General features: G+C 48.0%; 1 protein-coding gene across 10 annotated transcripts; it reads left to right on the top strand.

The window, feature by feature from the left end:
• Window positions 1-26,378: 26,378 nt before the first annotated feature.
• On the top strand, window positions 26,379-110,182 carry IL1RAP (interleukin 1 receptor accessory protein). Of its 10 annotated transcripts, none has more exons than XM_081955533.1 (12): window positions 26,379-26,664; window positions 28,186-28,261; window positions 69,952-70,022; window positions 74,622-74,907; window positions 80,755-80,947; window positions 84,463-84,631; window positions 87,619-87,690; window positions 88,079-88,208; window positions 89,185-89,333; window positions 90,469-90,618; window positions 94,877-95,020; window positions 108,725-110,182. In XM_081955533.1, the coding sequence occupies exons 3-12, from the start codon at window positions 69,953-69,955 to the stop codon at window positions 109,444-109,446; spliced, it is 2,085 nt and encodes a 694-aa protein (XP_081811659.1). In that variant the 5' UTR covers window positions 26,379-26,664; window positions 28,186-28,261; window position 69,952; the 3' UTR covers window positions 109,447-110,182. The 10 variants fall into 10 exon arrangements, with proteins under 10 accessions (XP_081811659.1, XP_081811662.1, XP_081811657.1 ...); XM_081955530.1 differs by lacking the exons at window positions 26,379-26,664; window positions 28,186-28,261 and adding exons at window positions 49,652-50,977; window positions 59,186-59,467; XM_081955534.1 differs by lacking the exons at window positions 26,379-26,664; window positions 28,186-28,261 and adding an exon at window positions 64,170-64,650.
• Window positions 110,183-142,578: the final 32,396 nt, after the last annotated feature.

Below are 142,578 nucleotides of genomic sequence, written 5' to 3'. Positions count from 1 at the left end.
GCATCACTGGGCCTGAAGGGACCTTATTTATTTTATTTATTTATTTATTATTCATATTTATAGACCGCCCCCTCTCCCGAAAGGGACTCGGGGCGGTGTACAGTCATTAAAATGCGTTATAAAATACATACATAAAACAGTTAAATAATTAAATACGTAGGTGAAGGAGGTTGTAAGACTGTATATAGAATAATAAATATAATACATTAAAAGCTTATTAAAACCCCAAACCCAATTAAAATGAATAAATCCCCGGGAGGTAAAACTAAGAAAGTGCCAGGCCAGCTGATTGAAATAGGTGAGTCTTTAACTTTTGCCGGAAGGAACGGAGGTCGGTGGTAGTTCGAATGTCTGGGGGGAGGTCATTCCAGAGGGTTGGGCCCATCACAGAGAAGGATCTACTCCTAGGTGTCGCCCGCTGGCACTGCCTAGCAGACGGCACCAGGAGGAGCCCCTCTCTGTGTGAGCGGATAGGTCGCAGGGACGTGTGTGGTAGGATGCGATCCTGCAGATACCTAGGTCCTATGCCATGGAGCGCTTTAAAGATGGTAATCAGTACCTTGAAACGCACCCGAAAGGCCACAGGTAGCCAGTGCAGCTCGCGTAGGAGAGGTGTTACGTGGGAGTAACGAGTACTTCCCATAATAACCCGCGCGGCTGCGTTCTGAACTAGCTGCAGTCTCCGGATGCGTCCCAAGGGAAGCCCCATGTAGAGAGCATTGCAGTAGTCCAGGCGAGACGTCACCAGCGCATGAGTGACCGTGCGCAGGGCATTCCGGTCCAGTAGGGGGCGCAATTGGCGCACCAGGCGAACCTGGTGGAACGCCCCCCTTGCCACGGCTGCCACATGGTCCTCCATTGACAGCCGGGCATCGAGGAGGACGCCCAAATTGCGCGCCCGCTCCACAGGGGACAGCTGTTCGCCCCCTATGGCCAGCGATGGAGTCAGCTGGCTGAACCGAGGCGCCGGTACCCACAGCCACTCAGTCTTGGAGGGGTTGAGTTTGAGTCTGTTGTCCCCCATCCTTGGAGGTCTTTTAGCCCAACCCCCTGCTCAGGGCAGGAGTTCTTATGCCATCCCAGAAAATGGATGTCCAATAAAACCTCCAGTGATGGGGCACCTACAAATTTTGAAGGCAAACTTTCATCCATCCATCTGTCTGTCCATCCATCTCTATCATCCATCCATCCATCCATCCATCCATCCATCCATTTCTTTCTTTCTTTCTTTCTTTCTTCCTATCCATCCATCCATCCATCCATCAGACAAAGACAGAGAGACAGAGAGAGACAGGAAGGAAAAGAGAGAGAGAGAGAGAGTGTGTGTGTGTGTGTGTGTGTGTGAGAGAGAGAGAGAGAGAGAGAGAGAGAGAGAGAAAGAGAGAGAGAGAGAGATCTGTATCCCCTCTTCCATGGGGAAAAATAAAATTGTCATTTATTATTATTATTTTATTACAAATTTTCACACACAACTCTCAGTAATAGTGTATTTACTCCTAAAATATGTTTCTGAGTTTAACGCCTATACACACACACACACACAAGAAAATTTAGATGGAAAAGAATCCTTGCATTACCATACTTTCAACGTCCTGCCAGCCACTGTTCTGTTTTAAAAGTAAAGTATTTTTTTGGGGGGGGGGGGAGGGGAGACAGGAAAATCTTCCCAGTAAAAAGCAGTTTGAAGGTGATTTGGGAATTCCTTTCCTCCTTCTGACCTTGCAAAGCTGAGAACCACAACGCAGAGCCCCTCCCCCCCAGGTACTTTTGCAAACATGAAAACAAAAAGCAAGCGACCCCCCCCCCCCCCCCCGTAGATGGAAGGGGCATCCTTTGCGGCAGATGCATAGAAGTACCCCTGTGTGCCCTGGTGATTTCAGGCTTGGTGTATTCCCCCAGCCGGATGCAAAATTTGCAGAGTAGTCCTTCCAGGCCCCAGACAATAAAACCTCTGGCACACAAAAGATATTTTTGCAGACTGGTATGGAGAGGTAGGTAGTTTTGCTGCAAAATAAAAAAATTCCAGAGATGCAGAAATACACATTTCTGGCATTTCTTTGCACCCAGCCCTCACCGTATGTCGATGCTCCAAGGTTTGGGTCCCATGCTTACCAAATCAACAGATCAAGGCCAGAGGTGTGCTATGCTCGCATCAGGATGCCATCACACCTGTGAATTGTCGCTCCCAGCTTTGCCAGCCGCAGCTCTGGTGCCCTGAGAGGGAGCTGCCAAGCCGGCATTCCTCTTGGGAGACCCAGGAGAGGCCAGGAGAAGCGATGAGAGGAGGGGAAAAGAGGGGCTGCAGATAGTTTAGTTGCCACATTTTAAAACAGGAAAGATAGTGCAGCCAAGCCAGGAAATAATGGGCTGAATTTCACAAGATTAGAACAATTAATCAATGGAACAACTTGCCTCCAGAAGTTGTATATGCTCCAACAAACAAGGATTTCCTGCCTAAGCAGGGGGTTGGACTAGAAGACCTCCAAGGTCCCTTCCAACTCTGTTCTGTTCTATTTTCTATTCTGTCCTGTCCTGTCCTGTTCTTCAATCCAATATTTATTCTATTCTATTCTGTTCTGACCACTCTTCTTCCCTCGCCAACACAGAACACACTTCGGACCAAAACTACTTCAACAGGATTTATTGCACAGACAGACAGACAGATCCTTGGCAGCAATCCACCACGACTAGGCTCTCAGAACCCTCCGGCACAGAGACACGATAGCAGCTATCCAGCATGCCAAGCTCACAAGATGGAACTTTCCGAATAGTTCCTTTGTTGATTTCTGCAAAGGGCGTATGCACAATCAGTCCTTTTATAGCCTGAAGAGGAGTCTACTTATCAGCAGCTGAGAGCAATTACCACCGGTAACTGCCCTCTTGCTCCTTGAGTCTGTGGGCGCGGCGGTAACGAGCATCTAAGAACTCCCTGCTGATGTCTGAGTCACTGTCCCATGACTCCTCCCACTGCTCCAAGGCATGGCATCAGGAGCCCCCCTCCTTTGGCTCTCGCCCAGGCGCCTCCTGGTAGCTGACCAGACTCTCCGATCCCTGCTCAGAGTCAGAACCCTGCCCAGGGTCCTCCTCATTCTCCAGAGCCAACTCATAGGGACCCTCGCTGTCGGAGTCTGGTGGCAGCTCCAACGGCTCCTGCTGGGGCACAACACTATTCTATTCTATTTTATTGTTTTATTCTTATTCTATTCTATTCCCTATTACTATTTCATTCCTATTCCTATTCCTCTAATTCTATTCTATTCTATTCCATTCCATTCCTATTCCTCTATATTCTATTCTATTCTGTTCTGTTCTAATGTTTTATTCTTATTCTATTCTATTCCCTATTCCTATTCCCTATTCCTATTCCACTCCTATTCCTCTAATTCCATTCCATTCCATTCTAATTCACAAAGGTGGGTTTATTGTTGGTGCAGAGGTCTTGAGTTCAGATGCCCCAGGGCTTATTTCTTGATGGGAGGATGGCGCACAGGGGTATATCAGGGAGAAGTTGCCACAAAGTCCCATCAGCTCAAGTACAAAGAAAGAAAAATAGAATCCAAAATACTGTATATAGGTAAGATTGTCAAACATTTAAAATGCATGTTTAAAACAAGTTGTACAGTCAACTTAGAGCAATAGTTCAGAGTTGCAACGGCACTGAAAAGAGTGACTTATGACTGTTTTTCACACTTACAACCATTGCAACAGCCCCATGGTCAAAATTAAGATGTTTGGCAACTGACTCATGTTTATGACGGTTGCAATGTCCCCAGGGTCGTGTGATCCCCTTTGCGACCTTCTGACAAGCGAAGTCAATGGGGAAGCTGATTCACTTAACGACCATGTTAATAACTTAATGACAGCAGTGAATCACTTCACAACAGTGGCAGAAATCTTGGCTCAGTTGTGGTTGTAAGTCAAGGACTCTCTGTGGAAAAAGAGCAACTGAGAAAACTGAATGCCAGAATACAAGAGTGAAGTGCAGAGAAGAGCTTTCTAAGGGGATCAAAGGCCTGGAGAAGGAAACATACGATGAACGGTTGCAGGATTTGGGTCTGGCCAATCTAGAGAAAAGAAGGACTAGGGAGGGACACGATAGAAGTGTTGAACTATTTGAGGGGCTGCCCCAAGGAAGAGGAGGGGTCAAATTATTCTCCAAAGCACCAAAGAAGACAGGACAAGAAGCAACGGATGGAAACTAATCAAGGAGAGAAGCAACCTGGGATTAAGGAGAAATTTCCTGACAATAAGGACAATTAACCAGAGTAACTGCATCCCTCCAGAAGTTATGGGTGCTCCATTACTGGAGATTTTAAAGAAGAGATTGGACAACCATCTGCCTGAAATGGTTTAAGGTCTCCTGCTTGAGCAGGGGGTTGGACTAGAAGACCTCCAAGGTCCCTTCCAGCTCTGTTAATCTGCTATCCTGTTATTCTGAGGGGCTGCCCCAAAGAAGAGGGAGTACACCTATTCTCCAAAGCACCAGAAGGCAGAACAAGAAGCAACGGATGGAAACTAAGCAAGGAGAGAAGCAACCTGGGATTAAGGAAAAATTTCCTGATCGTGAGGACAATTAACCAGAGAAACAACTTGCCACCAGAAGTTGTAGCGGCTACATCACTGGAGGTTTTTAAGAAGAGACTGGACAACCATCGGCCTGAAATGGTTTAGGGTCTCCTGCTTGAGCAGGGGGTTGGACTAGAAGACCTCCAAGGTCCCTTCCAGCTCTACTCTGATTGTGGGAAGCACAGTCTGATCCAGATTTGGGAGCATTTTTCATTTTCCTCCAAGAAGAGAGGAGGGCAATGAGATGCCCAATAGGAGCATCTGCAAAAGAGGAGTTGTCTTTTTTTTTCCCCGCAAGGAAGGCGAGTCTTTCTCCCCGTCGTAACCCAGGCTTTTCTTCCTATGTTGCAAATCAAGCAGGCGAAGAGATCGGTGGGAAGACCGCAATGCTACTGAATTATTTTCTGCCTTTGGAAAAAGCTGCCCATCCTAAACAGATTCCAGATGGATTCTCCTTTTTTTTGTTTTTTGTTTTGCAATTATTTATCTGCACCCCGTCTCTTCTTCTGCAAGATATCATGACCATCTGGAATGCCAGTCATTGAATCAGAGAAGAACAGAGCTGGAAAGGACCTTAGAGATCTTCTAGTCAACCCCCCTGCTCAGGAAGGAGACGCTATACCATCCCAGACAAGTGGCTGTCTCTTTTCAAAAACCTTCTTTAAGGAAAAACGAAGGGAGGGAGGGAGGGATAACAGAGTTGGAAGGGGCCTTGGAGGTCTTCTAATCCAATCCCCAGCTCAAGCAGGAGACCCTAAATCATTCCAGACAAGTGACTTTCTCTTCTTAAAATCTTCTTTTTTAAAAAAAGGAAGGAAGGAAGGAATAGCAGAGTTGGAAGGGACCTTGGAGGTCTTCTAGTCCAACCCCCTGCCTAGGCAGGAAACCCTACACCACTTCAGACAAATGGTTCTCCAACATCTTCTTTAAAACTTCCAGTGTTGGGGCATTCACAACTTCTGGAGGCAACTTCTGTTCCACTGATGAATTGTTCTAACTGCCAGGAAGTTTCTCCTCAGTTCTAGGTTGCTTCTCTCCTTGATTAGTTTCCACCCATTCCTTCTTCTCCTGCCTTCTGGTGCTTTGGAGAATAGCTTGAGCCCCTCTTCTTTGGGGCAACCCCTCAAATACTGGACTATCATGTCTCCCCTAATCTCTCTTTTCATTAAACTGGACATACTCAATTCCTGCAACCGTTCTTTCTATGTTTCAGCCTCCAGCCCCCTGATTCATGGATGCTTCATTTCCATAAAGCTCCCCCAGTCCTCTCAAAGGCCCCATTCATAGAGAGAAGGTGGGAGACCTTCTCCAGCTAATGGAGCCCATTCTCTCCAGCTTGCTCAATCGATGCCGGTGTCTAAGCTCCAGATGGCTGCCTTCAGATTTCCAAGCAGCTCTCAAAAGTTGAATTCCAAATGCGATGCCTGAAACGGTTTCAAATTTAGCCCTGTGACGTTTGGCTGGATTTCAGGGAACTCGAACACAATGGCGCCTCTATTTATGGCGCAATCTGCTTGATGGTTTTGAAGGACGCCTGGGGATGAAAGCTTCTGATCTGGATGCCATCATCTGAAGCCATCACCAGGAAGCCCTTGTGGGGTACTATAAGGTTCCGTCTTAGGCCCAGGACTCTTCAATATCTTAGATGACTTAGATGAGGGAATAGCGCTGGTTGGGGAACTCTGGGAGTTGAAGCCCACCCCTCTTAAAGCGGCCACGCTTGACAGACCCTGCATTCAACCATGTTGATAATAAATGCCATGTGTTATTGTCTCCCAGAGCTTGGCTGCATAAATCCTGAAGCCCACTAGATGGCAGCAAGGAGACAATTTCAACCTCTCAGTCTTCGTTGCCCATCTCTAAGTGACTCTCTAAGTGACACTGGAGAATTTCCAGGGAAATTTACACTCCTATCGTGTGAACATTTGCGTCTCCAAGACTGACACACAACCCAGAATCTGAGATATCCAAAATAGCTTTTCCGGAAAAGCCTCCGACCCACTCAGAGTCTGCAGCGTCTCCTTTTCGCAGCCAGTTGGAGGAGACGGAGGATCTGTCTGTCTCCTGTCATCGCTCTTCTCGCTGGTGACATTCCGATGGTAGGGGTGGGGGTGGGGGGTGCAGATTCAAAGAGCACTGGGACCCCAGAGGCGGGGGGTTGGGGGGAGACACCACAGGCAGAGAAAGACAGAAGAGAAGCTTTGAAGCTCCAGGTGGAACTGTTACTGATGATGTTACCTAGTTGGGTCATGAAATATCTCGAAGAGTTCAGAGAGTCCTAAGGACCATATAGTCATTTTCCTCCTCTATTTCTCCTCCCCCTCTATTTTTCCTCCTCCCCCCTGAAAACCTGGCTCCCTTCTAGCACTGATGATATTACCTAGTTGGGTCATGAAATGTCTGCAAGAAAAGCCGGCTGCGCCTCTCATTCTCTCTCAGCTCAACCCACCTCACAGGTTTGTTGTTGTTCTATGACCCCGGGGGCAAGCTCTGTCCTAACTTCCAATATCACTAACTGACCGGTCGTAAGTCAGGGACTACTGCACAGGGCCATCTCAAAGGTCTGCTGTGTTGTTCTTGTCAAAATTCAACTTTAGTTTTTAAAACTTTGCAAACAATGTTTTGTCTATCCAGCGCTGATTTTCTTTGTGGCTTCGTCATTCCAAATATGCTTAGCTTTTAAAACAGCCAGGTATTTATTTATACAGGTAGTCCTTGAGTTATGAAATTGAGCCCAAAATTTCTGTTGCTAAGTGAGACACTTCTTAAGTGAGTTATGCTCCCTTTTATGACCTTTCTTGCCACCGTTGTTAAGTGAGCCACTGCAACCACTTCAAGCAGTCACTAAGTTCCAGAACCGAGTTAGCACGTTCACAAGCCCCATTAGTCTGCGGATGGTGGGTGGAGCTTAGTCCCTGGGCGGAGCCAATCAATTTCAGGAACGCTTTCCAAAAGTGGGAGGTGAATTGGACCCCCTGTCTGAAATAATGCGTTCAGGTACTCCATGTAATCTATACACGTGTAAAATAAACAATTTAGCAAATGACTTTGCTGATGGGATCTTGGAACAGGTCACAAAATGGACCTGTTTGGAGAACGGATCGGTGATTACCCAAATGACAGTATTTACAATACTTACCAAGGCATTATAAAGTGGTATTAACACTTCACGTGATCTTGATTCTATCCCTCTGTTGATGCAGCCTAGAACTGTGTTGGCTTTTTTGGCAGCTGCTGCACACTGCTGGCCCATATTTAAACGGTTGTCCACTAGGACTCCAAGATCCCTTTCACAGTTACTACTACTGAGTAAGGTATCACCTATACTGTACCTGTGCATTCTGTTTTTGTTGCCTAAATGTAGAACCTTACTCTTTTCACCATTGAATTTCATTTTATTAGATAGTGCCCAATGTTCAACTTCCAAGGCTTTCTGGCAACTCGACAATAAATTCCATCTATACCTCCTTCCACGGGGCCCCAGGATGGGCAACACTTTGGAGGAGACCTTGGGGCTTCCCTGGTGCTCTGTTAGCGGCCGCACAGACAGGGCAACTGGCTCTGTAGGACTCAATGTCTTTTTTTCAGGAAAAGCCACCAAAATGGCCTCTTAATTAAATGCAAAGTTTTTACAAATCCAAAATGCCCCGCCATTCTCGAGTCATGGGCCCGTTGAAGGACAACAGTTTTTAGGCTGGCAGGAACATACAGCTTAGCTCCCACCCAAGCAAGTCCATCCTTCATGGTGCTGCATTCGTCAGAATGTTTTTTGAACCAGTCATCGGACGCGAGATCTTTCCTATGTTTATCCCTCAGGTCAGTCAGTGGTCACATCTCAATCCACTTGGCCCTGGCTCCTAGTAACCATTGGGGCAGCCAGGTTCTGAGCTGGGATGACTGGATGGACCACGGTTGGTCTGGTGCTGTTGTACTGGGGAAGCCTGGAGAAAGCATCAGCCATAAAGTTCTTCCCTCCTGGGATGTATTTTAGGGTAAAGTTGAACCGGTTGAAATGCTGTGCCCAGCGTACCTGTTTAGGTAATAGCTTACACAGGGGCTTCAATGCTTCCAGGTTTTTATGATCAGTCCATGCTTCAAAAGGGTGGTTCTCCCCCTCCAGGAAATGTCAACGGGTCATCAAGGCCCATCTGACAGCAAAAGCTTCCTTTTCCCATATGGCCCATCTCTTTTCCGTTTCTGTAAGCTTACGTGTGGTGTAAGCGCAAGATTGCAATTTGCCCTCTGCGTATGTTTGGAGCAATACTGCCCCCACTGCCACTGGCATTAGCTTGAACCACGAATGGTGCATCCATGTCTGGGTGTTTCAAAACGGGCTCAGCTGCAAACAGTCGCTTCAATTTCTCAAAAGCTGCTTGACATTCCAATTCAGAGGCTTACCTGGCCTAGGTTTAACCTCCCCCTTTGATTTTAGAAGATTGGTAATTGGCAGTGCAATGCTCGCAAACGAGGGGATAAATTGGCGATAGAAATGTGCAAATCCCAAAAACTTTGTAGTTGCTTGCGGGTGCGAGGCGGTGCCCACTCACTGACAGCCTGGACTTTTGCCGGGTCCATCTCAATACCTTTGTGGGAGATACGGTATCCCAAATAATCGATCCTCTTGTTCGGCTTTCTGCCAAGCAGTCTCCGGTCGCTGGCTTCGGCTGGTGGTAACTCCGGCAGGAATCTCCTCAGGATCACTCCTCTGTCCCACTCCCAACGACCACCTGGGGAAGAGGGATCTTTCCTCCAAGTCCATTTCAGCCATCCGTTCCCTTTCCAAAGGACATGAGGATCCGGTGTTGTCCTCCTGGTCACTGTCTGGATTGGACATTTCTGTGGAGGATTTTTCTTTTAAGTGCATTCCCCTCAGAAGGTGTTAGCTCCGGGATGAGCGCGAAGTCAGATCTTGCTTAATGTCAGGCATGCCTCCATCAATAACCAAGAAAGAGAACTCCCAACTTCATTGTTCATGGAGTTAAAATACTTTTACTGGTTATGAAAAGAGCAGCGAAAGTAAAGCAAGATCTGAGCCAGGAAGGCGCAAACAAGTACACATCAAATGATAACCAAGCCCCCTCCCTCCAACGACCCCACCCCAGCGTCCAATCTGTAACTCCCTTAGGTGCCATGTGGATGGCATCTCCAAAAGGCATCATCCTGTTGGTATGCGGGACGGTTGGCCTTGACCAGGTCCAAACACCGGACACCCCATGCATGCGCAGAAGATGGTGAGAAGAAAACTCCCTTTTCCCTATCACCTCCTGTACCATTTATTCTCACCCCAAATACCATGCCCCCTCCCTCCCTGTTTCTATGGCAGCCGATAGCAAGCAAGCGAAGCAGAAGCTGACAGAATGCTTGCAAACCGAGGGCCAAGTGTGCCTCCTTCCCATTTGTCAGCACTTTGAGTTTTGCATTCCGCAGCTCAATTCCATCTCGGTATTCAATTTTTCCCTGTTTTGATTGCACACAGATCCCATTTTGCTTTAACGTCCTCCCGAAAGGTTTCAACTGTATCTGAAAGCAATTTTATTCCTCTTGATGGTTTTGTTTCTAGTGTCAAATCAACCATGTAGAAAAAAAATCTTCTCCCTGGCTTGAATAATTCATAGCCCGGCAACGTTTTATTCAAAATTATTGTCAGTGGAATCAGAGCCATATTAAAAAGCAATAAAAGCAAAGAATTTCCCATAAAAATGCACCCCCCTCTGATTCCTCCAAATTCTCCTCCATTTACATCTGTGCTCGCTTTCGGGTTTTGTTTTGTTTTTTTTTATTCTTAATTTTAAGTATAATTACACCTTTCCTTTTAATTCAGTTACGGGGTAGTCAATCAATTTCTCTTTTGTCATTAATCCAGGACGTATAAAGGTTTGGGTTTTTGCCTTTCGGAGGTTTTAAACATTGTTTTATCTCTCGAAAGTTGGCCCTTTTTTTAAAAGAAAAAAACTCTGCAACGTTTGAATTTCTCTTTTGGCTCCAAAGAGTGCAGTGAAGCCGAGATCAGGTGTTGGTAGAAAATGTTGATGATGATTCTTGTCAGCGGTTTGAATGTTGGCTAGACAGACAAGGATTGGACACACATTTTCCTGTCTTTTTACTTTTTCATGAAACGTTTAGCCTCAGTAAACCAGCCACCTATTAAATCTTGCTGCAACGTTTGATTGAAATGATTTGCGAGGGGAGAATGTGATCATCGAAAGCAACATTTAAATGAAATTAAATCCATAATTCTCACGTTTTCCTGGGGCAGCCCAATTTTTCATATTCACAGTTTGCCCTTCAACCCTTCCTGCGTTTAACTACAGTGTTTTGCACGAGTGTAAACGTTGCTTCTCTTTCTGCAACTATAACTATTTTTGTCTGTTTATCCCAAATGATTCCCCCCCCAAAAAAATTACAATATTTCTTCCTTATATTAGAGGTTCAATTAGTTTAGTTTAGTGGTTCAAAAAATCAACCTTGAACTTTTTGAAATTCCCTTTTTCCTTGGAATTGTTTGATCCGACTTGCATGCCACACCAATTTCTTAAAAGTTGCCACACCAATTTAATGACTTTTCCAATCGCTTTGCGATCCTGGTTGTGTTCTTTTTTTGACACTTCTTTTTATTTCTCCATTTTTCAGGTGTCTGGCTTTGAATTTTCTAGGTGGCTAAGCTCTTCAGCAAATAATTCACTTAATTTTCCAATATCCTTCTCCTTTTTGGCATCTGATCTTGGTTTGGAAGTTTGCTTTCAGTTTACAACCTAGTTCTTGTGTGATTGTGTTGCTCAGTTGGACAGGAACTCATTAGTCTCTTGGATTGTGGGGTCCTTGAGGCTTCCTGACCTTGGTGGTTTTCTCCCAGACGTTTCATTACCCAACTAGGAAACATTATCAGTGCTAAAAGAAGAAGAGGAGGAGATTGTGGGGTCCTTGATACTCTCTGTGTTTGGTGTTTTTCTTGCAGATGTTTCAAGACCCAGCTAGTTAACATCATCAGTACTGGAAGAGTGGGGTATATGGAGAGGAGGAGGAGGAGGAGGAGGAGGAGGAGGAGAAAAGGACTGTGGGGTCCTTGGGGATCTCTGAGCTTGGTGTTTTTCTTGCAGATGTTTCAAGACCTAACTAGGGAACATCAACAGTGCTGAAAGTGTGGGGTATTTGGAGAGAAGAAGGAGAAGAAGAAGGAGAAGGAGAAAAGGACTGTGGGGCCCTTGGTGGAACTAGAACTCACTGTATCCTGGTGATTGGCCCAGTCAGTTTTCATAGTTAAGGTGGAACTAGAACTCACTATCACCTAGGGATTAGACCAAAGTCACCCAACCGGCTTTCATCCCTAAGGCAAGACCTGAACTCATGCTCACTTGCAGTGTCCTGCAGTCACGTGACCACTTTTTACGATGTTTTCGGCCAAAAAGTTGCATTTACTTCTCATTTTCAGCAAAACCAGCCCCAAGTACCGAACCCTCGCCTCGTTTTACGACTGCTGTGCTCTCTTAACGACCCCTGCAAATAAAGGTCATACAGAAAGTCGGTCATGTGGCTGACCCATTTTATGACCTTCACACCGTAACACGCAGGGCATGTTGTAAAAGTTGGGGGCTATTTTGTCAGAATGCTCCAGAGCCGAGGCTGCTGACTGGCCCCCCGTGGGATGAACTGCTCTGGGCTGCCAGAGAAGGAAATTTACGACAGCACATCATGTGCTGCACAGATTGTTCTTCCCGAGACAAAACGAGGGTTGTGTTGGACGGCAGGAGAAGCAGAAGGCGGAGGATAAAATCCAAGGCCAAAACGAGTCCATAAAAGCCAACAGAGAAAGGAGGCGGATGAAAGTTGCAGGGAAAACGTTTGGGAGAGAATCGAAGGCAGCAGCTGAAATTGGACGGTATCATCTGTACCCAATGGAACATCGGAGAGATGCAACCGGCCACTGGCTTCAGCATAACAGAATGGGAAGGGGCCTCGGAGGTCATCTAGTCTAACCCCCTGTTCAGGCAGGAAACCCTACACCACTTCAGGCAAATGATTGTCCAATCTCTTCTTGAAAACCTCCAGTGTTGGAGCATTCACAACTTCTGGTGGCAAGTCGTTCCACCGATTAATTGTTCTCACTGTCAGGAAATTTCTCCTTAGCTCCAGGTTGGATCGCTCTCTGACTTAACTCCTAGAATTCCCCAGCCAGCATGCTTTAAGATTGCTAAATATAGAGTCCTAGGGTTAGAAGGGATCTTGGAGGTCATGCAGTCCAACCCCCCTTCTCAAGCAGGAGACCTTGTACCATTCCAGACAAGTGGCTCTCTGGTCTCTTCTTAAAAACCTCCAGCGATGAAACACCCATGACGTCTGGGGGCAACTTCTGTTCCCCTGGTTGATTGTCCTCACTGTCAGGAAATTTAATAATAATAATAATAATAATGATAATAAATTTGAATTTATTAGCCGCTCCCTTTCCAGACAGGACTCGGGGCGGCGTACAATAGAACATATAAAACATAAAACATATGTACAAACACATAAACATACATATATACAAGGACATACATGCACGGAGGAGGTAACAAATTACATCACATTTAGACAGTTAAAAATCACCGTTAAAATACCCCAGTTATAATAACACAATTTAAAATTTAAAAAATTTAAAAGGACTGTCAGGAGGAATAAGAAAAAATTTACGGTTGAGCCAGGCCAGATAATTGAAAGAGGTGGGTCTTCAGCTGTACACGGAAGGAGCGGAGATCGGAAGTAATCCTGATGTCACGGGGGAGGTCATTCCACAGGGCTGGGCCCATCACAGAGAAGGCTCTGCTCCTGGGTGTCGCCCCCCGACACTGTTTGGCGGACGGCACCCGAAGAAGTCCCTCTCTGTGTGAGCGGATTGGTCGTAGGGATGTATGGGGCAGGATGCGATCCTGCATGTAACTAGGTCCTGTGACATGAAGCGCTTTAAAGATCATAATCAAAACCTTGAAACGCACTCGGTAGACCACAGGAAACCAGTGCAGCTCGCGCAGGAGAGGTGTTACAGGGGAGTATCTAGTCCTCCCCATAATCACCCGCGCGGCCGCGTTCTGGACCAACTGCAGTCTCTGAGTGCATCTCAAGGGAAGCCCCATGTAGAGAGCATTGCAGTAGTCCAGGCGAGACGTCACTAGCGCATGGGTGACTGTGCGTAGGGCATCCCGGTCCAATAAGGGGCGCAATTGGCGCATCAGGCGAACCTGATGGAACGCCCCCCTTGCCACGGCTGTTACATGGTCATCCATGGACAGCCGGGCATCCAGGAGGACGCCCAAATTGCGCACCTGTTCCATGGGGGCCAGTTGCATGCCCCCAATGGCCAGAGATGGAAGCAACTGGTTGAACCGGGAGGCCGGAAGCCACAGCCACTCCGTCTTGGAAGGGTTGAGTTTTAGTCGGTTGCCATCCATCCAGACCCGTACGGCCTCCAAACACCGGGACATCATTTCAACGGCCTCATTGGGGTGGTTCGGGGTGGAAATGTATAGCTGAGTATCATCAGCATACAGATGATATCCCACCCCAAAACCACGGATGATCTCGCCCAGCGGTTTCATGTATGTGTTGAACAGGAGAGGCGAGAGCACCGACCCCTGAGGCACCCCACATGTGAGTGACCTCCGGGTCGATCTCTGCTCCCCTGCCAACACACGTTGCGTCCGGTCAGAGAGGTAGGAGCCAAACCACCGTAAAACGGTGCCCCTGACTCCCAGCCCCTCAAGCCGGTGCAACAGGATACCATGGTCGATGGTATCGAACGCCGCCGAGAGATCTAATAGGACCAGGATAGAGGAACAACCCCTATCTCTGGCCCTCCAGAGATCATCCACCAATGCGACCAAGGCCGTCTCCGTGCTGTGCCCGGGTCGGAAGCCGGACTGGCGCGGGTCTAGATAATCATTCTCCTCCAGGTGACGTGGGAACTGTTGTGCCACCACACTCTCTACAACCTTCGCTAAAAAAGGAAGGTTGGAGACTGGACGATAATTGACTAGATCCGTTGGGTCCAGGGAAGGCTTCTTGAGCAGGGGCCTCACAACCGCCTCTTTCAAGGCGGCCGGCAGAAACCCCTCACCCAACGAAGCGTTCACTAGGCCCAGGAGCCAGTCGTGCGTAACCTCCCAGGATGCCAGTACAAGCCAGGAGGGACACGGGTCCAATAAACATGTGGTAGGTCGCAGACGTCCACGTAACCTGTCCAAATCCTCGATGGCAACCGAGTTCTAGGTTGCTTCTCTCCTTGATTAGTTTCCAACCGTTGCTTCTTCTCCTGCCCTCAGGTGCCTTGGAGAATAGTTTGACTCCCTCTTCTTTGTGGCAACCTCTGAGATACTGGAACAATGCTATCATGTCTCCCCAGGTCCTTCTTTCTATTAAACTAGACATACCCAGTTCCTGCAACCGTTCTTCATGTGTTTTAGTCTCCAGTCCCCTAATCCTCTTTGTTGCTCTTCTCTGCACTCTTTCTAGAGTCTCCGCATCTTTTCTACATCGTGGTGACCAGAACTGAATGCAGTATTCCAAGTGTGGCCTCACCAAGGCATTATAAAGTGGTATCAACCCTTCACGGGATCTTGATTCTACCCCTCTGTTGATGCAGCCAGAACTGTGTTGGCTTTTTTGGCAGCTGCTGCCCACGGCTGGCTCAGCATGATGGGATTTGGAGTCTCAAGGGCAACTAGCTGTGAGAAAGGAGTCCTAAAAGGGATCTCCCCTTTACCTTCTGGGTGGATTTACCTTCCTTCTCCAGGGGCTGCAACCTGTGCCCAATTTTCTGCCCCTGGAATAGCGAGCATCCCCCCCCCCATCCCTCTCCTTCCCCTCTGAACCTAATCTTTCTCCTTGGAAATATATGAAAAGGCTGCAAAAGCTAATATTTTGCCCTTTATTCAAGTTACTATGGCAGCACGGGGGATTCGCTTTGCCCCTGGTTTCTCTCCTTTGCTGCTGCTTTGATTTCCCCAAATTAATCTGCATTTCAGCTTTGGGGGGTCTTTGGGCAACAGAAAAAAGAAAAAGCCCCCCCCCCCGGCTTGTGTAAATGCACCCCTCCCCCCTTTTGCTTCCATTACCTGCCCTGCAAAGATAAAAAGAGGAAAACGGGTTGGTTGCCAGACCTTAAAAGCAGGGAAGTTGGCAAAGGGGAGTTTTAAGCTCCTTGGCTGCACAAAACCAGCGGAATTATGCTGATTGCTTGACCCAAAAGCCATTTTTGCACTTTCTTTTAAGTGTGCATTTTGGCCCTGGGCTCTTTTGCTTTTTCAGTTCCCGGAGGTTGAGCGCCTCACTTCCCCTCCCTCCAGAAAAGAGCTTGGAAAATTAATCTCTTTGAATTATTATTATTATTATTATTTGCAGGGCCCATTAATGGCTTACATGTTTAGCAGCCCCGCAGGGGGGAATTTGCTAATTGAGGGTCAGAAGCCCCCCTCTCCTGAAATGGCAGGTGGGTCACTTCTTTGGAGAGCTGGGAGGGGCCGAAGCTTGAAACTGGGGGATAGAAATGAAACTTTGATGTTCGGTTTCCATGATTAGAAGGATTTTGCACTGGTGGGAAAATGGATCGAAAGGCGAAGTCAGAGGTCGAGGCTGCTGAACCAAAGAAAGTCTCCTTCTGTCTTTTTCTTTGTCTGGATATACTTAATAAAATGTGTGAATTAAAAGAGAGAGAGAGAGAGAGAGAGTTTGGAGGGGCAGAGACGCTTCCTTCCCCCAACCGAAAGTGGAAGGGCCTGGCAGGGAGAGACGGCAGAACCCAACGGCCTCACAAAAAGAACCGGGGAGAATCTCCAGGATAGGGTCAAAAAAGGCAAGATGGCAGCCGTAGAGGAGCAGTGGAAGAGCCTCAAAACAGGTGTTCCTGCTTTCTTCCATTGCTTCTTTCTCCTTCCTTCCTTCCCTCCTTCCTTCTTTGCCTTCCCTCCGTCCTCCTTCCCCTCCCTCTTTTTTTGTGTCCCTCCATCCCATCTTTCGATCCTTCCATCCTGAGGAGAAATTTCCTGACAGTTAGAACAATGAATCTGTGGAACAGAAGTTGCCTCCAGAAGTTGTGAATGCCCCAACACTGGAAGTCTTTAAGAAGATGTTGGATAGCCATTTGTCTGAAACGGTATAGGGTTTCCTGCCTAGGCAGGGGGTTGGACTAGAAGGCCTCCAAGGTCCCTTCCAACTCTACTATTGTATTGTATTGTATTGTATTCTTTTGTTTTCCTTCCTCCTTCCTCCTCCCCCTCCTTCTTTCCTTCCTCTGCCCTCCCTCCCTTCCTTTCCTCCCTCCCCTCCCTCCTTTTTGTGTTCCTCCCTCCCTCCTTTCCTTCCTTCTTTTGTCTTCTTTCTTTTGTCTTCTTTCCTTCTTTTCTTCCTCCCTCCCTCCCTTCCTCCTTTCCTCCCTCCTTCCTTTTGTTTTCCCCCTCCCACCCTCCCTTCCTTCTTTTTTCCCACCCTCCATTCCTTCTTTTCTCCCTCCCTCCCTCCTTTTTTGTCCCTTCCTCCCTCCTTTCCTTCCGTCTTTTGTCTTCCTTTTTTTTCTTCCTACCTCCCTTCTCTCCCTCCTTTCCTCCCTCCGTTCCTCTTGTTCTCCATCTCTCTCTCTCCCTCTCTCCCTCTCTCTCTCTCGATCCCTCCCTCCCTCTCTCTTCTTTCCTTGCAAACCTTTTGCAAAAATGGTCGTAAGTCATTTTGTTCAGTGTCCTTAAACTTTGAACAGTCACTAAATGAAGTGTTGTAAATCGAGAACTGTCTGTACCACCAGATAATAAAACTGGCTTAAAACTGCCAAGGACCTGAACTTCAGATAGATAGAATTCTTGATTGGCCAAGGGTGATTGGACACACAAGGGATTTGTCTTTGGTGCAGATGCTCTCAGTGGACATAAAGAAAAATACATTCATCAAGAATGGTAAGATACAACACTTAGTGATAGTCATAGGTTACTAATAAGCAATCAAATCATACTAGGAAACAAATAAAACAATATAAATTGTAAAGATACAAGCAGCATGGTTATAGTCATAAGGGGGAAGAGATAGGTACTAGGAAGGAAGAGAAGAATAATAGTAATACTGTCTTAGTAGATAACTTGACAATGTTGTGGGGATTAGTTGTTTAGCAGAGTGATGGCGTTTGGGAAAAATGTGTCTAGTTGTCTTGGTGTGCAATGCTCTTTAGCATCGTTTGAGGGCAGGAGTTGATGTCCATGATGTGAGGGGTCTGTAAATATTTTCACGGCCCTCTTTTTCACTCGTGCATGATACACGTCTTCAGGTTGGCAGCCATTGTATGTTTCTGCAGTTCTGATTCTCCTCTGAAGTCCGTGTCTGTCTCGGTGGGTTGCAGAGCCAAACCAGACAGTTATGGAGGTAGAGATGACAGACTCAATCCTTCCTCTGTAGAACAGAATCAGCAGCTCCTTGGGCAGTTTGAGCTTCCTGAGTTGGCGCAGAAAGAACATTCTTTGTTGTGCCTTTTTTGATGACTTTTTTGATGTTAGGTGCCCATTTTAGGTCTTGAGATATGATAGAACCTAGAAACCTGAAGGGCTCTCCTGTTGATGCCGTGTTGTCTAGTATTGTAAGAGGTGGACGTATGGGAGGGTTTCTCCTAAAGTCTACCACCATGTCTACGCTTTTGACTGTGTTTGGTTCAAGATTGCTCCGACTGGACACAAGGCTCAACCTCCCGTCTGCAAGTTCATGAAAAGGTGAGAAGGGAAGCAGGAGAATCTCCAGGATATGCCACAAGGACACCACCTGAATAGGAAGGTGAGCATTAACCAGATCATGCTAAGAATATTATGGGATGGGAAGGAATGTTATTGTTACATGCCACATAGAAGAGTTTGAGGGGCTGCCGCAAAGAATAGAATAGAATAGATATTGGAACGAAGAGTAGCGTAGCGTAGAGTAGAACAGAACAGAATAGAACAGATATTGCAATGAAGAGTAGAGTAGCATAGAATATAATATAATAGAATAGAATAGATATTGGAACGAAGAGTAGAGTAGAGTAGAGTAGAACAGAACAGAACAGATATTGCAATGAAGAATAGAATAGAATAGAACAGATATTGGAATGAAGAGTAGAGTAGCATAAGAATAGAATAGAATAGAATAGAATAGAATAGATATTGGAACAAAGAGTAGCGTAGCGTAGAGTAGAGTAGAACAGAACAGAATAGAACAGATATTGCAATGAAGAGTAGAGTAGCATAGAATAGAATAGATATTGGAACGAAGAGTAGAGTAGAATAGAGTAGAACAGAACAGAACAGATATTGCAATGAAGAATAGAATAGAATAGAACAGATATTGGAATGAAGAGTAGAGTAGCATAAGAATAGAATAGAATAGAATAGAATAGAATAGAATAGATATTGGAACGAAGAGTAGCGTAGAGTATAGTAGAGTAGAACAGAACAGAACAGAACAGATATTGCAATGAAGAATAGAATAGAACAGAACAGATATTGCAATGAAGAGTAGAGTAGCATAGAATAGAATAGAATAGAATAGAATAGAATAGATATTGGAACGAAGAGTATCGTAGAGTAGAGTAGAGTAGAGTAGAGCAGAACAGAACAGAACAGAACAGATAATGCAATGAAGAATGGAATAGAATAGAACAGATATTGGAATGAAGAGTAGAGTAGCGTAGAATAGAATAGAATAGATATTGGAACGAATAGAATAGATATTGGAACGAAGAGTAGCGTAGAGTAGAGTGGAGTAGAATAGAACAGAATAGAAAAGATATTGGAATGTAGAGTAGAGTAGAGTAGAATATAATATTATAATAACAACATAACATAACATAACATAATAAATATAATATAATAAATATAATATAATAGAATTCTTTATTGGCCAAGTGTGATTGGACACACAAAAGGAATTTGTCTTTGGTGCAGAAGATGCTCTCAGTGGACATAAAAAGACAGGATACATTGGTCAAGAATCACAAGGTGCAACACTTGATGATAGTCAGAGGGTACAAATAAGCAATCAGGAAACCATCAGTATCAATATAAATCGTAAGGATACAAGCCACAAAGTTACAGTCCTGCAGTCATAAGTGGGAGGAGAGGGTGATAAGAACGATGAGGAAACTAATAGTAATGCAACCTTAGTGAATAGAGGGGCTCTAGCTATTATCTAAAGCCCCCAGAGGCAGGAAAAGAAGAAGCAACGGATGGAAACTCATCAAGGAGAGAAGCAACCTGGAACTTAGGAGGAATTTCCTGACAGTTAGGGCAATTAACCAGTGAAACTGCTTGCCACAAGATATTGTGGGTGCTCCATCACTGGAGGTTTTTAAGAAGAGATTGGACAGCCATTTATTTATTATTTATTTATTTATTTATTTATTTATTTATTTATTTATTTTTATTTATTTATTTATTTATTTATTATTTATTATTTATTTATTTATTTATTTATTATTTATTTATTTACTGAGCGCTTATAGACCGCCCCCTCTCCTGAAAGGGACTCGGGGCGGTGTACAGTCCATATCAGAAATACATCATAAAATAACTATAAAATTAAACAATTAAAAATTATTAAATAGATAAGTAGATACGAAGGAGGATAAAAAGGTTTTAAAGAACTGTACAGCTGAGTAAATAGTTTAAAACCCTACAAATATCCCATACAATTGAATTTAAAAAACAATTCCCCTAAAATACCAGTTGAAATATGTTTGCCAGGAGGTAGCAGTTATGATTATGCCAGGCCAGCTAATCGGAACAGGTGAGTCTTCAATTTTTGTCGGAAGGAGCGGAAGTCCGTGGTGGTTCTAATGTCGGGGGGGAGGTCATTCCAGAGGGTTGGGCCCATCACAGAGAAGGCCCTACTCCTTGGCGCCGCCCATTGGCATTGCCTAGTGGACGGCACTAGGAGAAGTCCCTCCCTGTGAGAGCCTCCTGCTTGAGCAGGGGGCTGGACTAGAAGACCTCCGACGTCCCTTCCAACTCTGTTATTGTAGGTTTTAAGTTCTATTAAATGCTCACAGTTAACTGTCTTTCCTGCTCAAGTGAAGCTGCGCTTGATCGACTGATTGATTGATCGATTGCTGGAGTGATGGATCTTCCTGCAGGGAAGAATTCTCTAGGCATTCCCTCCCTTTGATTCCAGGCTGGACCTCCTGCCCCTCCCGGAAGGACAGACAACCGTGCCCAGAAATTGGAAGGAGGAGGAGGAGGAGGAGGAGGAGGAGGAGGAGGAGGAGGAGGAGGAGGAGGAGGAGGAGGAGGAGGAGAGAGAAGAAGAAGAAGAAGAAGAAGAAGAAGAAGAAGAAGAAGAAGAAGAAGAAGAAGAAGAAGAAGAAGAAGAAGAAGAAGAAGAAGAAGAAGAAGAAGAAGAAGAAGAAAAGGATGGAGAAACAGACCAACAGTTGACCAAGAATTTTCCCCTGGAAAAACTCCTTTAAAAATGAGGGGGGCACCCAGAGCGTGTATAGATGGTCCTCGACTTACGACAGTTGGTTTATGGTGACCGTCCAAAATTACAGCAGCACTGAAAAAATGATTTATGACTTTTTTTTCACAATTACGACCGTTACATCTCCGTGGTCACATGATCAAAATTCGGACACTTGGCAACTGACTCATATTTATGACCGTTGTCCCTGGGGTCACGTGATCCCCTTTGGTGACCTTCCGATGAGTAAAGTCAATGGGGAAGCCAGATTCACTTAATGACCGTGCAACTAACTTAACAACGGCAGGGATTCCCTTAACAACGGTGGCAAGCAAGGCCCTACAATGAGGCAAAACTCACTTAAGAAATGTCTCACTTAGGAAGAGAAATGTTTGGCAGAAATTGCAGTCATAACTTGAGGACCACCTGCATTTATGACAGACTGCAGTGTCACGTGATCCCCAATTGCGACCTTCTGAGAAGGAAGGTGAACGGGGAAGCCAGATTCAGTTAACAACCATGTGACTTACTTAACAAAGGCTATGATTCATTTAACAACAGAAGGTCATAAAACGGGGTAAAACTTACTGAACTCACTTAGCAGCAGAAATTTTGGGCTCGATGGTGGTCGTAGGTCGAGGACCACATGTCCAAAGCGTGTATTCCAGGACGAGGCCTCTGCGGAGAGAGTCTCTTGGGGCTTAATTGGAGGAGAACAGGAAAAGAACCACCATTCTAAGAGGCTCTAAGCCAGCGGAGGACATTAATTAGCGCATAAACATCGAAGGGCTGGTTTGATGCAAGGGACTCTTAACAAGCATGCCCAGGTTTTTCGGTTTCCTTTCTGCTTTGTTTTTAGTCCTGCTTGAAAAGTACGTTCTTCTGCAGCCCAGGTATTATTTCCCTTCGCCGTTGGAGGCAATTCAGAGCCAACTTTTGTTCCCAGAGCATGGGAGAAGCGCAGACATTGTGGCGTTGCGTGGTGCAGTTTTGCAACGATGTAAGATGGCAAGGGTGTCCCAAAAGGCCAAGATGATGCACAGAGGTGTGATAGAAACAGCATGTTAGAAGGGACCTTGGAGGACTTCTAGTCCAGCCCCTTCCTCGAGCAAGAGACCCCACACAAATGGTTGCCCAGACTCCTCTTGAAAACTTCCAGTGATGGAGCACCCACAACCTCTGGTGGCAAGTTGTTCCACTGGAGAATAGAATAGAATAGAATAGAAAATATGGAAGGGAACGGAATGGAATGGAATAGATATTGGAATGAAGGAATGGAATAGAATAGTATAGAAAAGAAAAGAAAATATGGAATGGAAGGGAATAGAATAGAATAAATATTAGAATGAATGAATATAATATAATGGAATGGAATAAAAAATATAATACAATAGAATAGAAAATAGAACAGAACAGAATAGCATAACAGAGTTAGAAGGGACCTTGTAGGTCATCTAGTCCAACCCCCCACCCAAGCAGGAGACCCTACACCATTTCTGACAGAGGGCAGTCCCGTCTCTTCTTGAAAGCCTCCAGTGATGAAGCTCCCACAACTTCTGAAGGCAACTTCTGTTCTATGTCACCATGAGGATGCTGTGACGGTCATAAGTGTGAAAAACGGTCATAAGTCACTTTTTTTCAGTGCCAATGGAACTTTTAATGGTCACTAATCAAACTATTAAGTCGAAAACTACCTGAATATTTATGTGTGGGGAGGGAAAAGCAGGCTTGGGACACCAGAGGGCGCCATTGCCTCTGAAAGCATCTGGCTTCTCCTTCCCCCAACCCCTACCTCTTTTCCAAATTCCAGGAATATAGAATAAACCAAGTAAGGTATACTGTATTGTGCTTTCTGAGGCTTGCTGCTGGTCATTAAGCTCTTTAATAAAATTATTTCCAGGATGAGGGAAAACAGTTTTATTTCTGGCAGAGCCATCTCTCAGAAATGGTTTCGAGTCTCCTGCTTGGGCGCAGGGTTGGGCTAGATGACCTACAAGGTCCCCTCCAGCTCTGTTAATTTGCAAGTAAGTCGTTCGCACTTTTAAGGGAAGCTGTTATGCAGTTTGTCTCTAATTTCTCAACAACAGACAAATCAGAGCAGTCAAATGGGAGGAGATCTGGGCAATGAGCTGAGAATGGGCTTTTTTTTGAGCTAGGAACGGTCTGTGCTACAAAAGGAGAGGATGCAAATTTGCACAAAAACTCCCCTTGTTCCAAAAAAGCAGAAGTGTTGCCTAAACCCAGCATTGGATCCGGCCAGATGTCCAGGATAGTCCGAAAGCTTTATTTCTTTCCTATTTATTTCCTGGATTTTATTTCCTGTTTTAGAATAGGATAGGTAGGATAGAAAAGAATAGAACAGAACAGAATAATAGAACAAAGATAAGATAGGATAGGATAACAGAGTTGGAAGGAAGGGACCTTGGAGGTCTTCCAGTCCAGCCCTCTGCTCAGGCAGGAAACCCTTGGGTATATCATTTCAGACAAATGGTAGACAAGCTCTTCTCAAAAACTTCCAATGTTGGAGCATTTACAACTTCTGGAGGCAAGCTGTTATCTGTTATTTTTACGGTTACACTTGCTTGGTAATTTGAATATGGAAAGACACCTGGAAGGAAGGAAGGAAAGGAGGGAGGGAGGAAAGAGAAAAGGAAGGAAGGAAGGAGAGAAGGAGAGAGTACAGAAGGAAGGAGAAAAGGAAGGAAGGAGGGAGGGAGGAAAGAGAAAAGGAAGGGAGGAGAGAGGGAGGGAGGAAAGAAGGAAGGAGAAAAGGAAGGAAAGAAAGAGAAAAGGAAGGAGGGAGGGAGAGCTTTTTAAAAGCTACTCCCGAATCTGTTGAGCTCCCAGATTTAATTCGGCTGGGGCTGGAAGTGGAGAATTTAAGTTTTTTTTGGGGGGGGGGTCCCCCCCCATGCAGGACTGGAAGATGGAATCTCCTGCCTACCTAAAGCACCTTGATAAGATTGCAGCTCATTAGCAGATTCATCAAAGCGCCAAAGTACAAAGCAAATTTTCTCCCGGAAAAACATTATATTAGAAGTTAGGAATCTGGAGGCCGCAATATTTTTATTTTTATTTTTTAAAAAAATTCTCTGCTGGGGAGAAGCAGCGATTGTTTAATTTAGAATAATGTGGGCTTCTCTAGTTTCCTCCTGCCAGTTATCTCCGCAGGGGTGCAGAAATGAGAAAGCGGAATAAATCACCAATCGGGTTTTAATTGCACCGATTTCCCATTCTTTAATTTAATACTTTGCGTGATGGAAGCAACAAAGAGAGCCACAACCAGTGACAAACTCACCACTGAGGCCGGAGATCATGGCTTAGAACTCTTTAAACAAGGATCTGCAGCTGGTGTAAGGCGGGTTAATCCTGGTTTGAGGGAGGGTCATTTTGCTAAAATGGGGTGACTAGGGTGGAGCGCCCCCCCCAAAAAAAACAACCCAGGAGTACGTCCATCCAAGATGCAATTTTGAAGGAGAGGACAAGGAATATTTAACACACTTGTTCCCCACTTACAACCATTCCTTTAGGGACCGTTTGAACTCACAACAGCCCTGAAAAAAAGCGACTTATGACCTGTCCTCTCACTTATGACTGTCAAAATTTGGGCACCTGACTCACAGTTGTGATGGTTGCAGCGTTCTGGGCTCACACGTTTGCGACCTTCCCAGACGGCTTCTAAGAAGCAAAGCGGGGAAGACGGATTCATTGAGTGATTCGCTTAACGCCGGGGATTTGCTTAAAAGAAAATTGTGATTTGAGCCACAAAAAAAAGGGAGGGTCACAGAATCAGTCATGATTCACTTAGCAATGGAAATTCTGCTCTGAAATGCTGGTCATAAATTGAGGACTGCCTGGGAGTAGCCTGTAAGGAGGGACAGGGTTGGACGCGGTGGCTTAGTGGCTAAGACGCTGGGCTTGTCGATCAGAAAGGTAGGCTGTTCGAATCCCCAGTGCCGCATAACCGAGTGAGCTCCCGTGACTCGTCCCAGCTTCTGCCAATCTAGCAGTTCGAAAGCAGGTAAAAAATGCAAGTGGAAAAATAGGAACCACATTTGGTGGGAAGGGAACAGCGTTCCGTGCGCCTTCGGCATTGAGTCATGCCGGCCATGTGACCACGGAGACGTCTTCGGACAGCGCTGGCTCTTTGGCTTTGAAACGGAGATGAGCACTGCACCCCCCCTAGAGTCAGGAACGATTAGCACATACGTGTGAGGGGAACCTTTAACTTTACCTTACGTATATAAAACGTATATATTAATATATTAAATATATTAAGGGGTGAATTATTGTTCCCAAAGGCAGCATTTTCAATATCATGCAAAAATTAAGAGAGGGAGACAAGATGATGTGTATTAAGCACTAAGAAATGCAACTGATAAAAAAATTAATAAGAAAAATATTAAGCAAAAATGAAGAACAGGGAGTCAAACACTCAAAGTGACCAGAGAGAGTTGGAGAGATATTAGGATGAGTTCGCAGAAAGATTACTAGGTAGTCCACAGCTTATGACCACAATTGAGGCCCCAAAATTATGTTACTAAGTGAGACAGTAATCAGCTGAATTTTGAAGCCATTTTACAATCTTTCTCGCCACCGTTGTTAAGTGAATTTCTGTGGTTGTGAATCATTGTGGCAGGGAGTATTACGTATTTTCTTCTGGAAAATACATGTGGCCAAAGGGCAGAATCATACAAGGCGAATGGAGGTTCCCCAGAGACCATCTAGTCTGACCCTTTGCCAGGGCAGGGATCCAAGAGAGAGGCCCTGGCAAGAGGCCTGTGCAGTTTCTCTATCCGTCTGCCTGGTGAGGAGACGCAACCGTTCCCTCCCAAGGGATCTTTTTCTCTCCAAGATCCAGCTGAGATCTACTTCCTTGTCATTGAAATCCCTCCTTTTTCTCTCTTGTTTTTTCCGGAAGGGCTGAGTTGTCTTACTCACCTTTTACACATACTTAAGCCTCCCTCTGTGCCTCTCTCACAGGACCCCTGGAGACAGCTACTTGCGTCAATGCAGGTATTCCTCCGCTTACGACCACAATGGGGGCCCATTTTTTGTTGCTAAGCAAGGCAGTTGTTTTGTTCCAAGCGGGGTCTTCCTCCTCTCTGCAAACCCTCCCTCTCTTCTAGCACTGATGATGTTCCCTAGTTGGGTCATGAAACGTCTGCAAGGAAAGGACCAAGCTCAGAGAGCACCAAGGACCCGACAGGCCTCCTCCTCTTCCACCTTGCAAATCTCACTTCCTTCCAGCACTGATGGTGTTCCCCAGCTGAGTCATGAAAGGTCTGCAGAAAAAGCAGTGTCAGGGATCACCAAGGACCCCACGGTCCTCCCCTTCCCCCTTCTCCACTCAGCACCCTCCCCTCCCCTCGTGGAGTCCCGAAACATCTGCAAGAACCCCTCGCCCGCCCCAGCTCAGAGGCCACCCCGGATCCCTAAGCCCCGCCGGCAGCTGCAGGGATCCTCCTCCGCTGGGATCTGATCCGCGGCTTTCCAGCGGATCCCGCCTCGGGGATCGGCCCGGAAGCGCGGCGAGGTTGTGCAAACTCCGAAGAAGGCGGGGCGGCCGGGCAAGGACCCCCCCCCCCCCACATACGCATTCGCAGCTTCCCTTCAGAAGGAATCCGCCGGCCGCATCGCCGGGACCCAAGCGAGCCTTAGCATTCATAGGTAGGAAGGGAGGAAACCCGCCTCCCTACGACCCCCGCCCCCCCTCCTCCCGCCCTTGCGACTCCTCTCCCCCCGGGCTGTGGAGGATGGGCGTTGTAGTCCTTCCTCCCCCCCCCCCCATCCCCGCGCGGACTTTCAAACGCCAGCTTCGCGCAAGCGGTGGCGGCAGGGGCGGCAGCTGAGACCCCGCTGCCGCCCCCAACACACTCTCCCTCCCCCCGGGCAGTGGAGGATGGACGTTGTAGTCCTTCCTCCCACCCCCACCCTACCCCCGCGCGGACTTCCCAACGCCAGCCTTGCGCAAGCGGCGGCGGCGGCAGCTGAGACCCCGCTGCCGCCCCCAACACACTCTCCCTCCCCCCGGGCAGTGGAGGATGGGCGTTGTAGTCCTTCCTCCCACCCCCACCCCACCCCCGCGCGGACTTCCCAACGCCAGCCTTGCGCAACCGGCGGCGGCGGCAGCTGAGACCCCGCAGCTGAGACCCCGCTGCCGCCCCCAACACACTCTCCCTCCCCCCGGGCAGTGGAGGATGGCCGTTGTAGTCCTTCCTCCCACCCCCACCCCACCCCCGCGCGGACTTCCCAACGCCAGCCTTGCGCAACCGGCGGCGGCGGCAGCTGAGACCCCGCTGCCGCCCCCAACACACTCTCCCTCCCCCCGGGCAGTGGAGGATGGGCGTTGTAGTCCTTCCACCCCCCCCCACCCCACCCCCGCGCGGACTTCCCAACGCCAGCCTTGCGCAACCGGCGGCGGCGGCAGCTGAGACCCCGCTGCCGCCCCCAACACACTCTCCCTCCCCCCGGGCAGTGGAGGATGGGCGTTGTAGTCCTTCCACCCCCCACCCCCACCCCCGCGCGGACTTCCCAACGCCAGCCTTGCGCAACCGGCGGCGGCGGCAGCTGAGACCCCGCTGCCGCCCCCAACACACTCTCCCTCCCCCCGGGCAGTGGAGGATGGGCGTTGTAGTCCTTCCACCCCCCCCCCACCCCACCCCCGCGCGGACTTCCCAACGCCAGCCTTGCGCAACCGGCGGCGGCGGGAGCTGAGACCCAGCCGCCGCCCACGCAACCCCCGGGGAGGGTGGGAGAGGGAGGCGGGGAGGGGGTGTGGCCTGGGCGGCTCCTCGCCCTCCAATCAGCGCGCCCGTGGGCGGAGCCGGCGGCGGGGAAGTGGGGCAATTCCCGAAGCGGCCGAGCCGGCGATCGGTCGCTGAACCGGGCGGAGGATCGGCGCCTCGCTCTCCGCCTGCGGTCCAAACTGCGGACGGGGGAAGAGCGGAGGGGGGGCTTGGCCTTGCCGGAGGAAGAAGCCCCTTTAGCCGGCGTCGACCCGGCTCTTTTCTCCCAGCTGCAGAGGCGACTTTTTCTACCGGCGCGATTGATGGGCCAGGAGCGTCCTAGCCCCTGCTGGGAAGGGGAACACCCCGAGGTCCTGTAGTCGGACCCCTCACCCCGCCTTGCTCCAGCCTGCGCTGACCGACCGTCCCTCCCTCCCCGACCCCGCTTCTCTCCCCTTCAAAGCCCGCGGATGCTGCCCGCTGGCTCGGAGGAGCCTTCGCCTTGATGCGCCCGGCGCTTCCCGAGACTGCTCCGACAGGTAGGACGGGGAAAGGGGGCGGCGGCTGCGGAGGATGGGAGGCCTGGTCAGAGATGGGGCTGGCAGTCCGGCGAGGGGAAGCTTGGGGAAGGCGGCTTGTGCTAACCCGGTTACGGCTGAACAGGCTTAGGGAAAGGGTGGCTAGGTTTGGTGGCTTTAAGACCTCTGGACTTCAACTCCCAGAATCCCCCAGCCAGCTTCCCCAGGGGAATTCTGGGAGTTGAAGTCCAGAGGTCTTAAAGCCACCAAACTTGGACACCTGCACTTTTTCAAAAGGCATCAAAGCAGAAACCGGATTGAGCGTCTTGTGTGAAAAAGGCTGCCGGAGTTATGAGTCAGGAGTGAGTCACCTGTGGCTCCTTCCGCCCTTTCTTTTCCCTTTGACCTCTTCACCTGGTCAACCTTGCAGGGATGTTGTGTGCACCCAGGGAGGGATCTTGCGCCTGACTTGGGGATCTCTGGGACGAGCCAAATGTGGAACCAGGGAAAAGTTGCATCTTCACGGTTTTGAGCATGTGGGTGAGCATGTGGGTTAGGAGGCTGGGTCCATCGTCCCCTTCTGATGACCCCCTCCCCCCTTGTTTCTGCCCCCCCCCCTTGAAATTTGGTGTTGGACCTTAGCTTGACTCCAAAGGAGGGCTTGGCCACCAGGCAAGGCTGCATCTGTCCTTGCTGGGCTTAGCCTGTTGTGCGAATGCAGCTGTGAAGTCTTCAAGAGACCTCAATGGGAGGGGAGGAGTCTCCTTAGATGGAGGGGGGGTGGGCTCTGGGGATGTGGGGTTGTTCTTGCTGAAGGATTCCCTTCTGGGCTGTTTCTGGCCTGGGGCCTGTGGGAGTGGGTGGGAGGCTGCTGCTGCTATGCGGGACCCCCCTGTTCCTATTGTGGTTGGGCTAAGGGTCTTCCGTCTTTAGAGTCAGTCCTATATCAATCTGTGACTATTTTATTTTATATTTTATTTTATATTTTATATTTTATTTTATATTTTATTTTATATTTTATATTTTATTTTATATTTTATTTTATATTTTATTTTATATTTTATTTTATATTTTATTTTATTTAAAAATATTTTTTAAATTTTTTCTATCTATCATCTATCTATCTATCTATCTATCTATCTATCTATCTATCTATCTATATCTTATCTATCTATCTATATCTTATCTATTTATCTACCTACCTACCTACCTACCTACCTACCTACCGTATCTCTCTCTCTCTCTCTCTCTCTTCTATCTATCATCTATCTATCTATCTATCTATCTATCTATCTATCTATCTATCTATCTATCATCTATTTATCTATCTATCTATCTATCATATCTATCTATCTATCTATCTATCTATCTATCTATCTATCTATCTATCTATCTATCTCTATATCTATCTATCTATCTATCTATCTATCTATCTATCTATCTATCTATCTATCTATCTATCTCTTTCATCTGTCTGTCTGTCTGTCTATCTATCTATCTATCTATCTATCTATCTATCTATCTATGTTTCAGGGAGGTCTTATTATTTTTGGGGTGCAGGAGGCGGCCAGCGTGGTCACCTCATGGCTGCTGTTGAGTTGCAAAATTTTCGGGGGAGGGCGTATTTTTACCGCATGCGCTCCAAAGCCTGATTGGGCTTATTATCCGGGGAGGTCTTAGTTTTGGGGAAACCGTGTGTGAGGGGGATGTGTCAGTGGTGGGGTCCTACTGGTTCGGCCCAGTTCGGCTGAACCGGTAGTGGTTTGTGGCCTGGGATAGCAACGTCCTCTTGATTTTCGGTTCTGCACATGCGCAGAACAGTTTCCATTGCGCGAATTTAATTTTTCCCCATTTTTTTTACATTTTGCACATGCGCAGACCCATTCATGTGCAAATGCACACGTGCACAGAGAGCGCATGCGGAGTGAGCAAAGCGAACGTGTGCATGAAAACTTTTTACGTGCACCGAACCGGCAGTAATCCCACCCCTGAAATTTTTATATATAATATGTCTATATGTGGATGTGTGTGTGTGTGATATAATATATGTGGGTATATACATAATTTTGTATTTTATTGATTCGTCCGTTCATTAATTCCGTCATGCTTCTGTAGTGTCTGCTGGAGGTGGAGACCCTTTGAGAGCTGCATGCAGTGAAATTTCATCTTAATGTATGCCGATCAGTGTACATTCAAGGTGACCATAAAGTGATTATTCTATTCTACTTTATTTAATTTTATTATTTTATTTTTAGCTCATCTTATTTTTTATTTGTTTAATTTATTTATTTATTATTGTGTTTGTTTTTAATCTTATTTTCTTTTTCATTTCTTAATTTTTAATTGTATTATCTTATTTTTATTTTTCATTTAGTTTATTTCTAGCTTCATGCCTTAAGGCGGGACTAGAACTCCCCGTCTCCTGGGGAATTGGCCCAAAATCACCCAGCTGGTTTTTGTGACTAAGGCAGGACTAGAACTCCCAGGCTCTTGCTTTCTAACCTGGTGCCGTAATCGGTAGACCAAACGGATGAGACTTCAGCCGAGATATTCGTTAAACGAACTTCGTTAGCTGGCTGTGTAATGCAGGCTAGTCCTTGATTTATTGGGGATTAGAATTTCCCAAACCTTGCTAAGCAAGATGGTTGTTAAATAATTTTCATTTCATTTTATTATTTACTTCTATTCCTTGTTCCTATTTCTATTTCATTCCATATTTTCTATTCTATTCTATTCTTTCTTCAAGTATTTCTAATTTCATTCCATTCCATTTTAATTTAATTTAAATAAAATTAACTTTGGGCGGCTTACAGCGTAATAAACATTGGAAGAAAACATTTAAATTGTTCCATGTAAAATGGCAGAGCAGACAAAATAAAAGCATTGATGGGGAAGAGGAGAAAAGGGGGGGGGGCAGATGGATGGGGAGAGGGTTGGGGGAGGGGGGGGAGGGGATTAGTTTTTGATTTAATTTGTGAGGCAGACTTCCAGGCAGGGTCCCTTTCCCTTTCCCTGCCTTCTCTACAGGCAGTCCTCGACTTACGACCACATTGGAGCCCAAAACATCGGTTGTTGAGACCTTTGTTATGTGAGTTTTGCCTCATTTTAGCAAGTAATTGAATCACTGCAAGTTGTTCAGTTAGTAACGTGGTTGTTAAGTGAATCCGGCTTCCCCATTGGTGTTGCTTGTCAGAAGGTCGCAAAAGCGGATCATTACACAACCCTGGGACAGCAACCCATCTATGGTGAGCGCGCGCGCATGCATGCACAGAGCAGTGGTGGGTTTCAAAATTTTTTAGAACCTCTTCTGTAGGTGTGGCCTGCCTTGTGGGAGTGGCTTGCTGGCCATGTGACTGGGTGGACGTGGTCAACTTGTAAAATGGGGTGAAACTCACTTAACAACGTTCTTGCTTAGCAACCAAAATGTTGGCTCAGAAACTCTGGCATTTGAAGCACGCAAGTCTTAAAGCTGTCAAGTTACAAGACCCTCACACCCCTAACCCTTTAGAAAAAAAAAACCAGGGGTGTTCAAAGTTGACAGCTTTAAGACTTGTGGACTTCAACTCCCAGAATTCCTCCCCTCGCTCTTCGTCTTGATGATGTGCGGACGGGCGGGGGGGGGGGGGGGGAGCTGGAACCGGTTCTAAACGGCACTGAAGATTTGTGGAACCTCTTCTACAGGAGAGGTGAGAACTGGCAGGAAGCCATCCCTGGCGCAGAGCGTCCGAAACAGGCTGCGATGACGACGTCTGGGCGTGTGGGCAGAGCCTCCGGCTGCCACCGCTACCTGTTCTCCCAAACTGGATGGAAGCGACTGAATTGCAGCCCTGCTTTATAAAGTGGCACTAAGACTTCACAGGATTTTGATTCTGTGCCTCTGTTCAAAGTGTTTATTCTATTCTATTCTATTCCTATTCCATCCCCATCCCTATTTTTAAAAGCTATTATTCCCTTCCCAGCCAAGGTTTCTTGCCGTGGGGCAGCCCCCTCCTCCCCTTGATTTCCCGGCACCTTCGCTGCGCAGGGAGCCTGGCTGTGTGAGCCAGGGTTGTGTGAGATCGGGGTCTGCAGTCTGCAGCTCACAAGCTCCGTTGCAGCAGGTCAGTTATGCAAGTTACAAGCAAGTCTGGGGGTCTCCCCCCCTCCGGGTCCTCGTGGGATGCTCTTGGAATATGCAGAGTCTGAGCTGCCGTATTTCAAGGGTTTTTTTTGGGGGGGTGGGCTAAAATCCAGCAAATTCCAACCTGGGGACCAAGGATTAAATTTATTCACATTTTCTCTCTTCCTTTCTTCCCCGCTTCCGTTTTTGCCAGCACCTGAGGTTGGAAATGGGTCACGCATTGAATTGGGCTCACTTAGTAGAGCTACAGCTTTGCTTGTGCTTCGCTTGTAACAGCTGGTCCTCAACTTATGACCTCAAACCGAGCCCGACATTTCTGTTGCTAGGCGAGACAGTTCCTAAGTAATGGCCTCCTTTTAACTTGGCCTCCTTTTGCGTCCTTAACTTTGCCTGCTTTTACGCCCTTCCTTCCCACAGTTGTTAAGTCATTCGCCGCAATTGTTAAGCGATTAACCCGGTTGTTAAGTGAATCTGGTGCTTTCCCCATGGACTTTGCTTGTCAGAAGGTCGCAAAAGTTGGTCTCGTGGAGACACTGCAACTGTCATAAACACGAGTCAGTGGCCAAATGTCCAAAGTTTGATTGTGTGACTATATGGATACTGACAGTTAGAACAATTAATCAGTGGAACAGAAACTGCCTCCAGAAGTTGTGAATGCCCCAACACTGGGAGTCTTTAAGAAGATGTTGGATAGCCATTTGTCTGAAACGGTATAGGGTTTCCTTCCTATGCAGGGGGTTGGACTAGAAGGCCTCCAAGGTCCCTTCCAACTCTACTATTGTATTGTATTGTATTGTATTGTAAGTGTGAAAATCCGTCTGTTTTTCCAGTGACGTTGTAACTTTGAACCGTCACTAAACAGACCATTGTAAGTCGAGAACTGTCTGCACAGCTGCTCGTTTTGTGGCTGGTGGATTAACATTTGTGCCTTTTTCATCGTGCGTGAATGTGTCTCTCTTCGAAACTGTCAGGAAAAGCACAGAATTTTTCTTTTTTTTTAAAAAGATGCTATAATAACTTTGGGGCAAGGAGACCTTGCAGGCAGATTAATTTCACGGCACGCAAGAAGTTGTGGTGATGTTTGTTGAATGCCTACGCGCTGCTGTCGGCTTACTGCTGCTTGGAAAGGCCTGTGGCGGAGCCGTGGGGCTGGTGCCGTAAGGGAAGCCAAAGGCCATGCAGTCTGACCCTCGGAAACCTGCAGAAAAAAATGGAATTAAACTCTCAGCTGAGGGGATTTTCCAGGCTCTCTTTAACAACCTCAGCAATGGTGAATAGACAACATTTGTTGTGTTTCTCAGTCTCTGCTACATTAAAACGGGGGGACTTCAATTCCCAGAATTCCCCAGCCAGCTAGCTAGGGAATTCTGGGAGTTGAAGTCCACCTCTCTGAAAGTTGCCAGACGGCTGGGGAATTGTGGGAGTTGAGGGCCAGCCATCTTAAAATTGTTACGGTTCACCAGATGTTCAGACAGCACATCAGCATACACACAACTCCCCTGGACTATGCATACAGGTAGTCCTCAACTTACAACGGTTCGCTTAGTGTCCGTTTCAAGTTGCAACGGCGCTGAAACAAGTGACTTAGGACGGTTTTCACAGTTACGATCTCGGAAGCATCCCCAGGATCACGTGAGCAAAACTGGCAAGTGGCTCATAGTTATGACGGTGGCAACGTCCCCGGGGTCACGGTGATTCCCCTTTTGCGACCTTGTGATGAGCAACAATGAAGCCGGATTCACTTAACGACCGGGTGACTGGCAAATGGCTGCAGCAATTCACTTAACAACGGCAGCAAGGAAGGTCGTAAAACGGAGCGAAACTCAATTCACTGGCTCACTTAGCAACCAAAGTTTGAGGCCCCATTGTGGGGCTGCCTGCCGTCCATGCTGGCTGGGGAATTCTGGGAATTGAAGTCCTTCCATTCGAAAGGGGTCAGGATGGAGAAATCTACCTCCAGTGACAACCCATCGGCTATTCTACAGATTTTTACCTATTAGGAAGTTTCCCATAATATTAAAAAGAAAAGAGGGGAAAAAAAGAGGCAGCTGCAAACTTATCCTCATTATTTCTTGTCCTACTTTTGGTAGCCATGGAAAAGGGTTTTCGGCTTTCTTCCCTGGGGGTTTCTTTTCTATATCTAAATCTGGGTATATAATTTCTCAGCTCAAGTTTGCTTTTCCCTTGGCTGAAGCTCTCCAGGCCCTCAGCTGCCAGCAGTGTCTGCCTGGATGCCAAGTCAACCTGCCCTAACTGGGCAAGACCATCATTTGGGGGGAAATGCATGCCCAGAATGGCAGAACCCGAAACATAGAATAATAAGATGCGAAGGGACCTTGGAGGTCCTCTAGCCCAACCTTCTGCTCAAGCAGGAGACTCTGGAAAAAATTTTCTCTCTTTTTGAAAGCCTCCAGGGATGGAGCACCCACAATTTCTGGAAACAAGCCATTCCACTAAAAAACAGAATTAACAAGAGTTGGAAGGGACCTTGGAGGTCTTCTAGTCCAACCCCCTGCTCAAGCAGGAGTCTCTATAGAGTCTATATACCATTTCAGACAACTAGCTGTCCAGCCCCTTGTTCAAAACCTCCAGTGATGGAGCACCCACAACTTCTGGTGGCAAGCCGTTCCACTGGCTAATTGTTCTCCCTGTCAGGAAATTCCTCCTTAATTCCAGGTTGCTTCTCTCCTGGATTTGCTTCCATTCATTTCTTCTCGTCTTGCATGTCCAGGTGCCTTGGAGAATAGCTTGACTCCCTCTTCTTTGGGGCAACCCCTGAGATATTGGAAGACTGCTATCGTGTCTCCCCTGGTCCTTCTTTCTCTTAAGCTTGTTGTGGAAATTGAGGACTCAAAGACCAGCTCTTTGCAATGCAAGAAAGTTTATTGCGCAGGTTCAAACAGCTAAAATAGCATATGGGGGTTTGAACCCCGAACAGTCTCAAACAACAATCTTATATAGTCATTTTGACGTAAGCATATACGCAGGCATACATTTGCTAAATTGATAAAAGGAGAAATGGAAAAGTACAGAAAGAGCCGAGAATAAAAATACGTCAAGGAACATTTAACATCTGCGAGACAAACACGGGACTATCCCCTGTCCTAGACAGATAACAGGATACACCCCTCATGGTCTGTCTGAACATACAGATAAAAATATAAATGTTATGCCTCATTGATCCCACCCTGCCTCTGTCTGCAAATATCTTTTTCCTTGACCAGTCTTTGCAATGTTATAATGAACCAAAGTCTGAACCAAGATTCAGGGCCTGTCTTCCCGATTCAGGGCCTGTCTTCCCTCCTTCCTTAAGCTGAACATACCCAGTTCCTGCAACCGTTCTTCATAGGTTTTAGCCTCCAGTCCCCTAATCCTCGTTCTTGCTGGCTCCTATTTAAGGGATTGTCCAGCAGAACTCTTAAGATCTTTCTCATAGTTACCAATAATCTTTGTTGCTCTTTTCTGCACTCTTTCCAGGGTCCCAACCTCTCTTTTGCATCATGGTAGCCAGAAGTCAATGTCATATTTCTAAGGGCTCCGGGTATAACCTCACTAATAGGACCAGGGGAATAATAATAGTGGTGGTGATGATGATGATGATGATGATAATAATAATAATAATAATAATAATAATAATAATAATAATAATAATAATAATAAAAATAATAATAATAACAACAACAACAACAACAATAACAATAATAATGTGACTATTCTTGGTGGCGATGCTTCTTCTAGTGCAGCTCAGAAGTGCGTTAGCTCTTCTAAGAGTTGCGTTGTGTGGCTGGGGATCCTCAGGTCCTTCTCAAATGTAGACTTTCCAAGCCATGAGACACCCCCTCCCCCCCCCAAAACTTGTATTTTCCTTCTGTACCTCTACGGTTAGTACTTGACTTCCCACCATTCATTTAGCAAATGTTTGAAGTTACAATGGTGCTGGAAAAAGTGAATTACAACCTGTTTTGGGGGGCCTTAGAAGAACCATTGCCCCGTGCCTGTGGTCATGTGGCCAAATTTGGATGCTCAGCAATTGTCAGGTTTGCTTAATTTATGGTATTGGGGAAAAAAACCCAGAAAAATAGATTAATTCAGTAAGCCAAGCACAATGTGGGAATGTTTTGTTCTGTCCCACAAAAATGGCAGTTAGCAAATGCATTAGATGCAGGCAGTCCTCAACTTACAACCGTTTGTTTAGTGTCTAGGTGAAGTTATAGCAGGACTGACTCTATGTCTGATCTTCCCAGCCAGTTTGGGGAAGCTGAGTTTGTTTAATGACCAAAGGTCGTAGAATCAGGCACCACTCTGTGACCATTTCACTTAGGGATGGAAGTCCCGGCTTCTGATGGTTGGTCGTATCTCGAGGACTGTAATGCCTTCCGTTTCTCCCTCTGCAAGGACATCGTGTGCTCTCAGCCCAGCCTGCCAACCGACCCAGATTAGCCTGCAGTCTAGTGTGGTTGCCATGGGTATTTGTCTCCTCTGCAAATTGGATAAGCAGCCCATCAATCATGTCAGACAGATCATTAATAAAAATGTAGAATAATTCTGCCCCCGAGACAGATTCTCTCCCCCGGAAGGATCCCCGCTGGCTTCTACACTCCGATTTGAGAGAGGACTGCGAATGTTGGCTCTCTGCGGTCAGCCAGCCGGCCACACGCCGCGCAAGCTGCCCTTTGTGAGGCCGTGTTGAAGGTGTTGATTTCGCATGATCTCGCATGACTTCACATGTGCAGCCTCTGCCAGCTTTCGATATTTCGATGGAGGCTGAAGGTGGGGAGAGAAGTGACGGACAGGAGATTCGGTTGCTGATCAGGGTAGGAGGAAGGAGTCAAGAGAGGAAGCAGCCTAGAATCAGTACGTAGTCACAAAGGGACTAAATCCAAACCCTCTTGAATTCACCCCTATTTAGCATAATGCAGGTAGTCCTTGAGTTACGTGACCATTTAGTGACCGTTCAAAGTTACAGCGGCACTGATAAAGGTGACTCACAACTGTTTTTCACACTTATGACCTTTACACATCCCTGTGGTCATTTGATCAAAATTCAGACTGTTGGCAACCGACTCATATTTATGACGGTTGCAGTGTCCCCGGGGTTGTGTGATCCCCCTTGGCGACCTTCTGACAAGCAAAGACAATGGGGAAGCTGGATTCACTTAACAACGGGGTTGCTAACTTATCATCCAAAGTGATTCACTTAACAACCTAGTCAAGGAAGGGTTGTTAAATGGGCCAAAACTCCACTTAACCACTGTCTCGCTTCTCAATGGAAATTTTGGGCTCCATTATGCCTGTACGTCGAGGCTACCTCTGTGTGGATAGTCCTCGGCTTATGACCACAACTGGCAGCAGAATGTCATAGGCTAGGCCAGGCAGTGGTTGCTGGAGTTGCACCCGTTTTTTGTTAAGCAAATCACCACAGTCGTTAAGTGAATCACACAATCGTTAAATGGATCTGGCTTCCTCCATTTGATTTTGCTTGAGGTGGCGATTAAACGGCCCTGGGAACCTTCGGCCGTCATAAATACGTTTCACTCGCCACGCATTCAAATTTTGAGCTCGTGACTGCGATGCCTTTGAGTCGTCAGTCCCTTTTTCAGTGCCGTCGTAACTTCAGTCACAACATGAATGGTTGTAAGTAGAGGACACCCTGCATTTAATGCATCCACCAGGAGTCCCTGTCATAGTCCCCAAATTTCTGTTGCTAAGCGAGACAGAGTTGTTGAGTTTTGCCCCGTTTTGAGACCTTTCTTGCCACGGTTGTTAAGAGAGTCACTGCAGTTTTTAAGTTAGTCACCCGTTTGTGAAGTGAATCTGGCTTTGCTTGTCTCCAAACGGGATCCCATAACCCCGGGGACACTGCGACCGTCATAAATATGAGTCAGTTGGCAAGCATTTGAATTTTGATCACATGCCCACGTGGAGGCTGCAACGGTCGTAAGTGAGAAAAACGGTCGTAAGTCACTTTTTTCAGTGCTTTGAAACTTTGAACGGTCACTAAACGAACAGATGTAATTCGAGGACTATTACGGTGCTCGATAAGGGCTAACATAAGAGTTCAAGAGGGTTGGGATTTAGTCCATTTGTGGCTATGTACAGATGCTCGGCTGGTTCCTCTCTTGACTCCGCCACTCCTCCTCCTCCCCCAACCAACAACCGAATCGCCTGCCCATCACTTCTCTCCCCGCCTTCAGCCTCCATCGAAACATAGGAAACTGGCAGAGGGAGGACATGTGAAGTCATGTGAGATCATGCAAAGCCTTCAACACGGTTTCACAAAGTGCAGCTTGCACGGTCACTAAACAAGGAACTACCTGGACTGATTGCTATTTTCTGGCAGAGTGCAAAGAAATGCACCCCTCGTGCCTGTCTGATTTGCTGGATTAAACCCCATTTCTTGTTTTTGTGCACAACGTTAGCCCTAGAATGAACCAAGGTTGGGTTCCCACACCGTACATTAACCACATACGTACATTCTTTGAGAGAGAAATAAAACCCTAGGTTGGCTTAGCAATTCTGGAAAGGCACCCGTCGCTTTTTTGCGAACAATGTGTGTGTGTAGCTAAACTTGTGGCTTGAAGAGAGAGCGAGAGCTCTTCAGAAATCGTGCAAAAGAAAGAGGAGATAAAATCAATACGAAGTCTGCAACATACAAAATATGTTATGCATATTCTCTTTTCTGGCTCTGGGAAAAAATCCAAAGAAATCAGAACTTTGTTTCTTTTAAGCCCCTTTTTAATGATTTCCCCCCACGTGTCTCTTTTTGTGGCGTGCTACTCGTGTGCGTTGAGAAAACCTTGGAAGGGGAGAAGCATACGGTGAAATGAGCCGGAAGGGAAGGGATTTGACGCTGTGTCAAATCAACACTTTTACAAAGTTGGCACATTGTGGTTGAATTTTACTTACAGCCCACAAGAGCAATAGAGACAAGAGAGAGAGAGAGACAGACAGACAGACAGAAATCTTATTGATGGCAGAAAAATCACGGTTGCAAAAAGATAGAAAGATTCCCTGTCGCAAAAACTAACGGATGCATTTCAGTTTTAAAATAACCTGCGTCAAACAGAGGACTTTTTAGCTACAGAAGCAGATTGTGGAGGGTGGTTTTTGGGGTGGTTTTTTTCTTTTTCTTTTTTGATATTCAGATCCCCTTCCAAAAATACGCCCTTCTGTGTGCTAAAACGAGCAGAGCCGATAAACATTTTGGAAAATTCTGCTTTTATTTTTGGTCTGTGTGAACATGCTTGAACCAAGCCCTTCTGTGGAAATTATGATTCAGTGCATTTATGCAACTCTAGAAAGTAGATTAATTCTGTATGCTGAAGATCCGATGGGATCTGGAAGAGCCGGTAGGTTGTGAGTGAGAATGTAATTCTTTCATCATTATAAATCAAAGTTTCCATTCTGCGTGAGAGTCGCCTTCATGGTGAACCAATGGCACACCTGCCGGAAGTGGCACACAGAGCCATCTCTCTGGGCACGCCTGCCGTTGCCTGTTCCTCCTCCGGGTTCCAGTGTGCACATGCGCACCGGCCAGCTGATCTTCACGTCTGGGGGAATGCCGGAAACTGGAAGTGGGGCTCCCTGGCGCGCATACATGAATCAGGAAGCTGAGCTTCCGATTTCTAGTGCGTGCATGCGTGCTGGCCAGCTGGTCTTCACACACGCATGTGTGCCAGAAACGAAAAGACCAAGTGAGCGGCGTGCATGTGCACTCTGAAACCAGAAGCTCAGGTTCCCAGCGCATGCATGCGCGCCAGGAAGCTGCTGGTCCAGTTTTTGAGACTCCCGCGCATGCATGCTGGGAACGGGACTTCCGGGTTTTGGGTCTCCCCTGCCTCCCCCACAGTACCATTTCGGCACTGCCTTAAACCATAAGATGGGTGGCAAATAGATTTAATAATAACAGAGTCAGAGTTGGAAGGGGCCTTGAAGGTCTTCTAGTCCAACCCCCTCCTCAAGCAGGAGACCCTGTACCGTTCCAGATGAATAATATTTCAGACATCGTCATCATACATACATACATACATACATACATACATAGCCAGAATTTGAGAAGACAGCAAATGCCTCCTTTGCAACAATGGAGCACCTGGTAAGCATTTGCAAGAAGGTTGCACTAACTGGCTTCAAACAGCAGCATGACAGAGTAGCCAGATCTGTGAGAAGTCCCAGAGGTGCTTATTCAAGAGGCAACTGGATTTTCTTGTTTTCCCTCAAAGACGTTTCGCTTCTCTGAAGAGCTCAAGACGTTCCTTGGAGAAGAAGTGAAATGTTTTCTAAGAAAATCCAGAAAATCCGGTTGCCTCTTGAAAAAAAAGCACCTTTGGGGCAACTAGGACTTGGATGAGTGAGAAGCTCCATAGACAACTGGTGGAGCCGTAAAATAGAGAAAGTAACAGAAAAAAAAAAAAACCCTCCCTTTTACAACCGTGTAATCCCTTCATTAGGGACTGAATAGAGCTGCGCCCTTACAGGCCAGATGCCCTTCCTGACACCCACAAAGAGTTAGCAACAGATATTTTTTCTTTGCATCCTAGGAGGAAAATATTTGCCGCTACCTAGAATTGAACTCTCAACCTTCTGAGAGGGAGGTGAGTGTCTTCACCACTAGGTCAACACAGCTCTCAGACAGTTGTAGAATAATAAAGAAACTAAATTGCTCTAGGGTTTTAGACTCCAAATGGACAGGGACCTGCCACTCAACAGCCCAGACGAAACCATTGTTGATAAGAAAAACAGAAAAATCTGGATAGTGAATGTTGCCGTATCGGAAGACAGCAGAAGAGAAGAGAAAGAACGGGAGAAGGTCACAAAATACAAAGACTCGCAAATAGAAATAGAACGACTGTGGCAAAAGAAAGCAGAAATAGCCCCAATAGTGATAGGCGCCTTGGGTGCAATCCCAAAACATCTGGATCATCACTTGAACCCCAAGCGGCGTTGACGAAATCCCCATCCGTCAATTGCAAAAGGCAGCTTCTCTCAGAACAGCTTGGCAAGGACTCAATAAGTGTACAAAAAGGCCAGATCTAGCCCAAACATCTGACTGACCATGGGAGTAACAACAACAATAGGGCAGTAGGTTGACTGTAAACCGCTTAGAAAAGGCTGGAAAGCAGTATAAAGCAGTGTATAAGTCTAAGTGCTCTTCCTTCCTTCCTTCCTTCCTTCCTTCCTTCCTTCCTTCCTTCCTTCCTTCCTTCCTTCCTTCCACCCTCCCTCCCTCCCTCCCTCCCCCCTCCCTCCCTCCCTCCCTTCCTTCCCCTCCCTCCCTTCTGTGGGCGCAATGATTAGAATGCAGTATTGCAGGTTAACTCTGCCAACTGCCAGGGGTTCGATATTGACCGGCTCCAGGTTGACTCAGTCTTCCATCCTTCCAAGGTCAGTAAAACGAAGACCCAGAGTGTTAGGGGCAAGAGGCAGACTTTGTAAACTGTTAGAGAAGGCTGTAGAGTGCTGCGAAGCGGTGTATAAGTCTGAGTGGTATTGCTATTGCTAATAATAAACACTTGAGCCGCATTGTCATTGACAAATTTGCCACCAGTCAATTGCAAAAAATGCTTTGCATGAAATAGCTTCCATCCTGCGACAGTATCTGTAACACCATCCATCATCCACATCTGCCCTCTCCCGGGTTTTTGGCAAGGACTCGGTAAGTGTATGAAAAGGCCACATCCAGACTAAACTCCTGGCTGACAATGTGGCCAATGACAACAACAATAATAACCACTTGAATATCATTGTCATTGACAAATTTGTCATCAGTCAATTGCAAATGGCAGCTATACTCGGACCAGCTGACATCCTGCGACAGTATCTGTAACCCCATCCATCATCCACATCTGCCCTCTCCTGGGTCCTTGGGACAAAAAGGCCAGTCCGAACATCTGGCTTACGGTGCGACAAAGCAGACTAATAATGGAAGCCATTTCTTTGCTCTGCACCAAGAGAACCAGAGATCCTCCTCTGGAAAGATTGAGTGCTTGACTTTTGTAACCAGAAATGTTGAGTTTTGGATGATGGAGGATTAAGAGAGATTGGGGGGGGGATTCCCTCCCCCTAGATTCCCCCCCCCCAACATGTCCCACAGACTGTCAGTCTGTTTCTGTGCGAGCAGTCCTCTCCTCTCTTGCAGTCAGTGGGACAAATCCAATCTTCCCTTGTAGGTTATCAACCGTTTCCGTCACGCATGTTTGAAGCATCTGGACAGCGTGTTCCTTACTGCAGAAGGAAAGCTCTATCTGCGTGTGTGTGTGTGTGTGTGTGTGTGTGTGTGTGCAGGTGGATAAATTGTCAGGGGTTTTTGCACGCTCATCAGAACAGAGGCTGGGTGTGTGCAACAGGGCAGTGTCAAGAGGGGAACATGGGCAGCTGAGTCCCCTGATCGGGAGCCACCGAGAGGATCCTTTTGGGACTCCATGCGTCCTGTCAAATACGTCACACAAACACCTTGGCCAACTTCTTAACTGGGAGAAGCTTATCATCGAGTGAGGGTTGGAAAAAAAAAGGGGGGGAGCTTCTATGGAGGTCCTTGGTCATCCAGGCCCTGGTTGTCCCAAAGGGGCTTTTTCAGGAGGCAACTGGACTTTCTTTGTTTTTCCTTTGGAAGACATTTCGCTTCTTCTGTATGTGTATGCTTATATGTATTTATGTATGTTTTTATTGTACGCCGCCCCGAGTCCCTTGTGGAGAGGGAGCGGCTAACAAATTAAATTATTATTATTATTATTATTCTCTTCCAAGAAGCTTCTTCAGCTCTGACTGGATGGTGGGGAATGGAAGGGTTGACGCTCCTTGCAGACAGCTGGTCATTTGCATCCTTTGAGAGGGTCCTTGAGGCCACTTGGAGGTTTCTCTGTGTCCTCAGCAGGACCACCAGAGTGGTGCAAATGGTTCCTGTAGTCTGCAATTTTTTCCCTCTGGAAATCCCTTCCTACTCCCACAACCATTCAAAGGGTCTTCGTCCCAAATTGCAAAGCTAAAAGTCTGTAGAGATTCTCCGTCCTCCAGGTCTAGTTGTCCCAAAGGTGCTTTTTCAGGAGGCACCTGGACCCTCTTGTTTTTCCTTTGGAAGATGTTTCGCTTCTCTTCCAAGAAGCTTCTTCAGCTCTGAGTGGATGGTGGGGAATGGAAGGGTTGACGCTCCTTGCAGACAGCTGGTCATTTGCATCCTTTGAGAGGGTCCTTGAGGCCACTTGGAGGTTTCTCTGTGTCCTCAGCAGGACCACCAGAGTGGTGCAAATGGTTCCTGTAGTCTGCAATTTTTTCCCTCTGGAAATCCCTTCCTACTCCCACAACCATTCAAAGGGTCTTCGTCCCAAATTGCAAAGCTAAAAGTCTGTAGAGATTCTCCGTCCTCCAGGTCTAGTTGTCCCAAAGGTGCTTTTTCAGGAGGCACCTGGACCCTCTTGTTTTTCCTTTGGAAGATGTTTCGCTTCTCTTCCAAGAAGCTTCTTCAGCTCTGAGTGGATGGTGGGGAATGGAAGGGTTGACGCTCCTTGCAGACAGCTGGTCATTTGCATCCTTTGAGAGGGTCCTTGAGGCCACTTGGAGGTTTCTCTGTGTCCTCAGGAGGGTCACCAGAGTGGTGCAAATGATTTCTGTAGTCTGCAATTTTTTCCCTCTGGAAATCCCTTCCTACTCCCACAACCATTCAAAGGGTCTTCGTCCCAAATTGCGTAGCTAAAAGTCTGTAGAGATTCTCCGTCCTCCAGGTCTAGTTGTCCCAAAGGTGCTTTTTTTTCACCTCGACTTCCTTGTTTTTTCTTTGAAGACGTTTCGCTTCTCATCCAAGAAGCTTCTTCGGCTCTGACTGGATGGTGAGGAAGGGAAGGATTTATTCGCCTTGCAGTCAGTATTGGAAGAGTTGCCATAAAGAAGAGAGGCTCCACCTATTCTCCAAAGTGTGCGTATGTGTTTGTGATGATGATTTTTGAAGCCTGTTTGCAATTCTATCATAACTCAGTGGAGTTAGGCAGCCAATTAATTTAAACAAGCAAATAACAAATTAAGTCAGCATTGAGTGAGTGAGTGAGTTGGAAGGTCATTCCAAGTTTCCCCAGTACAGGTAGTCCTTGACTTACGACAACAATGGAGCTCAGAATTTCTGTTAAGTGAGACATTTGATAAGTGAGTTTTGCCCCATTTTACGACCTTTCTTGCATCAGTTGTTAAGTGAATCACGGCAGTTGTTAGGAGAGTAACATGGTTATTAAGCGCATCCAGCTTTCCCCAGGGACCCCGCTTGACAGAAGGTCGCAAAAGGGGACACCTTGACCGTCATAAGTATGAGTCAGTTGCCGATTGTCTGAATTTTGATCATGTGACCGTGGAGATAATGCAATCGTCGTAAGTGTGAAAAACAGTCATAAGTTACTTTTTTTTTTAAATTATAAATTTTATTTTATTTTTTCTTTGAAAAGGACAAAACAACACATACAGAACAAGAGCAAGGAGGGGGAAAAAAGAAAAACACTTGAGAGGAAAGGCAGAGAAGCCTGGAAACGAAGAGCTACCGGTGCAACTGCTGGATTTACCTATAATCGAAATTGAGAGGACAGAGGGTGCTGTAGGCGGAATTGACATTGAAGAAGGGGCTGTTGGGGGGGTAGAGATCAGAGCACAACGGGAACCAAGATCAACTAGAGCTATAAATCCTATATATAAAACATTGGCCCATTCATAGTTTTATCTTACCTCCTGGCAGATATTTTTAATTGGGAATTTTTAGGTCATTATTTTAACTTTAACTTTTTGGGGTATTTTTAGGGGTTATTTTATATACTGTTTTTAATCGCTTTACTTTATGATACAGTCTTTATAGCCTCCTCATCTAAGTATTTAAGGTTCTATGTATGTATGTATTTATTCTCATGTATTCTTTGTGTTTTTAATTTGACTGTACACCGCCCCGAGTCCCTTTTGGGAGAGGGGGCGGTCTAGAAATTTAAAATAAAGTAAAGTAAAAGTAAAATAAGGATGGAAGGAATAAAACTACTCTCAATTAATATAAATGGACTTAATATGCCAAATAAAAGAGAAATAATATTTCATAAATTAGGAAAATTAAAATTAGACATAATTTGCCTACAAGAAGTGCATATCCAGCAAGGAAACAGCCATCTATTAGTACAACCAAATTTGGGGAAAATTTTTACTTCGTTAGCGGATTGTAAGAAAAGAGGAGTGACCTTTTACATTAAAGATAAAATTCCTGCGAAAAAATTTCTACACAGATGAAGATGGAAGAATTTTAATGGTGGAAATAATGGATAATGTTAGGAAAATACTTTTAATTGGAATCTACGCACCTAGTGGAAAACAAGCTGAATTTTATAAAAAAATCCACAAGAAAATTTCTGACCTAGACTATGTTGATATTTGTATGATGGGAGACTTCAATGGCATTGTAGACCAGAACATGGACTATAAAACCCATAAAACACTAAAATTAAATAGAAAAAAACTCCCAAAGTCCTTCTTCAGGATGATGGATGAAATAAACCTAAAAGACGTTTGGAGAGAAAGGAACCCCACTAAAAAACAATACACCTTCTACTCAAATAGACACTCATCGCTCTCTAGAATTGACATGATTTGGGCCTCAACAGACATATCCAGCAGCGCACTAGACGTGGAGATTGAGTCGAGCACTTGGGCGGATCACAATCCAACGACAATAGGATGGAGACAACAAAGAATAATGTCTAGATGGACACTAAATAACATGATATTGAAAGAGAAAGAATTTGTAAAGAAAATGGAAAAAGAATTGACTTTCTTCTTTAAAGAAAACAAAAAAGAAGATACGTCCTTACAGAATCTCTGGGATACAATGAAGGCCTTTTCTAGAGGCTTGATAATAGACTATGAAAGAAAGAGAAATTTAAAGGAAAGACAAGGGTCTAAGGATCTAGAAAAAGTTTACAGCACACTGGAAAAAGAACTACAGAAATTTCCACAAAAGAAAGAGATTAAAAAAGTGATGAACATAATAAAACACGAAATGGACCTACTGGAAAAGGAGGAACTGGCACAAAAAATCAGAGGCGCTAAACAGAACTATTTTGAAAATGCAAATAAACCAGGCAGAGAGACCAAGAAAATACTACAACTAAGAGATGAACAAGGACAATTGCACTATGGAAATATGGAAAAAAAGAAAATTATTCAAGATTACTATGCCAAGTTGTATGAACAAGAGAACATAAAAGAGGAAGAAGTGAAACAATATCTACAAAATGCCAAACTCCCCCAAATACCAAGTGATACTAGAACTATACTAGAAGATAAAATAACAATGATGGAACTAACCGAGGCCCTTGAAAGACAAAATAATGGGAAGGCCCTGGGACCGGATGGCCTCCCTGTGGAATTCTATAGAACACTAAAGAAATCTTTGGCCGTTCCATTACTAGAAGTCATGAATGAAGTAATGATTGAAAGTAAAATACCTAATTCATGGCTGGAGGCATATATTACATTGCTACCCGAAGAGGAGGCAGACCATACACAAATTAAGAACTATAGACCTATTTCTTTGTTGAATTCAGATTATAAGCTATTTGCTTCTATACTGGCGGAGAGACTGAAAAAATATTTAAATGGGTTCATTCACCCGGACCAAAATGGCTTTTTACCAAAGAGGCAAATTAGAGACAACATAAGGACAATCTTGGATACCTTGGAATATTATCAGGTCTACTCTGGGAAGCAAATGGCCTTGATGTTTCTGAATGCGCAGAAAGCCTTCGATAATGTGAACTGGATGTTTATGATACAACAAATGGAACAAATGAACTTTGGTAAGAACTTTATTCAAGCCATACAAACGATATACCACAAGCAAACAGCCAAGATAATGATAAATGGAGAACTGACGGATCCAATCGAAATTAAAAGAGGCACGAGACAAGGCTGTCCACTATCACCACTGCTTTTTATTCTAACATTAGAAGTACTAAATAGAAAGATTAGAGAAGAGGAAGAAATAAAGAGAATGACCATTAAAAAGGAAGAATACAAGCTGCAAGCATTTGCTGATGATCTAGTCTTCATTCTTGAGGAGCCATTTCAATCTGCACCTAAATTGATAGGAGAAATTGAGGCGTATGGAGAAGTTGCAGGTTTAAAAATAAACAAAGATAAAACAAAGATTTTGACCAAAAATATACCCCGAAAACAAAGAGAAGAATTGGCGGAAATTTTGGAAATGCAAATTGCAAATAAAGTTAAATATTTGGGGATTATCAATGAATATCTTACCTAGACTGTTATATTTGTTCCAGACTATTCCAATTAAGTTGGGGAAAGGCTATTTTGAAGAATTAAATAAAATGATGTTGAAATTCATATGGCAAGGGAGAAAAGCAAGAATAAAACGTAGATATGCTGAATTATTGAATACAGAGGGTGAACTCAAATCCATACAAGAATTGAAACAGGAAGGTATTGAACTCAATTCGTATTCATATGTGCAAATACATTCTAGATATAATAAAGATCGAAAAAATGAGGGCTTTTATGATAAAATGACTGAATTAGATAAAATCTTAACAGGTAATGATGAAAAAGTAATTCAAAAATTTTATGCCTATTTATTAGAGGTGAAATTATATGAAGAACAAGTGAAAGGAACTATGTTAGCTTGGGGAAAAAACTTTGGACATGGGATTGACTTAGAAAAATGGCAAAAACTGAGGACTCAAAATTATAAAATGACAATGTCAACTGCATATAAAGAGAACCTGTATAAGATGTTTTATAGGTGGCACTTATCCCCATCGAGAATAGCAAGAATGTCTAAGAATAAGTCTGAAAAGTGCTGGAAATGTCAACATACGCCGGGCACATTCTACCACATGTGGTGGACTTGTCCTGAAGCTAAAAGATACTGGACTAAAATACACATGTGGTTGGAGAAAATGATACATAAACATATAGACTTGAAACCAGAACTTTTTTTATTGGGAATAATACCAGAAATATACAATAAGGTCTTGAAATATCTGATCATAAATGTGTTAACAGCTGCTAGAATTGTATTTGCTAAAAACTGGAAAAATGAGAAAGTACCAACAGAGGAAGAAACTGTTCGGAAAATAATGGACTGTGCTGAAATGAGTAAACTTACATATGAAATTAGAGAACTAGAGGATGAGCAATTCTATAAAGTATGGGATTTGTTTTATCAATGGCTGGATAAAAAAAACCTGGAAATGAATCTCCTTTTTTCCCTCTATCTTATCTTATATGTAATAATAATAGAAAGCTATACTTAATGTTGTGAAAAATAAATTCCTTTCTTTTCTCTCTTTTTATATGTGTTAAGCTTTTACTATGAAACAGACTACTTACTTATAAGGAAGGAGGGAAGACAGGCCCTGAATCGGGAAGACAGGCCCTGAATCTTGGTTCAGACTTTGGTTCATTATAACATTGCAAAGACTGGTCAAGGAAAAAGATATTTGCAGACAGAGGCAGGGTGAGATCAATGAGGCATAACATTTATATTTTTATCTGTATGTTCAGACAGACCATGAGGGGTGTATCCTGTTATCGGTCTAGGACAGGGGATAGTCCCGTGTTTGTCTCGCAGATGTTAAATGTTCCTTGACGTATTTTTATTCTCGGCTCTTTCTGTACTTTTCCATTTCTCCTTTTATCAATTTAGCAAATGTATGCCTGCGTATATGCTTACGTCAAAATGACTATATAAGATTGTTGTTTGAGACTGTTCGGGGTTCAAACCCCCTTATGCTATTTTAGCTGTTTGAACCTGCGCAATAAACTTTCTTGCATTGCAAAGAGCTGGTCTTTGAGTCCTCAATTTCCACAACAGCAGGATGCGATCCCGTAAGTAGCTAGGTCCTGTGCCATGGAGCGCTTTAAAGATGGTGATCAAGACCTTGAAACGCACCCGAAAGACCACAGGCAGCCAGTGCAGCTCGCGCAGGAGAGGTGTTACGTGGGAGTATCTAGTACTCCCCATGACAGCCCGCGCGGCTGCGTTCTGCGTTCGTTGTTTATCAGTTTAGGAATGTTAAAACCTAATAAACCTGAGCCTCATTTTTAAAAGGGAGAAAATAAATCCAAATAAAATACAAAGGAACTGTGTTTGTTAACAAATTACAGAACCCCTGTCGTTTGCCCCTCAGTTCCTATCCTTTAACTTGTGAAGAGTGATTCATGACTCTCACCACTAGGCAGGATTGCTGCTCGGGCATTTTCCCAATCTTGAATTTTGCAATTTCCCAAGGGAGAAAATCATTCTTGTCTGTGTCAACATGGATATTGTCCACTTGTGATTCAAGCTTTTTTTTTGCAATACAGGCTGTCCTGGACTTACAGCCATCCATTTAGTGACCGAAGTTACAACAGCACTGAAAAAAGGACTTAGGACCCCTTTTTCACACTTAACGACCATTGCGGTCACATGATTGAAATTCAAACACGTGGCAACTGGCATGGACTTATAACTGTTGCAGCGTTCCCAGGGCCAGGTGATTTACACTTAGGCGCTTGACAAGTGGTTCATGTTTATGACGTTTGCTGGGTGGGGGGGCAGGTTTCACGCGATCCCCTTTTGCGACCGTCAGACGATCAAAGCCAATGGGGAAGCTGGATTCACTTAAAAACCAGGTTCCTAACTGAACAACTGTGGCGATTCACTTAACGACTGTGCTGAGAAATGTTGTCAAATGGGGCAAAACTCCTTTCACAGCCGCCGTGCTTGGAGCTCCGTTGTGGTCGTACGGCTGAGGAGTCCCTGCATTCAAAATAAGATTTGTGTTTTTAAAAAAAGAAGTTTTAAAAGTCGCTCTTGAATGCTCGTCTCCCTGCCTGTCCGGCTTCAGAAATGGTGGCATTTGTCCTGCAGGGATGTCACCACGGGAGAGAGAAATGGATTTGGCAGAGATTAATCTGTCTCCCTCTCCCCTGCGGGCATCCGGGCTGCAGTTACTCCCAGGGGTGCCCCTTCACCTGCCAGGCTGGGGGCAGCTTTAAGGGTGTTGTCAGCTGCATCCGAGGCCGGACAGACAGAACTCATCCATCAGGGGTGACGTTTGCTCAGCTGGGCTGATTAAGAGGAGAATGACAGAGGAGCATTTGTGGTGGCATCTCGGTTGGTCACGTGAAGGGTTAATGCCACTTTATGATGCCTTGGTAAGGCCACACTTGGAATACGGCGTCCAGTTTTGGTCCCCATGATATAAAAAATATATGGAGACTCTGGAAAGAGGGCAGAGAAGAGCAATGAAGAGGATTAGGGGACTGGAGGCCAAAACACGAGGGCATGTGGATATAATTATAATTTATTTTCTTTCTTTCTTTCTTTCTTTCTTTCTTTCTTTCTTTCTTTCTTTCTTTCTTCCTGCCTTCCTGCCTTCCTCTTTCTTTCCTTCCTTCCTCCCTCCCTCTATCTTTCTTTTCCTTTCATTTGCTTTCTTTCCTTCCTTTTTATCTCTCTCGCTTTCTTTTCCTTTCTTTTCCTTTCATTTTCTTTCTTTCTTTTTCTTTCCTTTCTTCCCTCCCTCCTTTCTTTGTCATGTTTCTGTACTGTATATTGGAGGTGGTGACCCTTTGAGAGCTTCACAGCGAAATTTCATTTTAAGGTATGCCGATTAATGAACATTTTAAGTGACAATAAAGTTATTCTAAGTTCTAAAAAGTTCACGCAAACAATGGTTGCAGGAATTGGGTATGTCTAATTTGATGAAAAGCAGGACTGGGGGGGACGTGATAGCAGTCTTCTGATATCTCAGGGGCTGCCACAAAGAAGAGGGGGTCAAGCTATTCTCCAAGGCACCCGAGGGTAGAACAAGAAGCAAGGGATGGAAATTAATCAAGGAGAGAAGCAACCTGGAATTAAGGAGGAAATTCCTAACAGGGAGGACAATTAACCAGAGGAACAGCTTGTCTGAAATGGTGTAGCGTTTCCTGCTTGGGCAAGGGGTTGGGCTAGAAGACCTCCAAGGTTCCTTCCTGTCCTTCTGTATTCTGGTCTTCCTAGTTGCTAGAACTGCAAGCGACTTTGCCTCCAAATGTGGGGCAGAACCTGATTCAGACGGGACGGCTGGGGAATTCTTGGACTCGGGAATCCAGTCAAGTTACCAAGGTTGAAACATTGTCCTAATGTGAGCTCATTTTGCTAACCCAGATTCCAAGGGTTGTGTGAACCATCTTCTGGGTGTAGGACCTTTACTCGTTGGTGCACCAAAGAGGGACTCTCTGGAAGAAATCCTCAACTTACAACCATTCGTTTAGTGACCGTTTGAAGATACAATGGCATTGAAAAGGGACGTAGGACCATTTTCACACTTACGACCGTTGCAGCAGCCCCATGGTCACAAGATCCAAATTCAGAGGTTTGGGAACGGACTCATTTTCGCGACGGTTGCAGTGTCCCTGGGGGTCATGTGGGATCCCCTTTTGTGACCTTCTGATGAGCAAAGTCAATGGGGAAGCCAGGTTCACTTAACAACCTTGTTGCTAACTTAGCAACTGCAGTTGATCCACTTAACAACTGTGCTGAGAAAGGCCATGAAGTGGGGCAAAACCCATTTAATGTCTTGCTTAGCAACGGGAACCTGGGCTCACATGCGGGCATAAGTCGAGAATTCCCTGTAGCTCAACCCCAGTGTTGTGTAGAAGCTTTCCCTTCTCAAAGTCAGGAGGAAGATGGAGGCAGAAGAACAAGCCAACTTAGATTCTGATCAGTCGACAATGTTGGTTGGGTTGGGTTGCTGGTGCCATAATCTCCCCGTAGGCTGGACTTTGGAGACGTTACATGTGTGAATGCTCTTCCCTCTGGATGTCCATGGAGCTTCTCAGTCCTCCAGGTCCTCCAGGTCCCAAAGGTCCTTTTTTTTCAAGACTTCCTTGGTTTTCTTTGAATACGTTTCGCTTCTCCTCCAAGAAGCTTCTTCCACTCTGACTGGATGGTGGTGGACGGAAGGATTGACGCTCCTTGCAGACAGCTGGTCATTTGCATCCTTTGAGAGGGTCCTTGAGGCCCCCTGGAGGTTTCTCTGTGTCCTCGGGGTCTCCTGAGTGGTGCAAACAGGTGTGGAGCCTTCTTGGAACTGCTGAAAGGACTTTGGGGGTCTCATGTTGCTCCCCCTTTGTTGAGAGAGGGCTGTTCGATTTTGACAGAGGTGGCCTCTTTGATCCTTCTTTCAAGCCAGTGGCCCTCTCTCTGTCCAAAATGTGGACTTTGCTATCTTCTGTCTCTTAAACGCAGACGGGCTGCTGAATCTAGTCCTTATGGGTTTGTTCTCCTATGTTGTGAAGTGGCTGTTTTGTTTCTCCAAGGGACAGATGGGCAGATGGCTCAACTGCATTGCACTGCAGAGACCACGTTGCTCTGGGTGTTTTATCCTTGGAGTGGACACGCTCCTGCCTCCGTGGGCTTGAAGTGTGCACGCGTGTTGCCTTGGCTGGAGATCCGGACCCCTGCCGACTCCAGATGGGTCTTGTGGGTCTCTGCTTGTCTGCTCTCCTTGAGAAGATCCAGCGATTGACCTCCGAAGGAAGGCTTGGACTCCGGCCAGCACCGCCTCTGATGCATGGCTCCGGGGGTCTCTCTGGAGCGCTGATGGCTCCAACGTTGGTCTGGGAGAAATTAAGGGAGAGATTCATGGCGGGCAACTTAATGAAGCATCCGTGGAATGAAAGCATCCGGAGGGAAGTTGCAGGAGCTAATTAAAAAAGCCGGAATGCTGCAGCCGCCCTCCGTGCCTGGAGTTCTCCACGGCTGATGGGATCTTGCAAGGTTTTGGGGTGCCTCCCTCGGCCACCCTTTCCCCAGGATCGGCAGAGATCCCGGAGAGTTTGGCAGGAATGAGGGGGGATCCTTCCCTGGGCCTGTGAAAGACAGGCGGGAGTCTGTCAGGTGTAGATGGTCTTCAATGTACGACTGTAGTTTGTCTTTTCCTTTTTCTCCTTCCCCTCTTTTGCCATTACCATTCTTCCTCCATCTTCTCCATCTCCTTTTCTTCTCCTCTTTCACCACTACCATTCTTCCTCCTCTTTCTCCTCCTCCTCCTCCTGCCTCTCCTCCTCCTCTTTTGCCACAACCATTCCTCCTCTGCCTCTTCTTTCGCACCTTCTCCTTCTCTTCTTTCACTTCCACAATTCCTCCTCCTCCTCCTCCTCCACCTTCTCCTTTCTCCTTCTCCTCTTTCACCCTCACCATTCCTCCTCCTCCTCTTTTTCCTCCTCCTCCTCTTTTTCCTCCTCCTCCTCTTTTGTCACAACCATTTCTCCTCTACCTCTTCTTTCCTACCTTCTCCCTTTTCCTTTCCATCTTTCACTACCAGGATTCCTCCTTTTTCTCCTTTTCCTCTTTTGCCATTACCATTCTTCCTCCATCTTCTCCATCTCCTTTTCTTTCTCCTTCCCCACTTTCACCACTATCATTCCTCCTCCCCCTCCTCTTTTGCCAAAACCATTCCTCCTCCTCTTTCTCCTCCTCCTCCTCCTCCTCCTCCACCACTTCTTCCATGCCTTCTTCTTCCTGCTCATCCTTTCCCCAAGTAGCAATTAGCTTCTGCAGTTCCCAGACACGCAAACCTTGAGATACCATCGCCAACTATTGTGAAAACAGGAGGTCGAGTGAGAAAGCCTGCAAGTCCCCTGCGTTTCTTCCTGGACTGCTCCGTTCCTGAAAATTTCACTTTAGTTTACCAGATAAGAAGCCGAAAGCTGAGATTTCCCCCCTGCTCTTCTCTCTGACGGGGCCGAAACCTGCTGGAAATTGTGTTACCTCCATGTCACAAAGGCCGCCATATCAGGGGTGAAATGCTACCGGTTGGTGCTGCTTCGCCCGAACCTGTAGTAAAAAATGCTAAAACATTTTAAAAAATGTTTTAAAAAAACATTCCAACAATTGCACGTTGCACAGTTGAGTTTTGGAACATTTTACAAACCTTTTAAGCTTTTTATTTACTACAGGTTCTCTGGAAGCCTGCTAGGCCAAAAACGGGGGGTAGGGGGTGCTAAGAAAGAAAGAAAGAAAGAAAGAAAGAAAGAAAGAAAGAAAGAAAGAAAGAAAGAAGAAAGAGAAAGAAAGAAAGGGAGTGAGGAAAAAAGGAGAGGAAGGAAGGACTACAAACCTGGCACTAGAAGCAGCTTCAGAGGATAATCCAGGGCTAGAAGGTACCTGGAGGCCATCTAGTCCAACCCTGCTCCAGCAGGACATTGTTCAAGTCAGTTTCTATCTTTTGATCCCCCAGTTACATGACTACATAGCCACGCCCACCCAGTCACATGACCCCCACCAAGCCACGCCCACAGAACCGGTAGTAAAAAAAAATAGATCTCCCCACTGCCGCCAGTTAGGAGGGCTTCAAAAGCGCCTTTGCAAGGTTGAGCCTGGCTTCAAAAGCGCCTTTGCAAGGTTGATCCTGAAGTCCCTCCTGGGTTTTTTTAGTCCCCCGATTTCATCTCTGTTTCTTCTCTGTTCCCTGCGAGGATTTTGGCCCCTTCCCTCGGCAGGTTTTGCACCTGGATTCCTGGCTCTTTGTTTGATTTTGGACCTACACGAAGAGGTCTTTTTTTTAAAAAATGCTCTTGGTGTCCAACTTTGGCTCTTCCTGAACTTTCTCTTTCTTGCGCTAAACCAGGGGTGTCCAAACTTGGGAACTTTAAGACTTGTGGACTTCAACTCCCAGAATTCCCCAGCCAGCTCTGCTGGCTGGGGAATTCTGGGAGTTGAAGTCCACAAGTCTTAAAAGTTCCCAAGTTTGGACACCCCTGCGCTAAACCCTCCACGGCACTTCCTATCTGACCCCCTCTTCCTCTCTTTCGTGCAATTTCCCTTTTATCGTTTCCGATTTTCTTCTTTTTCCTTTTTTTTAAAGGCCGCTGCAGGGGCTCGTTTTGAAGTCCTTCATTTTTCATCCACCCTGGGATTATCTGCGGTTTTGCTTTCCTATCTCCTTCCTGAGGAATCCCCCCCCCCACACACACACACATCCCGAAGGGTCTTTCTTTCCCCATTACCTTCTGCTGCTCCGAAGCCTTAGCATGGAGCTGAGTTAATTAAAATCTGCTTTTTTGAAGTTGGGGATACGGAATGCAGCCGGCGTCCACGATTGCAGGAGGGCTAAGATGCCCGAATTTCATCTTGGATCAGATCTCAGTCTCTTTTTAAAAAAAATCATTTATTTTTTTACTCATTCATATTCCACCTCTATTATTTGTAAGTAACTCAAAGGGGCGAACATCTCCACAATTCCTTCGTCTTTTCCCACAAAACAACAACCCTGTGAGGTGGGCTGGGCTTGAGAGAGAAGGGCTGGCCCAGAGTCACCCAGCCGGCTTTCATGCCTAAGGTGGGACTAGAACTCACCATCTCCTGGTGATTGGCCCAAAGTCAACCAGCTGGCTTTGATTCCTAAGGCGGGACTAGAACTCCCAGTCTCCTGGTGATTGGCCCACAGTCATCCAGATGGCTTTGGTGCCTAAGGTGGGACTTGAACTCCCAGTCTCCTGGTGATTGGCCCACAGTCATCCAGCCAGCTTTGGTGCCTAAGGCGGGACTAGAACTCCCAGTCTCCTGGTGATTGGCCCACAGTCATCCAGACGGCTTTCATGTCTCAGGCAGGGCTAGAACTCACTGTCTCCTGGTGATTCTCCCAAAGTCACCCAGCTGGCTTTCATGCCTTAGACAGGACTTAGTGGTGGGTTTCAAACATTTTTAGAACCTCTTCTGTAGGTGTGGCCTGCTTTGTGGGAGTGGCTTGCCGGCCATATGACTGGGTGGGCATGGCCAACTTATAAAATGTGGTGAAACTCACTTAACAATGGTCTTGCTTAGCAACCAAAATGTTGGTTCAGAAACTTTGGCATTTGAAGCACGCAAGTCTTAAAGCTGTCAAGCTACAAGACCCTTGCACTGCTAACCCTTTAGGGAAAAAAACCCCAGGGTGTTCAAACTTGACAGCTTTAAGACTTGTGGACTTCAACTCCCAGAATTCCTCCTCCAGTCATGTTGGCTCAGGAACTCTGGCATTGAAGTGTGCAAGTCTTAAAGCTGTCAAGTTACAAGACCCTCGCACCCCTAAGCCTTTAGTAAAAAAAAACAAACCAGGGTTGTTCAAACTTGACAGCTTTAAGACTTTAAGGTTTAGATAGGACTTTAGAGGCGGGCGGAGTGATTGGTGAGCCAGCCAATCAGTGAATGGTGGGCGGGGCAAGCGTGGTGCGGACGGGCGGGGGGAGGGAGCTGGAACCGGTTCTAAACGGCACGGTAGATTTCTGGAGCCTCTTCTATAGGAGAGGGTAGAACTGGCAGGAACCTCCCCCTGACTAGAACTCACCATCTCTTGGTGATAGAGAGGCCCAAAGTTACCCAGCTAGCTTTCATGACTAAAATGAGACTAGAACTCCCAGTCTCCTGGTGATTGGCCCACAGTCATCCAGCTGGCTTTGATGCCTAAGGCGGGACTAGAACTCCCGGTCTCCTGGTTCCCAGCCTGGAGCCTTCACCGCCAGACCAAATGTCAAGGCACCAGCCTCTTAGGATGGACCAGCCCCCCCCCCAGCTGTGGTGTCGCCTGTCAGCGTTTCCCAACACCTAGCCCTGCCTGCACCGCCACATTCCGCACCCCTGGCAGGGCCGCTTCTCCTCTTGCTCCGAACTTCGCACACCCATCGCTGGCTGAGAGTGCCAGAGGCCCACAAGTGTCACAACAGCATCTGATGGGGAAGGGAAGGAAAGTTCACACATTTAAGAGGTCATCTCCGTCTGAAGAAGCTTCTGGAAAGGGCAAAAACCAAATAAATGGCTTCTGGTGTGATTTATAGGCCCGGCCGTCCCTTATCTGCCGTCTGCTCTGTTCGGGATTCCCACTGAGCGGTTTGAAGAATTGGGAGCCGGGATGATTCATCGGAGCCTGTGAAAAAAGGGATATTCTTTTATTTTCTTATTTTTGCAAGGTGACCTTGAGAGGTTTCTGCCTCTTATTTTATATTCCTTTTTTCCTTTTTGGTACATGCAGGAGGCGACGGCTGCTTGGAGAGATTTTCTGCATCGATTGCTCTGGTTTGGGGGCTTGGGGGTTTGGGGGGGACGGGACAAAGCAAACTCTTCTTTTTTGCCAAAAGTCTGTAGAGTTTCTCAGTTAGGAGGAGGAGAAACGTCTCCAAAAGAAGAAAAAAACCCAATAAAGTCCAGTTGCCTCCTGAAAAAGCATCTCTGGGTCTCCTTTCCCCCACTTTGTATAAATTCCCAGTGAGCATTTAATACAATGGGGGCATCTCTCTGGGGGGGGGGGGAGGAAGGGGGGGGCTGAGCCCTCACTCAAGGGACCCAAAAGGGCTCCTGCAATTCCCTCCCACAGTAAGTAAGCAAAAACTCTTCCAGAAACAGGAGGATAACTTTTTTTTCCCCACCTCCACAAAATCATGGGAAACTCCACACAGGCTGTCCTTGGTTTACGACCGTTCGTTTAGTGACCATTCAAAGTGACAACAGCCCTGAAAAAAGTGACTTAGGGCCGTTTTCCACACTTACGACGGTCGCAGTGTCCCAGGGTCACGCGATCCCCTTTTGCGACCTTCGGACAAGTAAAGTCAACGGGGGTACCAGATTCACTTAATGACTGCATTACTACCGACTGGCAGTGATTCACTTAACGACTGTGAAAAGAAAAGTTGTAAAATGGGGCAAAATGACTGAATAACTGTCTCGCTTAGCCATGAAAATTTGGGTTGGATTTTTCGTCGTAAGTCGAGGACTAGCTGCCTCCTTTTTCTTTGCTAGCTGTTCTTTAGAAACCATGTTAACAGAGTAACGGAGTTGGAAGGGACCTTGGAGGTCTTCTAGTCCAACCCCTTGCTCAAGCAGGAGACCCTAGGCCTGCCATGGCAGCGTGCCCAAAGTTGCACGCGGAGCCATTTCTCCTGGCACATGCAGTGTCGCCCGTTCCTCTTCCGTCACGGTTTCTTCGTGTGCGTGCAACCGTCAGCTGGCCTTCGTGTGCGTGGCAGTGGGGGAAACTGGAATGTTTTCCAGAGTGGGCACACACGCCAGCCAGCGGATCGTCGTGCAGGCATGTGTACCAGTAACCGGAAGACCCGGGGTGTGCGCCAAACCCCCAAAGTCCATTTCCTGGTGGGTGGGCGCATGCGTAGAGATGCCACCTTTGCAGTCCGTCTTGGGGGCTGCATGGCTGATGAGCGGAAGTGCTGCCTTTTTGGCACCCAGGGCTGAAAATGTTCCCCATCGCTGCCTTGGGCCATTTCAGGCAGATGGCTGTCCACTCTCTTCTTCAAAATCTCCAATGGCCTCTCGGTTTTCTTCCCGAATTTTAGTTCCTCCCAAGCCCCCACTTTCAAAGGTTTGGCACAGACTTGGGTTGGGTTGCAGAGTTGGAGTAAGAAGAGAATTGACCTGAATTCTGGAGCAGAAGCCCTTGCTAATGTCTGTGCACGCCAGAGGAATAAGTGGGTGATCTAAGAGGAGATGAATATTAAGATTAAGGCGATTAAGCGGAGAGAAGGGAGGCTTTGGGCCAGTATGAGATCTGCTGGAGATGCACGCATGAGCTCAGGCAGCCGTCTTTTAACAAAATAACAGACTTGGAGGTCATCCAGTCCAACCCCCCATCCAAGCAGGAAACAGAGTTGGAAGGGACCTTGAGGGTCATCTAGTCCAACCCCCCATCCAAGCAGGAGACCCTTACAGAATCACAGGAGGACAGAGTTGGAAGGGACCTTGGAGGTCATCGAGTCCAAACCGATTGCTTACGGTGTATGATGTCATGGGAAGCCAGCGCATGGAATGAGTTGCAGAAACCGTGACCCTTTCGCCGTAGGGCCAGTGCACCATGTGAACCCAGAAAGAAAGGGAGAAGAAGTCAAAACGACAGGAACCCCAGCGGCTCCTGACGAGGAAGACGCCAGACCTCGAGCTTCCGTTCCAGGAAGTGGCACAATCTGGACTGAGACGGGTGTTCAGGATGGCGCAAGGCCAAAGAGCATGACTCACCTTCTGGAATGCAAAACAGGAGGCGGACGGAGGGCTTTCTGGCTCTCAAAGCAAACTCTCTGAGAACAAAGAAAGAACAGAAGAACTACGGAGCTTCTCAACCATCCAGGTCAGAGTTGTCCCAAAAGAGTCCCTCCACCACCACCACCCCCCTCAGAAAAAAGGCAACTGGACTTTCTTGGTTTCTCCTTGAAGTTCTTTCACTTCTCATCCCACAAGCTTCATGGGTTTCACAGAAGTTTAACTGCACGTTTCCCCCCCCCCCCAAAAAACTGATTTGCTTCCTATCCAAGACACTTAAACGTCTCCACTTCCCCTGGGAATAAGGAGGAATTTCCCGACAGCGAGGACAATCTACCAGTGGAACAGAAGTTTCCCCCAGAAGTTGTGGGAGCTTCATCCCTGGAGGTTTTTAAGAAGAGGTTGGGCAGCCACTTGTCTGGAAGGGTCGAGGCCAGGGTCTCCTCCTTGATCAGGGGGCTGGAGTAGAAGACCTCTAAGGTCCCTTTCAGCTCTATTCTGATTGATTGGCTGATTGAAAATAGGGAGCTAGTCCAATTGGGAAATCTCTACGGGGAGCCCTCTTGCTTCTGCTTCCATTCAGTTCAGAACAGGGGTGAAATGTACATTTTTTTTTTTGCCATCGGTTCTCCGGGCGTGGCTTGGTGGGGCGTGGCTTGGTGGTGGGCCGTGTGACTGGGTGGGCGTTTTTTTTACTACCTATTTGCTGGAACTGATAGTAAAGAAATTGTTTAAAAAGTGAAAAAATAAAGGTTTAGCTGTGCCAGGCGATTGTGGGAACCTTTTTTCCCCACTTCTCAAAGCATTTTTTTTATTACCGTTTTGGGCGAATAGGTAGTAAAAAAAAATAGGGAGGGAAAAAAAGGCTTTAAAAAGCGGGGGTGGGGGAAGCTTTTTTTTTTTTTACTACCAGTTCACAGAACCAGCGACAATCGTCCCAAACCTTGTGCCAACCGGTAGCGTTTCACCCCTGGTTCAGAGGCTCCACGGAGAGAAATGGGACTCTCTCTGGCCACGGCTGAGCCCCATCAAGGTCTCCGCGTAAACCCAGCTACTCCAGCTCTTTACAGCTCCCCGATGGAATCTCTCCGCTCGGTAGTTTAGTGGGCCAGCTGACAATCACTCTGCAATTTATTCCTTGATTAGAGCATTTAATCTCCCTTCCTTTCAGGGTTCAAAAAAAAAGGCAGGCAGATCTCCCCAGGAGATCCACCCAAGGAGCTTGGGGAGAGTCCGGGGCTGGGGGGAGGTCGCCCACTTAATGGGGCATCCAACAGGGCGAAATTGTTCTTCTCTTACCCAAGAAATGCCTTCCAGCTTCCAGTGTAGGAAGCCACGTGGACGAAAGGCTGAGGACGAGATTTCTTGGAAATGTATCTGAAGGAGGTTACAGAATAACAGAGTTGGAAGGGATCTTGGAGGTCTTCTAGTCTGACCCCATACTCAGGCAGGAGACCCTATAAGACAAACGGCAGTCCAAGCTCTTTAGAGAAGACATACAGTGATGGAGCACCCACAACTGCTGGTGGCAAGTAGTTCCACTGGCTAATTGTCACTCACTGTTAGGAAGTTTCTCCTTAGTTCCAGGTTGCTTCTCTCCTTGATTAGTTTCCATCCGTTGCTTCTTGTCCTGCCTTCGGGGGCTTTGGAGAATAGATGGACCTTATGCTTAGCCTGATTTAATCTGAGTTACTTGGAATAACAGAGTTGGAAGGGACCTTGGAGGTCTTCTAGTCCAACCCCCTGCTCAAGAAGGAGACCTCATACCATTTGGGACAAATGACTGTCCATTCTCTTCTTCAAAATCTCCAGTGTTGAAGCATCCACAATTTCTGGAGTTAAGATGTTCCACTGATTAATTGTTCTCACTGTCAGGAAGTTTCTCCTCAGTTCTAAGTTGCTTCTCTCCTTGATTAGTTTCCACCCATTGCTTCTTGTTCTACCCTCAGGTGCCTTGGAGAATAGCTTGACTCCCTCTTCTTTGGGGCAACCCCTGAGATATTGGAACACTGCTATCCTGTCTCCCCTACTCCTTCTTTCTCTTAAGCTAGACATACCCAGTTCCTGCAACCGTTCATGTTTTAGCCTCCAGTCCCCTAATCCTCTTTGTTGCTCTTCTCTGCCCTCTTTCCAGAGTCTCCACATCCTCCTTGGGCTCTTCTCCTCCATAATCGCCCAGGTGCAGCTGAGCTTGGCCTGAGTCCAAAAATGCCCTTCAAAAGCTGCTCCCAGGTCCTCCTGGCACTTGTCAGACACTTGGCAAATGCTCTTCCCCTGTCTTGTTTATTTAAGTGGTGATGATGGAGGCACGAGGGGGGGGGGGAAGCAGCATTTGGCAACTGTTGGGAAACGAATTGCACAACAGCATTTTCTGCACTGGTTGGATCCGAAGCCTTGGCGGGTGGGGTGAAAATAAGATGATGCCACCCAGGTGGCCTTGTTGCCCCCACTCCATTTTTTTTGTGGTGTGACTCAATCTTTTGGCAGTCCTGAGTTAGTTGAAGCTAGAATGCAGTTGGCTTCTTGAGTTAATTCAGATTGTCAGGTTTGGCTGGGATGACCTCACCCCCCTGAAGGGAGCAGCTTAGAGACCTCATTGCATGGCCTGCTAAACTCTGGTTAGTTAGTTGATTACCAAGAGAAAAGAATCTTTGGCCTTAATTTTTGGTTTTTTTTTGCAATTTCATAACCAACTAGGTAATCCAATCAGTGCTAAGGTGGGAGTGGGGTTTGCAGGGAGGAAGAGCAGGAGCGGGGGGGGGGGGGGGGGGGATGGTGGGGTCCTTGGTGCTATCTGAGCTTGATGGTTTTCTTCCAGATGTTTCATGACCCAACTAGGGAACATCATCAGTGTTTGAAGGGAGGGGGGTTTGCAGAGGAGGAGGAGGAGGAGGAGGAGGAGGAGGAGGAGGAGGAGGAGGAGGAGGAGGAGGAGGAGGAAGAAAATGGTGGGGTCCTTGGTGCTATCTGAGCTTGACGGTTTTCTTGCAGATGTTTCATGACCCAACTAGGGAACATCATCAGTGCTAGAAGGGAGTGGGGTTTGCTCTTTAGTGTTAGTGGGGTGTAGTTTTCCCCTTGGTGGTACCATCAGTGATAGAAAGGAGGGGATTTGCAGAGAGGAGGAGGAGGAGGAGGAGAACAATGACTGTGGGGTCCTTGGTGCTCTCTGAAATTGGTAGTTTTCTTGCAGACGTTTCATGACCCAAATAGGTAACGTCATCAGTGCTAGATGGGAGGGGGGTTTGCTCTCTGTATATAACTAGCGGCTTGCCCTGTCAGTGACAGTGGGGTGTTCTTCTTGTTGGTTCCTTGGTTCGGGTGTTGTTTACTCTCTATTTCTCTGGCCTTTCCTTGATTGCGGTGTTGTTTACATCTTGATTCTTGGCCTGGTTTAATCCTGATCTGCATATAGACTTGCTGGCAAAGGTTTCCTTTCCTTTTTGGCTCTTCCATTGTCTCTTTTGAATGGGATGATGGAGACACGTTGTTTATCTGTCTGTGCCTGCTGATGGCTGCCTTGGCTGTGTGCCAGGCTTCCAGGAACTGGCAGGAGAGAAGATTTGTAGCTGAGGGTTGAGCTGTAGAAGCCCCAGGACTCCCAGGAATTCCCTCCCGAGTTTTTCCAGGGCCTGAAAGTTGATTGATTCCTGACTGATTTTGCCAGCAAACCCAGTAAGTCAATCAGGGCAGAAACTGGGTCAAGGTGAGGGTGTTGTGCAAAGCCACCCTGAACACGTTGTCACCTCCTAGAGCAGGGGTCCCAAACTTGGCAACTAAGACTATTTTTTTAAAAAAAAGGTTTTTTCATTAGATAAACATTAAAAACATTGGACATAGTGCGACATTTCTGGCACAAACATTTCCATATAGTTTTTGGATCTTACAACAATTACATTTTATATCCACTACAGAGGTATGTGTAGTCAGCCAGATTACCTGTCCATTGATCCTTTCTTTCATGTAATTACTAACCATACAAATACATATCCGGTCCTACCTATCACACAAGCTTAATGCCATATTTTCCAATTCTTAACTTATCCGTGTTTCTCTGTCCCGACCTTTTTCCCCTCCTTTCTAACCATCGGTATCATTTGTCCCAGATTCCGTGATATTCCATCTCTCCCTTGTCTTTGAGCTCGAGAGTCAGTCTGTCCATCTCTGCCCACGTCAGTATCTTACTTATTATTTCTTGTTCCAAGGGAGTCTCTTTATTTTTCCGCTTTTCTGCAAAAACTAGTCTTGCCGCCGTTAAATTTTGCAGCATTAAATATAGTCCACCACCTTTGTCATGTTTTTCTTTTGTGATCCCTGATAAAAATAGTTCTGGCCTCAACTCCATCCTTTGATTTAGAAACTAATACAGGAGAGAAGCAACCTGGAATTGAGGGGAAACTTCCTGATAGTGAGACAATTAACCAGTGGAACAGCTGGCCACCAGGAATCATGGGCGCTCCATCACTGGAAGTCTTTAAGAAGAGAATAGATAGTCATTTGTCTGAAGTGATATAAGGTCTCCTGCTTGAGCAAGGGGTTGGATTAGAAGACCTCCAAGGTCCCTTCCAGCTTCTATTCTATTCTATCCTATCCTATCCTATCCTATCCTATTCTATCCTATTCTATTCTACTCTATATTCCTTGTTCTCTTCTCTTCTCAATTCCTTATTCTCTTCTCTTCTCTACTCTTATTTCTATTTCTATTCTGTTCTACCCTACCCAACCCTACCCATCCCTACTCTACTCTTATTTCTATTCTATTCTATTCTATTCTCTATTCCTTATTCTCTTCTCTTCTCTATTCCTTATTCTCTACTCTACTTTTATTTCTATTTCTATTTCTACTCTACTCTACTCTTATTTCTATTGTATTCTATTCTACTCTACCCTACCCAACCCTACCCACCCCAACTCTACTCTTATTTCTATTCTATTCTCTTCTCTATTCCTTATTCTCTACTCTACTCTACTCTTATTTCTATTTCTATTCTATTCTACTCTACTCTACTCTTATTTCTATTCTATTCTACTCTACCCTACCCAACCCTACCCATCCCTACTCTACTCTTATTTCTATTCTATTCTATTCTCTATTCCTTATTCTCTACTCTACTCTACTCCACAAAACTCTTAAAAGGCCTGCTCTGAAGATCCACTCACCGTTACAGGAGCAATTGATGCAACTCACCGAGACACAATTGCAATATTGCAATATTATGAATGTGCAGTGAGGCCCTGGGAATTCTCGCGGATATTTCTGAATTCTTAAACGTATGTAATTTAAAAAATCATTTTTAAAAAAACCAGAAACCTCACCTCTCAGTGAATTTCCCAAGCCCGGAAAGGACGCTCTGAAAGTCCCAGGTCCTTCATACAAAGTCCTATCGGTAATCCTTGTTTAGCAACCTCAATTACAACCAGAAATATGTCACTAAGTGAAGCAGCCGCTAAGTGAAACCCTGATGACGCTTCATGATCTCGCTTCAGCTTTCTTTCGCTTTAAATTGCAAGGATGCGTTTTAAATGTTTTTTTTTTTAAACCATATTTTAACCGAGCATCACAAACAATCATCAGAAAGCGCCCCCCCCTCAACGTATGTCTGTTGACCCAGAGCCTATCTGAACCTGGAGCAGACGGGCCCAAGCCCCCTTTGTCCTTCGAGGTCATTTCCAGGGGGTCTCGGAGCCCACCGTGGCCTCCTTTGCAGCCAGAGCTGCTCCCAGGAAAATTAAAATAGATTTCCCGGCGCTCCGGCAAAGGTCTGGTTGCCAGGGCCTTTGGCTCCGGTTGCTATGTTTGCAGAATGACAAAACGCCACCACGCAGCCTTCGCCAGGTGCTTGAGACACGAAGGGGGCAGGCGATGGCCGGGGAGGGAGGGTGGGTGGGTGGGTTGGGTCCCTGCAGCTGGAAGAGTTTTTCCGGAGTTTTTTCACAGAACCAGTAGTAAAAAATACTAAAAAAGGGGTGGGGGTGAGTTCCAACGATCGCTCATTACACAGTTGATCTTCAGAACTTTTAAAAATTTGTACCTTTTAAAGCATCTTTTTACTACAGCTTCTTCCGGAAACGTGGGTGGGTGGGTGGGGTGGGGCTCTGTTTTTGCTCCCATCAGGCTTCCCTGAAGCCTGCAAGGACAAAAACGGGGGATGGGGGTGCTGAGAACGAAAGAAAGAAAGAAAGAAAGAAAGAAAGAAAGAAAGAAAGAAAGAAAGAAAGAAAGAAAGAAAGAAAAAGAAAAGGAGGGACCGAAGGAAAAAGGAGAGGAAGGAAGGACTACACACCTGGCACTAGACACAGCTTCAGAGGAGAATCCAGGGCTGGAAGGGACGTGGAGGTCATCTAGTCCAACCCTGCTCCAGCAGGACATTGTTCAAGTCAGTTTCCATCTTTTGATCCCCACAGTGACATGACTACATAGCCACGCCCACCCAGTCACATGACCCCCACTAAGCCACACCCACTAAGCCACACCCACAAAATGGTAGTAAAAAAAATAGATTTTACCACTGGACTCTCCCCTCTCCCAAATGGAGCATCCCAGAAGGAGGTCTGGGGTCTCTTTCCCCAACCTGGCGCCCTCCGGACAGGCTTTATTTAAGCTCTCACAAGTCCCAGTTGAGAAGGAAGATGAAAGGAGAAGAAGATTGGGAGGGATAGGAAGAGGAGGAGAGAGGGTAGGAAGGGGGAGAGGAAGAGAGGAGTAGGGAAGGGGAAGGGGAAGAAAAAAGGAAAGGAGAGGAGGAAAGAGGAAAGAAAAGAAAGGGGAGGAGGAAGAGAGGAGTAGGGGAGAGGAAGGGGAAGAAGGAAAGGGAAAGGAGGAAAGAAGAAAGAGAAGGGAGGGAGGAAAGGAAAGTAGGGTGGAGGTAAATCAAAAGACGTGTATGGGATGGTAAGCAAATCAATCCCCATCATATATTTTAATTTTTTGTATGGGAAAATGAATGTTTGAAAGTGTTAAAATGTGATAAGAATAATAATTAAGAGAACGTATACTTGTAAATGTGTGTATGAGACTAACAAATAAAAAAACTTTTTACAAAAAAAACCCCAAAGAAGTCCCAGTTGAGCCTTGGGGGGAGGAGGGGGGCTTGTTTGCCAGCCTCGAAGAGGAAGGGGCTGCAGGCAGGATAGCTGTCTATCCAGGGAAGGGGGGGAGGCCGCCCACCGTAGCTGCCTCCCCTTTTCCCAGGGGGCTTGTGAGACGGGGAAGATGGTTTGGGGGGGTTTCTTAGTGCCATCGGTCTTGCAGAGGAAGCCTTTAGGGGGGCAGAGGGAGAGGGGGGGCAGAGCATTGGGGGATCTGGACAGGAACTCCTCCACTTAACAACCGTTCGTTTAGTGACCGAAGTTACAACAGCACAGAGAGAGAGACAACAGACGGCAGAAAAAGGGCCCCATTGGGGGTTGGTTTATTTATTATTTTTACATTTTTATTTTCCTTTTATTTCTTATGGCTTTTGTCTGTTGTCAGGTTCTGAAGGGTTCAGGAAACCAGCCAAACACGGAGACGCTTTGAAAAGGCCTGTTGATCTTCAATGAATACATGGTCAGAGCTGACACCCGGGGCTCCCACCACCTTTTATGCTTTCTTTGGTATTTAGGCTGCCCCCCCCACCCACACCCATCCCCTCGTGACCCAGAGGGAAAACCACCCAGCAATCAGCCATGGCTTGCTCTCCGTCAGTTATTCGTGATGGAGAGTTCTCAGCTGGATTGCTTGTGGAGGAGGGAGATCTCCAGCTAGTAAGCATGATGCTTGGCAGCTCCCACAGCTTTCCCCGCCTCCCCCCTCCCCCCCACCAAATGGCAGCTCCGGGCCTGAGGGCTCCCTGGGGCTGACATGCAGCCCCTCTACAAGGGAGACAGCACCTGGGGAAATAGAAATTACAGCCAGTTAGGAGCCGAAGGACCCCTCCCCCTGGTTTTGCAGGATGTCTGCGGTGGAATCTTGCTCCCAGGTGGGGCGCCCTACAGCCCTTACTATGAACCCATGGTGCCTCCAACAGGAGATAACCTTTCCGTGGAACAAGGCGTTGTAACTTCCCTCTGTGCCACCTGGTGTCTCCTATAATATCTTGCACTTCATAAGGCTGCTGCCCATCTACAGTAACCGGGGCTGGCGGCCGTAACGGGTCTCCTCTGATCTCAGATGCCTAAATTGATCGGCTGCAGTGGGAGACTGGATGTGTTCTCCCCAATAGGGGAAAACCTATATCACACTTATGACCGTTGCAGTATCCCCGGGGGCACGTGTTCGAAATCCGGGCGATTGGCAACTGGCGTGTATTTATGACGGTTGCAGTGTCGCTTTGGGGGGGGGGTGTCATGTGATTCTCCAAATGCCAAGAGCATAGAATAACAGAACTGGAAGGGACCTTAGAGGTCTTCTAGTCCAACCCCTTGCTCAAGAAGGAAACCCTACATAGACAGTGGAGGTCTAGAACTGGGAGGACTGGATCAACATCCTCCCCTCGCGCTGGGGACAAAGATAATGCTGGGAAAGAGGTACAAATGCTTTTTTAAAAAATGCCAGCATGGCTAAACATTCGTTACCTATCCCCCAGCTCAGTTCTCGCAATCCAGGTCCTAAGGCCCCAGCCAATGCAGGAATGACACACCATCTCTGGTCCTGCTTCAAGCCACCCAGGTGGAAGCTCAAGGGGGGGGGGGAGGCTTGGGAAAGAGCCCTGAATGCGGAAAACTAGCACCTCAGGGGACAGGCTAACTGTCTGCAAGCAGGGTGGGGTGGGGGAGTTGAATGTAGGTAATGCAGGAGGCAAAGTCATGCAAGAACGAGAAGAAGATGAACAAGAGACGCTGAAGCACACACAGCCCTCAACTTGCAACCTTTCATTTAGTGACAAAGTAAATTCCATTTATCCGTGGCCTTTGCCTGAATGAACCACGTTTCCCACTTTTTACTCTCCCCGTGCCCTTGCATGGGTAATCCAAATGATACAATGCACTGAGTGTGTAACAGAGGCACTTTGTCCCTTTGTGTGTTTGTAAAACTGGGTTTCTCAACTCCCAGAATCCCCTGGCCAGCATCGCTTTGTCCTCTTTGTCATCCCTTCCTCTGCAATCCCTCCACTTTAGGGGCTGGCAGGGGAAAAAAATGGCTGACTAGGGGATTCTGGGAGTTGAAGTCCACATATCCTCAAGCCACCAAGGTGGGGAAACGCTTTAAAGAATGTGAAATACCATACAGGATGGTTTTTTTTATAAAGTAACGCTTCCCTTGGCTTTCCCCAAAGAGGAACCCAAAAAATAACCTCAGGCTGGGTTGGTGAGTTGTTTTCCTACCGCTTTAAAATAATAATAATGATGATGATGATGATGATGATGATGATGATGATGATGATGATGATGATGATAATGAGAAATATTGCATTGCTACTTGTGCCGAATGCTCCGAAGGGAGCAAAGCTGCCGGGTGAGGATTCAGTCTTGAAGCATGTTGTGTGTTTTACCTTTTTAAAAAAACACACACAGAAAGGAGTCCTTGAAGACCCTGCGCCTGGGGGGGGGGGTTGTTGTGCCCACTGCCAGCCTGGCAGATCTGCTTTGCCACCTGAGCTTGGGAGGGAGGGAGGGTGTGTGTGTGTGTGTGACTCAGGCTGTGTGCCTTGCGGTGTCTTCAGCTGTGAGGTGTGAGTGTGAGAGGGAGGGGGGAGGGGGGCACGCGTGTGGTAACGCCAGACGACAGAGTGACGGGGAGGATGGGTGTTGTAACTCTGGGGAAGCCCTTCCAGTTGGCTCCCTTGTCTTGGCTGAGTCTCTGGCCGTTTGGGGGGGGGGATTTTCTGGGCTGGGTTTGTCTTTCAGGGAACTGGCTTTGAAGCGGGTGCTAGACCTGGCTGAGGAGGCGGTGGAGATCTCTGGGAAGGCATGGCCAGGAATAAGGGGGAAGGGCTGGGAGGGGGGAACAGGCCCTGCCTGCGAAGCCTGGGAAGGGTCAAGGGGGAAGGAAGAGGGTTTCGTTCCCTGCTCTGAATCTCTCTGGCTGCCCCCCCCTCCCCTTCTCCTCCTCCTCCCCCTTCTCTTCCTCCTTCCTCTCCTCCTTCTCGTTCTCCTTCTTTCTTCTCCTTCTCCCCCCCTACTACCTCCAATTCTTCTCTTTCACCATCAGTTTTCCTTCCCCCTCTCCTCCCTCCCCCTCCTCCTCTCCTTCCCCTCCTTCTCTTCCTCCTCCTTTTCCTCCTCTTCCACCACCCTCATTCCTACTCTTCTTTCTCCTTGTTTTCCTCCTCCTTCCCCCCCCACCATTTCTCCTTCCCCCTCTCCTCCTCCTACTTCCTCCCTTCTCCCTCCTCCTCCTCCTTCCCTCTTCCTTTTCCTCCTCTTCCACCGCTATCATTCCTCCTCCTCCTTGTTTTCCTCCTCCCCCCCCATCACCACCAGCTCTCCTCCTCCTCCTCCTCCCCAGGGTGACCGCACGGCTGGCATTGGGAGGAACCCCCAAGTCCCCTGATGACGTTTGGGCTCCATGGAACCCCCAGGCGAAGGAGTGAGCCAACCTCCGGACCCCCCCTCAACATCTCTGCCTCTCTGCTCTTCTTTCCCCTGCAGGATGAGGGCCCAGCACGTCCTCCTGATCGCTGCCTGCCTCCACGCGCCGGTCCTGCCGGTCAGCACCTCTGGTGAGTGCACCTACGAGTTGAGCCCCTGGGGAAGGGAAGGACCAGGCTGCATTCACACAAGAGACCCAACGTGCCCAGGCACCCAAAGCCGAAACCACAGGGCTGAACTGAACATCCCGGCTGCAGGTGTTGCACGTCTGAACACATCCAGATGTGCAACAATATCCTCCTTTCGTTCACACTCGCCCCGGGCTTTCCTTGCCACCGTTGTTAAGTGAACCCTTTCTCCAGCACTGTCATCAGAGTCACTAAGCGAATGGCCCTAAGTCAAGGACTCGGTGTGGTTTTGTCCCTTTTCAGCCGGAAAGAGGGAAATTGTGTGGTTCCTCAGGTAGTGACCGCTTTGCTTGGTGTGCCTGATCGCGGTCGTTAAGCGAGGACTGCCGGTATTGAGAAGGTGCTGCCTCTCACAACCGCTATCCAAATTGTTCTTGATCTGCTTTTCCACCCTGGGAAAAGCTTTGTGTGTTATGGCAGAGGAATCGGGAGGAGGGTTCGGGATTTCTTTCCCTGAAAAGAGTTTCCTTTACCTGCAGGAGACCTTCAGGCGCCCAGGCAAACTTCGATTAACGCCACTTTTCCTGAAAAAGCGGTTCCTGCCAACCGCGGTCTGTTTCTTGCTAAAAAAAAAACAGCCTCTCGGCTTCCGGGAACGTGTGGCATCTGCCAAAACCGCACATCCTATTTCACACGGGTGGCATGGCAACACACGCAGCCAACTAGAATAAAAAGCATAACAGAATAGCAGATTAATCATGGAAGGGACCTCGGAGGCCTTCTAGTCCAACCCCCTCCTCAGGCAGGAAACCCTACTACGCCGTTTCAGACAAACGACTGTCCAGTCTCTTGAGAGCCAAGTGGTTAGAGCGCAGTACGGCAGGCCACTTCAGCTGACTGCTGGCTGCAGTTCGGCAGTTCGAATCTCACCGGCTCAAGGTTGACTCAGCCTCTCGGCCTTCTGAGGTGGGTCAAATGAGGACCCAGATGGTTGGGGGCAAGAGATGCTGGCTCTGCAAACCACTTAGAGTCTGTTGCTATTTTAAAAACCTGAGTGATGGAGCCACCCACAACTTCTGATGGCAAGCAGTTCCACTGGTTATTTCCCCTCACTGTTAGGAAATTCATCCTTAATTCCAGGTTGCTTCTCTCCTTGCTTAGTTTCCCTCCGTTGCTTCTTGTTCTGCCTTCTGGTTCTTTGGAGAGTTAGTGTACTCCCTCTTCTTTGGGGCAGCCCCTCAGGTTAACAGAATAACAGAGTTGGAAGGGACCTTGGAGGTCTTCTAGTCCAACCCCCCTATCAAGCAGAAGACCCTAGACCATTTCAGACAAGTGGCTGTCCAATCTCTTCTTTAAAATCTCCAGTGATGGAGCCCCCCACAACTTCTGCAGGGAAGCCCTTCAACTAGCTGATTGCTCTCCATGTCAGAAAATTCCTCCTTATTTCTAGGTTGCTTCTCTCCTAGATTAGTTTCCATCTGTTGTTTCTTCTCTGGCCTTCGGGTGTTTGGAGAATAGATTGCCCCTCCTTCTTTGTGGCAGCCCCTCAAATACTGGAAGGCTGCCATCATGCCCCCCCCCCCGTCCCTCTTTTCATTAAACTAGAGATACCCAACTCCTGCAGCCCCCCTTCCTCTGTTTTATCCTCCGGTCCCCTAACCATCTTTGCGAGAGTCTTGAGCAACTTCAAATCGTGCCAGATTCTGGGGAATCCTGGGAGAGCCCACCCCTCTCTTAAATTTGCTGAGGTTGAGAAACGAGGGATGTGAAGCCTTGCCCAGAATATAATGGAAGAAAGGGATGTTATTATTGAACCAACTGGAAACGGTGAGGAAATTTAATTCATCTAATTGGAAAATTGTCAGGAATCCCTTGTAAGGTTTTGGCTTCCAAAGAGAATTTTTCTTTAAAGCGAAGGAGATCCGATAGGGAGGAGATTAAAAAAGGGGGAGAGCAAAGAGCTGATGAGAGAGGAAACGAAAGGGGAATGTAAACATGTATAGGTACCACCAGGCCTGGAGAATCGTTTTAAAAGGTTGCAATTGAATCCAGGCGCACAGAAGGACAGTAAACGAGCCAGCCGTTGTTAAGACGGAACAGAAGGCTGGCTTTGGGAAGCGGGAATGTTGCCCGAAGTGGCCCAGCCAAGACAACACACACCTTGCACTCTTCTTAATGAATCTGATGCAAAATGAGCTCATGCAACCACATCTCTCCCCTCGGAGAGAAGGACGAGTGAAAGGAGCTCCATTTGCTAGTCGTTGGCTGAGATTTATGGACGTTGTAGTTCAATTTTCACTTGACTTCCCCTGCAGATGAGACCCAGGGAATTATCGAGCGGGATGGTGCAGTGAATGCTGCAGGGGGTGGGCTTGATGACCTCTGAGGTCCCTTTCCAGCTCTGAGCTTTTAAGGGCATTCAAAGAGGCTGCAGCTGTCCTGGGGTCACAGAAGCCTGATGCCCGGCCACCAGATTTCCAGGAGAGGGACCCCATTCTCTGCCCCCTCTTAATTTCTCCACCCCCCACCCCACCCTGAGGCCCAGGTCCCAACTCCTCCTGAGGTTGCCCTTGTTGTCTTGCGCCTCCTGTGAACTAAGCTCAGGGATTTGCTCCTGACCTATCTCCCCCCCCCCCGTTTCCTCCCCCACCCCACCCCCCACTCGTCACAAGACAGGGACAGAATCCAAAGCAGGGATTAAGCCTGAGTTTAGCTGCAAGACCTCCAGCTAACTCGTTTTTTTTTTTTTCCTCTCTTGAGGTTTGGGGTCGGTTTGCTTGCTGTCTTGGAGACTTGGGAGAGCATGGAGAGAGGATTAAATTAGAATGGAATGGAATAGAATATAATAACAGAGTTGGAAGGGACCTTGGAGGTCTTCTAGTCCAACCCCCAGCTTAGACAGGAAACCCTACACCACTTCAGACAAAGGGTTATCCAACCGTCTTCTTAAAAACGTCCAGCGTTGGAGCATTCACAACTTCTAGAGATGAGTTGTTCCACTGATTAATTGTTTTCACTGTCAGGAAGTTTCTCCTCAGTTCTAAGTTGCTTCTCACCTTGATTAGTTTCCACCCATTGCTTCTTGTTCTACCCTCAGGTGCTTTGGAGAATAGCTTGACTCCCTCTTCTTTGTGGCAACCCCTGAGATATTGGAATAATGCTATCATGTCTCCCCTAGTCCTTCTTTCTCTTAAGCTAAACATCCCCAGTTCCTGCAACCGTTCTTCATATGTTTTAGTCTCCAGTCCCCTGATCCTCTTTCTTGCTCTTCTCTGCACTCTTTCTGCAGTCTCAAAATTATTTGAAATAGGCGGGGGAGACTCGCCACGGGGTGCCCAACTGGGCATCCGAGGGGGCCCTGCCGGGAGCACGGGGGGAGGTGGTGCCCATGCTTAGAACTTAGAATAACTTTATCGTCACTTTGCATGTTGGCTAATCAGCATACATTAAAATGAAGTTTTGTGGCCTTCAATATATACCACATAACTATGACAAAATAATAACTAACCAACCAACTAACCCCACAGGGTTAGGTCCCTCTCTGGATCACTCTTGGATTTTTCCCAGGTGTTAGGCCCCTCTCCGTCCTGGGCCAGTAGACATAGTCCTCGACTTATGACTGCAATTGATCCCAAAATTTCTGCTGCTAAGTGAGACAGTTGTTAAGTGAGTTTCCCCCCATTATACAGTTAGTCCTTGACTTCTGTTTATTTAGTGATGGTTCCAAGTTACAACGGCACTGAAAAAAGTGACTTACGACCGTTTTTCACGCACGACCATTGTGGCGTCCCTGTGGCCATGTGATCAAAATTCATACATTCATCCTGTGATTCGCACTTGTGATGGTTGCGGCGTCCTAGAGGGTCACACGATCCCCTTTCACGACCTTCTGACCCCCAAAGTCAACAGGGGAGCCAGATTCATTTAGTGACCACATTGCTAACTTAACAGCAGCAGTGATTCGCTTAACAACGGTGACAAGGAAGGCCGTGAAATGGGCAAGACGCACTTAACAACTGCCCTGCTTAGCAACACACATTTTGAGCTCGCAACTCAAGGATTAATACTACCTGTATTAATAATTCTCCTCTACCTCTGCCTATTGTCCCTGGGGTCCGTGTTCGAGTCCCACCAAACTCAGATGCTCGATTTGCAGATGAGGTAAAGAGATAAGAGAAGGAAACACGTTTAACTTTACTCTGATCCAGGCGGTCACCGTGAGTGGACGTCAGTTCCCAGAATCCCCCCCAGCCTGCAGGATTGTCATGAAAATTTTGGGAAATGGTCCACCTATTAGATTGTTAGATTAACAGAGTTGGAAGGGACCTCGTAGGCCATCTAGTCCAACCCCTCGCCCAAGCAGGAGACCCTAAATACCATTTCTGACAGGTGGCAGTCCATCTTTTCTTGAAAGCCTCCAGGGATGAAGCTCCCACAACTTCTGAATAACAGAATAATAGCAGATTAACATAATTGGAAGGGACCTTGTAGGTCATCTAGTCCAACCCCCCAAAACCTCTTTGGAAGTTGGAAAGAGCAGGTATTCCGAAGGAGGTGACCGGCATTTAATCCTCTTTTTCGTGGGTGGGGGCTCCGTTGCAGAGCGCTGTGACGACTGGGGGGTGGACACCATGAAGCACAAGCCGGTGTACAGTGGGGAGCCAGCCAAGATCAAGTGCCCCCTCTTCGTGGCCTTTGTGAAGTACAACTACAGCACTGCCCACTCGGCCGGCCTGACCCTCATCTGGTACTGGATCGGGCAGGGGCAGGACCTGGAGGAGCCCATCAACTTCCGGCATCCCGACAACCACATCAGCAAGGAGAAGGACATGCTCTGGTTCCGGCCAGCCCTGCTTAACGACACGGGGAACTACACCTGCATGCTCAGGTGAGCTTGGCCGAGGCCTCCTTTCTTCCCCTGCCCACTTGGGGGGGGGACACGCCTTGTGATGCTTCCCTCAATTTGTCCAAGGTGACCCCTCCCTACAGGAGAAGAGTTGCAGCTCAGGGTGGAACTGAGCTCCCAGGACATCTGGGAGTCCCAGGTGCTCTCTGAGGTGGGGGGGGGGGTTTCCTTGCAGACGTTTCATGGCCCAACTAGGTAACAGCATCAGTTCTAGAAGGGAGAGGGGTTTGTGGAGAGGAGGAGGAAGAGGAAGAGGAGGAGAACTTTGGGGTCTTTTGTGCTCTCTGAGCTGGGTGGTTTCCTTGCAGACGTTTCATGACCCAACTAGGGAACGTCATCAGTGTTATGAGGAAATGAGGTTTGAGGGGAGAAGGTGTTGTGGTAACTTGGCACATGGGCCCTTTTACTTTATCAGGAAGCCTAGGTCAGAGGAGGAGGGGGAGGAGGGGGAGGGGGAGGAGAAGGCCTGTGGGGTCCTTGGTGCTCTCTGAGCTTGGTGATTTTCTTGCAGACATTTCATGACCCAACTAGGTAACATTATCAATGCTAGAAGGGAGTGTGGTTTACAGAGAGGAGGAAAAAGAGGAGGAGGAGGAGGAGGACTGTGGGGTCCTTGGTGTTCTCTGAGCTGGGTGATTTTCTTGCAGACATTTCATGACCCAACTAGGTAACAGCACCAGTGTTATGAGGAAATGGGTTTCAGGGGAGGGGGAGGAGGGAAAGGAGCAGGAGGACGACCATGGGGTCCTTGGTGCTGAGTTTGATGATTTTCTTGCAGACGTTTCGTGACCCAAATATGGTGACATCATCGGTGGTAATCCTAGCACTGATGCTGTTCCCTAGTTGGGTAATGAAACGTCTACAAGAAAACAACTAAGCTCAGAGAGCACTAAGGACCCCTCCATCCCTCCATAAACCCAAATCCCCTCTTTTAAGTGGCATTTGTTTCACCTTCCTTATCCCACCTGCAGCCCTCCAAGCACCAACCAGGTCTGACCCAAAGGTGCTTTTAAAAAAAATGTTTTATTTATTTTATGTATATAGCATTCAGTTTCCATCAAACAGTGCGTGATCTGGGTACGGTTATTTTTAAACAGCCATAATCCACATATTTGTTGTAGTATTCATCACTGTAATATTGATAGTATAATAATATAATAACAGCAAAACTTAACATCTTCTTTAACAGCTCTCCACGTTAATATTTCCTTTTCTTATGTCTCCTCCTTTCTAACTTCTGTTTCTGTTGTCTAGCCATTGGTAAAATACCTCCAATATCAAAAAATACTCAGTTTCTTCTTTATCCTTGGAAGTGAGCGTTAATCTATCCATTTCTGCGCAGTCTAATATTTTTGTAATTACTTTCTCCTCTGGCGGAATCTCATCTTTTTTTCCATTGCTGTGTAAATGGAATTCTGGTGGCGGCTAGTATATGTAAAACCAGATATATCGTAGTCCTTTTATCATATTTTTCACGGTATAATGCTCAACAAAAATATCTCTGGTTTCAAGTCTGTGTGTTGCTTTTTCATTTTTTTCAACCAAGTATGTATTTTCGTCCAATATTTTTTAGCTTTTGTGCCTGTCCACCACATATGGTGATATGAGCCTGATGTGATTGATTACACTTCCGGCACTTAGCAGATCTGTCTTTATACATTTTTTCCAGTCTTGCGGTGCAAAAATGCCATCTATAAAACATTTTATACAGATTTTCTTTATACGCAGTTGACATAGTCAATTGAATATTTCTATCCCATAGCTTCTGCCATTTATCTGATTCTATTGCCTATCCAAAGTTTTTAGCCCAGACAATCATCCTTTACCTGCTCACTTTCAATACTTAGTAAATAACTATATAATTTCTTCATCAATTTTTCATCTCTTCCAGTTAATATCTGGTCTAATTCTGTTAATTCTTTATTAAAACCATACATTTGGTGCTTTTTCAGGAAGCAACTGGACTTTCTTTTAAGACGTTTCACTTCTTATCCAAGAAGCTTCCTCAGCTCTGAGTTGAAAAGAAAAACCAGAAAGTCCAGTTGTGTCTCGGGGGGGGGGGGGGAAGCACCTTTGGGACAACCATGACCTGGAGGATGGAGAATCCCCATGCACACTAAGCAGAGACGAGGCAAAGGGGAGTCAAACCGGTTTAGAAAGGGAGCGAAGAGGGCGAAGGCCAGAGTCTCCTGCACAGCCAATAGAAGTGGAAATGCAAGAGAGGAAAAAGGCCCGGGAGGGACCTGATGTGGGAACAGCTGGAAGGAATATTTATATGGAAATGAGTTGTCGAAGAGAGGAATTGAAATGAATGCAATAAATTTGAGGGTCTGGGGAAAAGAAAAGTTGATTAAAAGAAGTCATAAATGCGGAGAGAAGGTCGGGGAAAGGCTGCAAGTTAGACGTGTGGAATTGGGGTAAATGATAAAATGGGGAGGTGGGCCGGTTCCTTATTGGGGAGGCTCCGCGTGATTTATTTAAGCTTGAGTCTGTGCTGCACAACAAATAGCGTCCCATGGGTAAACATTCCTGGGTCCTTTTTTTGTGTGCAAAAATTTTGTTTGTGAAGTCTGCTGGGGAAAGCCCTGGCTGGATTTTTGCATGCCAGAGTGCTAGAGGAGGCCACTACATTTCATAAATAAAAATTAAAAAAGAGCAAATTGGGAGTTTCTGCACTGGATTTTATGCCTGAGCAGTGTGCAAAGCAGATTTTCTTTTCCTTTTTGCTGAGTTTGTTGAGCAATCTTTGGGTAAAAGAAAAAAAATACATATTTATGCATTTGGTGTTTTGGAGAAAGCCTAGGACAGTTTAAATAGGGTTGAGAAATGAGAAGTTTGGGATTACAGACGGCAGTTAAGTCCAGAAGAAGGTGAAAGAAAGCAGGCATGAAAATAAATTGCAAATGATTTGATGCCGGGCAGGGATTCAAACAAGGCTAGGTCTCCTTTTGGGATAAAGTGCGTGATTTTAAATTCAGAATGGAGCTGGAAGGTAAGGAAGGAGGGAAGACAGGCCCTGAATCTTGGTTCAGACTTTGGTTCATTATAACATTGCAGAAGACTGGTCAAGGAAAAAGATATTTGCAGACAGTTGCAGGGTGGGATCAATGAGGCATGACATTTATATATTTTTATCTGTATGTTCAGACAGACCATGAGGGGTGTATCCTGTTATCTGTCTAGGACAGGGGATAGTCCCGTGTTTGTCTAGCAGATGTTAAATGTTCCTTGACGTATTTTTATTCTCGGCTTTTTCTGTACTTTTCCATTTCTCCTTTTATCAATTTAGCAAATGTATGCCTGCGTATATGCTTACGTCAAAATGACTATATAAGATTGTTGTTTGAGACTGTTCGGGGTTCAAACCCCCATATGCTATTTTAGCTGTTTGAACCTGCGCAATAAACTTTCTTGCATTGCAAAGAGCTGGTCTTTGAGTCTTCAATTTCCACAACAAAGGGACCTTGGAGGTCTTCTAGTCCAGCTCTCTGCTCAGGCAGGAAACCCGAGATCATTTCAGACACATGGTTGTCCAATCTCTTTGTAAAAACTTTGTAAAAACATCCACAACTTCTGGTGGCAAGCCGTTCCACTGGCTAATTGTCCTCACTGTCTGGAAATTTCCTCCTTAATTCCAGGTTGCTTCTCTCCTTGATTCGTTTCCTTCTATTGTTTCTTGTCCTGCCTTCAGGTGCTTTGGAAAATAAATTGCCCCCCTCCTCTTGGGGGCAGCCCCTCAAATACTGGAATTCTGCTATCATGTCACCCATAATCCTTTTTTCTCTCTAGATTGGCCAAACCCAAATCCTGCAACTGTTCTCCACCTGTTTTAGTCTCCAGACCTTTAATTATCTTTGTTGTTCTTCTCTGCACTTTTTTCCCCCAAAGTCTCAACCTCTCTCAAAACTGGGTGCAGGATTCCAGGTGTGGTCTAGTGAGCAGGTTATTATTAATTAATTGATTGATTAATTATGGATTGATTGAATTTATATGCCACCTTTATAGAATAGAATAGAATAAAATAACAGAGTTGGAAGGGACCTTGGAGGTCTTCTAGTCCAACCCCCTGCTTAGGCAGGAAACCCTACACTGCTTCAGGCAAATGGTTCTCCAACAACGGTGGCACAAAAGGCCATAAAATGAGGAAGAACTCCGTTAACCAGAGTCTCGCTTGGCTATGGAAATTCGGGGCTCCGTGGTGGTCGTAACTTTGAGGACCCCCTGTAAAAGATACCGCTATAAGAACAGCCGTTAATACAAAGCAGGGCTCTCCAACCTCGGTCCCTTTCCGCCGAGGCTTAAAGGGGCCGAGGTTGGAGACCCCTGATATAAAGGCAGATTAAGCTGATGAAGGACGGAGAACAAACCAAGGTTAGACACGTGTTCGAAAGACGCCTGTACAGATGTTTTTATATGGAGAGAGAGAGAGAGAGAGAGAGAGAGAGAGAGAGAGAGAGAGCGCGCGCAAGCGATTTGCGGCCCGTGTTAGATTCTAGGGAGTATGGATTTAAAAATTAACGTTTCATGGGCCGGGGTAATTGTGTTTGACAGAGGCTGGGGAGCGAAAGATTGTGAGTTACACACCGACGGCAGAAAAGCAAAGCTGCAGATTAATTGGCCTCCCTTGATCGGATATTCCCTTCTAATTATGGGGTGAAACGGAGGGGGGGGGACGCTTGAGATTGGCCTCGGGGGGGGGGCTGGTGGAGGAGCAGAAATGCTTATCAATGAAGCAGAAGAGGGGCTGGGGGAGAGAGGGGGCTTCTGCCCACTTTGTGATCCAGGTAGACCTCGACTTACGACCACAGTGGAGCCTGTTGCTAAGCGAGACAGTGTTTTAACTAAAGTTTTAACTAACTAAACTAAAGTTTTGTTCTATTTTATGACTTCTTATGCCCCGGTTGATAAGCCAATCTCTGCAGTTGTTAAGTTAGTAACCCGGTTGTTAAGTGAATCAGGCTTTCCCCATTGACTCGGCTTGTCAGAGGGTTGCAACAAAGGATCACGTGACCATTTCTGTTGCTAAGCAAAGGAGTTGTTAAGTGAGCCACAACCGTTTTTGGTTTCTCGTGCCACGGTTGTTAAGCGAATCGCTGCAGTTGTTAAGTGGGCTGTGCAGTCATTAAGTGAATCCAGCTTTTCCCCATTGGCTTTAGCTTGTCAAAAGCCGGCTGGGAAGGTTTCCTGCCCAAGCAGAGGGTTGGGCTAGAAGACCTCCAAGGTCCCTTCTAACTCTGTTATTATATTATTATAAGGTCGCAGAAGGGGACCACGTGTCCCTGGGAAGCCGCGACCATCATAAAGAGAGGCCAGTTTGGCCAAGCATCCAAATTTTGATCAGGGAACTGCAGGAGTGGTGTGACGGTCGTAAGGTGAGGACTGGTCGTAAATCACTTTGGTCGTGACTTCGAACAGTCACTAAACGGAGGGCTGTAAGTGGAGGGCCACCTGTCGTGTGGGGAGAGACGAAAGGAGCCAGTGTCAAATTAATTTACTTTTTGTACTTTCTTATTTCCTGATTTGAACGTTACCACCTTCCTGTTTCTCGTCCTTTTCCCCACGCTCTGCGTAAAGTGGCGTATCTTGAAACGGGAGGTGTGTTTGTGTGTTTTGGCGTGCGTTTGTGAGTCCGTCCTCCGCAAACGTAACCTCTCCAAAAGCCCTTTCTGCGAGTGCCCCGTGCAGGATCTTGTAGCCTGGAGTTCCACAGGCTTCCTACAGCGCACTTAACCTCTATGTGCTGTGCATGGCCATTACCATTGCATCTCTTGGACCCGCAACTGCCTTCTCTGGTGACCATCCCTTTTCCCCCGCCTTCCTTCCTCGCAGGAACGCCACTTACTGCAGCAAAATTGCCGTCCCCTTGGAGGTGGTGCACAAGGACCCCGGCTCCTGCCTCAGCCAAGCGGTCAAGGCGGAAGAGGTCCTCATGTACCACGACAGGGTCAAGCAGAACCTCACCTGCCTGGATGTGCAGAGCTTCATGCCCGCTGGACTTGAGCCCCAGGTCCGCTGGTACAAGGTGAGTGAGTGGGGCAGGATCCGAGGGTCACAGCAGCAGCTTGCTGGGCAGCGTTTTCAAGATTACGGGGTGGGGGCCCAGTGGGGGGGGTATCCTGGTCGATTAGGATCTGCACGGGTTGATTCCCCCTTTTTTTTTTTCAAAAAGTGCAGAGAAGAGCAACTGAGATGATGAGGGGACTGGAGGCTAAAACATATGAAGAACGGTTGCAGGAACTGGGTATGTCTAGCTTAAGAGAAAGAAGGACTAGGGGAGACATGATAGCAGTGTTCCAGTATCTCAGGGGTTGCCCCAAAGAAGAGGGAGTCAAGCTATTCTCCAAGGCACCTGAGGGCAGAACAAGAAGCAATGGGTGGAAACTAATCAAGGAGAGAAGCAACTTAGAACTGAGAAGAAATTTCCTGACAGTTAGAACAATTAACAGAAGTTGCCACCAGAAGTTGTGGGCGCTTCATCACCAGAGGTGTTTAAGAAGAGACCAGATTGGACTAGAAGACTTGTTTCTTGTCCTGCCCTCAGGTGCTTTGGAGAATAGCTTGATCCCCTCCTCCCTGGGCAGCCCCTCCAATATTGGAACACTGCTATCATGTCTCCCCTGGTCCTTCTTTTCATCAGAGTAGACTGTTCCTGCAACCGTTCTTCCTATATTTTGGCCTCCAGTCCCCTAATCCTCTTTGTTGCTCTTCTCTGCACTCTTCCCAGAGTCTCCACATCTTTTCTAGATCGTGGCGACCAAAACTGAATGCAGGATTCCAAGTGTGGCCTTACCAAGGGATTATAAAGTGGCATTAACACTTCACGTGATCTTGATTATATCCCTCGTGTTGATGCAGCCTAGAACTGTGTTGGCTTTTTTGGCAGCTGCTGCCCACGGCTGGCTCCTATTTAAATGGTTGTCCACTAGGACTCCAAGATCCCTCTCACAGTTACTGTTTTTGAGCCGAATTTCACTTAGTCTGTACCTCTGCTCAAGCAGGAGACCCTAAATACCATTTCTGACCAATGGCAGTTCAATCTCTTCTTGAAAGCCTCCAGGGATGAAGCTCCCATAACTTCTGAAGGCAACTTCTGTTCCATTGGTTGATTATTCTCCCTGTCAGGAAATTCCTCCTTATTTCCAGGTTGAATCTCTCCTTGTTCAGTTTCCATCCGTTATTCCTTGTCTGGCCTTCAGGGGCTTTAGAGAATAGCTTGACCCCCCCCTCTCTGTGGCAGCCCCTCAAATATTGGAAGATGCTCTCCTGTCTCCCCTGGTCCTTCTCTTCCCTAGACCAGCCAGGCCCAGTTCCTGCAACCGTTCTTTGACACCCTCCCAATGTGTTTGGAGGGTCTGTGTAGAAAGCTGTTTATCTTTTGATCCATCCCTGCTTTCCTCCCACGAGAGAAGAGGAATTAGTTCATTAGGCTGAAGGGCATCATCCATTAAAATTCAAATCTCCGCCATCTATTAGCCCAGCACAACTAAATCCCCAGTGGAAATAAATTTGCAGATGACAGCTCGTTTATCCAGCTAATAAAGCTCTATCAGGAGTGGCGTAAAGCCTCTTTCTCCAACGGCCCCACAGAGACAGAGGAGGACGGGGCGAGCAGCCCTAGGCAGCCAACGGGACAGAGTCAATGACAAGCATCGATCCGAGGGGCTGCCCCAGAGAAGGGGGGGGGGGGTCAAGCTGTTCTCCAAAGCAACAGAAGTCAGGACAAGAACCAAGGGATGGAAACTCATCAAGGAGAGAAGCAACTTAGAACTAAGGAGGAATTTCCTAACAATGAGGACAATCAACCAGTGGAACTGCTTGCCACCAGAAGGTGTAGGTACTCTATCACTGGAGGATTTCAAGCGCAGACTGGACAGTGATGGCATAGGTCTCCTGCGTGGAGTAGGGGGCTGGACTTGAAAAAAGTGAACTCATGCAATTTGCAGGTGAGACACTAAGCTGGCAGGAACAGCCAACAGCCCAGAAGACGAAGCTCAGGATCCAGAGAGATCTTGACAGACTTGAACAATGGAGGTTATCCAACAACAGGACATTTAATGTGGAGAAAAGCCAAGTTTTACACCTGGGCAGGAAAAGCCAAAGCGACAAATATAGGTTAGGTGAAACCTAGCTCAGAAACAGTCACTGTAAAGAGGGACCTTGGAGTCCTAGTGGACGATCCTTTAAACATGAGCCAGCCATGTGAGGCAGCAGCCAAAAAAGCTAATCCAATCCTCCGTTCTATAAACAGAGGCATAGCATCAAAATCACGTGATTAAGTATTAGTTTCTGCTTTCTACAGCCTTGCTAAGGCCACACGTCCAGTTTTGGTCACCACGTTACACGAAAGAGGCTGAGACTTTGGGAAAAGTGCAGAGAAGAGCAACTAAGAGGATCGGAGGCCTGGAGATTGATTAAAACAGATGAAGGAATTGGAATTGCAGGAATGGGGTTTGGCCAGTCTAGAGAAAAGAAGGACTAAGGGGGAGATGATGTCACAAGAAGTTGTGGGTGCTCCCCTCACTGGAGGTTTTAAAGAAAAGACTGGACAGTCCCTTGTCTGAAATGGTATAGGGTCTCCTGCTTGAGCAGGGGGGCTGGACTGGATGACCCCCAAGGTCCCTTACAGCTCTGTTTTGATTTAATCTCCAAAGTCCCTTCCAACTTTGTTATTTACCACACAACTGGGACCAGGATCCCCGTTGTTGAGCACTGAAGGAGAGGTTTATATATCTATCGTTTTCAACTGGCAATCACAAATGAGCTGGAAATATGTGTTGCTGATGGAACAGTTGTTAAGCAAGGCAACCAGCTTGCTTAGCGATGGAAATTTTGGGCTAAATTGTTGTCATAAATGGAGGACTACCTGTAATCTGTTTTTACACTGTTGTGTAATTGCTCGGATCTGGAAGCCCTGCCTAGTTCCACGCCTCCTTCTAGCCGATGTGAAACTGATCAGAGTTTAATCCGAACAAGCTCCAGGTTTCGTGGGAACGCAGCCGTTCAGTCTTTGCCTAACCTGCTGTCATGCCTGCAAGCCTTCTTTTCTTTTGGGACTTCAGGCCTTCCACACTTTCTCTCGTGGGAAAATGGGAGAGGGGATTTTGTGGAGTTGGGTGATATGTAGCCATAGCAACATTCCTCTTAGAAAGCCAAGGTCATCTTTGCACCTCTGCACCTGACCGGAACTGGGTGGGTGGAAGCTGCCAGCAAGGCAGTGGGAGATTGGACCATGGGATGGACTCGTGGGTGTGGGGGGACAAGATCTTGGCCTTTCAACCGGGTGGGGAAAACCGGGAAGCTTTCAGATTCGGGTTTTCCAAAATGTGCCGACATGGCTCTCTTCATCCATTGGGACTTTGAGGAATTTCTTTCCTCTGATTTTATATTGGATGCTATTTGGGACCCTGACACCTGCTTCATCTGCTTGTCTGAACTCCATCCCAGGATCCAGAGCGTGGCTTCGGTTTTCTAGCCAGCCACCACTCTGAAGATTTACACACCCGTGTGAGCCAGTTTGCAATCCTCTCCCCGTTCCAGGAGTGCCACCTGATGAAATATGACTATCCTGATCGCAACCCCAATGGCCTCAACCTCACTTTTGGCGTTGTCCTACCAGCGTACGAGGGCGAGTATACCTGCGTGGCGAGTTACCGGGAGAACGGCCGGGATTTTTCCTTGACGCGGACGATGAGAGTCAAGGTGGTAGGTAAGGAGAGTCTAGGGCGGTGTGTGTGTGTGTGTGTGTGGCCAAACCTGGCCCTTTTAAGATAGGCGGACTTCAATTCTCAGGACTGTCGTGCATTCTTTCCGATGTGCCTCCCCATTGCAGCCTGCTTCTTCTCTTGTAATCCCTTCCTCTGCAATCGCTCCGCTCTAATGAATGGGAGAGTGGGGGGGGGGGGGGAAGCATCAGGCATCGTTAGCTAGGGAATTCAGGGAGCTGAAGTCCATCCATCTTCAAGAGGCCAAACCTGGAGGCGCCTGATCCAGGGGAAAGGCAAGGGGGTGGGGTGGGGGTGGGGGTCAGAGGTCATTGCCTAAAGCTCAGCCTTGCTCCAGGTCAGCCTTAGCTTCTCTCCAGCCTCCCACAACCTGACCCTCAGAAGCAAATAACAGAACAACAAAATCTAAAAACAGAATAACCAAACAGTCCCCCAAAACGCACTCGCTAGAACCCCTCCTGAAACCTCTCTGTCGCTTCCTCTGCTTTCAAACCCTGAATTCGGCTTGAGGTGGGATGAGCTTTTCTAGCCAGCCTCTCTGCCTTCTTCCCCAACCCGGTGCCCTCCGGCAGCTCCTTCGCATCTGGAGCCTCCCAGCTGGCAGGGAAAAAAACCCGCTGGCGTCTGGGGGTGCCGTGGCAACCTTACATCCTTTCGGGGGCTGGTTGCTAAGCTTCCCTGCAGGAATATTTAGCACTTTAAAAAGCTCAGCCCAGATATGCAAATCCAGCCCCCTTTGTAGGGAGGCTTACAAAACGAGATTTTTTAAAAAGATTATTTTTGTAACCACATGAATTGGAGAGGCGTCTGTCTTGTCTGAGACATTTGCACACATGTTCCCAGGCTTCATCATCTATATTTCCCTTCTTGTTTCTTTGGTGATGCTTCGCCCCGCTCTTCCTCAAGGCCACCTTCTCCCTTCTCTGCCCGTTGGGTGCCAATCAGCCAATAGAAGAGCTGGCAGGCAGCTCTCAACTTCAGGGAGCCTGGCTTTGATTTTACAACAAGTACACTCCACGTAGTAGCAAAGATGCACAGCCTGGAGCAACCTTGGGGGTTCCTGAGTTTTGAATAGTCCTCATCCTCTTTGGAACTTGTGTTGTGTAGAAGATTACTACAGGTGTGTAGAAGGGTGGGGTTGTTGTTTTTTTGAAAAGTTTTATTTTTATTTTCATATAGATATCCACAAGTATAGCATTACGTCTTAACCAACACTATTATATATTATCCAGGATTCTATCAGTTCCTCTCACCACCCACCAATGGCAGCTTTCATTTGCTCTTCTGCTTTCCATACACTAGATTATGCCTAGTTCTACAGCAACTTTCCTCCTCTTCTCTCTCCCCCTCTCTCCCTTCTTTCCCTCCCTTCTTTCTCCCTCCTCTCCTTTCTCTTCTCTACTTCCCCTTCCTCTCTCCTTCTCCTCTCCTTTCCTCTCCTTCTCTCCTACGCTTTTCCTCACCTTTCCTTCCCTCTCTCCTATTTCCTCTCTTCTTTCTCTCTCCTGCTCCTTCTCCCTTCCCAGTGGTATAGAAGGTTATTGGCGCTTGGAAGGTGCCAAGGAAGGAGAAGGTGGCTGGACGTGGCCCTTCCACAGGTGAATCAGTTGAGTTGCGGTGTAGGGTTCCTGCTCTGTGTCTACAATTCCTGGGGTTCGGTCTGAAGCTATGGATGCCCCCAGAAAACAGTGAACGGAGATATGGAAAGATGTGTATCCCATCTATGAACCCATCTGGTATACAGATGTGCTCAACCGCTGGATCGAAAAGCAGTGTTTCTCAAGACTGGCTGCTTGAAGATGGGTGGACTTCCACTCCCAGAATTCCCCAGCTGGCCATGCCTGTTTTTTTTCCCTCCCTTCCTGTCCTCTACAGTGGAGAGACTGCAGAAGAAGGGATGATAAGAGAGTAAGCCTGCCTCCATGGGGATTGAACCAAAAGGAATGCATTTGTGCCAGGAGATTCTGGGAGTTGAAGTTCACACATGTTGGCATGGGGGTTCAGGCAGCTGAAGCCCACCAAGCTCACCACTAAGCTTGGGGGAGACACTGTCTTAAAGATTAAAATATAGAACAGGGGTCCCCAAACTTGGCAACTTTAAGACATGTGGACTTCAACTCCCAGATCTGGGAGTTGAGGTCCACAAGTCTTAAAGTTGCCAAGTTTGAAGACCTTTGATCTAAGTGGAGAGATTGCAGAGGAAGGGATTATAAGAGAGTAAATTATGCTGGCTGGAGAATTCTGGGAGTTGAAGTCCACAAGTCTTAAAGTTGCCAAGTTTGAAGACCTCTGATCTAAGTGGAGAGATTGCAGAGGAAGGGATTATAAGAGAGTAAATTATGCTGGCTGGAGAATTCTGGGAGTTGAAGTCCACAAGTCTTAAAGTTGCCAAGTTTGAAGACCTCTGATCTAAGTGGAGAGATTGCAGAGGAAGGGATTATAAGAGAGTAAATTATGCTGGCTGGAGAATTCTGGGAGTTGAAGTCCACAAGTCTTAAAGTTGCCAAGTTTGAAGGCCTCTGATATAGGAGGTCCCAAAGGAAATCGGGGAGTTGGGGAGAGAGGGGTTCAGAGGTTTAAGCACTTCCAGACAGATGTTGAGGATGAGAGGCAGTGAAGTCCAGGGAAGAGAGAAAAGATTGGAGGTATGAAATAGCCAAGAGGAGAAGGAGAAGGAGAAGAGGTAGTAGCAGAGAAGAAGGAATGCAAAGCACATAGGTATCTGGACCTGGGGAAAAACCACCCTGTAGAGCAGAGAGTTTGCAGAGGAAGGGATTACAAGAGAATAAGCAAGCTTACAATGAGTATACTTGTCAAAAGGAACACACGAGGGCCAGGAAATTCTGGGAGGTGAAGACTACCCATCTTCAAGCCGCCAAGGTTGGGAAACAGTTAATGGAGCCTAGAGAAAAAATGAATTCCACATGCCTCTCGGTTAACTTTTTATTTTGTTTTATAACTCGGTTGGTAGAGTCACCAGAAAAAGCAACGGCTCCGTTGATCATCTACCCAACCAAGCGGATCCTCTATGAACTCAAGCCAGGTAAGGATCCAGCCATGGCCACCTGTTCACCAGATCCCAATTCCATTCAATTTCAAGTCGGAAGAGGGCTAGGGTTCTCCCGCCCATGCAAGAGACCCCGCGCCATTTCTGACCGATGGCAGTCCAGTCTTCTCCTTGAAAGCTTCCAGGGATGAAGAAGCTCCCACAACTTCTGGAGCTCCCACCACCTTTGTCTCCAGGAAGTTCTGAAGCTGATGGTTCAGCCAACTCCCTTTGTTGGGTTGCCTGGGTTGGGGGTTGGGTGGGGAGGATGGATGGGGTCATCCCAGCATCCGTGGGGGATGCCAGGCTGGCCCCCTTTCAGAAGACGGTTCTGCTCCCAGGTGGACCTTCCCAGGGACAACCTTCTTGTTCTTTCCCCTGGCAGGAGAACGACTGCATCTCCAGTGCAAGGTCACCTTCACGTTCCTGAAGGACTCCCCCCAGGAGGTCTGGTGGGCCATTGATGGGAAACACTCGGATGACGTCACCGACTTCAAGTTCAACGTGACCACCACGTAAGAGAGCAGGCGCTGCCGCTTGACTCAAAGGGGGAAGGTCACAGCTTTCTCCAGGGAGAGAGTGGGGTGGGGGGACGGTGGGTGCGGGGAGATGCGGCTGTAACTGGGGAGATATGTGGGTCTCTAGGCCCAAGGTCATCCACCCGGTTTCATGACTTACGCTGGACTAGAACTCCCCGCCTCCTGGTGATTGGCCCAAAGTCACCCAGATGGCTTTCATGACTAAGGCTGGACTAGAACTCCCCGTCTCCTGCTTCGTAGCCTGGTCCCTTAACTTCTAGCTCAACTCCCAGCTGAAGCAGGAGATGCGTTGAGCCATGCATTTGAGGCTGTCCCGGCTCTTCTGAAAAAACCTCCCGGGTCTTTTTTGTGGCAAGCTGTTCCACTGGCTAATTGTTCAGGACCGTCCTTTGGGGCAGCCCCTCAAATACTGGAGCCCTGCTATCGTGCGTGTATATCTCCCCCCCCCCAGCCCTCCTTTTCTCTAGAGCAGGGGTTAGCACAACCTACGCCTCTGGAGCCACTCTGTCGCCCCTCTTCTGCAGCTCCCCGTCACTCAAAATACGTGTCGCAACCGCCAAAGGGCGACGGCCGCTGCCATGCGATTCATTGAGCTCTTGGACTCCCAGTAGGCCACCCAAGAAAGGCTTCGGAAGAGAACAGAAGCTTTCATTCAACTCCATGGGCACCCGGGGAATAGCCAGGCAGGGGAAGGTTTTTGGGCTCTAAGTGGCTCTTTGCGTCTTTAAGGTTGCCAACCCAAATCCTGCAAGGGCTCTTCTAAGGCAGGGGTGTCCAAACTTGGGAACTTTAAGACTTGTGGAGCTGGCTGGGGAATTCTGGGAGTTGAAGTCCACAAGTCTTAAAGTTCCCAAGTTTGGACACCCCTGTTCTAAGGTTTTAGCCTCCAGGCCTTTGATCTCCTCTGCCCCCTTTCTCCTTCCGCTTCCCTTCCCTCCTGGACCTTCTCTAGGGAGACCCCCTTGTCCATCGGAGGGACCCAAATCGAAAAGGTCCTCGTTGCGCCCAGTGTGACGGAGAAGGATCTGAAACGCAATTTCACCTGCTTTGCGCAGAACAACAGAGGCGTCTCCCACTCCCAGGCGGTCGTCCGGATGAAAGGTAAGGAAGCCCCCCTGCAAGCCCAGCCCCCAAGCAGCCCCCCACTTCCAGCTCTGCTCTGTGCAGGGGAGGAGGAGCCGGAAGGGTTCGCTCTCCTCTCCCCAACTTTTAGCTCCACTATTGGGAGGAGTAATTTCTCCGGGGAAAGTATTTCTTGTTTGAAAAGTCAGGGAGTAGCCGGAGCGTTTCTGATCTTCTAGAAAGAATCGTCTTCAGTGGGTTTTACTTTTGTTGGGAACATCATCATCAGCGTAATTTTCTTCTCCTCCTCCTCCTCCTCCTCCTCTTCTTCTTCTGTTCCTTTTTCTTCCTTCTTCTTCTTCCTCTTCTTCCTTCTTCCTCCTCCTTCCTCCTCCTCTTCTTCACCTCCTCCTCCTCCCTTCCTCTTCTTCTTCTTCCTCCTCCTCTTCTTCTTTCTCCTCCTTGTCTTCCTCTCCTCCTCCTCCTCCCTTCCTCTTCTTCTGTTTCTTTTTCTTCCTTTTTCTTCCTTCTTCTTCTTCCTCTTCTTCCTCCTACCTCCTCCTTCCTCCTCCTCTTCTTCACCTCCTCCTCCTCCCTCCCTTCCTCTTCTTCTTCTTCCTCCTCCTCTTCTTCTTTCTCCTCCTCCTCCCTTCCTCTTCTTCTTCTTCCTCCTCCTCTTCTTCTTTCTCCTCCTTGTCTTCCTCTCCTCCTCCTCCTCCCTTCCTCTTCTTCTTCTTCCTCCTCCACTTCTTCTTCTATTTTTTCTTCTTCTTTCTCCTCCTTGTCTTCCTCTTCTCTTCCTCCTCCCTTCCTCGTCGTCTTCTCCTTCCTCCTCCTCCTCCTTCCTCCTCCTCCTCCCGTCCTCTTCTTCTTCCTCCTCCTCCTCTTCTTCCTCTCCTCCTCCTCCTCATCTTCTTCCTTCTTCCTCCTCCCCTCCTCCTCCTCCTCTTCTTCTGTTTCTTTTTCTTCCTTCTTCCTTCTCTTCTTCCTTCTTCCTCCTCCTCTCCTCCTCCTCTCCTTCTCCTCCTCCTCTCCTTCTCCTCCTCCTCCTCTTCTTCTCTCTTTTTCTTCCTTCTTCTTCTTCTTCCTTCTTCCTCCTCCTCTTCTTCTTCCTCCTCCATACCTCTAACTCTTCCTCCCCCTCCATTCTTCCTCCCCCTCCTCCTCCCTTCAGCCCCAGTGTTGAGATACACCGTGGAGCTGGCCTGTGGCCTGGGGGCAACGGTGCTGCTGGTGGTCCTCCTGACGGTCATTTACCACTTCTACTGGCTGGAGATGGTCCTCTTCTACCGGGCTCACTTTGGGACTGACGAAACCGTCCTTGGTAAGGGAGCCCCCCGCACCCCTTCCCCCGCTCACCTGCGACCTTCCTCTCCTGGCCCTTCAATGGGGGCCTTGATTCCCCCCCCCGCCTTGTGCTTTGCCCTCTGCCGGGTCCCCTTGTCCCTTCCGTCGGATGTCTAAGGCTCCTCCCTCCTCCCCTTTCTATTTCCCCTGCAACAACAACCCTGTGAGGTCGGCTGGGTTGAGAGACAGAGATTGGCCCAACCTCACCCAGCTGCCTTTCATGCCTAAGGCAGGACTCGAACTCAGGCTCCTTTGCACTGTCCTGCGGTTAGAAATAATAATAATAATAATAATAATAATAATAATAATAATAATAATAATAATAATAATAATAATAATAATAATAATAATAATAATAATAATAATAATAATAAAAAATATTTATTTCTTAGCCGCACCCTCTCCCGAAGGACTCGGGGCGGCGTACAACAAAACATAGGAAATAAATATATCGACATACATATAACAAAACATATACCAAGACATATACACGACATATACAAGGAGGAGGTGAACTGGTAGATAAAAACAAGTAAAAACACAATGTTTAAAAACCCCTAAATAAATTAAATGCAATTAAAATACCCCAAATAAAAAAAACCCGTCAGGAGCGATATAGTTAGATCAAAGTTGAGCCAGGCCAGCAACTTGAAAAAGGTGGGTCTTGAGCTTTACACGAAAGGAGCGGAGGTCAGAGGTATTCCTAATATCCGGAGGGAGGTCATTCCACAGGGCTGGGCCCGCCACAGAGAAGGCTCTGCTCCTAGGCCCCCCCCCCCAACACTGTCTGGTGGACGGCACCTGGAGGAGGCCCTCTCTGTGCGAGCGGATTGGTCGCAGGGATGTATGGGGCAGAATACGATCCCGCAAGTAACTAGGTCCTGAGCCATGGAGCGCTTTAAAGATTGTTATCAAAACCTTGAAACGCACCCGATAGACCACAGGAAGCCAGTGCAGCTCGCGCAGGAGCGGTGTCACATGGGAGTACCTAGTACTCCCCATAATTACCCGCGCGGCTGCGTTCTGGACTAACTGTAGCCTCCGGGTGCATTTCAAGGGAAGCCCCATGTAGAGAACGTTACAGTAGTCCAAGCGAGACGTCACCAGCGCATGAGTGACTGTGTGTAAGGCGTCCCTGTCCAGTAGGGGGCACAATTGGCGCACCAGGCGAACCTGGTGGAACGCCCCCCTTGCCACGGCTGTCACATGGTCATCCATGGACAGCCGGGCATCCAGAAGGACGCCCAAATTGCGCGCCCGCTCCACGGGGGCAACTTGAATGCCCCCGATGGCCAATGATGGAATTAATTGGCTGAACCGGGGAGCCGGTACCCACAGCCACTCCGTCTTGGAGGGGTTGAGTTTGAGTCGGTTGTCATCCATCCAGATCCGTACGGCTTCCACACACCGGGACATCACTTCGATGGCCTCGTTGGGGTGGTTCGGGGTGGAAAAGTACAGCTGAGTATCATCAGCGTACAGATGGTATCCCACCCCGAAACCACGGATGATCTCACCCAGCGGCTTCATATATGTGTTGAACAGGAGTGGCGAGAGGACCGACCCCTGTGGCACCCCACAAGTAAGGGGGCGTAGGGTCGACCTCTCCTCCCCTGCCAACACACGCTGCGTCCGGCCAGAAAGGTAGGAGCCGAACCACCGCAAAACGGTGCCCCGGACCCCCAACCCCTCCAGCCGGCGCAGCAGGATACCATGGTCGATGGTATCAAAAGCCGCCGAGAGGTCTAATAGGACCAGGATAGAGGAACAACCACTATCTCTGGCCCTCCAGAGATCATCCACCAACGCGACCAAGGCCGTCTCTGTGCTGTGACCGGGGCGGAAGCCGGACTGGCGCGGGTCTAGATAATCATTTTCCTCCAGATGCCGTGGAAACTGGTAGGCCACCACACTCTCTACAACCTTCGCCAAAAAGGGAAGGTTGGAGACAGGACGATAATTGGCCAGCTCCAGAGGATCCAGGGAAGGCTTCTTGAGCAAGGGTCTCACCACCGCCTCTTTCAAGGCGGCCAGGAGAGACCCCTCGCTCAGCGAAGCGTTCACTAGGTCCAGGAGCCAGTCTCGTGTAACCTCCCAGGATGCCAGTACAAGCCAGGAGGGGCACGGGTCCAATAAACATGTGGTGGGTCGCAGTCGTCCACGCATTCTGTCCAAATCCTTAATGGCAACCAGGTCAAACTCCTCCCAGGTCGATTCCTCAAGACTCGCCACGGACGTCTCCATTGGACCACTAACAGGGACCCAATCCTTCCGGATTTGAGCGATTTTATCCTGCAGATATTTCCCAAATTCCTCTGCTCTGCCCTGTAGAGGGGCCTCCCGCGGCCTCTGAAACAAGAGGGAGCGGGACACCCGAAACAGGGCGGCAGGGCGGTTCTCTGCGGATGCAATGAGAGTGGCACAATATTGGCGTTTGGCCACTCTCAATGCCACAAGGTACATCCTTAAATGGGCTCGTGCCTGTGTTCGATCAAGTTCGGAACGAGAGGATCTCCAACGACTCTCTAGACGTCTCTTGCAGCATTTCATCACCCTTAGCTCCTCGGTAAACCAAGGGGCCAGGGTGGATCGTTGCCGCCGGAGAGGCCGCAAAGGCGCCACCCGGTTCAAGGCCCCGGTAGTCGCATTATTCCACGCGACCACCAGGTCCTCTACCCGAGGGCGGGTCAAGGTTACAGGAGGTGGCCCAAGCTCCGTCTGGAACCTATCTGGTTCCATCAGGCGCCTGGGGCGGAACCATCTAGTGCTTTCCGGTTCCGCCTCCCCGCAGCGGGAGGTAGCACCAGTGAAGTCAAGACGAAGGAGTGAGTGATCTGACCATGACAGGGGAGTGATGGTTAAGTCCCCTCCTCCCAGATCACTCAACCACTGGCCAGAGACAAAAACGAGGTCCAGAGTGTGTCCTCCCTCGTGTGTCGGGCCCTGAATCATTTGAGTCAGGTCCATGGCTGTCATGGAAGCCATGAACTCCCGAACCCCCTCTGATGCTTCTCCCATCGATGGCAGGTTAAAATCCCCCATCACTAAAAGTTTGGGGGTCTCGACCGCCACCGATGCAATCAGCTCGAGGAGTTCAGGCAGGGCTGCTGATGTATAGCGAGGAGCCAGGTATACTATCAGCAGGCCCAACTGTCTCCCAGGGCCCCATTTTACAACAAGGGATTCACATCCGGACCTCTGTGGCACAGTAGACTCCCTCGGCTCTAAGTCCTCCCGAATAATTGCTGCCACCCCACCGCCCCTTCCCTGGGCCCGGGGCTGGTGAAATGCTCGGTAGCCTGGTGGGCACATTTCCACGAGGGGAAGACCTCCCTCGTGGCCCAACCAGGTCTCCGTTATTCCCGCGAGGTCCGGCTCCCCCTCTAAAATTAGATCGTGAATGAGGGGGGCCTTGTTAACAACGGACCTCGCATTGCATAACAACAGCCTCAGGCCCTGGGTCTGTAACTCTTGACCACCTAGACCGCGGGGATTGGTACAAGCGACCGGGTGTAACCAGCAACCACGGTCTCCCAACCGACTATAAGTTCTTAATCCGTCCTCGTATCTGCCCCTCCCTGCGACCGTTGGAATTAAAGAGCCCTGTATAGGAATGATATCCTCCCCCTCCTCCTCCCTTCCGCTCCTTCTGCTCGCGACCACACCTGGAGGCCCGGCTCTCACATCGCTCCTGATCTGACCCACCCGCCCCCGCCCCCCCACCCTGGAGCCCCCTAAAAAGGATAAAAAACATTTCATTAAAAACCCCCTAAGTTTGCGCTTCCTCCACCTCTCTGGGAAAAAAAACCTGGGAGGTTTTTAAGAAGAGATTGGACAGCCACTTGTCCGAAATGGCATAGGGCCCTCCTTTTTGAGCCGGGGGTTGGACTAGCTGACCTCCAAGGTCCCTTCCAACTTTTATTGTTCTATATTCTGAGAAACCGGTCAGACTAGATGACCTCAAAGGTCCCTTCCAACTTTTATTATTCTATATTCTGAGCAACGGGTTGGACTAGATGACCTCCATACTCCCTTCCAACTCTTATTATTTTATATTCTGAGAAACGGGTCGGACTAGCTGACCTCCGAGGTCCCTTCCAGCTCTCCCATTCTGTAATTCTGATTTGCAACCCGGGGACGCAGACTTAATAAGCATCCAAACGAAGTCGGGAGACCCCCAGAGACAGTGGTTGCCCCTAAGTGTTCCTGCTTCTCTCTCTCCCTGCGACCACCAGATGGGAAGGAATACGATATTTACGTCTCGTACGCCAGGAATATGGAAGAAGAGGACTTCGTGCTGCTGACTCTCCGGGGCGTCTTGGAGAACGAATATGGCTATAAGCTGTGCATTTTCGACCGAGACAGCCTCCCCGGGGGAAGTGAGTATCCCCAAACCCATGCTCCTCTCTCCGGAGGGGTCAGGCCGCACTTGCCTCCCACTCTGGTGCCTGCATGCACAGCTGTGGCTGATGGTGCGAGGCGAGAAGAAGCCCACTACCACTCCTTCCAAGAAGGGAACCGTTGGCTCTGCAAGGAAATTTGCTTAGCATGAAAGGAGTTTTTGTTTGAGATGGCAGCTGTGGCTCTTCCCCAAACAGAGGGGCTTTTCATCACTCAGGTCTCCTCCCCCCCCCCCCAAGCAGGAGAGCTGAGGACACGAGGAGTTTTTGCAAAGATAGCGTAGGCCCCAAAAGGGAAAGGAGAGAGGGGGATTCACTGCAAACTGTAGCTCTGCTTTTGGGGGGAATAAAGAAACGAGGAGACGGAGACTTAAACCCTAAAAAAGGCACAGCAGTTTTTTTAGAAGGGGGGAGTTTGACCTGGTCCCTAAGGAAAAAAACGGGCATCTTAGCTGATGTTTGTATTCTGCATTACTGTCAATTTCTTCTTTCGGTTCCTAATGTATTCCTGGTCAGCCACAGATGCCAGAAGTTGCCCACGTTTGTCTGAAAGTCGCGTTATTCAAGGCGGGAGCAGCTCCCTGAACCCCCCCAGTCACCCGTGCATTTTCCCCCCTCCTACCGCCTAGAGCAAAGAGATTGCAGAGGAAGGGATGAAAAGAGACGATACAGGACCCAATGGGGAAGCGCCTCAAAAGGAATGCACTGGTGCCAGGGAATTCTGGGAGTTGAAGTCCACGCATGTTGGGCTTGGGAATTCTGAGGTCACACACCTGCCGGCTGGGGAATGATGGGTGTTGGAGTTCTCCCAACTTAAAGTCCCTGAGGTTGAGGAACACACACTTAAAGTATAGCGATTTCACTGTGGGATTTCACTTTGCTTTAATTGTCCAACATACTTTTCCCAGTTTATGCTGCAGATGAACGGTGGGGGTGAAGAAGGTAGATTGCTCCCAGTTCGGCCCGATTCGGCCGAACTGGTAGTGGAATTGTGGCCTGGGTGGCAGAACTGGCAGCGACCCAGGCTCGCCACGCCCCTGAACCGGATCTCCCAGCAGCACCACAGTCTCTGCCATCTTGTTTTTATAATACTGCACATGAGTGTGCAGTGTACATCAGGCGTGTGTGCACTGCGTGACCACGAGCGAACCGGCAGTAGCGGCTGACGGAAGCCCCCCCCTGGTCCAGATGTACAGATTCTCTGGGTTGGGGTGTTGTTCCTTACAGCTCTAAGCTCAGAGGGGCTCCAGGGGGTGCACTAAATACAGAACTGCCAATCTTGAAGCCAGGTTTCCCCATCTCTGGTCTAAAAACAACCTAGATTAAGAGCACAGGGTAGATTTGAGAATTCAAGAAAAGCTTCCCCAAGCAGAAATCCATTGGGACACTGACTCTCATGGTTCCCAACAGACAGAGAGAGAGAGAGAGACAGAGACAGAGACAGAGACAGAGAGAGATACAGAGAGAGGGAGAGAGACAGAGAGAAAGAGAAAGAGAAAGAGAGAAACAGATACAGTTAGACAGACAGAGAGAGGGAGAGAGACAGACAGAGAGAGAGAGAGATATACAGAGAGAGGGAGAGGGAGAGAAAAAGAAAGATCGCGGGACTCACAGTTAAGTCACGCGATCCTCAGAAGCTTTTTTTTTTTCCTACTGGTTCGCAGAACCAACAAGAATCGCACCAACCAGTTCGTGCGAACCGATGCGAACCGGTAGCATTTCCCCCCTGCATCTCCTGCCGAATCCTTGGCCTCCTCCTTGCTCCCAGCGGTGGGGAGGTTCTCGCCCGCCGGTCCCTAACCTGCCTGTTTTCTCTCTCAGTTGTCACGGATGAAACTCTGAGCTTCATCCACAGAAGCCGCCGTCTCTTGGTGGTCCTGAGCCCCAACTACGTCCTGCGGGGCACCCAGGCTTTGCTGGAGTTCAAGGCTGGCCTGGAGAACATGGCCTCCAAGGGCACCATCAAGGTGATCCTTGTCCAGTTCAAGCCCATCAAGAAGAGCAAAGTCAAGGAGCTCCGGCGAGCCAAGACGGCGCTGACCGTCATTAAGTGGAAAGGGGAGAAGTCCCATTACCCCACAGGAAGATTTTGGAAGGAGCTGCTGGTCGAATTGCCGGTGAAGAGCAGAGCCAAGAGCCTGCCTAGTCAACAGGATCTCATCACCCTTTCGCCAAAAGGCGTCTAAGGAAAGGGGAGGCCGGGAACCCAAAGCTGGGCTCGGGAGGAGAGTGGCAGGCTTGGTCTGGGGAGTCTCTGGGAACCCATGTTCCACCTCTGGCGTGGTGTGGCCAGAGGCGCCCACCCGAACTCGGCCTGTTTTTAAAGTGCCCCACCTGCAGTGGAAGCCGGGCTGACCATTCTGTCTCCTGGAGATTGCCCAACTGAGCTTGCAGGAGGCTGAGGCAAGGTGCGGGGTCTGGGACACCTGTGCAATTGTAGTAAGGATGCACAATAGTGTCATTTGTTCCCCTTTGACACCTTCCTGGTGTCCCTCGAGTTCTTTGTCCAGAGACGGAAGAGCAGAAGTCCACATGGAGGCTTTTTCATCCCAGTCCAAAGGGGTCAGTAGAGAAGAAGGCAGGTGCTCTCTTTCTTTGGAGCAGCTCTTTTGCTCTCCAAAATTGTCCCAAATGGCCAGAGCGGCCTTCCTCCACCTGAACTTTTCCAGGTGTGTCATTTTTCCGTTCCCACAACCATCAGTTGCTGCAAACTTTGCCGTCCAGACATGTTCAAACTCCGAGCTGGAGACAGGAAACCCTCGCTGGCTTTTGGCCTCCTTCAGACAGAAACTCACAATGGCATTTTGTGCTCGGATCTCGTGCTGAGTGCAGGAAAGTGTGGGGCAGCCCCTTTGCTGTCTGCACCAGCCTGTTGAGGAAGGGGAGACTTGGAGATTTCTGACCCCGCCACCCCTCCCATAATCCTAGAACTCACGTGGGTAACCGCTAGGATGAGTGGGTCTTTTTACTGGAGGGACTTAAGAGCAGTGAATGTTGAAAGATTCCCAAGCAGACAGTTGCAAGTCAAGCGGTGGGAATACAGGAGTAGTAGCATTAATAGTAAAGTCTTAGTAGTAAGTAGGGGGAGAGGAGGGGGAGAAAGAGTGGAATCTGGAATGTCACATTTCTTCAACTCCTAGGATAACATCTTCCTTCTTATCATCAAGTCCAGGATATTTCACCAGTTATGGAGGTGCCACAGTGCACAAAATGGATCCCTTCTGAAACATTTTTAATGGCTTTATTTAATGCTCAAGATCCTTTTGAGGACAGAAGAGGTGGTCTCTTCCTTTTTGCTCTCCAAAGTTGTCCCAAAGGGCCAGAGCAGCCTGTTGGGAGCGGACAATGGTGCCTTGGGAAACACCTCTAAGTTTGACTTCTACATTGGCACGGGCCCATTTTCCAGGGGTCGGTCAGCGTAAGGAAGGGCCAGTCCTGCTCACAAGCTGGTCTTCTGAGCTGCGGTCCTGGTTGCACCCAAGCTTCACCAAGGTTCAGAGGTTGCACTAAAGGCAGGGCGGGCGGAAGATTTATCGGTAGCCGAGCAAGGAGGCCGGAGGGGCAAATCCCCACACAGAATGTCAACAATTATTCTGATTATTTTTGTATTTTGTTCTGCCAACTCCCGGTCTCTGTTTTATAGCATTACCGGGTTAGCTATGGGACGGTGGCAGATCCAGACACTAGAGGTGTGTGTGTGTGAGAGAGAGAGAGTGTGTGTGTGTGTGTAAGAGAGTGAGAGGGAAAGGGGTGGAGGGAGAGAGAGAGAGAAACAGAGAGAGTGAGAAAGAGAGAGAAAAACAGAAAGAAAAACAGAGAGAAAGAGAGAGAGAAAGAGAGAAAAACAGAGAAAGAAAAACAGAGAGAAAGAGAGAGAGAGAAAGAGAGAGAGTCAAAGAGAGAAAGAAAAAGAGAGAAAAACAGAGTGAGAGAAAGAGTGAGAAAAAGAGAGAAAGAAAGAGAGAGAAAGAAAGAGAGAGAGAAAGAGAGAGAGAGAGAGAGATATCACAACCCAAAGTGTTTATTTAGTTCACCGGGGGTCCCTATCCACTTAAACCCTCTCCTGTTGCCAGCCCCAAAGATGGTTGGGGTGTGTGTGTGTGGTTAGAGGTGGAAGCCACACAGGAAATCCTGTGAATCCCACTCAGATGTGTAAATCAATGAGGATCCACAAGCTTTAGGGCTCCCTGGTGCTCTCCAGGTTTGGTGGTTTTATTGCAAACGTTTCATGACCCAACTAGGTAATATAATCATTGCTAGAAAGGAGAGGGGGTTGCAAGGAGGAGGAGGACTGTGGGGTCCTTGGTGCTCTCTGAGCTTGGTTGTTTGCAGACATTTCATGACCCAACTAGGGAACATCATCAGGGCTAGAAGGGAGGAGTCTACTCTGCCAGTGTTGACGGGAGTGTAGTTTCCCCCTTGGTAGTTCCTTGGTGAGGTGTTGTTTTCTGTAGTGAGTTCCTCTGGTCTTCTTATTCCCTGCTTATTCCTTGAAGATGTTACCTAGCTGGGTCACGAGACGTCTGCAAGGAAACAAGCCCAGAGAACCCTGCAGTCCTGTCCCTCCATGTTTACACAGTTTTTATTTATGGTAGTTTTTATTCATTACGAACCTGGGGAGGGGCTATTGCTTCTCATCCTCACGAATCCTCCCCTCCCCATTTGGATGTGGCCTTTGCCCTGAGCTTTATCATCCTGCCTTATTTATTCTTTTTATTATTATTATTATTATTATTTGGTGCATAGATTGACACACAATCTATGTTTGCAAATCCTTCCCAGTTAATGGCCAGAGGCCCTTTGGAATGACGGATGTGCAGAGCTTTGGAGAGGCGGATCTTCCAGGGGTTCAGTCCAGCCTGTCCAGTTGTCCAAAGGTCCAATCAACCCCTTTGAAATCCCAGACCTAACCTAGCTGTTCAATTCTCTGGCTAATCTGACAATAGATCAGGGGTGTCCAAACTTGGCAACTTTAAGACTTGTGGACTTCAACTCCCAGAATTCCCCAGCCAGTCCACAAGTCTTAAAGTTGCCAAGTTTGGACACCCCTGCAATGGATTAACTTCCTGTCGCAGAAGCTGGTCAGATGGGCTGGGTTGGATTAAGAGGCTAACTCCTCATAAAACAACAACACCAAGTTGCCGAGGTTGGAGGTGCGTCAGGTGGCATGAGGGGAGGTTAGCGAGGGTAACCGTGTGTGTCCACCCCCCCCCCAAGTCAAAATGCAATCAGCCTTTCACCTGCAGCCCCCATTGATCAAAATTTTTGGCATGATGAAGCAGCCTCTGTTTCGGTCCGCATGACACGGCATGCATTGTTCGGGCTGCCTTCTAGAATTTTAAGCCTTAACATTTTGTTTTTTTAATGTACTGTTATATATACATACATATATATGTGTGTGTGTTGTATTTGTGCTGAAAAATAAATAAAATACAACACAAGTATAAAAAGGCAACATTAAACATGGTTTTCTGCCTGGATGGTCTCCTGCAGTGAGCCGATAGACAGAAAGGGGGAGTAGTGAGTTCCCTCCCATATTTGGGCATACCAGGGGTTGTAACACAAATACATACATATATATATATGAATATATATATGTTTTATATATTAATGTTTTATTATATCATGGCTCTTTGAGGGAGCTGGGTGGTTCAGAAATTACAGATGGATAGATAGATGGATGGATGGACGGACAGACGGATGGATGATAGATAGACAGACAAACAGACGAATGGACGGACGGACAGACCCAGATGGATGGATGGATGGATGGATAGATAGATGATAGAGAGACAGACAAACATTGACAGACGGATAGACAGACAGATGATAGACGGAGTCAGGCAGAAATAGAAAGAAAGAAATAGGCATAGATAGATGGAGGGAGGGAGGGACACAGACAGACAGACAGATGATAGAGAGAAAGGCAGAGATGGATGGACAGATGGTCAGACAGGTGATAGAGGCAGGCAGAAAGGCAGATGGATAGATAGAGATAAATAGGCACAGAAAGATGTAGAAGATAGATAGATAGATAGATAGATAGATAGATAGATAGATAGATAGATAGATAGATAGATATAGATATAGATATAGATATAGATATAGATATAGATACAGCTAGGCAGGCAGGCAGGCAGGTAGGTTCAATGCACATGTGCCTTGCATATAAAATGCAGATAGTCCTCGACTTATGAGCACAATTGACCCTAAACTTTTTGGTTGCTAAGCACGACAGTTGTTAAGTTCCTTGTTCTTATTTTTTTCCATTCTCCATTCTTCTTCCATTTGTGTCATCCGCCTCGGAGATCAACAACATTGTGTGTTGTCTAATTTTGATTCCTTTTTTTTGTTTGTTTGGAATTTTAATAAAACGCTTCTTTTGATACATCCCGCTGTTTTCAGTTGCTTTTCCCTTGCCCTTTCAGGGGTGTGTGTGTGTGTGTGTGTGTGTGTGTGTGTGTGTGTGATGTGGTGGATTCATGGGATGTGGTGGGGGGGCTATAATTTGACAATTCACCCCCTCCTCTTTGGGTGAAGTGGGGGGGGGAGGCTGTGATCACACGGCCATGGATGCCATCTTGACTTTTCTGACCTCCCCTGCCCCGTCCTTTGCTCCCCCTTCCGATTCTGATCACCGTTCACCATGTCCCAAGGCCCCATTGGCATATGAGGCTGGACGCAATGGGGGTGGTGAGGATTTTGGGAGTTGTAGTACGACACCACTGAAGAGCCCAATTTCAGGAGGTCTCTTGTGTTTGAGAAACTGGAGGTCTTCAAGAAAAAAATGGACAACCGTTTGTCTGGCTTGGAATAAGGGCTCCTCTCTTGGGCAGAGGGGTGGACTAGAAGACCTCCAAGGTCCTCTCCAGCCCTAGGATGCTATAATTTTATGATCTGGGACAGGGGATTGGTCTAGAAGACCTCCAAGGCCCCTTCCAGCCTGGAATTCTATGTTCTTGGGCCAGAGGTTGGTTTAGAAGACCCCCAATGTCCCTCCCAGCTGTAGGATTCTATCATGTTATAATCTTGGGCAGTGGGGGTTGGACTAGAAGACCTCCAAGGTCCCTTCCACCCCTAGCGTCCTATAATTTTATGATTGGACTAAAAGACCTCCAAGGTTCTCTCCAGCTCTAGGATTCTATGATCTTGGACAGGTGGGTGGACTAGAAGACCTCCAAGGTCCCTTCCAGCCCTAAGATTCCATTGAATGCTGTTAGTAACTTGTGGAGAACCAGGGTGGTGAGGAGCTGCATGGTCCTGCACAGAAGAAGGCCTCTTTCTGTCCAAGCATTAGATGAACCTAGAGTAGATTCCTCCTCAGAGTTAAAGGAAGAAGCACATTTACCCCAAAACTAAGTCCTGTGGGGTACAATGGAGATGCTCCATCATCCGGGTCAGGGTTAACCCAAAGGTGCTTCCCCCACCCCCACCCCTTTCTTTTTCCTTTGAAGACCTTTTGCTTCTCATCCAAGAAGCGTCTTCAGTTCTGACTGAACGGTGGAGGAAGGATTTAGATTCCTTGCAGAGAGTCCTCTGGTCGTTGTCGCTCTTTCTGGGAGTCACTGAGGCCACTTGAAGTCCCCTCTGTCCAGAAGGTGGACTTTTCTGTCTTTAGAAGCGAGGGCGTTGGCTTTGGAAGACAACTTCAGCCGCTCTTCTGAAGACAGAGATTCAGTCCTGGGCAGTCAGCCACCTGCAGCTCTGTCCCTTGGAGAAACAAAAGAAGGACTTCACAAGCGCCTGGCACAACACGGGAGAACAAACCCATCAGGACAAGATCCAGCACTTCCATCTGCGTGTAAAAAACAAAGGCCAGGAAGGTAGCAAAGTCCCACATTCTGGACACAGAGTGGGCCTCTGGTTTGAAAAAGGGCTCCAAGAGGTCATCTATCTCAAAATTGAACAGCCCTCTCTCAACCGAGGGGGAGGGATACGACACCACAATCTCCAAGTGGCCTCGGTGACTCTCGGAGAGAGCACTAACGACCAGAGGATCTGCAAGGAATATAAATCCTTCCGTTCCTCACCATTCAGTCAGAACTGAGGAAGCTTCCTGCACGAGAAGCAAAATGTCTTCCAGGAGAAACAAAGAGCAGTTGCCTTTTTTGGGGGGGGGGAGCACGTTTGGGATGAGTGGAGTGCAGTGAAGCTCCAGGATGAGATTCCAGAAAGAGTTTCCCACGCACGACTCTGCCCCACAGGAGCCTCGGCTCCCTCTTGCCTTCAGCCCCCCTGTGTCCCCCCCCCCGCTGCCTGAAGAGGAAGGGGAGCTTAAGTGACCCAGAGCTTCTCCCTCTTGTGGGATGCCTCCTTTGAGAACCTCAGGGGGGGGAGGGGAACATCTCTTGGCCACTTTGGAGGGGAGGGAGGAGGGGGGGCAGCAATGGGGCAGCTGGTTGTGTGCCCGAGATGGCCCTTCCTCCCTTGCATCTGCTGACAAGCAAGCCCCATGGCAGAAGCCTCTGCCTTCCCCCAAGTCCCCCAGAGGTTGAGTCCACCTGATGGGCCAGTCGTACGTTGGCGCTGTTGGTGCCCTCAGTGCCCCCTGAGCTTAGTGGTTTTCTTGCAGGTGTTTCGTTATCCAACTAGGTTGGGTATGTCTCTAAATGTCTATAAACAGGGAGTGCAGCCCACTCCCTTCCAGCACTGATGATGTTCCCTAGTTGGGCCATGAGAGGTCTGCAAGAAAACCACCCAGCTCAGAGAGCACCAAGGACCCCACAGTCTTCCTCCTCCTCTTCCTCCCCCTCCCTCTCCTCCTCTTTGCAAATCTCACTCTGTTCTAGCACTGATGATGTTACCTACGGTAGTGGTTGATGTCTGCAAGGAAACCATTATGTCCAGAGAGCACCAAGGACCCTACAGTCCCCCTCCTCCTCCTCCTCTTCTTCCTCTCCCCCCACTCCCTTCTAGCTAGGACTGATGCTATCACCTAGTTGGGTCATGACATGCTTGCAAGGAAACCCCCCAAGCTGAGAAAGCTCCAAGGAAAGCTATGGATTTCCTGCCAGTGAGCACAATTGAACAATGGAGTTGCTTCTCTCCCTGAGCTGTGGGGGCTCCATCCCTGGATATTTCCAAAAGCAGGTGGCAATCATGCCACAGGGAATGGCACAAGGCTCCCGCCTTGAGCAAGGGGTTGGACTAGAAGACCTCCAAGGTCCCTTCCAGCCCTCCCAGTCTATGTCCCATCAATATTCTCTCCTATTACAGTTCCCATTGGACTTTCCTATTAAGGCCAACGCCAGTTTCCCCACGGTTGCCTTTTGATGTGTGGTTGCGCTGAGCCAGAGGAAGGCTGGCATGCATAGGACCCCTCCCCCTCTACAGTCGGAAGGGCCCTTGGAGGCCATCTAGTCCAACCCTCTGCCCAAGCAGGAGACCCTGCAGCCCATTGCCTCTGGACCTCCAGATTGGGCCTCCTGAACAGCAGCTGACCAGCCGAAGGGTCAAAGGGGGTCTTCCCAATGGACCCCTGACTGTTGGTCCTGTTGCATTGGCCCCCGGGCCCATCAGTAGTTGCTGTGGAACATGGATCCCGGGCTTTTCTAGAACAGGGCTACACAGTGGTTAATACTCCTGGACCCCGAAGTACTTACAAAACACGTCAGAGGACAAGGGCCCCGTGTAGAGCGCAGCATTCCTGCCTTCCGATATACAGGAAGTCCTCAACCACAATTCACTTAGCGGCTGTTCAAAGTTACAACGGCAGTGAAAAAAGTGACTTATGACCGTTTTTCACACTTATGACCATTGCAGCATCCCCTGGTTAGGTGACCCAAATTCAGACGCTTGGCGTCTGGCTCGTATTTATGATGGTCTCAATGTCCCTGGGTCAGGTGGGCCCCTTTTGCAACCTTCTGGCAAGCAAAGTGCCGGATTCACTTAACGACCATGTGACTAACTTGACAGCTGCAGCGATTCGCTTAAAAACTGTGGCCAGAAAGGGAGCAAAACAGAAATGTTGGCCTTAGTTGTGGTCGTCAGTTGCGGAATACCTGTATTGAACATCAAATCATAGAGTTGAGGCTGTAGAGATCTTCTAGTCTACCCCCAGCTCAAGAGGGGGATTTTCAATCCCTACTTGGGCACTGACTCGTATTTATGATGGTTGCAATGTCCCGGGGTCACGTGATCCCTTTTTGTGACCTCCTGACAAGCAAAGGCAAGGGAGGGAGGCAGATTCACTTAATGACCATGTGACTAGCTTAACAACTGCAGCAATTCGCTTAACGACGGTGGCCAGAAAGGTCGTAGAAGGGAGCAAAACTCCTTTAACAACTGTCTCATTTAGCAAGAGAAATGTTGAGCTCAATTGTGGTCGTAAGTAGAGGACTACCTGCATGAGGACCAGAGTTTTAAAAAGCCCTTAAAAATCAAGACGGAGGAATATTTAGGGAACTTAAAAACCAATGAGGTTGGGGACCCCTTTCGTAAAACATTTTATGAGCTGTGGCTTTGGGGCTACGGATTAAAACAAAGTAATAAGGAAACACCATTATTAAGAAAAGAAATCACTAAGTACCTACAGCCCCAGGGGAATGAATGAAGACAATTGAGCATTTCTTTGATTTTTAAAGACTGAGGATTTCCTTACTCCTTCCTGACAGTGAGAACAATTAATCAGTGGAACAGAAGTTGCCTCCAGAAGTTGTGAATGCCCCAACACTGGAAGTCTTTAAGAAGATGTTGGATAACCATTTGACTGAAATGGTATAGCGTCTCCTGCCTTGGCAGGGGGTTGGACTAGAAGACCTTCAAGGTCCCTTCCAACTCTGTTATTCTATTCTATTCTTCCTTCTAATATCTGTTCTATTCTATTCTATTCTATTCTATTCTATTCTATTCTATTCTATTCTATTCCATTCCATTCCATTCTTCATTCTAATATCTGTTCTGTTCTATTCTATTCTACTCCATTCCATTTTTCATTCTAATATCTGTTCTATTCTACTCTACTCCCACCTCTTTTTTTTCACCCTTGAAATATTTGCCCCAGGAAATTGCACGTACTCTCTTCTTCCCAAAGTCCATCATTATTCTGCTCCTTCAGATAGATGAAGTCAGAGGCCTTTAAGGATGCCACCACCTCTTGCCATTCCCTTTAGAAATGAAACCAACTTTTCTTTCCTAATTGACAAGTGGATTCAGATTGACAGGCGTTTGGCTCATAAGCAGAGCTTAGGTGGTTCTGTAACATAAACTCCATTTCCTCTGGCTTCCCTCCTCCTTCTTTTCCTGCAATTGCTTATTTTCTTTTTATATAAACAATCCATTTTCCAATCCTTTCCTTCTTAAATACTTAGGGGGGGGGGAAGCAAAATTACTGGGCCTTTTTGAGCTCTTAGAGAATTTGTGAATTCATTTTGCTCGATGCCAGAATATGCATCAAACCGAAAAGGGGGGAAAACAACCACCAGGAGCAGAAGGAAAACAGCTTTGGGGATAGTATATAAAACATGGATTTAATTAGTTTAGCCGCCTTTTTCTCTGGTCCAGAGGGCTGGCTCTGTCCTCAGGGCTCAACAATGGGGGAGGAGAGAATCGCCCAAGCAGGCTCCTGCTTCCATCCAGGTGGGCTGGGGGCAGATGCCTTTTCACTGGGTACCTGTAGCAGGGGATATCTGGAGCTCAGGGCTGAGCTGTGGGGTCCTTGGGGCTCTCTGAGCTTGGGGGTTTTCCTTGCAGACGTTTCATGACCCAACTAGGGAACATTATCAGTGCTAGAAGGGGGGAAGAAGAGGAGGGGGGAAGGAGGAGGAGGAGGAGGAGGAGAATTTTGGGATCCTTGATACTCTCTGAGCTGGGGGGTTTCCTTGCAGACATTTCATGACCCAACTAGGTAACGTCATCAGTGTGAGATAGGAGGGAGGATTCTCCTCCCCCTCTTCCTTCCAGAACATTTAGTGAGCGTTCAGAGTTATGACAGCACTAAAAATGTGACTTATGACCATTTTCCCCACTTATGACCGTTGCAGCATCCCCAGGGTCACGTGATCACAATTCAGACACTTCCCAACTGACTCATACTTATGACCGTTGCAGTGTCCCAGGGTCGCGTGATCCCCTTTTGCAACTTCATGATGAGCAAAGTCGATGGGGGAAGCCGGACTCACTTAACAACCGTGTTACTAATTGGACAACTGCAGTGATTCACTTAATCGCAGCGACAAAAATGGTTGTAAAATGGTTGTCAAAATGGCAACTGTCCTGCTTAGCAATGAAACGTCTGGGCTCAGCTGTGGCCGAACGTTGAGGACTACCCTCATGCACAAATGTTTTTGTGGTTCTCCTGCCAAGCAGAGGGGGTGGGGCTGGGGGTGGGGAGGGGGTGGCAGGACCGGGCTGAAGACAAGGAGCCATGTCCCACCACCCGCCATCGTTGCAGGGACCCAGAGAATCAGCTTCCACCTTTTCACTCCCAAGAGGGGCTTGAGGAATCTGATGGAGAAGTAGATCCAGATCTTTTCATGGGTTGGATCAGTGGCTGAACTTGACCTGGCTGCTGGCTATTGTCAGGCCTGCAGCCGTCTTTCCTTTTGATCTCTGGCCTGCCACCTTTTCTATTCTTCTACGATGCATTTTCTATGGTGGGAAAACATGAGGGGGGATTGTATGGAGTGAGATGATAGGTAGCCATAACAGCATTCTTTCTGGAAAGCCAAGGTTATCCTTTGTCTCTGCACCTGACCGGAACTGCCAGCATGGCAGTGGATGATTGGACCATGGGATGGGCTTGTGGGTGTGGGGGCAAGATCTTGACCTTTCAACTGGGTGGGGAAAACCGGGCGGCTCTCAGATTTGGGTTTCCCCAGATGTGCCAACATCAGTTACAACTTTGAGCAATACTTTGCCTCGCACTCTGATTTATTTTTGGATGCTATTTGGACACCTGACAGCCATAGGTTCAAAGCAACCTTGTTCTACTCGTGGTTCAAGATGGATGATGTCCCTGTGGCTTGGGAAGGGAAAGGTAGAGAATAAGAAGAGCTGGGAGGGACCTTTGAGGTCTTCTAGCCCAGCCTCCTGTCCCATTTCAGACAAATGGCTGCCCAGTCTCTTCTTAAAAACGCCCCCACATGATGAAGCCCCCACAAGGTCTGTTCCACTGATGAATTGTTCTCACTGTCAGGAGGTTTCTCCTTAGTTCCAGGTTGGATGACAGAATCATAGAATCCTAGGGCTGGAAGGGAACGTGGAGGTCTTCTAGTCCAACCTCCTGCTTGTGTATACCATTCCAGACAAATTGCTCTCCAGCCTCTTCTTAAAAGCCTCCAGTGATGGAGCACCCACAACTTCTGAGGGAAGCTGTTCCACTAGTTCAGAGGTCTCCAAACTTGGCAACTTTAAGACTTGTGGACTTCCAACTTCCAGAATTCTCCAGCCAGCGTTGCTGGCTGGAGAATTCTGGAAGTTGGAAGTCCACAAGTCTTAAAGTTGCCAAGTTTGGAGACCTCTGCACTAGTTGATTATTTTCAATGTCATGAAATTTCTCCTTAGTTCCAGGTTGCTTCTGTCCTTCATTAGTTTCCATCCGTGGCTTCTTCTCCTTCCTCCAGGTGCTTTGAAGAACGGGTTGACCTCCTCTTCTCTCTGGAAGCCCCTGAGATATTGGAAGACTTGCTATCATGATTGAGGTTGCCCTTCTCTAACCCCTTGTCTTTTCCTCCTTCTGCTTAGACATCACCGAAGCCATCTTCGACTTCATCCAGAAAAGCCGGAAGATGATTGTGGTCTTGAGCCCTGATTACCTTCTGGAGAAGAGCATCAGCCTTCTGGAGTTCAAACTAGGCCTCCTCTGCCAGAACAACATTGCCACCAAGCTGGTGGTGGTGGAGTACCAGCCTTTGCCACGAGCCCACCCGAGCGTCCAGCAGCTGAAGGAATCCGTGGCCTTCGTGGTCTGGAAAGGCGAGAAGTCCAAGCACCTGGGCTCCAAGTTCTGGAAAGCCTTACGCCTGGCGTTGCCTCTCCAGAGCCTCGGCACCTGTGGCAACGCCGCCTGGAACGAAAGCTGCTCCTCGCATTCAGACACCAGCTTGGAGCAGGCCCAGAAGAAGAGGAGCAGGTGGAAAGGGCCACCACCCAAGGCCAAGGGGGTCCCCGTCCAGAGAGGGCTGGCCACCTTGCCCAGAAGGAAGACCAAGCAGGCTCCCAAGCCTTTCCTGGCCTGCCGCTGCTGCGTGGCTTCCTCCAACGAGATGCGCCAACTCAAGGGCTCTGGCCAACCGTTGGCCAAGCCCAAGCAGGAGATGCCGTGCCAGAGGCCGTTGCTGGGGGACTCGGTGGTGGCCCATCTCCAGAAGAACGGCAAGAAGCATACTTCGGAGCCCCAGGTGGCATCTCTGGGCCTCCAGCAGTTTGCAGATGTGTCCAATAACAATGACTTCTATGTCCTTTAACCACCGATGGTGGGGCCAGCTGGAAACAAGCAGCTCTGAGAAGGAGGGAGGGAAGGCTGGCGTCCATTGAGGACCTCCTGGAAACCATGGGACCAGTCAACGAGAGGATTTATGTGGGGTGCGGGTGGGCAGCTGCCTATGGAGGAGGCCGATGTTTGGGAACTGCCCCCCAAGGGTCTCACTTCCTGGGCCAAGGTGGAGACTTCAACTCTCTCAAAAACCAGGACCAGGTCTAAGATCAGGCCATGAAAGAGAAGCCGGGGGAGATGCGTCCACCATAACAGGTCTCCATCATGGAGGCTCGTCGAAGGCACCGTTCTTCCCTGTTGTAGAGGTCAGCGTTCCCTCCTCTCTCATCCCAGCCGTATTGGAACAGGATGTTTGGGTACGCCGGTTGGGAATTCTGGGTCTTGTAGTCCAGGCAGAAAGTGGGATGGTGAATGAGGGGAGAAGGTCAGGTGGGCTCATCCGAACTCCGGCTGTAGGTTCAGAGCCGCAGACAGGCCCAGGGGGCTGAACTTCAAAATGGCAAGAGCCCCCCTGCCTCTCTGGGGAGACTTTCCAATGAAGAAACGAACCCGTGTTTTTTTTTTTTTTAATTGTGGCTTTAATTTACCAGGATCATTTTCCATTCTCTTTGGCTCCGTTGCCATCTGAAAGGACATTTGAATCGTTTTTAAAAGTCTTTTTTTTTGTTTTCTTCCAAGGGGCTGTTATTTTGGGGGTGGGGAGGACAGAGAGGAGGAGGAGGAACGCTTGGAAACCAAGTGGTTGAAAATTAAATTTTCATTTCTGTGAACGGCTCCGGAAGCCTCTGTGTTTGTGGGTTTTGCCGTCCCTGCGTGGTTCTCCCACACGCCTCAATTCGCCCATTCCGGTGGGTTCCTGTCTGAAGCTCTCAACCGAAGGCATCAGAGGGGAAACGGGATGTACCACACCCCCCCAGCCCCCAGCCCCCTCCTCAATCTGCCTCCCTCCTTCTATCCCTTTTCTGCACTGGCTGGGAAGAGGAGAGGTGCCTCTTTCAGCTTCACAAAGGAATCCCAGGTAGTCCTTGACTTACGATGGTCACGGTCATAGGTTGTGACATCCTCAATTGGGTCAGCCACACGACTGACTTGATCTTACGATGTTTTTCTGTTTAAGGAAGCGCCGTGATCGGAAAGAGTGCACCGCGGTCATTCAGTGAGTTTATGGTTTTGCTATGAGATGTTTGTGCCGAAAACCAGTTTTTAGCAAAACCATCAGAAGTCAGAATTGGAAGGGACCTCAGAGGTCTTCTAGTCCAACCCCCTGCTTGAGCAGGAGACCCTCTACCCTTTCAGACAAATGGTTTTCCAATCCCTTCTTAATAACCATCAATGTTGGTGGAGCCATCCACAACTTCTTGTGGCAAGCCGTTCCACTGATGAATTGTTCTCACTCCCTTCTAGCTCTGATGATGTTTGTTACCTAGTGGGGTTGTGAGAGGTCTGCAAGAAAACCACCCTCACCTGGGCAAAGGAGTTCACATGACCCCGGGAAAACTACAACCGTCATAAGTACGAACCAGCTAGCAAGTCTCCCAATTCTGATGACGTAACCATGGGGACACTGCGATGGTCATTAAGTGTGAAAAAACGGTCATCAATCATGTTCCAGTACTAATGTGACGATTTAGAATCACTCAATGAACTGTTGTAACTTGAGGGTTACCCGTACGAGAAGTTTTAGGGAGGAAAAAACCTTGTTTTATATTACCGGCAGCTGCAGAGGCAGCCAGAGTCAGGATTTGGAAGTGGCATCCTAGATTCTCTCTCCCTGCGGGGGAGTTTCAGAGCTGGAGAGCAATGCTATTTTTGTTCTCGGTTTTGGCATCGTTATGACGTCCGGTTCAGCTGGGGGGGGGAGCTGTTGCTCTGGGAGATTGCAACCCCCAACAATTAGTAAGCCTTAGTAAGGCCACACCTAGAGTACTGCATCCAGTTTGGATCACCATGCTATAAAAAAGATGTTAAAATGCTAGAAAAAGTGCAGAGAAGAGCAACCAAGATGATGAATGGGCTGGGGGCTAAAACTTTCGATGAAGAGTTGCAGGAACTGGGCATGGCTGGTCTAGGGAAGAGAAGGACCAGGGGAGACAGGAGAGCATCTTCCAATATTTGAGGGACTGCCACAGAGAGAAGAAGGGGGTCAAGCTATTCTCCAAAGCTCCTGAAGGCCAGAGAAGGAATAATGGATGGAAACTGACCAGGGAGAGATTCAACCTGGAAATAAGGAGGAATTTCCTGACAGGGAGAACCATCAACCCATGGAAGAGAAGTTGCCTTCAGAAATTGTGGGAGTTTCATCCCTGGAAGCTTTCAAGAAGAGGCTGGGCTGCCATCGGTCAGAAACGGTCTCCTGCTTGGGAAGGGGGTTGGACTAGATGACCTCCCATGTCCCTTCCAACTCTGTTCATCTGTATCTGTAACAGCCCAGCCCACTCCCAGATATTCCCATAAACTGAATCGAATCCTCTCAAGTGAATTGAAACCCAGTTTTGATCTGGAGCCGGGAAAGTCACACCAAATACAGGCAGGACGGTCGATCTACAACAGTTTGTTTACTGACCATTCAAAGTTACCAAAAAAAAATGACTTATCGCCATTTTCCACACTTGTGACTGTTGCAGCATCCCAACGTTTACATGACCAAAATTCAGGCATTTGGCAATTGACTCACACTTATGACGGTCGCAGCATCCCGGGGTCACATGATCTTTTTTTGCGACCTTCTGACACACAAAGTCAATGGAGAGGATGTCAGAGTCCCAAATAGCATCCAAAATTAAATCAGGGTCCGAGGCAAAGGATTCCTCAAAGTTCCAATTGATGAAGAGAGCCATGTTGGCACATCTGGGAAAGTCCGAATCTGAAAGCTTCCCGGTTTTCCCCACCCAATTGGAAGTTCAAGATTTTGCCCCCACACCCACAAGTCCATCCCATGGCCCAATCTCCCACTGCCACGCTGGTAGTTCCACCCACCCAGTTCAGGTCAGGTGCAGAGACAAAGGATGACCTTGACCTTCTGAGAAAGAATGTTGTTATGGCTACATATCACCCAACTCCCATTTTCCCACAATAGAAAATGAACTTTTCCCTTTCCCTTAACTTTTGGGATGTGTGTTTTTTAATGTTGTATGCCACCCCGAGTCCTTTGGGAGAAGGGCGGCATATAAATCCAATAAAAACAAAAACAAGCAAACAATAGTAGAAAGCGTGGCAGGCCTAAAGTCCAAAAAGAAAAGATGGCTTGCAGGCCAGACAGGGGGAAGCTGAACAACCATGTGGCTGACTTAGCAAAACTGCAGTTAACAAAGGCCATAAAATGGGGCAAAAGTTACTTAACAATGGCCTTGCTTAGCCACAGAGATTCATGGCTGAATTGTGGTCATATGTCGAGGACTTTCAGGGGGGGGGGAACCCCTTCAGGCACAAAGATCTTTGCCTGCTGTCAGAGACAGTCAACAGCTCTGGATATATTGATTGCATCTTTGTAATTGTTGGAAAATAATTAGTAATTATGGAAAGAGGAACCGCAGAGGGAGCTTTGCTGCTATCGATGGAGCCATTAGGAAGGGGAAAGAAAGAATTGTGTTTGCTTTGCCTTTCAGTGCAAATGTAATCTACGATAATTGGGCACTTTCAAAGCAACACAGGAGTTTAAAATTTGCCCTTAATTCACTTTCCCAGATGCTGCTCCCCACTTAACAACGGAATAGAAGAATACAATGGGGGGGGGGGGGAATCCAGACAAAAATGTCTGGATTTATGGAAATAATGTAGAAAAGTGCACTCTTTTGGGGGGAAGGTTTGTTTCGCATCGCTTGGAATTAAAAGCAGTGTGTGTGTGTGTGTGTGTGTGTGTGTGTGTGTGCGTACACCCAAATAGCAAAATATTTCAGAGAGACAAGAAGGAAGGAAAGAAGGAAGGAAGGAAGGAAAGAAAGACAAGAAAGATGAGGGGGAAGGGAGGGAGGGGAAGGAAGGAAGGAGACAATAAATTGATGAAGGAAGGAGGGAGGGAAGAAGGAGACTAGAAATTGATGGAGAGAGAGGGAGGGAGGAAAAGGAAGGAAGGAGGAAGGAAACAAGGAAGAAGGAAGGAAGGAAAAAAGAAAGGAAGGACATTCAACAGATGAGATCCTCAAAAGAAAAGGAAAAGAAAGAAAGAAAAGGGAAAGGAACTGAATAAACAGCCAGTTTAAAAGCTTTTAGGGCCCACTTGAACTGCTGTATGTTCACCTTGTCCCTCCTCCTCCTCCTCCTCCTCCCCCCTTCTAGCCCAGATGACGTTACCTAGTTGGGTCATGAAATGTCTGCAAGAAAACCATCCAGCTCAGAGAACACCAAGGACCCCACAGTCCTCCTCCTCCTCCTCCTCTGCTTCCTCCTTCCCTTCTTTTACAGCAATTACGTTTTTATTCTCCAAGGAATGGCACAAGCCAAAGACGAAGTAAAAAGGGGCCCCTTTGGACCACTCTTCTCTGGCCCTCTGAATCCCCCCTCCCCAGGAATCCTGGGCTGATCTGGGTCCGGTCAAAAGCTCCAGCAGGGACCCTCGCTCTCCAGCTGACCCTCAGCTACCATATTCCATTCTTGCAAAATTGGTGGTCGCTGCTCTTCCTTAGCACCCACTCGATATAAACTGGGGGGGAGGGGATTTCAGGGGTCTGAAAAGAGCACCCGTATTTCTTTTCAATGCACTTTTCAAAATAAAAAATGACTCCTTTTTTATAAAAGAAAAATAGCCATCGTCCTTCGACACGTACAATGGAAGCTACTGAAGAGTTCCAGAAATAGACAGAGGAGAATTTGGGAAGAAAATGGAAGATATTGAAAAGTAGGAGAATCTGTGGGTTCACAAGAGACGCTTTCTTGTCTAGGGGGCCTCTGAGAATGACCCAAATTTGTTAAAAAAAGGTTTTTAAAAAGGGCCCTTTTTTGAGCCGTCAATCTAGTCCTTCTGTTGTCCCGGCTGCAAACAGGATGAATCACTTTGGGTTGCTGATAGAGAGGGTTTTGTTCTGCCTTGACAAAGGATGCCAAAAATTTCCCCCCCATATTTTGGGAGCTAAAAGTGGTGCTGCTATAATTACCCTCCCTCCTCCTCCTCCTCCTCCTCCTCCAGTGCTTTTCCTCCCAAAAAGTGCATTTTCGCAGCCCAGAGACACACAGACCCTGGAAATAGCTTGGGTGCCTCCGGCCAAGGAAGCAGGCTGGAGGCTGCAGCTGTTGGCTGGGTTAAAAAAAGGACGCAAGGAGAAGGATTTGGAGAAGAGACTCTGCCCCCCTCCCCCTCCCCCCCACGCACACACTTTGGCCAGACGCCCTGCAGCCCAGGTCAGCATTTATGGGGTGGGATCCTTGGAGGGGCTCCCATAGGTCAGCCTTGGATCATGCCGGAAGGTCTCCAACCTTGGCCACTTTAAGACTGGTGGACTTCAACTCCCAGAAGCCCCAGGCAGCTATGGGAGCTGGTACACCGATCTCAAAGCAGGCTGGGTGGGGAATTCTGGGAGTGGAAGTCCTCTACTTACAACAGTTCATTTAGTGACCATTCAAAGTTACAAGGGCACTGAGAAAGGTGACTTAGGACCATTTTGGACACTGACAACCCTTGCAGCCATCCTCGGGGTCAAGCGATTTGCGGTCAGGCGCTTGGCAACGGACTCGTATTTATGACGGTTGCCGTGTCCTGGGGGGTCACATGATCCCCGCTTGGCACCTTCTGACAAAGCAAAGTCCAGGGGGAAGCCAGATTCGCTTAACGGCCGTGTTACCTGCAGCTGCAGAGATGCACTTAACAACTGTGGCAAGGAAGGTCGTAAAATGGGGGGAAAGCTCACTTAACAACTGTCTTGCTTAGCAGGGGGAAATGGGGGCTCAGTTGTGGTCATAAGTCGAGGACTATCTGTACTTGGAGTTGGGGGTTTAGAGATCTTCTAGTCGAGCCCCAGCTCAAGGGAAGGATTTTCAGGCCATCCCAGCCTATCCCACCTCAGATTCACCTTTTGCACTGAGGGAGACCCCTCCCCTGACTCCAGGAGGGGAGCCACGATCAGGAAATCCCCCCTGAATTTGAACTCAGGTCTTCCCCTGACAAGCTCCCCCCCCCCCATTGCTTTTATCCTCCCTTCTGGCACTGAATTCCCCTCAATTTTCCAGTTCTTTTCCCCAGGCAAAATTTCTTTCTTTCTTTCTCTCTTTCTTTTTTTATTTCTTTCTTTCCTTCCTTTTTTCTCTTTTTCTTTTATCTGCCTTTTCTTTCTTTTTTCTTTTTCCTTTCTTTCTTCCTTTCCTTCCCTCCTTTTCTTCTCATTCCCATCTCCTCCCTCCCTCTCTCCATGCATGCTTCCTTCCTTCCTTCTATCCTTCCCTCCCTCCCTCCTTCCTTCTCTCCCTCAACTAGCATATCAACTTTCCCAGTACCTGGATGAAACTGTCTACCTGGATCCATTTCAGTCGGGTTTCAGGCTCGGGTATAGCACGGAGACGGCATTGGTCGTGTTGGTCAATGATCTCTGGCGGGCCCGGGACAGGGGCTGCTCCTCTGTCCTGGTCCTATTAGACCTCTCGGCGGCTTTCGATACCATCGACCATGGTATCCTACTGCAACGACTCGGGGGGTTGGGAGTGGGGGGCACCGTTTTACGGTGGTTCTCCTCCTACCTGTCGGATCAGTCGCAGTTCGTGTTGACTGGAGGGCAGGGATCGACCCCCAGGCACGTCACTTGTGGGGTGCCCCAGGGGTCGGTTCTCTCACCCCTCCTGTTCAACATATACATGAAACCGCTGGGCGAGATCATCCGTGGTTTTGGGGTACGGTATCATCAATACGCTGATGATACTCAACTTTTCATCTCTACCCCAAATCACCCAAACGATGCCCTCGACGTGATGTCCCGATGCCTGGAGGCTGTGCGGATCTGGATGGGGAGGAACAGGCTCAAGCTCAATCCCCCCAAGACTGAGTGGCTGTGGTTTCCGTCATCCCGATTTGTACATCTTGTTCCATCTTTGACGATAGGGGGAGAAATTTTAGCCCCCTCAGAGAAGGCTCGCAATCTGGGAGTCCTCCTGGATATGCGGCTTAGTTTAGAAGAACACCTGACGGCCGTGACCAGGGGGGCCTTTTACCAGGTTCGCTTGGTACGCCAGTTGCGCCTCTTCCTGGATCGGGATGCTCTGTGCACAGTCACTCAGGCCCTCGTCCTTTCTCGCCTGGACTACTGCAATGCTCTCTACATGGGGCTGCCCTTGAAGAGCACCTGGAGGCTTCAGCTGGTCCAGAATGCGGCTGCGTGGGTTGTCATAGGGGTACTTAGGTGCTCCCATGTTACACCCCTTTTAGGCGGCCTGCACTGGTTTCCAGTTGTTTTCCGGGTGCGATTCAAGGTATTAATTATGACCTTTAAAGCGCTCCATGGTTTGGGCCCAGGGTACCTGCGAGACCACCTACTGCCACCAGTAGCCTCCCACCGTCCAGTACGATCCCACAGAGTTGGCCTCCTCAGGGTGCCGTCGGCCAGGCAGTGTCGGCTGGAGACCCCCAGGGGGAGAGCCTTCTCTGTGGGAGCGCCTTCCCTCTGGAATGAGCTGCCCCCGGAGCTTCGCATAATCCCCGACCTCCGGTCCTTCCGACGAGCCCTAAAAAGTTGGTTTTTCCAGCAAGCCGGCCTGGCCTGAATAAAATAAATGATTAATTTTAATTGTTAATTTTAATCTAATTTCTAAATCTCATTGTAAATGTCTATTGGGTTTTTTGGATATTCTATTTAATCTTTCTTTTAACTTTTGTCATATGTGTTTTTATGTTGCACGCCGCCCTGAGTCCTTTGGGAGAAGGGCGGCATAGAAGTCCAATAAAACCCAACCAATCCTTCCTTTTCCTCCTTCCTTCCTTCCTTCCTTCCTTCCTTCCTTCCTTCCTTCCTTCCTTCCTTCCTTCCTTCCTTCCTTCTTTCCTTCCTTGCAGGAATTTCACCCTCCAAGCCCCTCACCCTTTTCGCTGCTCTTCTCTTCCCGTTTCTCTGATTTCCAGCGTCCTTTGGATATTCTGGGTGACCAGGACTGGAGCCAGAGGTTTCCAGCTGCTGCTTATTGGAAGCTGGTGGAGACCTGGCCTCCCTCTGCCCGTCACCCAAGGCCGACTTCGCAGAGCAGGGTTAGCTGAGCCCCTGCACTTTGAGGCTCCGCCAGCAGGTGTCGCTGTGCACCCGGCAGGGAAGTCAGACTAGCAAAGAACAGACATTGGAAGGGACCTTGGAGGTCTTCTAGTCCAACCCCTGTATCCAATCTCTTCTTTTAAAAAAAAGCCCTCTTTGCATGCCCCACCTGCTGTGCTCTCTCGCCCTGCAGCTTTCCTACCTCGTAAGGCAGGACTAGAAGTCCCCGGGGGATTGCACCAAAGTCCCTCAACTGGCTTTCGATTTAGATTTTAGATGTACTTTCTTGTCATTGCACCTCATAGGACAAGATTAAATGCCCTCTTCAGTGTACATGATACATAAAAAGTAAACCAAACATACACACCCTTCACATTCTAACCTACATCATTGAACTGAAACCCCTGGTGTTCCTTTCATGGCAAAGGTGGAACTAGAACTCACTGCCTCCCGCTTTCTAGCCCAGTGCCTTAACCACTAGACCAGACTGTCTCTCGGACTATCGTTTGCATACCTCCATAGCCCAAATCCCCTTTACTTTTCCTCTTTCCAGCCCCCTGGGGAAAACTTGAGGAGGGGTCTTAGAAACAGGGGCCTTACACATTTGCCACTTTATAAGGCAAACATCACCGGCTGCCTCTTATTCCACGCAACACACAGGCTGGGTCCACCTGAGCGTCTTGAACAGGGCAGCCGGTGGCTTTTCTTCAGGGTCAGATGGCTCAATGGTTCGGCCAAATGCCCAGTCCTGACCACCATCTTGACTTTTTTGACCCCTGCAGAATGCCCCGGATGGTGCAATCCCAGAGAATGAGCTTGTTGGGTCTGCAGGTTAAGCCTTTCTGCCAACGGGAGGACACTGAGCTTGTCGATCAGAAAGGTCGGCAGTTCGGCGGTTCGAATCCCCAGTACAGGTCTCCTGCCTGTGCAGGGGGTTGGACTAGATGACTTCCAAGGTCCCGTGCAACTCAGTTACTGTTTAATTTCAAGAAGAGATTGGACAGCCATTTGTCCAGAATGATAGAGGATCTACTGCTCCACAAGGGAGTCGGACTAGAAGACCTCCAAGGTCCCTTTCAGCCCTATGATTCCATGATCTTGGGAAAGGGGTTGGACTAGAAGACCTCCAAGGTCCCATCTAACTCCATTATTCTATGTTCTCTTTTCTGCATGGTCTGGATTGGAAAGACACACCTGTGGTCAGCAGGAGGCAAGGTGGCTGGGAGAGGGCCCAGGAAGCCGCCCCTTCATGACCCCCAGTCACTTGGGGGGGTCTCTCCTTCCTTCCCAGACCAGGCAAAGGACCCCAGGCCACCCCCCAGGCACAGGGAAGGGTCTCCCTTTTGTAAGATGGCATTGAGCCACGCATCCCAAGCAGGGCTAGGGGCTCATGTTCCACTACCCTGGCACTTCTCCAGGAAGGGTGTATCTGGTGGGAGGTTTCCTGGCATCACCCAGACCCTTCCCAGATCCCCCGCGTGGGCCATTGTCTCGGCGGGAGATTTTCCTCCCCGGCCATTCAATGAAAAGAGAGAAATGCAGAAAAACCAGCCGTCAGAATGGCTTCCCGGGGGTTGGGCTGGGTGGACCTGGGCAGGATGCTTCCTTCTTCCCTCCTGGAGTCCCAGGTGAAGGGGGGTGTTGTTTGGCCCGATAGGCATCTCCATTCTCTGCGGGGAACCGGCGCACAATAAATCAAAGAAATTGACTGGCTGTAAAACAAACCAAGGGCTGCCTGTCAGAGGAAGGAACTGCAGGAGAGAGATCCACTTCTGTTTCCTAAATTGCCATTTGCCTGAAACGGTACAGGGTCTCCTGCTTGAACACAGGGGGTTGGACTAGATGACCTCGGAGGTCCCTTCCCACTCAGTTATTCTGTATTCTGGAAGAGAAGTAACAGGGGGAAGTTCTTTAAAAGGGGAGAAGCAACCTGAAAATAATAAGGAATTTCCTGACAGTGAGAATTGCTTATTTGTACCCTAGGACTATCATTAAGTGTTTGTACCTTATGATTCTTGTTGAATGTATCTTGTCTTTTTATGTCCACTGAGAGCATCTGCACCAAAGACAAGTCCCTTGTGTGTCCAATCACACTTGGACTATTCCAATTCTAAGAGGCAGATTTAAGATTAACAGAGTTGGAAGGGACCTTGTAGGTCATCTAGTCCAGCCCCTGGCCCAAGCAGGAGAACCTACAGGGCCTAGACCAATTCTGACAGTTGGCAGCCCAGACTCTTCTTGAAAGCTTCCAGTGATGAAGCTCCCAGGTGACTGAACAGCCATTTATGGGAAGTGGTCTAGAGGGTCTCCTGCTTGAGTTGGGCAAGAAGACCCCCGTGGTCCCTTCCAATTCTGTTCTTCTGTTATTCTGAGTGGTTGAGGGACCTGGGTAGTCTAACAGAGGTGACATGAGAGCAGCCTTCCAGTATTTGAGGGGCTGCCCCAAAGAAGAGAGGGGGGTCAAGCTATTCTCCAAAGCACAAGAAGGCAGGACAAGAAGCAATGGATGGAAACTAATCAAGGAGAGAAGCAACCTGGAATTAAGGAGAGATTTCCTGACAGTGGGAACAATTAGCCAGTGGAACTGCTTGCCACAAGACGTTGTGGGTGCTCCAACACTGGAGGTTTTCAAGAAGAGTTTGGACAACTATTTGTCTGAGAAGGGGGATGGACTAGATGACTTCCAAGGTCCCTTCCAACTCTGTTATTCTGTAATTCTGCCTGGAACAATCTCTTGCTGCTTTTGACGCAACGGGTAGCCTATTGCGCAAGTTTCACAAATGAAATACGTATTGGGGATTTGCACCGCCGAGTCAGTTCCCTTTCTAGACTGAATCCTCTACACCCCTCATCAATGTCGCTTTCTTTCTTCTGAGAAGTTGCACGGAATGGGCTCCCGAGTCAATCCGCTTTCTCCTTTTGCGCATTGCGTGCAAGATGGAGAAAATGAGTGAGTCAAAAGAAAGCCGACACAGAGGAACTCCAAAAGGAAAGAGCCACCAGGTCTGTGAGGTTGAAACAGGCATGTCTGAACCTGTATCAGGTGCAGTGCAGAGGGAGGGGGGGAATGGTTGTGGGTGTTTGTGCGTCTGTGTGCTGATTTTGAAAAAGGTGGCCAGGTGTTGCAAGAATCCCGCCTGAAAGTTGTAGACAATTCAACCCCTCTAAAGTCTTCCAGTATCTCAGGGGTTGCCACAAAGAAGAGGGAGTCAAGCTATTCTCCAAGGCACCTGAGGGCAGAACAAGAAGCAATGGGCGGAAACTAATCAAGGAGAGAAGCAACCTAGAACTAAGGAGAAAATGTCTTGACAGTTAGAACAATGAATCAGTGGAACAGAAGTTGCCTCCAGAAGTTGTGAATGCCCCAACACTGGAAGTCTTTAAGAAGATGTTGGATAGCCATTTGTCTGAAACGGTATAGGGTTTCCTGCCTAGGCAGGGGGTTGGACTAGAAGACCTCCAAGGTACCTTCCAACTCTACTATTGTATTGTATTGTATTGTATTGTAAATCAGTTTGCAGTCAGCCAAAATTAAATCAAATCAATAAACCAATAAAAAATTGTTGAACTAATTGATTAATCGATTGACTCATCAGGACTGAGTCTAGATGTCAGGACCTCTAAAGGGGAGGGGAATCTGATGTGGCTGCTGCTGAGAGTCCCCCCCCCCTGAAATCTGATCCTCTTGCCCTAACTTTGCCCCACCCTCCTCCGCTGAAGAGAGCACAGGCAGGAAGAGCAGGATTCAAATTCAGACATTTCCTTCCTCACCTCTTGAGCCTGGTCATTGGTGAGAAATTCTGGGTTGGTTGGTTGGGATGATCCATTGGTTTGTTTCTTGGCTGTCTATGGTCTTCTCAAAAATGTCCTAAAATGTCCCCCCACCACACACAATGGCAACTGGACGTTCTTTGTTTTTGCTTGAAGACATTTTGCTTCTCACCCAAGAAGCTTCTTCAGTTCTGATTAAATGGAATGAAATGAATCCAACCCTCTGCCTTCCTTGCAGACAGCTGGTCATTAGACATACATACTTGCACACTTTAAACCCAAAACTTCACTAAGACAGAAGCTTGTCCACCCCAAGGATAAAACACCCCGATGCAAACTGAGCAATGTGATACATGCAGTATGAGGCAGGGAGTCCTGCCGATCTGTGCATTGGGGACACAAAACAGCTACTTCACCAACGCCTGGCACAACATCGGAGAACAAGCCCACCAGGACTAGATTCAGCAGCCCATCTGCATTTAAGAGACAAAGGCCACAATTTGGCAGAAAGCAAAGTCCACATTCTGGACAGAGAGGACCTCTCTGGGTTTGAGGGAGGGGTCCAAGAGTCCATCTAAGTCAAAATTGAACAGCTTCAACAGAGGGGGAGGGGATACAGCACCGTCTATCTCCCGTCTTTTCGGCAATTGCAAGAAGGTTCCATATCCATTTGCGCTATTCAGGTGACCCCGAGGGCAGAGATAAACTTCCAAGTGGTCTCAACAACTCCCAGAGAGAGTCCTAACGACCAGGTGACTTCAAGGATTATAAATCCTCCCATCCTCCGCCATTCAATAAGAACTGAAGAAGCTTCTTGGATGAGAAGCGAAATGTCCTCAAGGAAAAACAAAGTCCAGTTGCCTTTTGGGGGGAAAGAAAGCAGCATTGAGACATTCATGACCGGGATGATTGAGAATCTCCATAGACAAATCTTCTCAAAAAATCTCCCCTAAATCAGTGTTCAAAGGCCTCAATATTCTCCCACTTCCACTTCTTGGAAGTCCAACTTTGGCCTTCATCAAGGATCACAAGGGATATCACGGCTTGCACTATTCAATCTTTGTAGGCAGGGCCTCATCAGAACATCAAAATATCTTCTCCAAGGTCTCCATGGCTGCCCTACCAGGTTTTAGTCTGGGGCATCTGTCTTTCCGTGGCTTCCTTTCCTATGGACGGTTGATCCAAAGGGCAGAAGCTCCCCAACACATCAATCATCCATTTGTTTGTCTTCCTGACTGCGCCTAGTCTTCTCAGGAGTCTTCACCAAAGTTCAGAGGCCTCAATGCTCTTCTTGTCCTGCTTCTTCAAAGTCCAGCTTTGGCTTCCATCGAAGGTCACAGAGAGAGGGATCTTGGCGTCTCAGTGGACAACCAATTAGTTATGAGCCACTTTGTGTGCTGCAGCAGCCAAACAAAGCCAATGGAATCCTAAATTGCATTCATAGAGGGATTCAATCAAGATCAAGTGAGGTTCTAATACCATTCTGTAAAGACTTAGTAAGGCCACACCTAGAGTACTGCCTCCACAGTTTTGGTTATCACACTATAAAAAAGATATGGAGACTCTGGAAAGAGTGCAGAGAAGAGCAACCAAGATGGTTAAGGGGACTGGAGGCTAAAATGTACGACAAACGGTTGCAAGAAATGGGCATGGCTGGTCTAGTGAAGAGAAGGACTAGGGGAGATAGGGGAGTGGGATTCCAATATTTGAGGGGCTGCCCCAGAGAGGAGGGGGTCAAGCTATTCTCCAAGGCACCTGAAGGCCAGAGAAGGAACAATGGATGGAAACTGAACAAGGAGAGATTCAACCTGGAAATAAGGAGGAATTTCCTGACAGGGAGAACAACCAACCCATGGAACCGAAGTTGCCTTCGGAGGTTGTGGGAGCTTCATCCCTGGAGGCTTCCAAGAAGAGACTGGACTGCCACCTGTCACAAATAGTGTAGTGTCTCCTGCTTGGGCGGGGGGTTGGACTAGATGACCTCCAAAGTCCTTTCCAACGCTGTTATTCTGTTCTGTTAAATTCTAAGCTTCCCAGCTAGATAGACATCAGAAGACCCCAACATCTTATCCAGCTCTTGCTGTACAAAGGGCACCTCCACCGAAACTACCCAACACTTGGGTGTCTTCCTCCCTTCTCAATGGGGCACATCTGCCTCTTGTCATGAATTTGGCCTTTCTGTGTCAAGAGGTGGAACTGAGAGAAGAGTTCGCTCTTGGGAAGAAAGGAAGGAAGCTGGGAGGACAAGAAAGGAGAGAGCATCTCCACCAGGGGGCGCCCTTGCCTTGTCTCTAAGAAGGAGAGGCTGCAGAAAATGCCATTTTCACCCAATATAGGGGTCCTGGGATAATGTTGCAGGGGTGTTGTTGTGGTCACACTCTGCTGGAGAGAAGTCCCCATGCATCCGGGAGCTCGGAAGACAAAACCTCTTGTCCTGCAAAGACCATTTTGTAGCCCTCGGAGAACCTGGACTGGCCCAACCACTGGACGCCTTCCTGGACTGACCTGGGGAAAGAGCAGTTCCCACATCTGGAAAAATTCTTTCCAAAACATTCTGACAGTCCCTGGAGATTGTGTGAAGAATTGCAAACGATCAAGTCAAGTTAAAGGGACGCGGTGGTTCAGTGGCTAAGACGCTGAGCTTGTTGATCGAAAGGTCGGCAGTTTGGCGGTTCGAATCCCCAGCGCCGCGTAACAGAGGGAGCTCCTGTGACTTGTCCCAGCTTCTGCCAACCTAGCAGTTGGAAAGCAGGTAAAAAATGCAAGTAGAAAAATAGGAACCACCTTTGGTGGGAAAGGAACAGTGTTCCGTGTGCCTTCGGCATTGAGTCATGCCGGCCACATGACCACGGAGACGTCTTCGGACAGCGCTGGCTCTTCGGCTTTGAAATGGAGATGAGCAATGCCCCCTAGAGTCGGGAACGACTGGCACATATGTATGAGGGGAACCTATATCTTTACCTTTAAGTCAAGATATAACGGCAACATTGCTTAAAATACTGCAATGTATCTCTCTCCTTTATTATTTGTATAATAAATGTATCTGGTACTCCTTCCTCCACCTGTTTTCCCCCCACAACAACAATCCTGCAAGGTGGGTTGGGGCAGGGAGGGAAGGACGGGCCCAAGATCACCCTGCAAGCTTTTGTGGTTAAACTCCAAGTGGAACTTTGGAAGATTGCTTGGATCAGGACAAGAAAATTGCTTTTAAGAAGAGACTGGACAACCACCTGTCTGAAATGGTCTAGGGTCTCCTGCTTGAGCAGGGGCTGGACTAGAAGACCTCCAAGGACCCTTCCAGCTTTCTTATTCTATGTTCAGTGGAACAGCTTGCCTTCAGATGTTGTGGATGCTCCATCACTGGAAGGGACCTTGGAGGTCTTCTAGTCCAACCCCCTGCCTAGGCAGGAAGCCCTACACCACTTCAGACAAACGGTTATCCAACCTCCTCTTAAAAACTTCCAGTGTTGGGGCATTCACAACTTCTGGAGGCAACTTCTGTTCCACTGGTTAATCGTTCTCACGGTCAGGAAATTCCTTCTTAGTTCTAAGTTGCTTCTCTCCTTGATTGGTTTCCGTTCGTGGCTTCTTCTCTTAGCTCAGAAACGCTGCATGGGGGACCCCGTAAAATTAACCCTCCCCTCCTGTTCTAGAGATACAAAGTGGGGGAGCTCCTGACCCCCTGCAGGGTCAGGCTGCTGCTTGTGGCGGACGTGCCAAGGGCCCCATGCTCTGGGGTGGGCGAGTGGGGCACTCCTTGCCCTGCCTTTGTTCAGCCCCAGGCTGCCAAGCCCAGCTGGCAAAGGCCCGGCAGCACCGCAAATGGGGCCCTGAGCAACCCGTGGTGGTTTCTGTAAGCTGAGCCCGTCTTGGAGCAGCGGCTCAAAGGAGCCTTAAGTCAAAGGCAAACAGTCTCCGGCCCACTCCTGTTTGTGTTTCGCTCCGATTGTATAAGTGTTTTGTACGGTGTGATTTTTCGCAAAAGGGCCTTCATGGGCCTTTGCCAGCTCAGTTTTTCTCCCAGCTCCAGGCTGGATGATTGATTCTGCAGGGAAGAAAATAGAAGAAGCAGAAGGAGAACCTTGCAGGAGAATAAAAATGTGGGCTTGGCAAAGACTTTTGCTCCGTTGAGGTGAGATCTACACAGGTTTCTGGTTCACAGGGAGCAGATTGTGCAATTTGCTAAAAGAAGGATCCAGATTCAGCAGGTGCAAAGGACGGTGCCCCAATAGGAGGCGGCCCACAGGTGACTTCGCCCAGGGGCCGCCTTCTACAACACCTGGAAACACAAGCGTGCAATTCTCCAAGGTAGAGAATATTTGTAGGTCAGGGTTGAAATGGGGAGTCCTGGGTGCTCTCTGAGCTTGGCTGTTTTCTTCCAGACGTTGCATGACCCAATTAGGGAACATCATCAGTGGTAGAAAAAAGAGGAGGAGGGGGGAGGAGGAGGAAAACTGGTGATGAAGGAGAAGAACATGTGGTAGAAGAGGAGGAAAAGCAGGAGGAGGACTGTGGGGTCCTTGGTGCTCTCTGAGCTTGGCTGTTTTCTTCCAGACGTTGCATGACCCAACTAGGCAACATCATCAGTGGGTCATGAAATGTCTGCAAGAAAATCCCCAAAAGGAAAGCATAATCATTCTAAAAACCTGTCTCCTGGGACCTCACTGCACCTGGTGATGATTGGTAAAGTTAATTATTTCATCTTCACTCACGAGACTTCAACATACGGCCACAATTCAGCCCAGAATCCCAGTGGCTAAGGGACACATTTGTTAAGTGACTTTTGCTGCATGTTACGACATTCCTTGCCGCTGTGGTTAAGGGAATCCCGGCAGTTGCTAAGTTGGAAAGACAGTTGTTAAGTGAATCTGGCTTCCCCATGGACTTTGCTGGTCACAAAAGGGGATCACGTGACCCTGGGACACTGTCACCGTCATAAATGTGAGTCAGCTGCCAAATGTCTGAATTTTGACCATGTAACCCTGGGGATGCTGCAACGGTCGTAAGTGTGAAAAACAGTCATGTCCCTTTTCTTAAGTGCACTTGCAACATCAGTTACGGAATGAACTGCTGTAAGTCGAGGAGTAACACAGTTGGAAGGGACCTTGGAAGTATTCTGGAAGTATTCTGGGAGTTGAAGTCCACAGGCCTTACATTTGCCCAATGGGACCACCACACCTTTGGAGGAGGCCATGTGAATGCAAAAGAGAAGACCTTGTTTAAGACTCCAGGTCAAGTCTGCACAAGAAAGATAGAAATAGAATAACTGAGTTGGAAGGGGCCTCGGAGGTCTTCTAGTCCAACCCCCTGTCTAGGCAGGACACCCTGCACCACTTCAGACAAATGGCTGTCCAACATCTTCTTAGTGTTGGGGCATTCACAACTTCTGGAGGCAACTTCTGTTCCACTGATGAATTGTTCTAATTGTTCAGGAAGTTTCTCCTCAGTTCTAAGTTGCTTCTCTCCTTGATTAGTTTCCACCCATTGCTTCTTGTTCCACCCTCAGGTGCTTTGGAGAATAGTTTGACTCCCTCTTCTTTGTGGCAACCCCTGAGATATTGGAACACTGCTATCATGTCTCCCCTAGTCCTTCTTTCTCTTAAGCTAAACATACCCAGTTCCTGCAACCGTTCTTCATATGTTTTAGTCTCCAGTCCCCTAATCATCTTTGTTGCTCTTCTCTGCACTCTTTCTAGAGTCTCCACATCTTTTCTACATCGTGGCGACCAGAACTGAATGCAGTATTCAAAGTGTGACCTTACCAAGGCCTTATAAAATGGTATTAACACTTCACGTGATCTTGATTCTATCCCTCTGTTTATGCAGCCTAGAACTGTGTTGGCTGTTTTGGCTGCTGCAGCTGAAGATCCATAGGACCTTCTCCCTGGGCAAAACTGGACTTCCAAAGCTGGACAACAGCATTCCCCAGGTCTTTGTGGAGGCATCATCCCTTCCTTGTGGATATGCAGAAGTTTTTGGGCCCTTCAGAAGAGGTCAGAGGAGGAAGCAAACAACAGGAGCAGTGAGGAATGAGTGAGATTGATGCCCTCTGTTGGCAAACGGGCCCCTCCATTCTTCCTTTGCTGAATGTGCTCATCCGTCTTCTACGTGCTCCGAGGACGCCTCATTTACCAAATTCCAAGTCTTTCTTTTCTTTCCCCACTGCTCAGTATGTCAATTCCTCCGGTTCTTTGTTACCTGCCTTGATGAAGAGATGAAGGATGAATGCTGCGGCTTGCCGGTTGCTCGAGGTCTCCTCCAAGTCCCTGCCTCCCTACTACCAGTTGGAAGGCAGAAGGAGGAGAACAATTAACCCCCTGGCCAGGGCCAGCCTGACCTCCACGGAGGCCAACTTTGGAGAGGAGGCGAGCATTGTGAGTGGCTGTGAAACATCTGGGAATCGTCCAAATTGGACCTCAAGCCAACCTGGAGAAGGATGTGTGTGACAGCTCCATGGGGCATGGATGGCTCTCGGCCAGCTTCTGCGCGAGACCTCCCAGCTCAGGGTGGCATCTTGCTTGGCATCCACCTCTCCTCCGGAGTGGAAGCAAAGAGTCCGTCCACCCTCGGCTGCCTCCTTGCTGAGCTGCCCACCTTGACCCGGGCATCGAGCATTGTGTTTCCGCTACACTTTCTCTGCCAAGCGCTTCCGTCACCTGTTGCCGTTTGTCAACAGCGCACCTGATTGTGTTCGGATTCGTGTGTGTAAAAGTATCATTTGAGATGACAAGGATAATTGAGTCTCTCTGGCATGCAGCCAAGCAAGGCTGTGCCCGGCCCTTTGCTGGCAGAGTGGCCCAGGGCATCCCAGCTCACAATGCCCACAGCTGAATGAATAGAATAACAGAACAACCAGGCTGGAAGGGGCCTCGGAGGTCTTCTAGCCCAACCCCCTGCTCAACTGGGAGATCTTATACCCATTCCTGACAAATGGTTGTCTATTCTCTTATTAAAACCTCCACTGATGGAGACCTAAAACTTATGCTTAATTGTTCTGACTGTCAGGAAATTTCTCCTCAGTTCTAGGTTGCTTCTCTCCTGGCTTAGTTTCCATTCATTGCTTCTTGTTCTACCCTTAGGTGCCTTGGATAATAGTTTGACCCCCTTCCTCCTCTCTGTGGCAGCCCCTCAACTATTGGAAGAGGCTCTCCTGTCTCTCCTGGTCCTTCTCTTCACCAGACCAGCCAGGCCCAGTTCCTGCATCCGTTCATCATATTAGCCTCCATCCATTTAATTCCTTCCTTCCTTCCTTCCTTCCTTCCTTCCTTCCTTCCTTCCTTCCTTCCTTTCTTCCTTCCATCCTTCCATCCTTCCTTCCTTCTGGAATCATAGGACTGCAAGGGACCTTAGAGGTCTTCTACTCCAGCCCCCTGCTCAAGCAGGATGGGAGACCTATTACCATTTCAGACAAGTACTTGTCCGATCTCCTCTTTAAAACATCAAGTGTTGGAGCATTCACAACTTCTGGAGGCAACCTCCAGTCCCTAAATTAATTGTTCCCACTGTCATGAAATTTCTCCTAGTTCCAGGTTGCTTCTGTCCTTCATTAGTTTCCATCCGTGGCTTCTTCTCCTGCCTTCAGGTGGTTTGGAGAACGGGTTGAACTCCTCTTCTTTCTGGAAGCCCCTGAGATATTGGAAGACTTGTGATCATGATTGAGGTTGCCCTTCTCTAACCCCTTGTCTTTCCCTCTTCTGCTTGGACATCACCGAAGCCATCTTCGACTTCATCTAGAAAAGCCAGAAGATGTTCGTGATCTTGAGCCCCGATTACCTTCTGGAGAAGAGCATCAGCCTCCTGGAGTTCAAACTAAGCCTCCTTGCACTGTCATGCAATTCCTCCTTAGCTCCAGGTTGCTTCTCTCCTTGTTTAGTTTCCATCCATTGCTTCTTGTCCTGCCCTCAGCACCCCCTCCTCCTCTCTGTTGCAGCCCCTCAAATATTGGAAGATGCTATCATGTCACCCCCTGGTCCTTCTTTTCACTAGAGTAGACATATCCAACGTTGTTTAGATATTTTAGGCTCCAGGCCCCTAACCATCTTGGTTGCTCTTCTCTGCACTCTTTCTCGATCCTCAAATGGACCCAACAGATTTTCAGCAAGGATCTTCCTGGGTTGGAGGGCAGCTCTCCTGTCCCACAGCTGAGACCCCCACCCCATCCTACCCCACCCCTTGTGACTCTGGATGAATGTCGCAAGGCGATTTCCCAATTTGCCTGCTGGTGCCAGTTTCCAACCAGTACAGATGCTGATTTCCACCCACCGGAGACTGTTATTCTCCAGTGAAGTGTGATATTTATTGATGCGGTTGGTTGAGTCTGGGCCTTTGTACGGGGCACAATTGATTGACAAGCTGGCTTGTCATGGAATGGACTTGTGGGTGTAGGGATGCAAGATCTTGAACTTTCAACTGGGTGGGGAAAACCGGGAAGCTTTCAGATTCGGGTTTTCCCAGATGTGCCAACGGGAAATCTCTAATAAAGTGGAACTTTGAGGAATCCTTTGCCTCGGACTCTGATTTACTTTTGGATGCTATTTGGAAGCCTGACAATTGGAATGAACAGAAGCAGCTGTGAAGCCTCTGGTGCCCCCCCTGCCCCCCCATAAGGCCATCCAGCCGAGGCTAATGTCAACACAGAAGCAGCTCATCAAGGACACTTCCTGTAAATGATCAAATTGGAGATGGGTCCATTAAGGTGCAAAGCCACGGGTGCCCATCCTGCTTCTTGTAGCATGGCATCTCTCCGTTGCACATTAACCTGAGTGGCTTGCAAGCTCCAGACCTCGCCACCTCTCAGTCAGGGGGCTGAAGGAGTAGACAGACCCAATTCCTGAAAACGGTTCTTCATGTCCCAAAGGTGCTTTTTTCTCAAGAGGCAACTGGACTTTCTTCTTTTTTCTTTGAAGACGTTTCGCTTCTCATCCAAGAAGCTTCTTCAGTTCTGGCTGGATGGTGGGGAAGGGAAGGATTATTACTCCTTGCAGGCAGCTGGTCATTGGCCTCCTTTCAGAGGGCCATTGAGTGGAGCAAAGACTGAGGACATAAACAAAACTCCAAGTGGCCTCAAGGACCCTCTCAAAGGAGGCCAATGACCAGCTTTATCTGCAAGGAGTATCAATCCTTCCCTTCCCCACCATCCAGTCAGAGCAGAAGAAGCTTCTTGGAGGAGAAGCGAAACGTCTTCAAAGAAAGTCCAGTTGAGAAATCACCTTTGGGACAACCATGACCTGGATGGCTGAGAATCTCCATAGACAACCTTCCTGTGTTTTAGCCTCTGGTCCCCTCATCCTCTTTGTTGCTCTTCTCTCCACTCTTTCTAGAGTCTCAACCCTGGAAAATATTCCTCCAGGCCTTGCTTCTCTTCAGAAGGAGGCCGTGTCCCTTAAGCCCCTCTCTGCAGACCCCAAGAGAGCTCTGCAACCACCAGCAGCTATCATTTCTAGTTGAATGGAAAGGAGGACCAGGGCAGACAGGATAGCAGTCTTCCAATATTTGAGGGGCTGCCCCAAAGAAAAGGGGGTCCACCTATTCCCCAAGGCACCTGAGGGCAAGTCAAGAAGCAATGGGTGGAAACTAATCAAGGAGAGAAGCAACCTGGAACTGAGGAGAAATTTCCTGACAGTGAGAACAATGAATCAGTGGAACAGAAGTTGCCTCCAGAAGTTGTGAATGCCCCAACAGTGGAGGTTTTTAAGAGGACATTGGACAACCATTTGCCTGCAATGGTCTAGGGCAGGGGTGTCCAAACTTGGCAACTTTAAGACTTGTGGACTTCAACTCCCAGAATTCTGGGAGTTGAAGTCCACAAGTCTTAAAGTTGCCAAGTTTGGACACCCCTGGTCTAGGGTCTCTTTTCTGAGCAGGGGGTTGGACTAGAAAACCTCCAAAGTCCCTCCCAACTCTCTTATTCTGGTTGCTGGTTAGGGAACGTGGGTGGTGGGATGATCCAAGCCAGGGAAAGCAGAGCAATTAGAATAGAAGCTGTTCCACATTTGCTTTGCTCTCCTGGGTCGTTTTCATCTCTGGCTCCGTTTGTCTAATGCCGATAAATCACTGCATGAGGTTTTGCAAGAAAGGCTGCGATATTCTGCGCGGCTTCCTCCTCCTCCATCTTCTCCTTCCTCGGTCAGCTGCCCTTTGGGCTGGCCTGGGTCCAAACGGGCGTGCGTCCGGCATTGTTGATGGAAATGTTCGGGGGCAGGCAGGGCCGGTCGGAGTGAATGCAGCAAGTGCTGCCCAGGGCGGGTGCTGCCCCTCCCCTCCCCCCCGAGACTCATTGACCGACAAGCCGACTCTCTTGATCTCCTCCGTCCGATTGTCCAGCTTACAACTCTCACCTTCAAAGTCACAGAACGCAACGGGAAGAAGAAGATTTACATTTGAGGAAGCCCTGCAGTAGTCCCCGGCTTACGACAGTTCGTTTAGTGGCCGTTCAAAGTTACAATGTAGCTGGGGAAAAAGTGACTTAGGGCCATGTTTCACAGTTATGATCGTTGCAGCATCCCCGTGATCAAAATTTGGACCCTTGGCCACTGGTTCATATTTATGACGGTCCCAGAGTCATGTTAACTATGAGATAGGCAGCATATAAATTTGATAATAATAATAATAATAATAATAATAATAATAATAATAATAATAATAATAATAATGCTGAATTGCACGTATCTTGCCCTGCCTTTTATTTTTTTATATCCTATTTTATCTTTATCTTATCTATCATTTTATGATTTTATTTTTATCCCACATTTATTATTGTTTATAAATAACCCCAGGTGGCAAACATAGTTAATCCTCTTTTCTCCTCCTCTTTTCCCCACAACTACAACAACCCTGTGAGGTGGGCTAGGCTGAGGGGGAGGAACTGGCCCAAGGTCACCAAGCTGGCTTTCATGCCTAAGGCAGGACTAGAACTCCCTGTCTCCTGGTTTCAAGGCCAGCACCGTCAGCAGTTGGGCCCCCTTCAGTGGACCAGAGGAGCCGCCAACAGTGAGTCTTGTGAGACCATTCTGGGAGGAGTTTGCGTCTGTTGCCCCCGAGGATTTGGATAGGTTGCGTGGACGGCTGCGACCGACCACATGTTTAATGGACCCGTGTCCCTCCTGGTTGGTACTGGCATCCTGGGAAGTGACACGAGGCTGGCTACTGGGCCTGGTGAACGCCTCTTTGAGCGAGGGGTCCTTTCCTGCCGCCTTGAAAGAGGCGGTGGTGAGGCCCTTACTCAAGAGGCCTTCCCTTGACCCGATGGAGCTAGCTAATTATCGTCCAGTCTCCAACCTTCCCTTTTTAGCGAAGGTTGTACAGAATGTGGTGGCACAGCAGTTTCCACGACACCTTGAGGAATCCGAATATCTAGACCCACGCCAGTCCGGCTTCCGGCCCGGACACAGCACGGAGACGGCCTTGGTCGCGTTGGTTGATGATCTCTGGAGGGCCAGAGATAGGGGTTGTTCCTCTATCCTGGTCCTATTAGATCTCTCGGCGGCTTTTGATACCATCGACCATGGTATCTTATTGCGCCGGCTGGGGGGGATGGGAGTTGGAGGCACCGTTTTGCGGTGGTTCGGCTCCTACCTCTCCGACCGGACGCAATGTGTGTTGGCAGGGGGGCAGAGGTCGACTCTGAGGCCACTCACTTGTGGGGTGCCTCAGGGGTCGGTCCTCTCGCCCCTTCTGTTCAACGCGTATGTGAAGCCGCTGGGGGAGATCATCTGTGGTTTTGGGGTGGAGTATCGTCTGTACGCTGACGATACGCAGCTGTACATTTCCACCCCAGACCACCCCAACGAGGCTGTCGAGGTGATGACCCGGTGTTTGGAAGCCGTCGGGGTCTGGATGGGGGACAACAGACTCAAGCTCAACCCCTCCAAGACTGAGTGGCTGTGGTTACCGGCACCTCGGTTCAGTCAGTTGATTCCATCGCTGACCATAGGGGGCGAGCAACTGGCCCCCGTGGAGCGGGCGCACAATTTGGGGGTCCTCCTAGATGCCCGGCTGTCAATGGATGACCATGTGGCAGCCGTGGCAAGGGGGGCGTTCCACCAGGTTCGCCTGGTGCGCCAATTGCGCCCCCTACTGGACCGGGATGCCCTACGCACGGTCACTCATGCACTGGTGACGTCTCGGCTGGACTACTGCAATGCCCTCTACATGGGGCTTCCCTTGGGACGCGCTCGAAGACTGCAGCTAGTCCAGAACGCAGCCGCACGGGCTATTATGGGGAGTACTAGGTACTCCCACGTAACACCGCTCCTGCGCGAGCTGCACTGGCTGCCTGTGGTCTTTCGGGTGCATTTCAAGGTGTTAATTACCATCTTTAAAGCGCTCCATGGCTCAGGACCTAGGTACTTGCGGGATCGCATCCTACCACACACTTCCCTGCGACCGATTCGCTCTCACAGGGAGGGGCTCCTCCGGGTGCCGTCCACTAAGCAATGCCAACGGGCAACACCTAGGAGTAGAGCCTTCTCTGTGATGGGCCCAACCCTCTGGAATGACCTCCCCCCCCCCCCGATATCAGAACCACCACCGACTTTCTCTCCTTTCGACGAAAACTGAAGACTCAACTGTTCCGTTTAGCCGGCCTGGCCCATTCATAGCTTATTCTACCTCCTGGCAGATATTTTAATTGGGTATTTTTAGGGTTATTTAAATATTGTTTTTAATTGCTTTGCTTTTTGTACAGTTTCTTAGTGCCTCTTCTTTTATGTTTGTATTTATGTTTTGTATTTTCTATCTATTGATGTGTTTTATCTGACTGTACACCGCCCCGAGTCCCTTTGGGGAGAGGGGGCGGTATAAAAGTTTAAATAAAAGTAAAGTAAAGTAAAGTAAAGCAGCACCTACTGAGCCAATTTTTCCAATTCCTCCAAGGCTATAAAAACTATAAAAACATTTCAAGCATCTTACACCGTGTTTTGGGGTTTGTATTGCAATGGCTTCCGTTTCTTCTTGTAGCAGAGCATCATGTGCGTCTGCCCAGCTCAAATAATACATGCGGCAACCATAGACGGTCAAATTACATGCAATGCATAACTATAAATTGCAACCCACTGAATTGCATCAGCTTTGACATTCCTCCTCCTCTCTTCTGACTGCTGATGTTCCCTAGTTGGGTCATGAAACGTCTGCCAGAAAACCTCCAAGCTCAGAGACCACCAAGGACCCCAAAGTCCTCCTCCTCCTCCTGATTAACATCTTTGCTTAAAAATGGACTCTCCACCCCAATCCAGCCACAAGGAATTCCTCCTGCCCGGTCGGAGACGTTTTAATTGGCGATGCTGGGAAGTTTAATGTTTAATGGGAGAGGCCATTGCTGGCTCTCTCTTTCCATAGGCCCCACGTCCAGAGCATCGGAGCGTCTCCCCTGCCTCTGCCTCTCTCTGATGAATGGCGCTAATCGCCCCCCAGGAAGGGCTCCCTGGAGGAAGCCTTGCGCGAAGGCCTTCCTCTCTCTCACTCCCTGCTCCTCCCTGCTCCTGCAGTGGGGCACGAGGACTGCTGTCGGCTGAAGAATTAACCCAGTGGGTCTAATTTTCATGCTTGGGGAAACCCAGCCTGGTCAAGCTTGGGCCTGTGGTTGCTGAGAGCGGTGTGTGTGTGAGGGGGGGAAGAGAGAGAGAGAGAAAGAGAGTGAAAGAGAGACAGAGAAAGAAAGAGAGAGAGAGAGAGAGAGAGAAAGAGGGAAAAGAGAGAGAAAGAGAAAAGAGAGAGAGAAAGAGAGAGAAAGAAAGAGAAAGAGAGAAAGAGAAAGAAAGAGAGAGAAAGAGAGAGAGAAAGAGAGAAAGAGAAGAGAGAAAGAGAAAAAGAGAAAAGAGAGAGAGAAAGAGAGAGAAAGAAAGAGAGACAGAGAAAGAGAGAGAAAGAGAGAGAGAGAAAGAGAGAAAAGAGAGAAAGAGAGAGAAAGAGAAAGAAAGAGAGCGGGAAAGAGAGAAAGAGAGAGAAAGAGAGAAAGAGAAAAGAGAGAAAGAGAGAGAAAGAAAGAGAAAGAGAGACAGAGAAAGAAAGAGAGAGAAAGAGAGAGAGAGAAAGAAAGAGAGAAAGAGAGAAAAGAGAAAGAAAGAGAAAAAGAGAAAAGAGAGAGAGAGAAAGAGAGAGAAAGAAAGAGAAAGAGAGACAGAGAAAGAGAGAGAAAGAGAGAGAGAGAAAGAGAGAAAGAGAAAAAGAGAAAAGAGAGAGAGAAAGAGAAAGAAAGAGAGCGGGAAAGAGAGAAAGAGAAAAAGAGAGAGAAAGAGAGAAAGAGAGAGAAAGAGAAAAGAGAGAAAGAGAGAGATTATTTATTACTCAGAGTGTTTCTCACTTGTTCCTAAGGGGGGGGGGGTTGTGGGGGTATGTAGATACATTTATACATATTCATATACATATATACACATGTACATACACATTCATATGTGTGTGTGTATACACACATAGATACATACATACACATACTTTATTATTCTATTCTATGGAAACACACACAGAATGAAATAATAGTTGGAAGGGATCTTGGAGGTCATCTACTCCAACCTCCTGCCCAAGCTACCATTCCAGACAAATGGTTCTCCAGCCTCTTCTTGAAGGCCTGCAATGACGGAGCAGCCCCAACTTCTGGAGGCAAGTAGTTCCACTGGTTAATTGTCCTCATTGTCATGAAATTCTTCCCTGTTTCTAGATTGCTTCTCTCCTTGATTAGTTTCCACCCGTTGCTTCTTCTCCTGCCCTCAGGTGCCTTAGAGAATCGCTTGACCCCGTCTTCTTTGGGGCAGCCCCTCAAGTACTGCAATGCCGCCATCATGCCCTCCCTGGTCCTTCCTTTCCCTAGACTGGCCAGACCCAGTTCCTGCCACTCTTCTTCCTATGTTTGAGTCTTGGTGGGATGGAACCCATGACTGCGACATACAATAAAAGGATAAAAATTGCTCACATGAAACAGACTCAACAAAAGAGTTGGGGCTGTTTGCATTGTATCTAAGGAATTAGTAGACTTTCATAGAAATAAACAAAAGCTTTCTTGAAAGTATTTGGGTAAATATTAAAAGAGAGAAGAAATGACTTTGCTAGAGGCGTGTTCTAATAATGGATGAACTCTTTGCTAATCAGTTAGCTGAAGAGTAAAGGAAAGACTCTGCGAGAAGAACAGAGACTTTTAAACACCCTGATATCCATTGGGAAACCAACTGTGCACCAAGGGAAGAAGAAACATTAAACAATTAAAAATCTATAAAAACATTAAGCTGCTGAGACCCTAGAACAGTGTTTCTCAACCTTGGGGACTTTAAGTCCTGTGGACTTCAACTCCCAGAATCCCCCAGCTGGCTCCCCCAGTTGAAGTCCCCAGGACTTAAAGTCGCCAAGGTTGAGAAACCTAGAAAGGCGCCCTAGAAAGAGCGCAGAGAACAGCAAGAAAGATGATGAGGGCTGTGGAGGCTGAACCTTAGGACGAAGGGTTGTAGGAACTGGGTATGTTTAGCCTAGGGAAGAGAAGGAGGGGGGGGGGCAGGATCGCATCTTCCAATATTTGAGGGGTTGCCACAAAGAAAAAAAAAGGGGGGGGGTCAACCTGTTCTCCAAAGCACCTGAAGGCAGGACAGGAAGCAACAGGTGGGAACTTACCAAGGAGAAATCAAATTTGGAGCTAAGGAGGGATTTCCTGACAGTGAGAACAACTAATCAGTGGAACAGAAGTTGCCTCCAGCGGTTGTGGGTTCTCCATCACTGGAGGTTTCCAAGAAGAGATTGGGCAACTGTTTGACCACGGTGGTATAAAGCTCCTGTCTTGAGCAGGGGGTTGGACTAGATGACCTCTGAGGTCTCTTCCAGCCCTAGGAATTCTATGTTCTAATATTTAAAGAAACCCAGTGAGCAAGCTTTGTTTCGCCCATTTTGATCCACCCTGAAGTCCTTTGTGCAGTTGCAGGCATCACAGGGATGGACCTGATCAAAGTCATTGGGATGTGAGGTGTCTTCCACCCAGAATAAGAGAATTAGAAGGGACCTTGGAGGTCTTCTAGTCCAACCCCCTGCTCAAACAGGAGACCTTTTCAGACAAATGACTGTCCAGTCTCTTCTTAAAAACCTCCAGTGATGAGGTAGGTGGGTAGGCAGGCAGGTAAGGGAGAGGGGAGGGAGGGAGGGAGGGAGGGAGGGAGGGAAGGAAGGAAGGAAGGAAGGAAGGAAGGGAGGGAGGAGGGAAGGAAGGAAGGAAGGAAGGAAGGAAGGAAGGAAGGAAGGAAGGAAGGAAGGAAGGAAGGAAGGAAAAAGAATAGCAAAATAACAAGAGCTGGAAGAGACTTTGGAGGTCTTCTAGTCCAACCCCTTGCTCAAGCAGGAGACCCTAGGCCATTTCAGACAATCCAGGCTAAGTGAGTAACAGTTCCAGAAGGTTAAGGAAGACGTAGTAGCAACCTTCAAATCTCTGAAGGGTTGACACCAAGAAGGAGATTTTTTGTGGCTGCAGAGGGCAGGACTGATTCTTCTATTACCTGGAAGGAGACTCGGGCTAGATATAGGAGACCTTCCCAACTATATGAGCTGCTAGTCAGTGGAACCGTCTGCCTCATGAAATGTGCTTCCTTCTCGTTTAATGACAAGGAGGACTAGGGGAGACATGATAGCAGTCTTCCAGTATTTGAGGGGCTGCCACAAAGAGGAGGGGGTCCACTTATTCTCTGAAGCACCAGAAGGCAGAACAAGAAGCAACCAATCAAGGAGAGAAGCAACACGGAATTAAGGTGAAACTTCCTAACAGTGAGGACTAATGGAACAACTTGCCTCCAGAATTTTGGATTCTGCATCACTGGAGGTTTTTAAGAGATTAGGCAGCCATTTATCAGGAATGGTATAAGGTCTCCTGCTTAAGCAGGGGGTCAGACTAGAAGACCTTCAAGGTCCCTTCCCTCTCCAGTATTCTGTTGTGACTTCAAACTGAGGTCAGATCTGCCAGAGGTGATGCAGTGAGACCCACTTAATGTATCTGCAGAAACATAGGCCCCCTTCCTCAACCAGCCGGGTTGACTGACAGCTAGGATCCTTAATCAACGGGAAGTGCCCAATCTTTGCCATTTTGTGTAGAGAGGCAAAGAGAAAGAAAAGGCAGTGTGCCATCATAAATCAAAGCTCCTTCAGCCTGTTCAATACAGTTTGCTCCTTCAGTTCCTCAGAAAATACTTAAACAATCATCATGATTTATTGAAGGTTTTCAGACTTCTGGAAACCAAACATAAGTTTTCCCTTTCGCAAATGGCCTTTAAAAAAAAAAAGTCCTTTTCATAGTCTTCTTAAAACCTAATCCTTCACTTTGATTTACTTTTGGTATTATTTGAGTCTAGCAATTTAACTTTTCCTTCTCTCCAACTAACAATGCCTCCCACGCCTTGTGTGTTTCTCCGTGTGTTTGTGGATGAGCTAAGCTCTCTTTAAATTTACTCAGGAAGGATTGGGGTGTCTAAACCTGGATAAACACACTTTATTGTTATTTATCAAACTCATACTTCTGAAGACGGAAGTTTTGGGGCAGACATACAGCCTGGGTCCTGGATTTTGCACCTTTCTAGTTTGCTTCCTGATAAGCAGGCCCTTAAATGCAAGGAGTCCTCAACTTACAACAGTTCATTTGGGGACTGTTTGAAGTGACGACGGCACTGGAAAAAGGGACATGATCCTTTTTCACACTTACAACCATTGCAGCATCCCCATGTCATGTGATCAAAATTCAGATGCTTGGCAACTGACTCGTATTTATGACGGTTGTCGTGTTCCGGGGTATCATAGAGTCCTCTTTTACGACCTTCTGGCCAGCAAAGACAATGGGAAGACTGAGACAATCAATCAATCAATCAGAATAGAGCTGGAAGGGCATCAGATTAGATTAATAGAGTTGGAAAGGACCAACCCCCTGCCCAAGCAGGAGACCCTACACCATTTTTGATAGAGGGCAGTCCACTCTCTTCTTGAAAGCCTCCGGGGATGAAGCTCCCACAACCTCTGAAGGCAACTTCTGTTCCCTGGGTTGATTGCTCTCCCTGTCAGAAAGTTCCTCCTTATTTCCAGGTTGAATCTCTCCTTGGTCAGTTTCAATCCATTCTTCCTTCTCTGGCCTTTGGGTGCTTTGGAGAATAACTTGACCTCCTTCCTCCTCTCTGGGGCAGCCCCTCAAATATTGGAACACTGCTATTGTGTCTCCCCTGATCCTTCTCTTCACTAGACCAGCCATGCCCAGTTCCTGCAACCGTTCATCGCATGTTTTAGCCTCCAGGCCTTTGATCGTCTTAGTTGCTCTTCTTTGCACTTTTTCCAAAGCCTCAACATCTTTTTGTAACCTTTTTTGTAACCAGAAGAAGCAGAAGCAGAAGGAGGAGGAGGAGGAGGAGGGGAGGTGGAGGCGGCAACTGAGATGGAAACATCTGGACAGCTGTTCAGCTACTCCTCCAGAGTAATGCAACTCCCTCTATTTCAGGTTGACGTGCTCTCTCTCTCTCTCTGTCTCTCTAGGGAGAGTTAATTTTTTACCTTGAAACATCTGCTGGGGAGTTGAATACCTAACAAACGAGGGTCAAAAGAGAAAGAAAGAAATTCGAATTTATTTGTGACAAGGCATCTTGGTTAGAGACAGTTACCTAGTTTGGTAATAATAAAGCGTCTGCCCGAGAGCCACCAAGCTCAGAGGCCACCAAGGACCCCACAGTCCTCCATGTCATGACATGACAGGGGAAGGAAGAGGGAGGAGACCCCCCAATTCCTTGAGGGGTCCGAATGAGGGACCTCCCATTTGAGATCTCCGAAGGGGGGAGGGAAGCGCTCAGGCTCCAAACATCGTCCATCCATCTTCCCTCTCCAAGGCACGAAGGGAGACCAGGTTTCTACTGCCTACCTTCAAACCTTCTCAGCTTCCAAGCCCACATCCAAAGCTTGCTCTTCCCAAAGGACAGAAACCTGAAAGAGGAGGAGGGGGGGGGGGCTGATGGGAAAGGAGCCCCTGTGTTTTGGCAGAAGAGCTCAGCTGAAAGACCCTCCGGGTCCTTAAAGGGGAGAGAAATGTCTGTCACGCCCCATTAAGATTGCCGAAGCAATCGGGGGAATTTTTAATCCAGCCAGTTTAACCTGGGTTGACTCCCTTTCCACTGTTCCACAAGCTGCCTTGCCAGTTGCTAAGAGAAGCCATACTACACACACGCGCGCGCGCACACACACACACACACACACACACACACACCACCATTGTGGTGGAGGCCAAGATTTCCACCTGCTCTGTATTTTGAACGACTCCAGAGGAGAAGAGGCGGTTGGCAGCCAGGCCTCCCTGGTTCTGGGCACCTGCACGGTGTCACCCCTGAGCGTCTTCCAATTTCAATCTGTGGACTTCAACTCCCAGGAGTCTCCAGCATGACTTGCTGGGCAAATTATTGGGCTTGGAGTCCATAGGACAAATGTGCAAAGTTGGACAGGCCTAAGATTTAAACCTCAGAAAGGTCTGGGGTTGCTGCAGCTTGGCAGAGATTCTGCCCGCTTGTTTCCTTGAGGGATTACCCAAATTTGGAAGCTACATCAGATGATGTTCCCTAGTTGGGTCATGAAATGTCTGTAAGAGAATCACCAAGCCCAGAGAGTGCCAAGAATCCCACAGTTGTCCTCCTCCTCTCTGCAAACCCTCTTCCCTTGTAGCACTGGTGATGTTCCCTAGTTGGGTCATGAAATGTCTCCAAGAAACCCACCAAGCTCGGAGAGCACCAAAGACCCCTTAGGCCCTTTCTTCTTCTTCTTCTTCCTCTTCTTCTTCTTCTTCTCCTTCTTCTTCTTCTTCTTCTTCTTCTTCTTCTTCTTCTTCTTCTTCTTCTTCTTCTTCTTCTTCTTCTTCTTCTTCTTCTTCTTCTTCTTCTTCTTCTTCTCCTCCTCCTCCTCCTCCTCCTCCTCCTCCTCCTCCTCCTCCTCCTCCTCCTCCTCTTCCTCTCTGCGAATGCCACTCCCTTGTAGCACTGGTGATGTTCCCTAGTTGGGTTATGAAATGTCTCCAAGAAAACCACCAAGCTCAGAGAGCACCAAGGACCCCACATGCCAGCCCAGAGCAACAAGTACTCTCTTTAGTGCAGTGCTTCTCAATTATTTTCTGTCATGCCCCCCCTAGGAAGAAGAAAACATTTCGCGCCCCCGCGCAACTGTAAATAGTATCATTTGTCTATAAAATTGTTATAAGTACACCTCTGCATAACACTGTATCCTTATTAAGGTATAAGAGAATAAAAAAAGAAAGAAATGTGGATCAATTTACAACAAAGAATAGCTTTAGCAGAAAAGATTTAAAGGAGCACAGGATTTAAAGGAACACAATATTAAAAAAAACTTTAACCTGCAAAACAAAAATATATAAAATAATTTGAGCTGAGCCCCCCTTTACGGAGCCTCGCGCCCCCCCTGGGGGGCCCGCCCCACTATTTGAGAAGCACTGCTTTAGTGAGAGTTTTTGGTGTCAGCACCTTGGCCAGAGGCAAATTTGGAGAGTTGGAGACAAGAGTTGCCCTCTGAAGCTCCTTCACCACCAAAATGCCCAACAAAGAATCTCAATGCTGGAAGGGACCTTGGAGATCTTCTAGTGCAACCCCCTGACCAAGGCAAGAGACGTTATTACATCCCGGACAAATAGTTGTCCAGACTCTTCTTGAAAACCTCCAGTGTTGCAGCATAAACAAGTTCTGGTGGCAAGCTGTCCCACTGGTTAATTGTTCTCACTGTCAGGAAATTTCTCCTAAATTCTAGTGACTCGTGATCGTTTTTTACACTTACGACCGTTGCACCATCCCCAGGGTCACCTGATCAAAATTCGGACTTGGCGACTGTCTCATCTTTATAGCGGTCGGAGTGTCCCAGGGTGTGTGTGTGACATGATCCCCTTTTGCGACCTTTTGACCATCAAAATCAAGAGAGAAGGCAGCTTTGCTTAACAACCGTGTTCCTAAATGGCAGCCATTCCGTGAACAAACCATGGCAAAAAAGGTCATAAAACGGGGCACAACCCACCAAACAGCCATCTTGCTTAGCGACAGACCTCTTGGGCTCGATTCTGTTCATGGGTGGAAGACCCCCAATTTGGGGGCCATTTGCTTCCATTCTGTCAATGATTCTTAAGTCCCTGATTTTCCAGGAAGGGAGATAATCGCATTTCCCCTTTGCTGGAGCAGCTTGGATGGAAGATCAAACGT

This window comes from Natrix helvetica (assembly GCF_964273705.1).
Source record: "Natrix helvetica genome assembly, chromosome: 5".
NCBI lineage: Eukaryota > Metazoa > Chordata > Lepidosauria > Squamata > Natricidae > Natrix > Natrix helvetica.
Note: the sequence above shows the minus strand (reverse complement) of the source record. Positions and strands in the feature narration are given on the sequence as shown.

What these genes read in the sequence shown, in the direction of transcription:
- IL1RAP (XM_081955530.1), top strand. Translation starts at nt 59,367, where the DNA reads ATGCAAAACAGGAGGCGGACGGAGGGCTTTCTGGCTCTCAAAGCAAAC. An exon ending in AACTACACCTGCATGCTCAG is followed by an intron (nt 74,908 to 80,754) that starts GTGAGCTTGGCC and finishes CCTTCCTCGCAG; the next exon opens with GAACGCCACTTACTGCAGCA. An exon ending in GATGAGAGTCAAGGTGGTAG is followed by an intron (nt 84,632 to 87,618) that starts GTAAGGAGAGTC and finishes CTCGGTTGGTAG; the next exon opens with AGTCACCAGAAAAAGCAACG.